This window comes from Ranitomeya imitator, chromosome 1 (assembly GCF_032444005.1).
Source record: "Ranitomeya imitator isolate aRanImi1 chromosome 1, aRanImi1.pri, whole genome shotgun sequence".
NCBI classification, from domain to species: domain Eukaryota; kingdom Metazoa; phylum Chordata; class Amphibia; order Anura; family Dendrobatidae; genus Ranitomeya; species Ranitomeya imitator.
Window position 1 is genome coordinate 762,147,520 of NC_091282.1, and position 144,179 is coordinate 762,291,698.

At 44.8% G+C, this 144,179-nt stretch overlaps 2 protein-coding genes across 3 annotated transcripts; one reads left to right on the top strand and one right to left on the bottom strand.

Moving 5' to 3' along the window:
* Positions 1-368: 368 nt before the first annotated feature.
* On the bottom strand, positions 369-21,741 carry CCNK (cyclin K). Of its 2 annotated transcripts, none has more exons than XM_069735432.1 (11): positions 21,391-21,741; positions 20,219-20,440; positions 20,015-20,096; positions 19,804-19,935; positions 18,092-18,197; positions 16,738-16,795; positions 16,489-16,658; positions 4,933-5,171; positions 1,860-1,893; positions 1,677-1,745; positions 369-1,514 (listed from the first exon to the last, which is right to left on the bottom strand). In XM_069735432.1, the coding sequence occupies exons 2-11, from the start codon at positions 20,413-20,415 to the stop codon at positions 895-897; spliced, it is 1,707 nt and encodes a 568-aa protein (XP_069591533.1). In that variant the 5' UTR covers positions 20,416-20,440; positions 21,391-21,741; the 3' UTR covers positions 369-894. The 2 variants fall into 2 exon arrangements, with proteins under 2 accessions (XP_069591533.1, XP_069591541.1); XM_069735440.1 differs by having other exon boundaries at positions 369-1,481; positions 21,391-21,511.
* On the top strand, positions 21,733-79,274 carry SETD3 (SET domain containing 3, actin N3(tau)-histidine methyltransferase). Its single transcript, XM_069735422.1, has 14 exons — positions 21,733-21,849; positions 25,363-25,404; positions 25,639-25,753; positions 30,619-30,711; positions 30,881-31,032; positions 48,304-48,376; positions 49,302-49,558; positions 60,601-60,659; positions 67,662-67,776; positions 68,919-68,993; positions 69,582-69,748; positions 72,940-73,025; positions 74,989-75,149; positions 77,466-79,274. The coding sequence occupies exons 3-14, from the start codon at positions 25,651-25,653 to the stop codon at positions 77,874-77,876; spliced, it is 1,752 nt and encodes a 583-aa protein (XP_069591523.1). The 5' UTR covers positions 21,733-21,849; positions 25,363-25,404; positions 25,639-25,650; the 3' UTR covers positions 77,877-79,274.
* The last annotated feature ends 64,905 nt before the right edge of the window (positions 79,275-144,179 follow it).

Below are 144,179 nucleotides of genomic sequence, written 5' to 3' on the forward strand. Positions count from 1 at the left end.
AACCCGACTGTGCCAAAAGTCGGCGACTTTTGAAAATGAACAATCCGTTTCGCTCAACCCTACCACCGACACTTGGAACACAGCATTCAGCTGCATAGAAATACATGCAGCCGCACACTCCGGTTTAAGTGCAGGCAGCAGTCGTGCGAGTTTCACGCAAGTGTGATCCCACCCTAAATGGTCTGTCCATGATTAGAAATCCCCCCCCCCTCCATCTTTGAGGTGCGACTCTTAGGGGTAAAAGCAATAGTCAGGCAACAAACAAATGTGCAACTTGTTTGCAACATACAGTCATGTGATTTTGTGCCTTTTTTGGGAGAAAGAAACAGCAGGCAGAAAAAGAAAAAGCCATTCTTACACAGAAGATGCAGATTTCCAGGATTTTTTTATTCACCAATATCGAGGCGACAGATGCTAAGGATTCGGCTGAGCGCTGACAATTAAACTCTTTACATTAAAAAATATTTACAAACATTTGTAAAACTTCCAAAATCTCTGCAAAACAAAACAAATTAGAATAAAAAACCCAAGACGATAAAAGTTAAAGCAAATGCGTTCGTTAATCTTTGCTTTAACTATTAGTGAAAATTGCTTTCATTTTTTTAATATGCTCTTCTTTTTTTTTTAGCTCGGCCAATATGGCCCTCGCCGGTTGGATTTCTGTAGTCGCAGAAGTGGGGCGATGCCTATCGTTTGCCAATCAGCAGCTCAGTATACGGTTATATCAGCCAGGCACATTGTAACAATACAAAGACATTCAATTCCACCTCATTTGCCCACACTTGGCAGTAACGGATAAGAGATGGTGTCACATTTTACATTTTCATGAGAGCTGCATGTTTTTGTTTTGCCGCGCATCAATCCCTTCAAGTCCTTATAGCTCGCAGTACCATGCTATCTCATCCAGGCGGCACGGCCAAGTCCTGCAACGGGTGGCATGCCCGGAGGTGGTATCGGAGGAGGGACAGGAGGCTGCCCCCCAGGTGGCACTGTCGGAGGGGGATACGAAGCTGGTGGCAAACCTATACCTGGAGGAGGGTGGTTGGGTACAGCATGGGTAGGGGGAAGTCTGGGTGGGGGATAATTGGGATTGTAAGCCGGTGGAGGAGGGGGGTAGACTGAATTAGGAGGAGGAATGTTAGGAGGGGGGAATGAAGATGGTGGCGGGGGTGGTGGCACAGATGGTGGTGGATTGGGTGGATACACGTGGGGATGATATGCTATATGTGACGGGGGGCCGTAGGCGGGCGGCATGCTCCCATAAGCTGGTACTTCGGTCTTCATCATAGATTGGAGACTTTGGTAGCCCTCCCCAGACATGTACGAGTTGGTTGTAGACATCCCGGTTATGTAACTAGAAGGAGGCGGTGGTGGCCGATGTGGTAGAGGCGGCGGCTGATGAACCGTTTGATGAGTTGGTGGAGGGATCTGGAGCTTGGTCAAGTCCGCAGCCTCAGGGACGCTGACGGGATCGGCTTCCCCTGGAGCAAGAGATGGTGGCACAGGTTTTCTCTCTATTAGCCAGAAATTAAAAGCCATGACAAAATTAAGAAATGGTAGGGGAGAGGGGTGATGGGTTAAGGGATTGCTTCCAAAATGTATTACCACAAGTGTCAACTGTAGGGAGACTAAAAAGGACCAGCGACAAGAATACAAGGCGGTTGGACAGGACTTACCTGCGGGTGTGATCATAAGAGGAAGCTGCGGATGTGAAGTCTCAATTTTAGGCAATTTATTTAATGGTTCTGTAAAAAACATGGGAGACGTGAAGACGAGGTTCCACTCATGTGATGTTAGCTGCGCGGCAGATCAGGCCACAACCATCATACAACACACTGACAGAGCGTGAAGAAACCCACCTTGTACTTTCCCCTCCTCTTTGGGCGACGTCGGCTGAAAGACATTAATAACCGATCAGAAACGTAAACAGTGCGGTATTAGGCAGCATTCTGATAGCGAACAGGTCACTACAGAAAACATTAATATACCGCTTGCATCCTGCTACACATCAAGGACCACTTGCTAGTCAGCTCCTTGTATAAAGGCTACAGACATTTTTCACAGGGATAAACAATTTTTTTCATGTTAGTATAATTTTGCTAACTAAAAAGGTAACCACTAAGATTTTTGTCAGCAATCTTCATTCATTTTCAGACTCATTTTACAGCCTGATGCAAGTTTTTGATTTTTCTCTTATGTCAGTGTCTCTCCCAGTAATATAGGCCGGACGAGAGGACCGTGCCTCTGGCAGTAATATAGGCCGGACGAGAGGACCGTGCATCTGGCAGTAATATAGGCCGGACGAGAGGACTGTGCCTCTGGCAGTAATATAGGCCGGACGAGAGGACTGTGCCTCTGGCAGTAATATAGGCCGGACGAGAGGACTGTGCCTCTGGCAGTAATATAGGCCCGGACGAGAGGACTGTGCCTCTGGCAGTAATATAGGCCCGGACGAGAGGACTGTGCCTCTGGCAGTAATATAGGCCGGACGAGAGGACTGTGCCTCTGGCAGTAATATAGGCCGGACGAGAGGACTGTGCCTCTGGCAGTAATATAGGCCGGACGAGAGGACTGTGCCTCTCCCAATAAAAAATAAATAATTCTGTGTGAAGGTCCACATAGCTTTTAAATAATGAGTATTTCCATTAGGCTAGCTCAAAGCTGGGGCTGATATCAAATAGGTCCGGCAGTGCTATTAATTCTAAGAGCACATGAATACTTGGCCATGTGTAGTGAGGGGTCGTAGGAGACAGCTGCCAAGCACATTAGATACCTTGCTATCAAAATTGTATGGATGGTTTCACAAGACAAACTCAAGGTCAGACCAGCAACAGCAGGTTTCCAGACCTAAACTCGACAGCCTCATATATATGCCTACATAGCTGTGGAGCTTGGGTCGAGAACTGTAGCTGGTCCAGTCATCATGGCCGGATGTGAGCTCTGTGTGTCTCTCCCAGTAATATAGGCTGGATGTGAGCTCTGAGTGTCCCTCAGTAATATAGGCTCAATGTGAGCTGTGTGCGTCTCTCCCAGTAATATAGGTTGGATGTGAGCTCTGTGCGTCTCTCCCAATAATATAGGTTGGATGTGAGCTCTGTGCGTCTCTCCCAGTAATATAGGTTGGATGTGAGCTCTGTGCTTCTCTTTTTTTTTTTTTTATTTAAATAGATTTTTATTAACAATAAACAGAAAAAGAGAAAACATCATTCTCTCATCCACATTTCAATATATTACATACATCTTTTCTTAATTTAAGAATCCCCAACATACCCACAACAACCCCCCCCCCCCCACAGGACAGCTCATCCCAAGTCTAAACTCCCCTGAGGCCACCAGTGCCTCAAGTAGTTCTTACCTATCTGAAGCCTATAGTACCCAACTTCTATTACTCCTCATCCCAACTCAAGCCATGGAGACCACATTTTATTAAACATCTCTATTTTCCCCCGTCTCTTGTAAACACCTTTTTCCAGCTTTAGACCATGTTGTACATATTGAAGAAATTCCCTCCTCGCAGGTGGTTCTGCCTTTATCCAGTTCCGTGCTATCACTTTCCGAGCCATATACAGTAACCTAGCGATTGCAATCTTCCAGGTGTTGTCCACTCCTATTTCATCCACGTATCCCAACAAGCATATTATCGGATCTCTCAGGACTCTACATTTATACGCTCCTTCCACCCGACTCAAAACTACAACCCAAAAAGCCGCCAATCTAGGACACGTCCACATCATATGATAAATTCCTGCATTCTCACACCCACACCTCGGAAGCTCTGTGCTTCTCTCCCAATAATATAGGTTAGATGTGAGCTCTGTGCGTCTCTCCCAATAATATAGGTTGGATGTGAACTCTGTGCGTCTCTCCCAATAATATAGGTTGGATGTGAGCTCTGTGCATCTCTCCCAATAATATAGGTCGGATGTGAGCTCTGTGCGTCTCTCCCAATAATATAGGTGGGATGTGATGTGACTCTCCCAGTAATAGAGGCTTGACGTGAGCTCTGTGTGTCTCTCCTAGTAATATAGGCCGGATGTGAGGTCTGTGTGCATCCAGAGTGCTGCTGTCTGCTTTAGGCCGGTTTCACACATACTGATATTTCCATTGCTGGAAAAAACAGTACCGAAGATATCGTCTCTGTTCCCAGGCGCTAAGTGCTAAGGACCACTCACATCATTCTCCCCAGCTTGTGCTGAGATCAGCACAAGCAGAGGAGAATGTTGACAGGTATATTAAACTAATAAAAGAGAGACTAGGCAGCGGCTGAAGGGACTACTATTCCCACTACAGCTGCTGCCGCTAATAACAGTGAGAGCAGGCGACGGCTGATGGGAGTATTTATCTGCCACCGCCTACGCAATAAATAAAAAGATACATAAATGATAAATAAATAAAGATGATCACAGCAGGAGAGAATGACTCAAGCAGTCTTCAGTATCGGGCGCATGGGGACAGCGCTAACTGTAGCGCTGCTTCCTAGGCGTCGCAACGTGTCACACTGACACGTGGATGTCATCCGTGTGCGGGATGTTTTGCGGCCTGCGCCGCTATTAAAAAACTGACATGTCAGAGTATTTTGCCAACGGACCCACGGTCCGTGGAAACACACTGACATTTGCACAGACTCATTCACTTGAATGGGTTTGTGTATAAGTGTCTCCGGTACATATGAAAACTGTCACTACACGTACCGGACACAGTGACGTGTGAAAGAGGCCTTAGCTCAAGTATCAGCACAGCTTCTATCCTGCACTTACTGCTTTCTTCTTTTCTATAGACTGTACATACTTTCCCTCTCTGCGCTGCCGATGAAAACTCAGACACAATGATAAACACATGAAACCACTATTAGTCAAAGACAAAAGGGGGAGTTCTCCAAGATCAAGAACCTCTTGTGGGGGCTATCCTGCCTCTATTCAGATGGTAACATACCAGCGGTCTCTTGGCTTGCTTCGGTGGGCTGGACTGTGGGGAAGGCTTCTTCGATTGCTGGCCTCCTGCTTGCTGTGGCTCTTTTTGCTGCACTGCCAGGGTGTCCAAGTTCAGGGATAGTGGTAGAGGCTGCACAGAAGCAATCTGTGCCTGGACTTGTGGGGATTGCTGCTGGGCCCCGTGGTGAGGCATCTGCTGCTTTCCTTGAGAATACAGGTCCAAGATCTGATGACAGATGTCTAAGAGAAAAGTTACAATTTTACAATTGGTCATCCCAAAATTAACCCGCCAATGCGTATTAACACAGCAGCCGCTAAGGATACTTATTCCATCATTGCCGTTTTAAAACAGTGATCGGGTATAAGGCTATAATGTCCCCCAGAGTCGGAAAATCTCCGGGGTTTTGGCTACCGAGGGTAGGAGAACATGATCAGGTCCAGATTTTGCGGTACCCGATCACTAATCGATGTTATTCAGTGAATAGCGGTGATCAAAAAAACAAAACAAAAACAACAGGGTTTTTTGTGTAGTCACCGTAAAATCCTTTTCTCGGAGCCAATCATTGGGGGACACAGGACCATGGGTGTATGCTGTTGCCACTAGGAGGCTGACACTAAGTAATACAAAGAAAATTAGCTCCTCCTGCAGTATACACCCTCCTGCTGGCTCCTAGAGAACCAGTTCCATGCAAAAGCAGTAGGAGATCAATAACAACATATAAAAGTACAACATGTCAAACGAACGGAAAAACACCAGCCATTAGGCTAACAGGGTGGGCGCTGTGTCCCCCAATAAGTGGCTTGGAGAAAAGGATTTTACAGTGAGTACGCAAAAATCCATGTTTCTCCTTCACCTCATTGGGGGAAACAGGACCGTGGGATGTCCCAAAGCAGTCCCTGGGTGGGAAAACAACAGAAAACATCAGGCTTCACGTAACAACTGCCTAGATGTGCGCCACTGCAGCCTGCAGAATTCTTCTGCCCAGCTCCGCATCAGCCGAAGCTTGGGTATGAACATTACAGTGCTTCGAGAAAGTATGTAGGCTGGACCAAGTCATGGCTTTACAGACCTGCTCCACCGACACCTTATGCCGAATGGCCCAGGAAGCACCCACTGACCGAGTGGAGTGCGCTCTGATCCCTGCTGGGATAGGCTCACCTCTGATGAGGTTAGGAATCCTGAATGGTGGAATGAATCCACCTAGCTATCGTGGCCTTTGAAGCGGCACGCCCTTCCTGTACCAGTCAGGAAGCACGAACAAAGAATCCGACACGGTCCTCGATACTCACAGCTCTGACTACATCCAGAGTATGGAGAGCCCTTTCCACCCTGTGGACAGGAGTCGGACAAAATGAAGGAAGAACAATGTCCTCGTTAAGGTGGAAGGATGAGACAACCTTGGTCAAAAAGGCTGGGGACAGCCTGAGGACAACCTTGTCCTAATGGAAAATAAGGAAAGGCGCCCGACAGGACAAAGGAGCCAGCTCCGAAACCGGCCTGATGTGATTGCCACGAGAAAAGCAACTTTCCAGGACAAAAAGGTTAGCGAAATGTCCTGAAGCGGTTCAAAAGGAGCTTCCTGTAAGACTCCCAAGACCAAGCTAAGGTCCCAAGGGTCTAAAGGCCTGCGATGGAGGGGAAAGCACAAATAACCCCCTGAATGAACATCTTCACCTGAGGTTTTGTCGCAATCCTACGTTGCAATAAGACCGATAAGGCAGATATCTGGCCCTTGAGCGAGCTGAGCGCTAAGCCTGAGTTCAGACCAATCTATAGGAATTCTAAAATGGTGGGAATAGAGAAGACGAGGGGGAGATGTCCACAAGCTTTGCACCAAGCAAAAAAGGTCTTCCAGGTACGGTGATAAATGCGTACCGACGCAGGCTTACGAGCACTGATCATTGTGGATGCGACCTGTTGTGAAAAACCAGCCTGGATCAGAATCCAGAATTCAACGGCCAAGCCGTTATACACAGGGCCACTGAGTTCTGGCAGTAAATTGGCCCCTGGGAGAGCAGATCTGGACGATCCAGCAGTCGCCAGGGTACATCGGCGATGAGGCGCACCAACTCTGTGAACCACGCCCGGTGTGGCCAATCCGGAGCGACCAGGATCACTGGAACACTTTCTGCCTTGATCTTGCTGATGACTTTCAGAAGAAGCAGCAGTGGGGGGAACAAGTACGGAAGATGGAACTGTCGCCACGAAAGAACCAGAGCATCCACTCCTATGGCTATTGGATCTCGCTATGAACCTGGAGACCTTGGCGTTCAGTCTGGACGCCATCAGATCCACATCCGGGGTCCCCCAATGAAGACAGATCTGTTGGAAAACATCCGGATGAAGTTCCCACTCCCCCGAAGCGAGACCCTGGTGGCTGAGGAACTCAACTGCTCAGTTTTCCATGCCTGGTATGTGTACTGCTGAGATTACAGAGTGGTTCCTCTCTGCCCATCGAAGAATGCGAGATACAGCGCACATGGCCGCCCGGCTGCGGGTACCTCCTTGATGGTTGATGTATGCCACAGCCGTGGTGCTGTCCGATTGAACTCGGATGGGGTGACCCGCTAGGAGATAATGATACTGCAGTAGCGCTAGCCATATCACTTGGATTTCCAAGATATTGATATGCAAATTGTCTCTTCAGAGAGGAAGAGGACTAGAACTCTAGTGCCACCTATTGGAGGTAGCAATCCTAGCAGTCAATGTCGACCCTTTAACGAGCCTTGTCACATGACTTAGGATAATAGCAAAACCAGAATCTCAATTTGCAGACAGTGTTTCGGGGTACTGTCCCTCGTCATTGCAAAGTGTAGATCTGGTTTGGCTGATTGAGAGGCGTCTGACCGGATCCAAGAAGTATCGTTTCTCCTTGCGGAGAGTGACATGATAAGCATGTCGAGGTGAGGAGACTTAAAGCCGCAATGCTCCTCTGGGAAATATGCAAATTGTCTCTTCAGAGAGGAAGAGGACTAGAACTCTAGTGCCACCTATTGGAAGTAGCAATCCAAAACAGTCAATGTCGACCCTTTAACGAGCCTTGTTACATGACTTAGGATAATAGCCAAACCAGAATCTCAATTTGCAGACACAAATGTGCGAAAGGAACCGTTTCCATTGCTGCCACCATTTTGCCCAGTACCCTCATCGCAAAGCGGATGGAATGAGGGGATGACTGAGAAAATGCGCGGGCTCCTTAGATCTTGTCTTGAGGGAGAATCGCCAACCCCCAAGAGGTGTCCAGGGTCATGCCTAAAAAGAATATCCGCTGAGCTGGAACGGGGGAAGACTTGGCTAAGTTTATCGACAACCCAGACGAGAAAGAGTATCGCAAGTGATAAGAACGGACTCTGCGAAGTCGTGGAAAGATGACCAGGAGGTCGTCCAGTTAGGGTAGTATACCACGCTCCAAGAGTGCAGGATGGATACGACAGTCACCATGACCTTTGTGAAGACCCTGGGAGCGGTAGCAAAGCCAAAGGGCAAGGTTGTGTACTGAAAATGCTGTTTGTGAATGGCGAAACGCAGGAACTTTTGTTGGGGGGGGAGGGGGAAATCGAGATGTGCAGTTAAGTAACTCGAATATCAATAGATGCTAGAAACTTCCCTTCTTTCATTGAGGGGATGACCGAACGCAGAGACTCCATGTGGAAATGATGGACCTTTGAAGTTTGAGGTCTAGTATGGGTCTCACTTTCCGTCCTTTTTTGGGACATCGAATAGATTGGAGTAGAATCCCTCGAACCTTTCATTTCACGGAACAGGGACAATGACGCCATCGTGGCGCAAAGAGTCCATGGCTCAGGAAAGAGCCTATGGCTCAGGAAAGAGCCTTTGCCCTTGATGTTGGAAGTTGGGAAGGAAAGAAATGAACCAGGGTAGGCGAAGAAAAATCGATTTTGTATCCGGAAGACACCAGGTCTTTGAGCCATTCGTCGTGAACGACCGAGAGACAGACCTGGTGAAACAGAAGTAGGCGACTGCCTACCCTGCTAGTGTCGACTGGATAACGCCATGAGTCATTGGGCGGAAAATCTGTGGGACCTAGATCCCTTAGATTCAGACTGTTTGGGCCGGCCTTTAAATCGCTGACTGGACCTAAAGGATTCCTGGGGTCCTCTGTTAGTGCGAGGAGCGTCCTGATCCTGAAGAGGTAGTGGTAGTGGACCAACCCGGATTGGCGCGAAAGGATCGGAAACTGATTTGTTGTTGACAACGAAAAGGACGCCTAAGCCTCTGCTAGGGGTAGAAATTTGTTCTTTCCTCCAGTAGCATCCGAGATAAGCTGATCCAGCTTCTCCCCAAACAAAACGCCCACTCTGGTAAGGAAGAGATGTCAGAGACTTTTTTGATGCAGAATCCACCTTCCATTCTCTGAGCCATAAAGATCTTCTGATCGTGATGGCATTTGCCGCCGATAGAGCCGCACAACTGGCCGCATACAAAGAAGCATGTACAAGGTAATCTCCTGACTGAGAAATTTGGCTAGCCAGCTGCGCTGCCTCCGGAGGAAGATTACTGCTCTGAATGGAATTAGCCAAGGCCTCCAACCACGAAACAATTGCTTTAGCTACCCACGCTGCAGCGAAGGAAGAACATAGAGCCGAACCTGAGGCCTAAAAGACAGATCGACCCAAATTTTCTATCTGGCGGTCTGTGGGATTTTTAATAGACGACCGTCCAGCAAGGATAGAAGGGTTTTGGATGCCAGGCGAGAGACTGGCGAGTCCTTCTACAGGACACTCAGCCCAAGCGGTTTTGCCCTGTAAAGCGCTTATTCAGTCACTCCCTGTGCCGATTAACTATATCCCGAAACTCCGGGTGAATGTTCTGTGAGGACGCTTAGCTTTTTTGAAGCACAGAGCCACAGTCTTCATCAACCTTCAGAGTTTGGTTGACGGCCTCAATCATAGAATCAAAACGTCCTCTAAAAGTCTGGTGAATCCGGATTTAAGGAGTCGTCCGATTCATACTCAGAATCGAGTTAGCTACCAACGTCTGGAGAGGGAGAGCGAGAGATGGGGCTCACGGACGCCATGGTACGCGACTGTACAGGAGACGTACTACGTATCCGTTTCCTGGATGCTTGTACGTTTCTAGATTGTGTGCGGCCCCTGCTAGCCGACTGTTCCCGTGTAGGAGAGGGTCCTTATGCGTCAGAGGTGCGAACGCCACGATCCCCAGAAGGAATACTAAAGGATTCAAGCGCTTTGGCCAGAGAACTCATATTACGACAGAGACGAGATCCACTCAGGAGGACTAAGGACACTGGGCTCAGTGTCAGTGGGGGGCTCATGAGCGCATTTGGGGTCACAGGCTTTGCAGAGCGGAGAACTCTTGAGCTTTTGGAAACGCAGACTGGCAGGAGTTACATGAAGTGAAAAAGACTAAGAGTTTTAGGGGACTTTTTAGGTGCCTGAGGCTGGGACATGATGTATTCCTATGTGCCCCCTTAATCAGGGGTCTCACAGAGGATAGGATACTGAACGGGAGAGAGAGAGCTAATGGCAGCGCTCCTTACACGGGTCCTGTGTCCCAGCCACGAGAATCACACTCCACTTCGTTATCGGAGCAAGCAGGAGGCTTCCTAAGCATCCGGAGGCCCTGTCAGCTTGTGACAGGGTGTAGGAAGATGGCCGAAGAGATTTCATTTGCAGAGTGCCAGAAAAGTGAGCGGAGCCGCCAAATCGCATCATAGCAGGGGCGGAATTTCAGCCTATACAAGGCCAAAGCCAGGAACTAAATTTTTACCCAGGCCCAAAAAACGTCCCCCCTGCGGAAAAGTCTGCTGCCTGTGCCCGGACTGCTCAGAGTCCCCCCTCTCAGCACTTACCCGGAGAGGCTGGAGATGTCCTTCGGATGATGCTGCAGGTACCTTCGCTGTCGTGCAGCTACCTCTGTTGTGCACCTGCTGTCACTGGTGACTTTTTTGGATGGTGCAGGGATAAGGATAAAAACCCTCAATCCACTCTCCCTTTCATAGGGAGATGGAGAGGAACCATCCGCCTCCTTAATTCATCCGCTGGACAGTGGTGGAGCAGTGGGGGATGCATGGATACCAAAATGGAGGGTGCCTCTGTGCATCCAAGGGGTTCAATCCTGGTGGACAGGGCTGGATGTCCGGCATTAGGCCTGGCTGCAGAAGAGGGTACATACAGGCGACACTTCATGTGCTCGTCTGTTAATGATACGGGGAGATCGGTGCCCTTTAAGGAACCCGTCGCCCCTAAAAATCAGCCCAGGCGTGGCATCTCACGTCGCAGGAGAGGATACGTGGCGGTGACACTCTCCGTGCTAGCCTGTTGATGGTTTGGGAAGATCGGGACCTTTAAAGAATCCGTAGCTCCTTTGTCCAGGTAAAAAAAAATCTTAAGAATTAAAATAAAAAAAGTTTTTGGTCTGAATAGCAGACCCCGTGTGCCTCCTACGGACACTAAGCATGAACTGGTTCTCTGGGAGAAAGCACAGGGGAGGAGCTAACTTTCTTTGTGACACTTAGTGTCACCCACGGTCCTGTGTACCCCAATGAGGCGAAGGAGAAAAAAAAAAAAAAAAATTGTGCCCGATGTTTCAATGATTCCTCTCTCTTCTGATATGATATACATGTCAGACGGGAGAGAAATGAGCCCCCCCACCCCCCACCAAGAACCTCCCGGTAGCTCTGCCATCCTCGGGCTCTCCTGATACGTCCTCCATCATCTTCCTTGAAAAAAAAAAAAAAAATGCCGGCAAAAGCGCAGTGCACCTGCCAAGATCTGCCAGACATTTTGCCTATTGAGTCCTTTTGAACACTGTGATAGGGCCTAACCAGTAATAAAAATAAAAAGCAAAATAATAAATCAACCCCCCCTTTGTCACGCCCTTAGTTACATAAAAAATCTATTTTTTTTCCATTTGCAGTTGGGGTGACTGTTGTAGTTAGGGTTGTGTTAGGGTTAGAATGGAGGTTTTTTTTTTTAAAAAGTCGATATGTTGGCTAGTGTTGAGCGCAAGTGCTCGCTATTCGCTTTTTGGATGTCCAACAGCCACAAATCATGTGGGGTGTGGGCTCAAGCATGTCACTTGAGCACCCGCGATATTCAGTGCATACCCGAGCACCCAATGCAAACTGGAGTAGCGAGCACTTGCGCTGAACACTAATGACGACATTTTCAATATCATAACCTAATGTTATCAAATTGTGTGGTACCAGTGTGTTCAAAATGCTCACTATCCTGCCCTCCCCCTTCCCGGATAAAATTCCTGAGGGGTTCGATTTCCAAAATGGTCACTTGTGGGGGGTTTCCACTGTTTAGGCACGTCAGGGGCTCTGCAAACGCGACATGGTGTCCGCTAATTATTCCAGCAAATTTTACATTCAAAAAGTCAAAATGCCGCTCCTTCCCTTCTGAGCCCTACCGTGTGCCCCAACAGTGGATTTCCCTCACATATGGGGTATTGGCATACTCAAGAGAAATTGCACAACAAATTGTATGGTCCATTTTCTCCGGTTACCCTTGTGAAAATAAAGTTTGGGTCTAAAGCAAATTTTATGTGAAAAAATTTTTAAATATTCATTCTTTGCTTCTACATGGCTGTTTTGAATTGAATTCTATTTCATAAACACAAGTCATACTGAATAAGTTTTAACACCATCATAAAGTGAAATATGTAAAAAAAAAAAAAAAATTCTCAGAATCGGTGAGATCCATTGAAGCGTTCCAGAGCTATAACCACATAAAGGGACAGTGGTCAGAATTGTAAAAGTTGGCTAAGGGGATAAAGGAAAAAAAAAAAAAGAAAAGAAAAACCCTGGTTAAACAAAAAAAAAAAAAAAAAAAACACAAGTAAATAAAAAAATAGGTTGTGTTTTTTTTGTTTTTTTTTATTTTAAGAAGTCCCGTGACTTTAGTTTTTCTGTCGGTGTGCTTGACTGTCCTGATGACTTTCAGTTGATTTTTTAGGGGGAGATGTGATGGCTAAAAATTGACAGTCATTCTATTAAAAGTTTTTACCATATGGGCTACATAATTTTATATTTTGATGGCTTTTATAAACGAAGCGAGCTCCCCGAAGACCGCGCTATCATATAGGGTTTTGGCTAAATTGGACAATGTGATTGCACCTGTACTATATGAGCAGGGGGGCTTACTTCGTGCTGGGGTCTCGGATCGGATATCCTACCAGTACGGCTTCCTGTTACCCACAAACTTTTTAACATCCCCCTCCCCCCCTCTAGAATGGTGATGCCCCCTTGTGGACATTTTCAGGTATTGCAGGAGGTGTCGGGATTGCTTTACCTGCAGAAATCTAATCATGGATGTTGTTTTATTTTAAGTTTTTTTTTTTTAACCCCTTCATGACCCAGCCTATTTTGACCTTAATGACCTGGCCGTTTTTTGAAATTCTGACCAGTGTCCCTTTATGAGGTAATAACTCAGGAACGCTTCAACGGATCCTAACTGTTCTGAGATAGTTTTTTTGTGACATATTGGGTTTCATGTTAGTGGTAAATTTAGGTCAATAACGTTTGCGTTTATTTGTGAAAAAAAATGGGAATTTGGCTAAAATTTTGAAAATTTCGCAATTTTCAAATTTTGAATTTTTATTGTTAAACCATAGAGTTATGTGATACAAAATAGTTAATAATAACAACATTTCCCACATGTCTACTTTACATCAGCACAATTTTGGAAACCAATTTTTTTTTTTTTGCTAGGAAGTTATAAGAGTTAAAATTTGACCAGCGATTTCTCATTTTTACAACGAAATTTACAAAACCAATTTTTTTTTTAGGGACCACCTCACATTTGAAGTCAGTTTGAGGGGTCTATATGGCTGAAAATACCCAAAAGTGACACCATTCTAAAAACTGCACCCCTCAAGGTACTCAAAACTACATTCAAGAAGTTTATTAACCCTTCAGGTGCTTCACAGCAGCAGAAGCAACATGGAAGGAAAAAATGAACATTTAACTTTTTAGTCACAAAAATTATGTTTTAGCAACTATTTTTTTATTTTCCCAAGGGTAAAAACAGAAACTGGACCCCAAAAGTTATTGTACAATTTGTCCTGAGTACACTGATACCTCACATGTGGGGGTAAACCACTGTTTGGGCACGCGGCAGGGCTCGGAAGGGAAGGAGCGCCATTTGACTTTTTGAATGAAAAATTAGCTCCAATCGTTAGCGAACACCATGTCGCGTTTGGAGAGCCCCTGTGTGCCTAAACATTGGAACTCCCCCACAAGTGACCCCATTTTGGAAACTAGACCTCCCATGGGACTAATCTAGATGTGCGGTGACCACTTTATACCCCCAAGTGCTTCACAGAAGTTTATATCGCAGAGCCGTGAAAATAAAAAATCATTTTTCTTTACTCAAAAATTATTTTTTAGCCTGCAAATTTTTATTTTCACAAGAGTAACAGGAGAAATTGGACCCCAAAAGTTGTTGTCCAGTTTGTCCTGAGTACGCTGATGCCCCATATGTGGGGCGGAACCACTGTTTTGGCGCATGGCAGGGCTCGGAAGGGAAGTAGTGACTTTTGAAATGCAGACTTTGATGGAATGGTCTGCGGGCGTCACGTTGCGTTTGCAGAGCCCCTGATGTGCCTAAGCAGTAGAAACCCCCCACAAGTGACCCCATTTTGGAAACTAGACCTCCCAAGGAACTTATGTAGATATGTGGTGAGCACTTTGAACCCCCCCCAAGAGCTTCACAGAAGTTTACAACGCAGAGCCGTGAAAATAAAAAAATAATTTTTCGTTCCTCAAAAATTATGTTTTAGCAAGCAATTTTTTATTTTCACAAGGGCAACAAGAGAAATTGGACCCCAATAGTTGTTGCCCAGTTTGTCCTGAGTATGCTGGTACCCCATATGTGGGGGTAAACCACTGTTTGGGCACACGTCAGGGCTCGGAAGGGAGGGAGCACCATTTGACTTTTTGAACGCAAGATTGGCTGGAATCAATGGTGGCGCCATGTTGCGTTTGGAGACCCCTGATGTGCCTAAACAGAGTAAACCCCTCAATTCTAACTCCAACACTAACCCCAAAACACCCCTAACCCTAATCTCAACTGTAGCCATAACCGTAATCACAACCCTAACCCCAACACACCCCTAACCACAACCCTAACCCCAACACACCCCTAACCACAACCCTAACCCCAACCCTAACCCTAATCCTAACCCTAAACCCAACCCTAACCATAACTTTAACCCCAACACACCCCTAACCATAACCCTAACCACAAGCCTAATCTCAACCCTAGGCCTAATTCCAACCCTAACCCTATGTGCCCACGTTGCGGATTCGTGTGAGATTTTTGTGCACCATTTTTGAAAAATCCGCAGGTAAAAGGCACTGGTCCTGTAAACCTGATGGAAAACTGCTACGAATTCGCAGCGGCCAATCCGCTGCGGATCCGCGGCCAATCCGCTGCGGATCCGCAGCCAAATCTGCACCGTGTGCACATAGCCTAATTCTAACCCTAACCCTAGAGGTAAAAAAAAAAAATATATATTTAGTATTGTCCCTACCTATGGGCGTGATAAAGGGGGGGGGGGGGGGGGGGTTCATTTACTATTTTTTTTATTTTGACCACTGTGAGGTTTTATCACAGTGATCAAAATATACCTGGAACGAATCTGCCAGCCGGCAGATTCGGCGGGCGCACTGCGTATGCGCCCGCCATTTTGGAAGATGGCGGGCCCATGAAAAAGATGGACGGACAGACACCGGGAGGCTCGGTAAGTACGAGGGGGGTAGGGTGGGGGGGGGGGAGAATCGGAGCACGGGGGGAGCGGGCAGGAGGACGGGGGAGCAGACAGGACGACGGAGGGGTGCGGAGCACAGAACGGAGGACTGGGGAGGAGATCGGTGGCGGTGGGGGGAGCAGATCAGTGTTTCCAGCCATGGCCGATGATATTGCAGCATCGGCCATGGCTGGATTGTAATATTTCACCAGTTTTCATAGGTGAAATATTACAAATCGCTCTGATTGGCAGTTTCACTTTCAACAGCCAATCAGAGCGATCGTAGCCACGGGGAAGGGGGGGGGGGGACCCGCCCATCGATTACCCCCGTCACGTGATCGCGGGTCAGATTGGTTGGCATGACAACCAGGTCTCCAGCAGACCTCTATGGTTGTCAATGCCGGATTGCTATGAGCGTCGCTTGGTGGTCGGCATAGCAGTCAGCAATTCAGCTACATACAGGCGATCTGATCATCGCCTGTATGTAGCAGGGCCGAACAGGTTATGGCACCTTTTGCCCCAATCAAAATAAAAAAAATAAATAAAAACATGCACATTTGGTATCGCCACGTTCAGAATCACCTGATCTGTCAGTATATAAAGAAAAATTTACCCAATTGCTAAACAATGTAACTAGAAAACAAATTCAAAACGCCAGAATTACAGCTTTTTGGTCGCCGCAACATTGCATTAAAATGCAATAACAGGCGAGTATTTTGTGAACCAAGTGCTGACCCTCATGCCGTTAGTTCAGAAATTGCAGTGGTTGAGCATGGAGATGAATGTGTGGCAATGACTAGATGCAGAAGTAGCACTTACCTTCCAGTACATCGACGGGCACGTCTTGCACAAACTGCTCCCACCATCGCCGGTACATGGGCTTGGACGTCCATTCCTGAATTTCAAACTTGCACAGTCGTCCGGCGAGATACATGACAGCGACTGCGATAATCTCTGGCTCCCACTGCAAGGAAAGCGTGGTGCAGAGGCTGCAGACAGAGCACATGGTGAGACGTGAGGCCCGCAGCTCAGCGCAAGGAGTCACATTAACACCTGCATTGCCATTACCTGTCATTGACAAATGTCCATGCCATCTGCACCAACTTCTGGATTTTATTCTTGTCTCCTGAATATAAAAAAAAATAAAACAAACACATAAGATAGAGAGAGCAACGCAGAGGTTATCACTCCCCATGCACGGACCCCATCCTCATCCCTGTCTCTACAAGATCTTACAATCTCATTATTTATAAAGTGAAAAAAAATGTGGAACAAGATGGCAAAGGTGTAGAACAGGGATCAACAACCTCCAGCTGTTGTGAAACTACAACTCCCAGCATTCCCTGGCAGTCATTCTAGGAGTTGCAGCTTGACAACTGCTGGTGGATGAAGCATGCCGACCCTTGGTAGAATGTGGCAGTAACAGAGGCGATCACCGACCACAGGAAAGCACAAGACAACAAAGTGAGGACATGTGCAAAAAATAAAATGTATAATATATATATATATATATATATATATATATATATATATATATATATATATATATATATATATATATATATATATATATATAAGACGACCCCCAACTTTTCCATATAAAATATGGAATTTGGGATATGCCCGCCGTATAAGACGGGGGTCATCTTATCCGCCCAGTCATCTTATACGGCGTGTGGTTCCCAGGGTCTGGAGGAGAGGAGACTCTCCTTCAGGCCCTGGGATCCATATTAATGTAAAAAATAAAGAATAAAAATCATGGATATACTCACCCTCGGACGGGCCCTGGCTCACAGCGCTGCTAGCGTCTCCCTCCGCTCCTTAGAATGCGGTGAGTGAAGGACCTTCGATGACGTCGCGGTCACATGAGCGGTCAGGTGACCGGTCACCTGACCGCTCATGTGACCGCGACGTCATTGAAGGTCCTTCACTCACCGCATTCTCAGGAACAGAGAGAGACGCTAGCAGCTCTGTGAGCCAGGGCCCGTCCGAGGGCGAGTATATCCATGTTATTTTTATTCTTTACTTTTTACATTAATATGGATCCCAGGGCCTGAAGGAGAGTCTCCTCTCCTCCAGACCCTGGGAACCACACGCCGAAATGCAGGATCGCTCCCTGCACACGCCGTACACGGCGTGTAAGACGACCCCCGACTTTTGGGACAATTTTTAGGGGTCAAAAAGTCGTCTTACACGCCGGAAAATACGGTATATAATGAGGGGTTGAATAACTTCCCATTTTCAACTTAAAAATATGTAAATAAAAAAACAACAACAATTGGTATTGACTGTTCTAAAAAAAAAATCTGACATGAAATTAGAAAATTAATTTACTCATGATAAACGCTGTAAAGAAAAAATAAAATGAAACTAGAAAATCCTCAGGTCTCCTCCATCTCTGTTACATGATGGGACTCTTTACCTTTTAACTGTTTTGCGTACTTTAGTAGAAACTGATAGGGATGCTCCACCTGTAGGTCAAATTTAATGGTTTGCAGAAGAATCCTCTCTAGGACCATAACTTCTTCCTAAACATAAAAAAGAAGAAAATCAGAATCAGGGGATGACATTTCTTTTTTTTTGCTGCGATTTCTGCTGTAATAGTCGCAGTCCCCAGAGATCATCTGTGCAAGAAAACGGGCGACATAACGACAAAGTTAGCATTTCCATTAAGTTCAATGTTTTTCTGGGGACGTTGAAGACGCTTTTAACAGCTCCAAGAAGGACTGTCTTTTTTTTGCATGTATGGTATTTTGGGCTAAAAATTAAGTTTTGCGTTTGGCTTTTACATTGCTGGCTGCAGAATGTTTTAACTGAGGATCTATCAGTGAGCTTGATCTGAGGGTAATGTGTAACATGTATGTATTTTATTGAGCTTATCTCGCTGATTTAAGACTACACCAAAGTTCAGCTCAGTGGTGTCTGATGATAAATCTGCACAAAAAAAAAAAAAAGGTCAAAAGTAGAAGGGATAAAAAACAAAAACAAAAAAAAACCAGTTACACACTCCCAAATGAACAGAAGCTCACTGATGGATTCTCAGTTTGCAATCAGCAAAAGATGAAGGAGATATCAAGTCTATTATCTGGATGTGAAATCATAAATACAAACAAACAAACCAAAACAACAACGCCTCATAATCTTCTAAAACTCCCAAACGGATGGAGACATGTGATAATGTGATTCCATATAAGCCTTACACTTTTGGTTACAAGGTCACCCTGACGCTTTAAGGATTGTTGGGGCTGAGACAGTGACCCCTCATTCAAGAAGTGATAGCAGCGACAAGCCTAGAGCTCTCCATCCGGTGCCTCTCGGGTCATGCAGAGTGTTCTAATTTCACAAGGATCAAAACCAGACTAACTATCTGCCTTACTGCAGAGGCTGGCACCCTAAAATACACAAAATAGCGCCCCGCTCAATGTAGATAGACCCTATTTTCACCCTATTGTGCAACCTAATGCTAAAGGTGCAAAATTCCACAATGTGCAAGGACATAGACGTATACAGTAATACTTGTAGATAGAAATATACAGATATTTCTGGGATAATAGTCAATAGGGGCCTAATTAAATAGTAATGAATACAACAGTATACACAATGGTAGCCCCCCTGTGGTCCAATACCAACTCACGGGGAAAACGTCCCAAAGACCTGATCACATGATCCTACACACAATAATAAACCTGCTCTGATAGAAGATGGGGACTTATCAAATCACGGTTTGGGAATCTATTGTTCCTATCTCAAATACTCCAATAACAAGTGGGGAGAAACGCATTGGAGTATTTGAGATAGATAGAGATAGGAGGTATTTTTAGGGTGATTGAGTGATTTTGGTGCTACCTACTTTTTCCTGAAATATTATATGTATGTCGCTCATCCATAAACTTTGCACTTTTGGAATGCAAAATTACATATATGTACTTTCCTTTGTTTTTAGAGTATATATTTTTTTAAGAATAGCTATTAAAATATTGTTTTTACATGGTTTTTTTCATGTTTTGGTCTTGAGTATTGAAGTTTCACAACTGCTGTAGACCCCTGTACTAAACTTACTGCATGCAACAAGGATATATGGTATCAATCAGTTGAAGAGCGGCCACTGCGAATCCTATGAGCCCTATTCCTCACCTTCGGATCGTCTCCGAACTGTCCAAACTGCACATCATTTAACAAGCTGCGAGCCGTCTTTATGATGTCTTTACACTTCTTAGGAGTTTCTTCCACCTTTCCAGCCAAAAAGAGACAGCAGGCACCCGTCACCTGAAAGAAAGAACTCCACGGTCATCTCAGGAGAACAGCGCAGAATCTGGAAGGCCGGTGACCGGAACGCTCAACTTACGTATCTGGCAAACTGCTTGAATGAATGAAACATATAGAACCTGTGGAAATAAATAATGCCAGTGGCAAGAGTGTCATAATGTCTGATGGAAGGGTTAAGGAAAATATCACAGAGATCAGTCACATTTTGCAGACGCCGCGCCCCCGTGTGCTGCAGTATTTGCACTGTTTGGAGTGCTTCTTTAGATAATGCACATAAGGATACAGCCCCAGTCTTGTGCCAACATCAAATATGAACCTGGCTCCCTCCCGTCGGTATCTGGCTTCGGTGGCGGGGTCCAGGCCTTCCTGCTGAGAGGGGGTGTGAGCCAGGTCCTTCTTGTCCCAATACCAACATGGTTTGGAGTGGTCCGGGGCACCAGGGGCCACCGAAGGGCTTGAGTTTTCCTTGTTTTCCTTCATTGATTCTAGAAAACATCCAAAGTACCTGCAAAGAACGGAAACACAAAGCTGCTGTCATAGACCAGTCAGATGATAACGAGAAGATACAAAGCCGCAGAAGCTGCTGTCATAGACCAGTCAGATGATAACGAGAAGATACAAAGCCGCAGACACCATCAGTCACCCCCAGTGCACATTTGGTTTATTAGCAAATTCTAAAATCTTTCAGCCGTTTAGAATAAACCAATGAAACAAGAACAAGGTAAATCACTGAACAAGGAATATAACAAGAAGTTTCTTCATCTTCAGCACAAAATACCAACTCCTGCAGCCACAGACTCCAACGTTCTATGCGCTATGTTTTAGTACAGCACCACTTAAGATCTTAGGCTACTCTCACACATCAGGTTTTTCCCTCTGGCCCAATCCAGCCTTTTTTTTAAAAAAAAAAAAAAACCCCGAACCAGCTAAATCAAAGGCCGGATCTGTTTTGACTTGTATTAGCGCCGGATTGCGCCGCATGGCCCACTGTTCCTTCCGTTTTTTTCCAGATCTGGCTAAAATTTCAATTCCGGCTTCTGGGAAAAACGTACACAGTAATGTTTTTTGTCTCCGGCGAATAAGCCAGAAGCTCCAAATCCGGCGCTTCCAGCTTCTTACTAGAACGGAAGCCTATGGGCACCGGATCCGGAAAATGATGGACCCTGGCATCAGATTCCGTTTTTTTTTTTTTTTAAACTGAGCATGCTCCAATTTTTTTGGCGGACGCGCGCGGTGAGGCTCCACCGCAGACGGACAGGATCTGCCATCACAGAACACTGGCAGTTGTAGTTCCACAGGGCGTGGCTTAACTCTACCCTGTGGCCAGATAGAGGTGAGATTGTGGAGAAGGGTCAGTATCAATGGAGCTGCGTACAGTCAGGAGAGGCTGGAGTTCGGCCATCATGGCTAGGTGCTAACCAGGGCACATCAGGCGTTATAAAGACTGACACTCACTCGCAGTCCGCGGCTCCTCGGACTTAGCGGCTTCCGTAAGAGAAACTACCAGCGCAGCACTCCAGCGGCAGCCATCTTGGATCCGAATGTGCGACGTGACGTCATCACAAGTGGACACGCCTCTGCTTTAATCTCTAAAAAGGACACAGACCGACACGAACCAATCAGGGTGAAAGATGTCAGAGTAAGGGGCGGGTTTAGCAATGTTGCACTAACAACCGAACGTGACTGATGTACTATGTTGAGCTTGTAGGGTGTGAGTGATAGGCGGATGATGTAACCAATCATAGGCTTCATAGGTCTCCCGCTGACCAATCGCTGCAGAGTGATGCTGGGCGCTATCGGAGTGAAGTTTGGTTGTGCTGTGTTCCTCTGTCTCCATCTCTCCGGCGCTCTGCGGCTGATTCTCCCCAGCCGGTGACGGGTGCAGGCCGCTGTGTGACCGGGGGGACGCGGGAGGTGAGTGCTGGCTGCTCTCCCGCCCGCTCCGTATACACTGCACGTCCTGCGCACTGCGGAATAGACCCAGGAGCTTGCACTCAGCCCCGCGCACATCGGCTCAGGAGCGCCCCCTGCTGTGCACACGAGTTTCCCATAGAAGCCAGTGGGCGATGTCTGTCTCCTGCCCATTCATTGCTGTGACATCCGTGTCCGGTGGGCCGGGAGGATGTATAGCGGCGTCTGGCGGCTATTTACTGGTGGACTATGGGGGCGCAGGTGGTCTCTGTGCTAATGGACCCTCATGGTGCTGTCATTGCTCCCCGATCTGGGGCTCTTCAGCAGCTGGGAAACTATAACTCCCAGCATGCCTAGAAAGGTTGTTCTCGAATATATCAAGGCATGCTGGGAGTGATAGTCTGACATCAGTTGAAGAGCCACTGGTTGGATACCACTGATTTAAAGCTGAAGACCTGCTGGGGATTGTAGTTCCCCAGCCGTTGGGGACAACTGGTCTAGAGCCGGCGGCTGTCAGTGCATGCTGGGGGTTGTAGTTCCCCAGCCGTTGGGGACAACTGGTCTAGAGCCGGCGGCTGTCAGTGCATGCTGGGGGTTGTAGTTCCCCAGCCGTTAGAGACAACTAGTCTAGAGCTGAAGGCTGTTTGCATGCTGGGGGTTGTAGTTCCCCAGCCGTTAGAGACAACTAGTCTAGAGCTGAAGGCTGTTTGCATGCTGGGGGTTGTAGTTCCCCAGCCGTTAGAGACAACTAGTCTAGAGCTGAAGGCTGTCAGTGCATACTGGGGGTTGTAGTTCCCCAGCCGTTAGAGACAACTAGTCTAGAGCTGAAGGCTGTCAGTGCATGCTGGGGGTTGTAGAGCCACAGATTGGAGACAACTAGTCTAGAGCTGAAGGCTGTCTGCATACTGGGGGTTGTAGTTCCCCAGCCGTTAGAGACAACTAGTCTAGAGCTGAAGGCTGTCTGCATACTGGGGGTTGTAGTTCCCCAGCCGTTAGAGACAACTAGTCTAGAGCTGTCAGTGCATACTGGGGGTTGTAGAGCCACAGATTGGAGACAACTAGTCTAGAGCTGAAGGCTGTCTGCATACTGGGGGTTGTAGTTCTCCAGCCGTTAGAGACAACTAGTCTAGAGCTGGCGGCTGTCAGTGCATGCTTGGGGTTGTAGAGCCACAGATTGGAGACAGCTTGTCTAGAGCCTGTGGTTCTTGGGGTATGCTGGGGTTTATAGTTGCCCACCCACAGGAAATGCTGAGGTTGTAGTCCCCCTGCACTGCACATTAGCCCATTTCTTATATGCTATGATGGCCTTGAGTCCCCTGTATAAACACATCTGTATGGGCAAATGACTGTCAGAGTTGTGATCAATGGGGACCGAGGTCGGTACCGCTGCTGTCAGTCATTGCATAATGCCGAGCTGCAGGCAGCCTGGACCTGTGTGTGAACATAGAGGACTGGTCAGATATTCCAGCACACCTGATCTCTGTGAACCAGTCCGAATCGCCTTTTTTTATGTAGGACTTTGTTAATCCTCTGTTATTCCTCCTGGAAATGTATAGTGGCAGCTGAGCGTTACCAGTTGGAGGTGCGGGCCCCTGCAGCTTTACATTGTCCAGGCAGACAAGTGAAGGGGCATCTCCCAGTGATCTGCTTCAGTTTCCATGCAGAATAACAGAGGACAGTACAATGTATGAAATAGAGGATCAAAAGACCCCTGCCAATAAGTGATATGGTCCTTATAGCAACAGTACAGTGTATGAAATAGAGGATCAAAAGACCCCTGCCAATAAGTGATATGGTCCTTATAGCAACAGTACAATGTATGAAATAGAGGATCAAAAGACCCCTGCCAATAAGTGATATGGTCCTTATAGCAACAGTACAATGTATGAAATAGAGGATCAAAAGACCCCTGCCAATAAGTGATATGGTCCTTATAGCAACAGTACAGTGTATGAAATAGAGGATCAAAAGACCCCTGCCAATAAGTGATATGGTCCTTATAGCAACAGTACAATGTATGAAATAGAGGATCAAAAGACCCCTGCCAATAAGTGATATGGTCCTTATAGCAACAGTACAATGTATGAAATAGAGGATCAAAAGACCCCTGCCAATAAGTGATATGGTCCTTATAGCAACAGTACAGTGTATGAAATAGAGGATCAAAAGACCCCTGCCAATAAGTGATATGGTCCTTATAGCAACAGTACAATGTATGAAATAGAGGATCAAAAGACCCCTGCCAATAAGTGATATGGTCCTTATAGCAACAGTACAGTGTATGAAATAGAGGATCAAAAGACCCCTGCCAATAAGTGATATGGTCCTTATAGCAACAGTACAGTGTATGAAATGGAGGATAAAAAGACCCCTGCCAATAAGTGATCTGGTCCTGATAGCGACAGTACAAGACGTTCTCTCTCTTACTAACTTCTCCACTCATTGGCTTTTACATGCTTTGTTTCCTTGCACAATGCTGGCTGCAGAAAGAGTTAACTGAGAGGCTTGTCAGGGAGCTTGCAGTTGTTTTGATTTCTATAGCTGTGTTTTTCTGAGCTCCTCTCGGGTGATTTATGACCAGGTCAATCTTCATCTCTTCTTTGATGTGGTCTCTGGTCATTAAAAAGCTGAGAGGATCTCTGCAAAAGACAGATAAGAGGGGTACCATCTCCTCATAGGAACCATCTCACTGACCGATTCTCAGTTAACTCGTGAAAACCAAATGGTGCAAAATGTGAAATGAAGCCCAGTTTCAAAAGTTTTTTTATCCTAAATTAAATGTGTTTGGAGGAATCTACCCTATACGTCAATGTCTGGCCTGATAACGAGCCTCTGCAGCACAACAAGGGATATTAGTCAAGCCAGAACCTTTCGCTAAAGGGATATTCCCAGAGTGGGAATTGCATGGGCTACAGACCACCGGGGGTCCGACTTCTGTCATCGCCATCTGTCCGGAGTAGTAGTGCGGGGCCCTGCGTCGCCCGTAGAAAGTAATGTGATGGCTGATCCCTGTTTTTGTGCTGCAATCGCTCGTGATATTTAAATAGTCCCTTTCTTCTGTTACCATGGCGCCAGTGACACAATAATTATGCTTTTCCAGGCTGAAATGATACTGGATTCTTCTGCTAGTAGTGTTTTTTTTTTTTCCCTTTTACATGACGATTTTTGCATTTCCAGAACAGACGCAGATGCTCCAGGCTCCCTCCTTTATCCAAGCTCGTTGCCCAATATTCTCCTTTTTCTCACTGCCGGTTCACATGCTTGTAGTTCAGGTTGAGGTTGTGCTAGCGGTCAGCCTCCTGCCTGGAGAGGGAGAGCTGCAGTGTAAAGCATAGGGGTGCACTGTATTACTTGTAAGGCTCAAGCTCCACATACATACACATATATATATATATATATATATATATATATATATATATATATAGAGATAGATACAAGCTGGTGCGGGCCGTTTACATCTTCATCATCATTCTCCACTTATCCTGCTAATATGCTGATATTTTATTGGTTTTCCAGGTGCACCTGAATTTCTTGTAAGAGGCTCCATAGGAAATAAAGGTAATGAGGTGAAAAGGGATTTTGTATTTTAGATGGGATAATGCTGGGAAAACGCCTTGGTTATAAGAGTACACACCCTTTAAGTAGAATATGGGGTCCCCTAGGAAAGTAACCCCTCTACATGTCAGCGCCCGCCCTCAGGGGACCTGCTCACCCGTCAGTGAGGGGCATCTTATAGAAATGGCCTCCTTCCTTAAATGGAAAACAATTTAGTTCTGTGCTAATTTCTTGCAGAGCGAACCCAAAATGGGGAAGAAAAGCCGAGTGAAAACCCAGAAGTCGGGGAGCGGAGCCGCAGCAGCTGTGTCCCCAAAAGAGATGATGAACCTGATCGGCGACTTACTGCAGAGTAAGTAAGAAACGGTCTGTCCAGAGCGGGAGGAAAATAATGCGCTGTCATAAGGGGGAAGAGGTGACTTCCGAGACCCCCATATCCTAAGAATGGAGATGTAATGTATGTAGATTTGTAAGACAACAGCCGCACTCACACTATAGATTTTCTGATGCAAAAATAAGTAAATTTATTCACCACAGTAAAGCAAAACAACAAGGGTTGCTGAGGTAACGTTTCGACCCCGTAATGGGCCTTTGTCAAACCTCACTAGAAGAAACAATAAAGACAAAATATATTAGAAAGGTATGACCTGTTATACCGAAGCTATATGTAAGCATCACAATGCTGAACAGATGTAGTGACATCCGGTATTAACACAAAAATCCACAGTGACAAATATACATAATTAATATATACAATGAATGCCCAAATAGAGGGTAAATGTGAAATACTCCATGGTTCCAACATAAGCAAGACTAGGCGTAAGCGCTGACATGCGGCTGCATGTACTCTGCGGTATGCAACAACAAATGATACTCAATTAGATTGGTACATAGGGGCGATATCAAGCAAGTAGACTGACCTTGTTATAGAATGATAAGGAGGAAGACACCGTACTCGGAGAAACCGCGGTAGGAGAAAGTTTTGTATACAGGCTACTTATCAGAGCCGCGGAGGGGAAAGAATACAAAAATGAGTGAAAAAATAATAAAGAGGAGGAGGAGAGGAAGAAAAGAATAATGGCGGACATACCCAATGGTAGTATATGAAATATTAAGCCAAGCTTGAAGGAGGGGGTGCAGTCCCAGTCTGTGCTGAAGAGATACACACAAGTGAGCAACGTGGGAAACATGGCCCAGAGACATGATGGTGTGCGTCCTAGACGGTGTATGTTACCTGCGGGTCCGGGGCATAGAGATCCCTGTGGTGATGTGCACCAGCGTAGGTGGTAAGCGGGAAGGTATAGTGTCCGGGCAGGAAATGCAGGAGAAGGACGCTTGCGCAGTAAGACATTGCGGGAATGAGGGTAGAGGCGCATGGGGATTGAGCATGTGCCATGGGTTGCTCGGGCCAGGGGATTGGAACGCAGGTATGGCGCTTGTGCGATCGCGGGGGAACGCGCATGCGCAGAGCACGCCAGGGGTGAGGACACATGAAGAGAAGCAAGCATAGACAAGGCGGGTATTATGTGCAAGGAGAAGAGAGGGAAGATAAAGATGAGAGAGTATGTAGGTGGATGAAAAATGAGAATAAAAATTAAATGAAAATAAAAATGAAAAATAATAAAGATTAAAGAATAATAATGAAATCATGAGTAAACGGAAAAAAGGAAAAATAACCAGAATGCCAAAATGATTTGTACAAGAAAATAAAATGATGTAAAAAAATTTTTGGGTCAAATAATAAGAAGAATGGGAGGCAAAGTGAAAACAATGTAAAAATGAAAATAAAGGGAAAAAAGGGAATGAAAAACATATACGGTATATGAAAAAATAGAAGACACTAAAAAATAAAATAAAAAACAATGAAAAAATAATGAAAAAATACATACAATCAATGAAAGAAAAGTGAAAAAAATTAAGGGGGAATTTGAATTAAATAGAGTAATAATGAAAGCTCAAAATAAAGCAAGGATTAAGAAAAAAATAATAAAAATAAAAAAATTAAAATAATAAAAATAACGAAAAAATGAAAAGTGAAAAATTTTTATGTAAAAAAACAGTTTCTGGGTACTTACCCCGGTATAACAGATAGCGGAGGTCAGATAGCCTGAAAGTATTGAAAAAAATGTTAGAATACTTAGAGCCAACAGGTCAGCCTGCTTGAACACCTAACCGCCCAAAAGAGTAATAGATGAAATATATGGCATAACCAGAAAAATATACATTCAGAAAAATGACTTAGACTGTATAACAAAATAAAATAAAGCAGGAAGCCAAGGGGCCACGGATCACTATCAGAAAATGAGGTCAAGTTCCCAGTTGAGGCCTTTAGGTGTGAGGGTTTGCAGAGTGTATATCCAGTGGGATTCTTGTTCACGTAATAATTTACTGTGATTCCCACCCCTGCGTGCTCTGTCCACCTGTTCAAGTACTTGGAACCGTCGTTGGGAGAAGGAATGATTGGCAGATGCGAAGAGATGTGGAAGGGGAAGCCACGTTTTTTTACACCGTATTGTGGATTTGTGGGAATCAATCCTATCGCAGATGTGTTGCGTCGTCTCACCAACGTAAAGCAGGACACAGGGGCATTTTATTGCGTACACCACATTATTAGTATCACATGTGAGAAACCCTTAATCTCATATTGTTTGCCAGAATGGGGACGGGTAATTGAACTGGATTTAATGACGTTTGAGCAGCATGCACAACCTAGGCAGGGAAAAGTGCCCCTCCTTTCCGTGCCAAGGAAGGTTGGTCTGGGTACTCTAGGTGAGCTGCCTATGTCAGCCTTAACGACTACATCCCTAATGTTGTTGGGTCTTCGTGTACACATTAACTGGTGGTATTGAGAGCCTCGATGTGGGGGTATGAACGTTTCAGCATGGGCCAGTGTTTCCGACTTACGCTATATACCTTGGGCATAACAGGGTGATGAGTATGAATAAAAGGAACCCGTTCAGGTTTGGGTTGGGTCAGATGGACTTAGGACCAGCTTTTTCTCTCTGTCCAGTAAGCTCTTGGGGTACTGCCTAGCCGTAAATTTACGGGACATCTCGTCTAGTCGTTCAGGTAATGTGTCTGGCTTCGAGACTATGCGAGCCACGCGCTTAAATTTTGAACAGGGTAGGCTGTGTTTAGTAGAGACCAGGTGACAACTTTGATAATGGAGTAGGCTATTTGAGTCAGTCGGTTTGGAAAATACATCAGTTGTAAGAGCCATCAGATTCCTTAGTGACCAATGTATCAAGAAATGAAATCTGTGTTGGATCATGGTTTAGTGTAAACTGGAGTTCTGGCCGAATGGAGTTTAGATATTCACTGAAAGTAAAGTATCCTGTGGGCTAATCCATAAGGAAAAAATATCATCTATGTAACACAGCCAACATAGACTATGGGTTTGGAAGAGATTGTTGTTGTAGACATGCGCATGTTCATAGGCATCCATATAAATATTAGCATATGCCGGAGGTACATTGGCACCCATAGCGGTGCCCTGGGTCTGTATATAATATTGATCACCGAACAGAAAAAAGTTATTACGTAAAACTAGAGATAAGAGATCAAGGCACAGATGTCGGGAGTTATTACAAACTTAATGTAATGTATGTATCAGCAGAATAGTGAGCGCAGCTCTAGGGCATAATACAGGATGTAACTCGTGATCAGTAATGTAATGTATGTACACAGTGACTGCAGCAGCAGAATAGTGAGTGCAGCTCTGGGGTATAATACAGGATGTAACTCCGGATCAGTAATGTAATGTATGTACACAGTGACTGCACCAACAGAATAGTGAGCGCAGCTCTGGAGTATATTACAGGATGTAACTCAGGATCAGTAATCTAATGTATGTACACAGTGACTGCCCCAGCAGAATAGTGAGTGCAGCTCTGGGGTATAATACAGGAGGTAACTCGGGATCAGTAATGTATGTACACAGTGACTGCCCCAGCAGAATAGTGAGTGCAGCTCTGGGGTATAATACAGGAGGTAACTCGGGATCAGTAATGTATGTACACAGTGACTGCCCCAGCAGAATAGTGAGTGCAGCTCTGGGGTATAATACAGGATGTAACTCAGGATCAGTAATGTATGTACACAGTGACTGCACCAGCAGAATAGTGAGTGCAGCTCTGGAGTATAATACAGGATGGAACTCAGGATCAGTACAGGATCAGTAATGTAATGTATGTACACAGTGACTGCCCCAGCAGAATAGTTAGTACAGCTCTGGAGTATAATACAGGATGGAACTCAGGATCAGTACAGGATCAGTAATGTAATGTATGTACACAGTGACTGCACCAGCAGAATAGTGAGCGCAGCTCTGGAGGATAATACAGGATGGAACTCAGGATCAGTAATGTAATGTATGTACACAGTGACTGCACCAGCAGAATAGTGAGTGCAGCTCTGGAGTATAATACAGGATGTAACTCAGGATCAGTAATGTATGTACACAGTGACTGCACCAGAAGAATAGTGAGTGCAGCTCTGGAGTATAATACAGGATGTAACTCAGGATCAGTAATGTATGTACACAGTGACTGCACCAGCAGAATAGTGAGTGCAGCTCTGGGGTATAATACAGGAGGTAACTCAGGATCAGTAATGTAATGTATGTACACAGTGACTGCACCAGTAGAATAGTGAGTGCAGCTCTGGAGTATAATACAGGATGTAACTCAGGATCAGTAATGTAATGTATGTACACAGTGACTGCACCAGCAGAATAGTGAGTGCAGCTCTGGAGTATAATACAGGATGTAACTCAGGATCAGTAATGTAATGTATGTACACAGTGACTTCAGCAGCAGAATAGTGAGTGCAGCTCTGGGGTATAATACAGGATGTAACTCCGGATCAGTAATGTATGTACACAGTGACTGCAGCAGAATAATAGCTGGTACTAGAGATGAGTGAATCTTTCTGCAGGACCCTGCTCCTGTGGCCAGGTCCGTATTCTGTGGCCACTGCAAACTGACACATGATGTTGCTGCAAGCCTGCTAATCTAAAGAATAGCTGCAGATGACTGCATTTGTGAGATGATTTGCAGGGTTCCCATGCAGCGACCACAGAATTCTGACCTGGCCACGGGATAGGGGGCCTGCGAATCTGTTTGCTCCTCTATAGAGTACAGCTGTGGTGTGTAATTTTGTTAAGACGCATAAAGGTTTCAGTTCTTGATGCTTATCGTGGTCATTGTGTTCTGGCAGAGTGCAGTAACCCCAGCTCCGCACCAGGGAGAGAGTGGGAAGAATATGTGCAGATCCGGGGACTGGTCGAGAGGATTCGCAAGAAGCAGAAAGGTCAGCAGATGCGCTGTACAGCCACCCTAAGTGTTCACATGTCTCATCCAGGGGGCTTTTGAGCGTCTCGCTCTGTAATATTTTCTGATGTAGCAGCATATAATGTACCTACAGCAGCATGTGATGAGATCCAGAGCTGATTCCCCCTCATGGCCTCTTCTAATCACAGCAGGTTTATCTGTCGTCTTTGATGGCAAAAGGGAAGATTATTTTCCTGAACTGATCCAATGGGCAAAAGAAAATGGCGCCTCAACCGAGGGCTTTGTACTGACCGAATTCCCCAATGAGGGTTTTGGATTGAAAGCGACACAAGACATAAAGGTAAGTGTAGCCCAGTAATTACCCCGTACAGAGATCCCCCATGTCCTGAGACATATGGCGGTAATAGAGCGGTAGGTGTCGCCGGGTCTGGACTCCAACTTTATTATGATGGCTATATGTGGTAGTGGATCCCACCTATAGTAAGCGTGATCAGCAATGTCTGACATCAGTGGAGACAAGGATTGTGCATGTTAGATCTCAATATGCCTGATCTTATCTGTGGATAAGGAGGCTGCAATCATTCTCCTCCTAGCTGGACATATTCAGAAATTACTTTCTCTTGACATCTGGCCTACTGGGAATCAAACCCATAACCTCTATCTTTGCAGGTAGTAGCTAAAGCTTTGAGCCACAGCCTACATTGACCCGGTCAGTTCAGTCTGTGGCTCATAGCTCTAGCTCGTGCCTGCCAAGATAGGGGTTGTGGGTTTGACTCCTGGAGAGACCAAATCTCAAGAAGAGAAGGTGACACATTCAGATATTACTAAAGTGACTCTTTTAAAGGGGTTGTCTGTTTCCAGCTTACAAATGACTAGATAGACTGTTGATGTCTCCACCTTGTGAAGACTTACAGAAAACGTTTGACCACTGTCATTGCCAATAAGGATATATAGCAAAATATTGAGATGAACTTTTGTTAGTGACCAAATACTTATTTTGCAAATTATGGTGGAAAATAAATCTTGCCAAATCAGACAAGGTGATTTTCTGGATTTGTTTTCTCAATTTTGACTCTCATAGTTGTGGTCTATTTATGATGTCAATTACAGGCCTCTCCTCTTTTTACGTGGGACAACTTGCAGAATTGGTGGCTGACTAAATACTTTTTTTCTCCACTGTATATAGATGTTAGTGACAAATTCAATTAGTACAGTGTGTGCAAATTACTGTACATGTATTTAATTAATAAAAGATTATTTTTCAGAAAAAAATGGCGTGAACTCCCGCGTAATTTTTGTAACCGGCAGGGGGGAAGCTGACGACTGGGGACAGATGTTTATAGCCTGGGAAGGGGGTAATACCCATGGAGCTTCCCAGGCTATTAATATCCGCTCATAACTGTATACTTATCCTTTACTGACTATTAAAATTGGGGACCCCCCAAAAAAATTACATTTGGTCCCACTATAATTAATGAGCAAAGGCTATGTAGACAGCTGCTGGCTGACATTAATAGCCTAGGAAGGGGCCATGGACACTGCCCCCCAGGCTAAAAACATCCGCTCTCAGCCACCCCAGAAAAGTCCCATCTCTAAGATGCGCCAATTCTGGCACTTAGCCTCGCTATTCCCACTTGCCCTGTAGCGGTGGCAAGTGGGGTAACAGTTGGGGGGTTAATATCACCATCAGGTGACATCAAGCCCTGAGGTTAGTAATGAAGATGCGTCAATAAGACGCCCCCCATTACTAACCCCATAGTCACATTTTAAGAAAACAGACACCCAGAAAGAAGTCCTTTTAACCCCTTTTTGCTATCCGACATACTATTCCGTCCATGTGAAATGGGACTTAATTCCCATGGACGGAATAGTACGTCATGTGCGATCAGCCGCGCTCACGGCCGGGTGTCAACTGATTCTCACAGCTGATACTCGGCACTAAGTGCCAGGAGCTGTCACAGACCGCTCCCGGCACTTTAACCCCCGGAATACTGCAATCAAACAAGATTGCAGCATTCCGGTGGCAAAGAGAAGCATCACGCAGGGAGGGGGTTACCTGCGTGCTACCCTCAGAACAAAGCGAGGTTCTGAGGTTCTCCCTGCTGAGAGCAGGACCTGAGAAGCCTCCTTCACTGCCTGTCAGATCGCTGATCTGACACAGTGCTGTGCAAAGTGTCAGATCAGCAATCTGACTTTATACAGTGATGTACCACCCTGGGACGATATAAAAAAATAAAAAAAAATATACTGTGTAAAAATATTTTTTTTAAAGTTCCTAAATAAAGAAAAAAAATATATGTATTGTTCCAATAAATACGTTTCCAGTTCACCACCTGACAGCACCATTGGAGGACGTCCTTCTTACCCTCAGTGGGACAGGAAAAACAAGTGGTTAAAAGGACCCTCCCCTTACCACCCACCAGTGTTTTTCCTGTCCCACTGTGGATAGGAACAGCAAGCCAGGTCCTCCGACCGTGCTATGCAGATGGTGGTGATCAGCGGGCCCAGCCTTTCCCTTCCCCACCGCAAGATATTTGCGGCTGATACCTGCGATGGGGGGTCCCTCCGCCTCCCCAGTGTAGTGCTGCTCCTGGGGTCGGGTCGGCTTCCACCACGTTGGGGGCTCTCGGTCCCGGCGCCAGCTGCTGAGGGTCTAACGGCCGCTTCCTGGATCATGGCGGCCGCATCTCCCAACCAGGCCGCGGCGGCCACGTCACTTCCGGTCGACGGGGCACTCAGCGTCTGCCGGCGGGCAGATTCCAGTGGCGGCGCCGGCCTCAGGGGAGGCTTTTCAGCAGCGTCGCACCGCGTGGACGCGGTGAGGAGGGCAGGATCAACCAGGTAACGAAACTAATTAAAGGGGATAATGGGACTGCATATCCCGCCGGCCATCCTGATAGGGAGCACCTGGTTAGTATACCTTCCTAATGGAGGATACAGGCAGACCTGAGGGCCCAGAGCAGACACAGGGGCATGTGAATAGCTACTCTAAGCCATACTACAATGCCACTCCTGATTCCCTATGTACTCAGAGGTAATACTGAGATCTCTGTGTGTTATAGGGAGAGCCTCCCACCCCTGCACCTGAAAAGAAAAAGCCTCGGAAAAGTAAATGTCCCATTTGTGCCGCTAGGTTACCAGAGAACTGGCGGAAGCCGCTTTGCAAGTCATGCACGTCAAAAATCGTAAGCAAGGAGCAGACTTCATTATTGACCAACATGAGAGCAATGATACGTCAGGAGGTTCAGGCTTCCATCTCCAGTCTGAATCTTCCCCAGACCAGCCAGACAGAACCGCAGACATTGTGGAAGAGACCGAGGGAGTCCAGCTCATCTTCTGATGAAGAAGATTCCGGAGAGTGAGATCAAGAAGAAAGAGAAGACTCAATAGGAAGAGGGAAGAAATATATTTTCTCTGCTACAGATACGGATGAGCTCCTGCAGGCAGTTGGTAACACCATGCAGTTACAGGACACCCCAGAGGAAACCTCTATCCAGGATGAGATGTTTGGCGGCCTACATGCCCATGTTACTAGAGTTTTTCCAGTGAATAATCACATCTGCTCCATGATATTGGAAGAGTGGCAGGAAGCGGAGAAGAGACTAGTGGTGCCTAGAGACTTTAGACTCAGTTTGCCCTTTAATCCAGAGGATATAAAAGTATGGGATGAAGTTCCCAAGATAGATGTGCCATTGGCTAAAGTGGTGAAAAAGACAGCGATTCCATTTGAGGACTCTTCTGCGTTGAAACTAAAACCAATGGATCGCAAGGCGGATGGGCTGCTTAGGAGAACTTGGGAATCCTCAGCAGCAATAATAAATATAGCAGCAACCTCTGTTGCCCAGTCCATGCATCTATAGATGGACGATTTGGAGGAACATCTTAAGGCCAAAACCTCTAGAGATGTCACCCTCAAGTCCTTGCCGTTATTAAAGCTCGCAACAGGATTCATGGCGGACGCTTAAGCGGAGTCTGTGCGATTTGCCGCCAGAAGTGAGTCATTGTCCAATGCAGCCAGTAGAGCTATCTGGCTATAAACTTGGTCAGGGGATATTCAATCAAAGAATAAACTTTGTGGGATCCCGTTCTCAGGGGGTAAAGTGTTTGGGCCAATTCTAGATGACATTTTAGAAAAAGCCTCAGACAAAAAGAACGGGTTCCCTGAGGAAAATACAAAAAAATACCAGCCCTTTCTTAGGTCCCGACCCAGTCAGAAGACAGACTACAGGGGTAAGGGGAAAACTGGGAGATGGTCCTATCCCAAAGGGGGGAAAAGGTAGAGACTCCATTTTTCCCCGGTCCGGGTTCAGGAAAGGCTAACAAATGACATCAGAGTGGGAGGTCGGTTACTAAAATTTTTAGGGGGTTGGCAGAAAATATCCCAAAATCCATGAATTCTTCAAGTAATTGGTCAGGGTTACAAGCTAGAGTTCACCAGCCTTCCTCCAGAAAGGTTCACAGTAACCAGATCCTATCCCCTCTTAAACTCACCTATGTGGCCAGACATCCAGGAGTTATTAAAAGTAGAGGCAATTGTCCCAGTACCCATCCCGGAGAGAGGCAAGGGTCATTATTCAAACCCCTTCTCAATAAAAAAAAAAACCATTGGGAGACTCCCGGACGATTATAAATCTCAAACCCCTGAACAGGTGGATAAGATGCAGAAAATTCCAGATGGAGTCAATAAAATCCACAATACCTCTGATAGACAGGGACATGGTGATGTGGACCTTAGATCTAAAGAGTGTATACTACCATGTCCCAATCCATGCTTCCAACCAAAAATTCCTGAGATTCACTCTGATGAACAAGGGAGTAATTTATCATTTTCAGATGTCTTCCCTTTGGCCCAGCCCCTGCCCCCAGGATATTTACCAAGCTGATGTCAGAAGTAGTGACCTACTTAAAGGGAGGGTGCCGTGATTTTAGTTTTTGTATTAATAATTATTGATTATATAATCAATTATTTTTAATACAAAAGTAAATGTACTACTTTCATACTTTTTTATTTATTCATTTTTACTTTTACCACTGGAGGCCGCCATTTTCATTAGTGGGGGGGTGTGTGTCTGGGAACGACACTTGCACACCTCACTTACGGCAGCCATGGGCATAGGAGCCAACGGTCGGACCCGACCGCATCTCTTTCATTGAGGCTGCTTCTCCTGCATCTCAGCTGTGACTTGGGCATGCCCACTGGGCTGCTACTTCACAGCTGTGAGAGGAGATCGCGGCCATTTTGTTTTTTATTTTCCTCTGTCATCGCACACACAGCTCAGTGTGTGCGTTGACAGGAGCTGCCAGGGAGAAGCTGCTGCTGGGAAGCGAGGGTCGGGGTGAGTATCTGCAGCCAGGAGCTGTGATTGCAGCCTGTACTTAGTATTACAGTACAGGCTGCAATCACTGCTCACTGCCGACCTGTTCACAGCAGGGAGATCGTCACACTGCTCTGCCCTGAACATGATTCAGCACTTCCTGGGAGAGGACTGAAGGTAAGTACAGAGTTTTTATTTTCTTATGCATCTACCACTGCTACCAGACCCTATAGACCACTGCTACCAGCCCCTATAGACCACTGCTACCAGCCCCTATATACCACTGCTACCAGCCCCTATATACCACTGCTACCAGCCCCTATATACCACTGCTACCTGCCCCTATATACCACTGCTACCTGCCCCTATATACCACTGCTACCTGCCCCTATATACCACTGCTACCTGCCCCTATATACCACTGCTACCTGCCCCTATATACCACTGCTACCAGCCCCTATATACCACTGCTACCTGCCCCTATATACCACTGCTCCCTGCCCCTATATACCACTGCTCCCTGCCCCTATATACCGCTGCTCCCTGCCCCTATATACCGCTGCTACCTGCCCCTATATACCGCTGCTACCTGCCCCTATATACCGCTGCTACCTGCCCCTATATACCGCTGCTACCTGCCCCTATATACCGCTGCTACCTGCCCCTATATACCATCTACCACTGCTGCCTGCCTCTATATATCATCTACCACTGCTGCCTGCCTCTATATACCATCTACCACTGCTGCCTGCCTCTATATACCATCTACCAGTGCTACCTCTGTCCTGTGTAGCTAATCTAGTCCTGTGTAGCTAATCCTGTCCTGTGTACAGTATCACACAAGATAGGATTAGATACACGGCGCAGCACAGTATCACACAGGACAGGATTAGATACACAGCTCAGCAGTCAGTATCTAATCCTCTCCTATGCACTCCTCTCCCCCTTGCGTGTCTTTCCCCATTGTGGTGTATTATTTTTGTTGTGTGAGATGAGGGAGTCGAGGATTATGCGTTTGGTATGGTTTAAAAAAAGATTAATAAAGGACTTTATTCTGGCCGAGTATTTACAATACATGTGAGATCTATGTGGCGGTATTATGTGAGAAGCATATGGTAGTATGTGAGAACACTGGCGGTATTATGTGTGATCTATATGGTGGTATTATGTGAGAACACTATGGCAGTCTTATCTTCAGAAAGCGGACCCATTCTATGGTGGTTCTGGCTGAGCACCTGTACGCGGGTCTGGGGTAATAGAGGGGATAGCATGACCTCCAGTTAGGTGTAGTCAGGGGAAGGCTGGTGAGGTAGCTGAAGAGAGGGGTCTCATTTTTATTGTTACTATATGGCTACATTTCCTTCCTAGCGTCACCCCAGACTGCGCCTGTCGCCTCGCCTTCACACATTGCCAGGACAGGATGGGGAAGACAGGATCTGAGGAAGGGAATGGGGTCTTTGCATGCAAAGTCTGGATCAGACCAGGCCATCAATCCGCAGAAATGTTTCCTGGATTTCTGTGAAGCAGACGGTCCATCCATGTGTATAAAAGACAGCGCTCTATGTACAATCCCTGGCTGCTCCGCACACCGAACAGGGGGCTCCCATAGACCAGCACACTGCTCTCCTGAAATACTCTGCTGCTGTCACCCTGCTCCCTCCACCACATATCTCCCAGAATCCTTGCTGCCTGCCATCCTCGGTGACTGTCTACTTGTCAGTATAAGGCTGCCTTCACACTATCAGTATTTGGTCAGTATTTTACCTCAGTATTTGTAAGCCAAAACCAGGAGTGAGTGATATATACAGAAATGGTGCATATGTTTCTATTGTACTTTTCCTCTAATTGTTCCACTCCTGGTTTTGGCTTACAAATACTGATGTAAAATACTGACCTTACTCTGCAGTCACCAACAAAATGGCTGCTCTCTGGGTTCCTGAATATCCTCCTCTCTAATCCCTTAGCAAACACCCAGAAGGGGAGGAGAGGAGACATCACACACGTCAGCAGACTCCGCCCATAATTACTGCAGTGCAGTAATGTGAGCTATTTGTACACTAGGTTTTTCTGAAATATCAGCAGCTGCTCCCCCTAGTGTTTAAAAGTGGAAATTCCAAAACTTTTCAAATTATTTTTCATATTTTACTAAATTATAAACAAATGATAATATTTTTTAAGAAAATGTAATCATTAATTCTTTACATTTTTACAATTTCTGAAAAAAAAAATTTTTTTGATGGCACCTTCCCTTTAACCCCTATCTGACCTCGGACGGGATAGTACGTCCGAGGTCAGATCCCCTGCTTTGATGCAGGGCTCCGCGGTGAGCCCGCATCAAAGCCGGGACATGTCAGCTGTTTTGAACAGGAAGTTTCAACCAGGAAGTAATACTTCCCTCGTTCTGCCAACATCATAGAAACTCAAAAGAGGGCGTCTATCATAATCTGAGAGACGGTTTTAAAATATCTAAGGGCGACTGAAGGTTGGAGACGAGACACGAACCTGTTCGTACAGTACGGGGGACCAAATAGAGGTCAGCAAAGTCTACCATTGCTAGGTGGATTAAGGGTCTGTGCACACGTAGAACCTCCTCTGCAGATTTTTCCGCAGCGGATTTGATAAATCCGCAGTGCAAAACCGCTGCGGTTTTTCCTGCGGATTTATCGCGGTTTCTACTGCAGATTCCGCTGCGGCTTTACACCTGCAGTTTTCTATTGGAGCAGGTGTAAAACCGCAGCGGAATCCGCACAAAGAATTGACATGCTGTGGAAAATAAAACACTGCGTTTCCGTGCGTTTTTTCCGCAGCATGTGCACTGCGGATTTAGTTTCCCATAGGTTTACATTGTACTGTAAACTCATGGGAAACGCTGCGGATCCGCAGCAAAATCCACAGCGTGTGCACATACCCTAAAACTACTGTAGACCTTGCATATAGAACCCAAGGGAAAGATTCCCCAGACATCTTTAGAGCTTATTCAACCCGAGCTATAGCTATGTCATGGGCAGAAATGGGGAGAGCTTCAGCAGAGCAGATCTGTAGGGCAGCAACTTGGACCAGTCTTTCTACCTTTGCTAGACACTATAAGCTAGATGTCTCATCAAAGCAGTTAGCCTTTGGTAGAAAGGTATTGTATGCAGTAGTCCCACCCTATGTAGTCCCAGTCCCATTCTCCAATGGTGCTGTCAGGTGGTGAACTGGAAAACAGTAATTAGACCTACCGGTAATTGTATTTCCAGGAATCCATCCTGCTAGTTCCCTCCCACTGCAAAATTGTATTATATACTAATGTGATGTAACATTGGTGTAGAATTTGTTAATAAACTTTTTTTTTTTTTTTGCATCCATCCAGATGTGGTATGTGGTACTCTGGAAAATCACTGGTGGGTGGTAAGGGCTTTTTAACCGCTTGTTGTTCCTGTCCCACTGAGGGTAAGAAAGACGTCCTCCAATGGTGCTGTCAGGATGGATTCCTGGAAATACAATTACCGGTGGGTCTAATTACCGTTTTCTTTATGTAAATAAAAAAAACAATAAAATTACACATATTTAGTATCACCGCGTCTGTAATGACTCGACCTATAAAACTGTCCCACTAGTTAACCCCTTCAGTGAGCACCGTAAAAAAAATGCAAAAAAACAATGCTTTATCATCATACCGCCGAACAAAACGTGGAATAACATGCAATCAAAAAGATGGACATAAATAAACATGTTACCGCTGAAAACGACAACTTGCTAAGCAAAAAAGGAGCCGCCATGCAGCGTCATCAGCAAAAAATAAAAAAAGGGATGCAAAAACAATAATTTTTTTATATAAAATAGTTTTTATTGTATAAAAGCGCCAAAACATAAAAAAACGATATAAATGAGGTATCGCTGTAATCGTACTGATCCGAAAAACAAAACTGCCTTATCAAGTTTTCCAAACGCGGAACGGTATAAATGCCCCACCCAAAAGAAATTCATGAATTGCTATTTTTTGTTCATTCTGCCTCCCAAAAATCGTAATAAAAAGCGATCAAAAAATGTCACATGCCCGAAAATGTAACCAATAAAAACGTCAACTCATCCCGCAAAAAACAAGACCTCACATGACTCTGTGGACCAAAATATTGAAAAATTATAGCTCTCAAAATGTGATGATGCAAAACTATTTTTTGCAATAAGAAGCGTCTTTTAGCATGTGACAACTGCCAAACATAAAAATCCGCTATAAACAGTAAATCAAACCCCCTTTTATCACCCCCTTAGTTAGGGAAAAATAATAAAATAAAAAAAAAATGTATTTATTTCCATTTTCTTGTTAGGATTTGGACTAGGGTTAGGGTTGGGGCTAAAGTTAGGATTGGAATTCCTTTTACAGTTGGGGTTGGGGTTAAGGTTGGAGTTAGAATTGGGGGGTTTCCACTATTAAGGCACATTAGTGGCTCTGCAAACACGACATGGCGTCCGATCTCAATTCCAGCCAATTTTGCATTGAAAAGTCAAACGGTGCTCCTTCTCTTCCGAGCTCTGCCGTGCATACAAACAGTGGTTTACCCCCACATATGGGGTATCCGCGTACTCGGGACAAATTGGACTACAACTTTTGTGGTCCAATTTCTCTGGTTACCCTTGTGAAACTAAAAATTTGGGGGCTAAAAAATCATTTCTGTGGGAAAAATGTTTTATTTTTTTATTTTCACGGCTCTGCATTCTAAACTTTAGTAAAACACTTGGGGGTTCAAAGTTCTCACAACACATCTAGATAAGTTCCTTGGGGGGGTCTAGTTTCCAAAATGATGTCACTTGTTAGGGGTTTCTACTGTTTAGGCACCTCAGGGGCTCTGCAAACGCAACATGACGCCCGCAGCCCACTCCATCAAAGTCTGTAATCAAAAATGTCACTACTTCCCTTCCGAGCTCTGCCATGCGCCCAAACCGTAGTTTTCTCCCACATATGGGGTACCAGCATACTCAGGACAAATTGGACAACAACTTCTGGGGTCCAATTTCTCCTGTTACCCTTGTGAAAATAAAAAATTGGGGCTAAAATTCATTTTTGTGTGGGGGGGGAAAAAGATTTTTTTTATTTTCACGGCTCTGCGTTCTAAACTTAAGTGAAACACTTGGGGGTTCAGAGTCCTCACCATACATCTAAATAAGTTCCTTAGGGGGTCTACTTTCCAAAATGGGGTCACATGTGGGGGGTGTCCACTGTTTAGGCACATCAGTGGCTCTGCAAACGCGACATGGCATCTGATCTCCATTCCGACCAATTTTGCATTGAAAAGTCCCCCACATATGGGGATATGGGGTATCGGCGTACTCGGGACAAATTGCACAACAACTTTTGGGTCCAATATATATGTATGTGTGTATATCACACAGTACAGCCCAGAAGTTTGGACACACCTTCTCATTTAAAGATTTTTCTGTATTTTCATGACTATGAAAATTGTACATTCACACTGAAGGCATCAAAACTATGAATTAACACATGTGGAATTATATACTTAACAAAAAAGTGTGAAACAACTGAAATTATGTCTTATATTCTAGGTTCTTCAAAGTAGCCACCTTTTGCTTTGACTGCTTTGCACTCTTGGCATTCTCTTTTGATGAGCTTCAAGAGGTAGTCACCGGGAATGGTTTTCAGTTCACTGGTGTGCCCTGTCAGGTTTAATAAGTGGGATTTCTTGCCTTATAAATGGTGTTGGGACCATCAGTTGTGTTGTGCAGAAGTCTGGTGGATACACAGCTGATAGTCCTACTGAATAGACTGTTAGCTGCTTATTTTTCTTGCCATAATACAAATTCTAAGTAAAGAAAAACGAGTGGCCATCATTACTTTAAGAATGAAGGTCAGTCAGTCTGAAAAATTGGGAAAACTTTGAAAGTGTCCTCAAGTGCAGTGGCAAAAACCATCAAGCGCTACAAAGAAACTGGCTCACATGAGGACCGCCCCAGGAAAGGAAGACCAAGAGTCACCTCTGCTTCTGAGGATAAGTTTATCCGAGTCACCAGCCTCAGAAATCGCAGGTTACCAGCAGCTCAGATTAGAGACCAGGTCAATGCCACACAGAGTTCTAGCAGCAGACACATCTCTACAACAACTGTTAAGAGGAGACTTTGTGCACCAGGCCTTAATGGTAAAATAGCTGCTAGGAAACCACTGTAAGGACAGGCAACAAGCAGAAGAGACTTGTTTGGGCTAAAGAACAGAAGGAATGGACATTAGACCAGTGGAAATCTGTGCTTTGGTCTGATGAGTCCAAATTTGAGATCTTTGGTTCCAACCACCGTTTCTTTGTGCGACACAGAACAGGTGAACGGATGGACTCTACATGCCTGGTTCCCACCGTGAAGCATGGATGAGGTGTGATGGTGTGGGGGTGCTTTGCTGGTGACACTGTTGGGGATTTATTCAATATTGAAGCAGCATGGCTACCACAGCATCGTGCAGTGGCATGCTATTCCATCCGGTTTGCGTTTAGTTGGACCATCATTTATTTTTCAACAGGACAGTGACCCCAAACACACCTCCAGGCTGTGTAAGGGCTATTTGACCAAGAAGGAGAGTGATGGGGTGCTACGCCAGATGACCTGGCCTCCACAGTCACCAGACCTGGACCCAATTGAGATGGTTTGTGGTGAGCTGGACCGCAGAGTGAAGGCAAAAGGGCCAACAAGTGCTAAGCATCTCTGGGAACTAATTCAAGATTGTTGGGAGTCCATTCCCGGTGACTACCTCTTGCAGCTCATCAAGAGAATGCAAAGAGTGTGCAAAGCAGTCATCAAAGCAAAAGGTGGCTACTTTGAAGAACCTGGAATATAAGACATAATTTCAGTTGTTTCACACTTTTTTGTTAAGTATATAATTCACACTAAAGGCATCAAAACTATGAATTAACATATGTGGAATGTACAATTTTCATAGTCATGAAAATACAGAAAAATCTTTAAATGAGAAGGTGTCCAAACTTTTGGTCTGTACTGTGTGTGTATGTATAATAAATATATATATATATATATATATAATAATAATAATAATAATAATAATAATAATAATAATTTTATTTATATAGCGCCAACATATTCCGCAGCGCTTTACAAATTATAGAGGGGACTTGTACAGACAATAGACATTACAGCATAACAGATATTTCTACTCTATAATTGTCTAAGGGTCACTTCCGTCTTTGTCTGACCTTTTGTCTGTCACGGATATTCTTTGGTCACGGCCTCTGTCTGTCATGGAATCCAAGTCGCTGCCTGTCATGGCTGCCGCGACCAGTCAGCAACAGCCACAGTCCGATTAGTCCCTCCCTACTCCCCTGCAGTCAGTGCCCGGCTCCCGCTCCATACTCCCCTCCGGTCACCGCTCACTCTGGGTTAATGCCAGCGGTAACGGACCGCGTTATGCCGCGGGTAACTCACTGCGTTACCACTGCTATTAACCCTATGTGACTAAGTTTTTACGATTGATGCTGCCGATACAATAGTAAAAGGATCTAATGTTAAAAAATGTTAATATAAAAAATTTAAAAAAATCATCATATACTCACATTCCGGCACCTTTCCCGCTCCTTGCGACGCTCCGGTAACCGCTCCTTGCAAGCGGCAGGTTCCGGTGGCAAGGATGGTATGCGACAAGGACCTGCCATGACGTCCCGGTCATGTGACCGCGACATCACAGGTCCTGCGCGCCTGCAGGAGAAGGACCTGCCATGACATCACGGTCATGTGACCGTGACGTCATCACGGGTCCTGCGCTACCAACCCTGGGACCGGAAGCAGCCGAGTGCACCGCACACAGGCGACATGACTACAAGGGCTCCCTCGGAAGGTGAGTATATGTTTATTTTTTAATCTGTAACATACGTGGCTGGGCAATATACTTAGTGGCTCTGTGCTGTATACTACATCGCTGTGCAATATACTACGTGGCTCTATGCTGTATACTACGTGACTGGGCAATATACTACGTGGCTGGGCAATATACTTCGTGGCTCTGTGCTGTATGCTACATCGCTGTGCAATATACTACGTGGCTCTGTGCTGTATACTACGTGACTGGGCAATATACTACGTGGCTCGGCAATCTACTACGTGACTGGGAAATATACTACGTGACTGGCCAATATACTACGTGGCTGGGCAATATACTACGTGGCTCTGCCGTATACTGCGTGGCTGGGCAATTTGCTACGTGGCTGGGCAATGTACTACGTGGCTGCGCAATATACTACGTGGGCTGTGCAATATACTACGTGGACATGCATATTCTAGAATACCCGATGCGTTAGAATCGGGCCACCATCTAGATGGATATCTATCTACCTAGATCAGGGGTCCCCAACTCCAGGCCTCGAGGGCCGTCAACAGTGCAGGTTTTCAGGATTTCTTTAGTATTGCATCGGTGGTAATGTGATCATCTGCACAGGTGATGATTCCAACCCCTGTGCAATAATAAGGAAATCCTGAAAACCTGCACTGTTGGCGGCCCTCGATGCCTGGAGTTGGGGACCACTGACCTAGATGGTGGCCCGATTCGAACGCGTCGGGTATTCTAGAATATGTATTTAGTTTATTTATGAAGATGTAAGAATAATGCAATGAATACACAGGATTCGGCCGGGCACGACCAATCAGCGAATCTGGTTTCAAATCCCGTGCCAATTCGCGGCCGGACTGCGCCTGTCAGTGAAGCCAGGGCCAGCTCCAGGTTTTTGAGGACCCCGGGCGAAAGAGTCTCAGTGGGCCCCCCCTTTAACACATACCACGATTCATGATGCACAGATACAGCAGAGAAATATAGCACAGCCACATAGCATATAACACAGCCCACGCAGCATATAATACAGCCACGTAGTATATTGCACAGCCCACGTAGCATATAGCACAGCCACGTAGCATATAGCACAGCCACGTAGCATATAGCACAGCCACGTAGCATATAGCACAGCCACGTAGCATATAGCACAGCCACGTAGCATATAGCACAGCCACGTAGCATATAGCACAGCCACGTAGCATATAGCACAGCCACGTAGCATATAGCACAGCCACGTAGCATATAGCACAGCCACGTAGCATATAGCACAGCCACGTAGCATATAGCACAGCCACGTAGCATATAGCACAGCCACGTAGCATATAGCACAGCCACGTAGCATATAGCACAGCCACGTAGCATATAGCACAGCCACGTAGCATATAAAACATCCACGTAGTATATTGCACATCCCACGTAGTATATAACAACCCACGTAGTATATAACACAACCCACCTAGTATATAGCAATGTGGGCGCCATATCCCTGTTAAAAAATAATTAAAATTAGTTATATGCTTTGTACAAAAAGAAAAAAAAAAAGGGCATGAACCGCACATCCCAAAATCATACGTTGATCTAAAGCCGCTAGGCAAAAATTTATATACTGAACATGGTTTTCAGTTTAACATTCTGATCAGACTGTATGAAGCCCACTGCCACTTCACGGCAACCTAACGGAGTGGAGCCGTGCGGCGACCACCGCCACAGCGGCTATGCACCAGCAGGGCGGACGGCCTGTTGCTCCACAGCACCCATGCTGCGAGACTGAGCCCCCATGACTCCAGACCGCGCCGCCCCACCAGCACAAAGCCACAGCAGCAATGGCCGCCACACAGCACCAGCACCAAAATGAAAGGAGCATTGAAATTCACCTTCCTCCAGCTCTTCAGTGAGAGCCAAAATGGGCTAGACCCCTTACTTTGCAGTCTCCTGCTAATTAAAATCACCTGTGCCATTGTGCTGGTGGGGCGGCGCGGTCTGTGGGCACCATATCCCTGTTAAAGAAAAGAGTTAAAATAAAAAATAGTTATATACTCACCTTCCGGCGGCCCCCGGATCCAGGCCAGGCCTTTAGCGATGCTCGGTGCGACGCTCCATTCCCAGTAATGCCTTGCGGCAATAACCCGTGATGTAGCGGTCTCGCGAGACCGCTACGTCATTACGGCTCGTTGCCGCAATGCATTCTTGGGACCAGAGCGTCGCGAGGAGCGGGAAAGGTTGGCACAGATGACGGAAGGTGAGAATATAATGATTTTTTTATTATTTTTAACTTGTTTTTACTATTGATGCTGCCTGTGCGTTGATCACACTTACAGGGTTAATGCCACCGTTAACGGACTGCGTTACACCGCGTTATGCCGTGGTGTAACGCAGTCCGTTTAACGGACTTCTGAAACGCTATGTGGGCGCTGACTGGAATGGAGTATGGAGGGGGCACTGACTGGAGGGGAGTAGGGAGGGGCCAATTTGCGGCCGGACTGTACCTGTCGCTGATTGGTCGCGCCCAGCCGGCGTCGACAAATCAGCAACGTGGGATTTCCGTTGTGGAAAACAGACAAACAGACGGAAGTGGACCTTAGACCTTTATTATTATATTATATTTAACTTTTTTTTTCACAAATATATCTACATATATCTATATGTGTCACTGACATTCATATACCTATGTATTCTGTGTATATATCTATTTTATTATTCTATTCAAACTTGTCAGTGTACTGTATGCAGCACATGAATTGCCGGCTTTTCCATTGTGTGAGTGCTGTGGGTTTTTTTTGTTTTTGTTTTTGTTTTTTCTCGCACCCATTGACTTACATTGGTGAGTCTCCTCTGAGATACGCTGCAGATTGCAGCATACTGCGATTATTATTATTTATTTTTTTTCTCTGTCTGATTTCAGCTGAGAAAAACAATTGCAGAGGAGATGTCACCCATTGAATAACATTGGTCAGAGTGCAATCCGATTTTTATTCTTTGATTGCACTCGTTCGTTTTTCTCTCAAATGAGTATGAGCCCCTATGCTCCTGCAGGGACCTGATGTGATAGTTTGTTATTGTGTAGCGGCCCCTGCCGGGTGCTGCAGATCAGCTGCTATTTTCTACGCTGACTGTAGCGGCGGTTTGCAGCTTCTTTCAGATTGACCTTATAACATTGATCTGTGGGGATGTTGTCTATAAGACCCCATTGATGTGATATTGATGTACCGTACTTTGGATAGGTCATTAATATATCGTGACCAGACAACCCTACTAATATAAGTGTACACCATATAATAGGTTCACTTGATTATTGGTGCCTATGACCTCCAGGGGTTTTTAACAACGGGATCCTTCCATAATAACCTTATTGCTGCAGGACTTGGCATCATTCCGTCTAGTAGCATGACCGCATATTGCTGAGCGGTGCCGCTGATAATGGTAGGTGGGTCAGGACGTCTGTGATGAGGCTGGAGCCGATGCAGAGCTGGAATATGGCTGCGTCCGTTACTAGTTTTGCACTGCATGTCGGCCTTTCCGGGCCCCTGCTGTTTGCTGATGCCGGCACAGCTCACAGTGCTGCGTCTCTTACCTTCGCAGAGTAGGTGGGGGTCTCTGGACCCTTCTAGTGATTGTCCAGGAGGTGGGGGGTCTGCACTGATACTGCTTTGATCTGTTGGGGAGGCGCCTTCCCGATTTCCTCTGGCCGGTTCGGCTCTCAGTAATCTGTGATTTAGGTTGGACTATCCCTTTAATTAGTCCTGAATGTTGGCCCTAAGTGTAATACACCAGCCTATCATCAGCGGCCACGTCTTGATTCTTTGCCTTTTGTCTCTCTGTCCGTTCACATACAATTATTTCATTTTAATACTTTTCTCTTTGTCACTTTACACAGAATCCGCCACTACCCCTCGTTTTTGGTTTGTAGTAGTTGCCTCTGCGGCGGTTTTGTGGCTTGTTGGGACGTGTTATGTCGTTTGCATGTTCTCGGCGTTCCCGCTGTGCCCACAGATAACTCACATGATTTGTAGGCAGCGTTTATATAAAAAAGCCTCCAGATTGTATTGTGTCCCCAGTAAATGGAGTCAGCAGGTATCTGGTGTATATTAATGGCCGGCCGGATAATAGCGCGCCGCTCCTCCGCTGCACGTGGGTTGTTATCTCCAAACTCAATCACAGAATACATTTATCCGTCTGTTATAAGAAAAATAACATTAATCTCTGATTGCTCAGTCCCCGGTAAACTCTGCTGTCCATAATCGCTTCTTTCCCGCGAATGATAACAGTAGAGATAAGTCAGATGGTTTTCCAAATTATTATTCAGAGTTTTTTACTGGTGCGGGATAATTATTGTCATTTTTACCATTTCTTTGCTTACTTTAAGTATGAAAATTCGAGTTTGGCAGCAGCCGTGCAGCAATCTGAATGAGCAATGCTGCGGTGTAAAGCATGGAGAGATCTGGGCCACTCGGACTAAAGGCTTGTTTCTCTCCCACAGGCTGAAGAGTTATTCCTTTGGGTGCCAAGGAGGTTACTGATGACCGTGGAGTCTGCCAAGCACTCGGTCCTGGGTAAGAACATTGTCTGTACCGGTCGGAGAGTGAGCGCCTAGTTCCTGGGCGGGCTTTAGGCGTGGTCTGGGATCACGTGCTCAGTAGATGCAGCAGAGCTGAGGCTGTTACTTGCCACGTCTGTGATCGTCCCGGTCCATTTATCTGTGGTCTCCATAGGGCTGTAGCGTTATCGGCTCTGCTACATCCCACATTTAATGCCAGTGCTATACACAGTATACTTTTAATGCAATAGATAAGTATGCATTTCAATGTAATTTAAAGGGATGGTGACCATTTAATAAGGAACCTTTAAGTTTGCCATATGTGAGATCACGGTCTGATGCCTATCAGCAGAGTAGATGTGTCTCCGACCTCAGGGGTCCCCGAAACAGGGGTCCCCGCATCATCCTTAACTAGGTAGAGATGTCATAACTGTCCAACGTGGAAAGAGTACTGTGACTTGGAGATGAGGGACTGCTATAAAACGTTGGCGCCTCTTATCTTCACTTATCACTTTATAGAGGGGTTGGTCCAGGAATCAAACGTTATCAGCTATCCATAGGATGTTAAGCGCTGGGAGCCTGACCATTCCTCAGATGGAGGCCTGAAGTCCTGAGAATGGGGCTCCGCAGCCTTGTCCTGGGCGGAGATGTGCGCGCTTGGCTACACACATCGTCTATAGGACGGCTGGAAATAGCGGAGCGCTGTGCTCTGCCATCCCATAAAGCATGAATGGATCAGAGGCAGAGCGCCCCCTCCTCCACTCTGTTCAAGACAAGGCTGCAGTCCCGATTCTCTGGAACGGTGGGCATCCCAGCCATCAGAAAGGTATGCCCCATCGTGTAGACCGGGGATAGCTTGTTTTGGGTTAACCCTTTAAGTATTGCTCCAGTTTTTCATTGCTGTCTCTACATTGGCAATAATCCCTCCTCTGTATGTTTAGGGTCTCTGTACTCTCAGGACCGCATTCTGCAAGCGATGGGGAACATCACCCTGGCGTTCCACCTGTTGTGCGAGCGAGCGAATCCCAATTCTTTCTGGCTCCCTTACATCAAGACGCTGCCCAGTGAGTACGACACCCCCCTGTACTTCCAGGAGGAGGAGGTGCAGCAGCTCCTGTCTACACAGGCCATCCATGATGTCTTCAGCCAGTACAAGAACACGGCCCGGCAATATGCCTATTTCTACAAAGTCATCCAGGTATGGACGCTGATCTGTGAGTGAATCCACGTCAGCACGTGTAATAATCTTCAGCAATGTGTAATAAATGAAGCAACTTTGCAAAAAGTCTTAAAGTGGTTGTCCCAGATTACCATGGATAAGTCATGGTTTTTCTATTGTGTTGTGTATACAGCAACTATTCAGACTTAAGTGTCTCCATGGTTACAGACTACAAACATTCTCGGTGTAGTCTGATCTCAGCAGTCATGAGTTACTACCTTGTCTTCCTTTTCAAAGGAGTGATGCATGATTTTTAGAATCCGAATTCACTCCGGAATTGTATTTTATTTTTTTGGTCTTCTGTAACCATGGAGGAGACATAAGACTTCAAAAAACGGAAACAATTCATGCTGGGATCAGACTTCACAGGGTTTGTTTGTAGTCTGTAACCCTTGAGACACATCGATCTGCACAGGATCTGTAAACAAAGCGACTCATCAGAGCAGTGAAAATGATTGTTGAAGTGCAGGTGCGCTTAAAGGGGTTGTTTGTTATTATTTGTTTTCTTCAGGAGCACACCGCTCCCCAGCCTTCCAGCTCACTGCTTGCCAGAGGCAGCACGCTCCTGCATACTGACAGCATGGTCGTGCTGCTGGTCTGAACTCTGTGCTCTCCCATACTGAAAGAGGTGGCCGGCAATCTAGTTATTGAGCCATAAACTATCAAATTAAAAATCTCTCTGCTCTGTCTTGAGGAATTTTTAATTACGGTATAATAAACTGGAAAGTTGCTTGTTTTTATATGCACTTTGCAATCTTACCTGTTTTTAATTAGTTTGGACAACCCCTATAAAGCGGGGGGGAATGTCTAGGGGTGACTTGACTTGTAATTCTATGTGAGGCAGCAAAGTGAGGCTTTCACCAGTTCTGCGGAAACCATTGCATGTTCATTTATTACATTTACAGCTGCAACATGTGAACATGGTTCTATTGTGATTTTTTTTTTTCTTATGTCCTTTTAAATAAATGCATCCATAGTTAAAGGCATCCTCTATAGCAGTATCTATTGTAATTACAAAATCCAAGGAAATTTTTTTTTCTTGTTTATTAATACTGCCCAATATCATATGGCCTTTAAAAGAGACCCTGAAATACAATGACCCCAAAGCTGGCCCCTGTCTTCAGTGTTTCTCTAGAGATCTTTCCTCCTGTAAATCCCTTTCCCCCCCCCCCTCATTGACCCTCTTTGAGGAGGCAAGCGGGGAGGTTTTGCAGCTGTTATTGTACGGGCCTCCAAGGTGAAGTTGACATTGGGTCACACAGGGAGGAGCAGGCAGATGGAGGATTCCTCCACATCTCCACACCGGATAACCTGGCACTAAAGGGTTAATGAATCCCCTCGACGAGACCCGTGGACGGCAGGGTTAGGCCGCTCTGCTTTCCATAAACATTTCAGCTGGCCTCTGCTTTCACTCACCGGCTTGCCCATAAATGGCTGGATTCTGTGCAGGGAGAGCGAATAACCCTGAGCTTGGCCGGCAGACTCCACGGACGGGAAGAAAACACACATTTTATGTTTTGCAGCTGCTGTTCCAAACCGGCCTGTGGCCCGAAGTGATGAGAAGAAGCAGGTGTGAAACGCGTCAGACAGGAATAAAATCTGACTCCACCAGCGCATCTCCGAGGAGCACATTCACTTCACATCTTTCTAGAAAGCTGGGTGACCAACTAACAATGCAGACCTTTGGCATTCTAGCAGTTAATTTGCTGAGGTAATCTGGAGAAATTTCACCCCATGCTTCCAGAAGCCCCTCCCACAATTTGGTTTGGCTTGAGGGGCACTTTTTGTGCACCATACGGTCAAGCTGCTCCCACAACAGCTCAATGGGGTTGAGATCTGGTGACTGCGCTGGCCACTCCATTATAGATAGAATACCAGCTGTCTGCTTCTTCCCAAATAGTTCTTGCATAATTTGGAGGTGGCTTTGGGTCATTGCCCTGTTGTAGGATGAAATTGGCTCCAATCAAGCGCTGTCCACAGGGTATGGCATGGCGTTGCAAAATAGAGTGATAGCCTTCCTTATTCAATATTCCTTTTACCTTGTACAAATCTCACACTTTACCAGCACTAAAGCAACTCCAGACCATCACATTACCCCACCATGCTTGACAGATGGCGTCAGGCACTCTTCCAGCATCTTTTCAGTTCTGCGTCTCACAGAGGTTCTTCTGTGTGATCCAAACACCTCAAACTTGGATTCGTCTGTCCATAACACTTATTTCCAATATTCCTCTGTCCAATGTCTGTGTTCTTTTGCCCATATTAATCTTTTCCTTATATTAGCCAGTCTCAGATATGGCTTTTTCTTTGTCACTCTGCCCTGAAGGCCAGCATCCCGGAGTCACCTCTTCACTGTAGACGTTGACACTGGCGTTTTGCATGTACTATTTAATGAAGCTGCCAGTTGAGGACCTGTGAGGCGTCGATTTATCATACTACAGACTCTAATGTACTTGTCTTGTTGCTCAGTTGTGCAGCGGGGCCTCCCACTTCTCTTTCTACTCTAGAGCCTGTTTGTGCTCTCCTCTGAAGGGAGTAGTACACACCGTTGTAGGAAATCTTCAGTTTCTTGGCAGTTTCTCGCATGGAATAGCCTTCATTTCTAAGAACAAGAATAGACTGTCGAGTTTCACATGAAAGTTCTTTTTTCTGGCCATTTTGAGAGTGTAATGGAACAAACATATGTAATGCTCCAGATTCTCAACTAGCTCAAAGGAAGGTCAGGTTTATAGGTTCTCTAATCAGCCAAACTGTTTTCAGCTGTGCTAACATACTTGCACAAGGGTTTTTAAGGATATTCTAATCATCCATTTGCCTTCTTACATAGTTAGCAAACACAAAGTACCATAAGAACACTGGAGTGATGGTTGTTGGAAATGGGCCTCTATACACCTATGAAGATATTGCGTTACAAACCAGACGTTTGCAGCTACAGTAGAATAGTCATTTTCCACATTAACAATGTATAGTGTATTTCTAAATTATTTAATGTTAGCGTCATTGGAAAAAACTGTGCTTTTCTTTAAAAAAATAAGGAAATTTCTAAGTGACCCTAAACTTTGGAACGGTAGTGTACCTATCCCATTCATTAGAATAGTGCACGCACAATACTTGCTGCATCCTGGCACATGTCTGCCAATGTGACGTCATTGCCACCTCTCGCCTCCTGGCTGCCCCGTTATTACATTTATGTTTACCGAAGACCCATTTTTTAGTAATGTCTTGTATTCATCACAAAAGCACAATTGTGCATAATTGTTTCCTTACAACATTGTGCTGTTCCTCTGTTATGTCTCCTGGAAATATGAGTAAATTGACAAATGGGTGTTAACTTTCCCTTTACCCAATAAGCTGTGTCCCTACATTGTCTGCATTTATATATTTCCAGGAGGAATAACAGAGGAACTGCTCAAATTCTTCTCCAGAATTGCTACTTTAGGAGGAATGCAAGTATTGATTATAAAAGACTATATTGGGAGAAACGACAAATCCTCCTAGAGTCCCGTACTACAGCCAGAGCTATGGGAATGAGACCTTTCAGTTTCTCTGGTGGGCGCATATGGGCCGTATAAGGCCACAGTGGCCATTACTGGTGGGAGCAATGCAGAGAATGTAATGTCGGTAACTTATAGCGTAGAGGGTAACTCTCTGACCTCTAAACATGCGCACCGCTGCCCTGATCAATCTGTGGGCCTGCCTCAGACAAAATCTGGAGCATTTTTTTTTTTTTGTCCAAGATCTTTGCCTTTGTCAGCGACCCAGTTGGGCGGCCAGAGATTGCTATGTGCTGCTGCTATATGACTGTGTAATGCAGGTGAATTGGCCAGCGCGGTGACCCGCCGGTACTGTGCTCGCGGCAAGCAGGATGATAACAGTCCAGCCGGTCCCGACTTTTGGTGACTCAGTTGTTGCAGGACCTTGTGATCCTGTTCACTTGCAGTATGCTGCGGCGCTGCAAGCTTTGGGATTACATGGCAACTTTGGTCAGTTTTATGCTTGGATTTCCAAGAAGAATAACAGAGGAACGGTTATCAGAAAAGATGCCGCCGAAATATATATATATTTTTTTTTTTATAGATAGAAAAATTGACTAAAATGGGTTAGTAAAGGGGTCTTCTGGCACTTCTCGCGTAGAGAATGAATAGCATGGCGGTGCATGTGCTCGGCAGAATGAGGGGTCTCGGAGGTTGGACCCCTGCAATTCCCCTTTAAAGGTCGTTGGCTTTTTTTTTTTTTTTTTGTTTTTCTTTTTTGCTATAAACTTTCTGGCTTCATCCTGTCCTCGCTGAAACTTCTTACATGGCTCCCATGACGGGGAACAAGATTTTGCATGATGATGAGAATCTACAGCGGCAGTGCGATGTGTTCCTGCGCCCCGGTGCTCCATCATCCCATCGCCCCTTACACCTCCCAAATATTAGTCATGTCTCCGAACATCAGCCGCATCCATGTGTGCGCGACCAGGGAATCACATAATCGCCGTTCCCGGGCCTCCTCCATTCATCATCCCTGATCCTCCGGCGGCGCCTCCCGATAAGCAGCCTTGTCCCTTTCATCTTATCCAGGTGTAATACGGGCGGACACGTCACGTCCTCGGGAAGACGCTTGATATTCTTGCTGCGTTTCTTGCCTCCCCCAGCCTTGTGTTCTGCCGCTTGTAAGGGGAGATTGCGGCTGCGCCACTTACATGTGTAAAAGTTTCAAAGACTCGATGAAAGACATGGGGATTAATGCCTCCTGTCAGGAACCGCGTGTCGTATGGAAGCGAGGGCCGGAGGCTTAAAGGGGAAAACTATGGTGGAGACCCCCAGCCACGGCTGTGTCTGGTATTGCAGCAATAATTTGATTCGGGCTGTGCTGCAATACCTGACTAAGCCATTGGACTGGGGTGGCGTGGTGTCTGAAGATTTAACTTTTTTTTTTTTTACATATTTTAAAGAATTGTGTTACAATCGATTTCCTAAAATATTTGGACTTGAGATAGCCAGTCCTGGTGATCACAGGTGGGCTGGGAGCAGAACCCCTCGTGGCTCGTGTTCACAGACCAAACTATCCTATTAATTTCTTTAATGTGGCATCTGATAATTCAGGAAATCTGATCATCCGGTAGAAGACTGAGCTGAAGTAGCCTAGTAAAATGTATTGTCCGTTTTCTCATGTCCAAATTTCGCTGCCTGGGTATGGACCGCCATGTCCTGACAGGCTGCTGGTCTCGTGGTCTGGACGTGGCGTTCCATTCTGAGCCTTGAAGATCGAACATGTGGTACCCCTTTCACACATCAGTTTTCTGCTATCAGTCGTAATCCGTCTAATTTTGAAATAAACTGATCCGGCGACTGATGCTGCCGGATCCTCTTTTCTCATAGATTTGTATTAGTGACAGATGTCCTCACATTTCATCCGTCGTTCGCCAGATCCGTCGAAAATTGTTTGTCCAGCGGCCGGAGACAACGGACAAAGTAACATTTTGTGTACGTCGAAAAATCTGACAGCGGATCCGTCGCAATCTGTAGTTTGCTAGAATGTAAGCCTATGGGCACCAAATCTGTAAAATGACGGAATTCGGCTATGGATTCCGTTTTTTTTTAGCTGAGCATGCTCTGATTCAATTAGCCAGATTTGCTAGTCAGATCCATCCAAAAACGGATCCGTCGCATCAGTTTTTCACAATCTGCCACGGATCTGTCGATCCAACGGATTGTGACTGATGGCAAAAGACTGATGTGTGAAAGGGGCCTTAGGTTGTGGTCTCTGGCGACCACAGTCTCCCGCTTTCTCATACACACGCGTTTTGACGAGATTGCCCGCACCCCACTGATCAGCTGACAACGAATCACATTGTTGTCGCAAGGCACAGCTCCGTACATGTAGAAGTGGCAGTGCCAGGTATTGCAGCTCAGTCCCATCCAGACTGCTAAAGTGCTGGGAGTAGTAGTTTGGCAGCAGCTGAAGGATCCCACAGGTAATGTATAAACGCCTTCATTTATCCTTGTGATTACGAAGCGGTGGGGGGAGCCGGGCCCCACATGTGGCCGACTATCGCTGTTTACTAGATGATTTTCCGGTGTCATGCAGGGGGCTCTCATTTAATAAAAAATGGATTTATCATTTCGTAAACCTTTCCTGCAGTTCCCAAACCCTCCCCCCACTCCTAAGATGTTACTGAAACGGGGCTGGGGACAGCGAAAATGAGTCGAAGTCCTCTTAACCTTAAAGATGCATGAAGGCAGCAACTATAGAGTTAAAGACAGCGTGTGCCAGCTGTATGGAAGAGGGTGCAGACCCCAGATTTGGAGTATCGCTGGCAACATCCTATAGGCTGCCTGTGAACACTGCATCCTGCCACCAGGTGGCAGTAGAATGACACCGTTGTCACAGTAAATCCCCCATTTAATCCTCCATCTTTTTTTCTTCTCCACAATAGTTTCCATGTATAAATAACGTTCCTCTTGTATTTTTCACTTGTACGCAATATAGTAAAATGTCGGCTATTTACTGTGCTGTGGATTAATATTTAGCATTGATACACGGAGGTGAGTAATTGCCCCCCCAAACCAAAGACACTCTCTTTCTAGAAAAACTCGGGCTACGACCAAATTCTTGCTCCCCATACTATACGATCTGAGGTTTGGCCGCAGTAATTCGCAGACCAGCACAGCACCAGACGAGTGAATTCTGCTGGACAGAGGGGACCCAAGCTTTTCAAGCAAAAGTTCACACTTTGCATATTTGCTGCAGCTTACAGTGAGCTCTGAAACAAACCCGTGCTGCAGGGTGCCCCCCTTGTGTTCAGTGCCACAGGGCGCCCCTTGTGTCCAGCACTGCAAAGTGCTGCCCCTTCTTGTGTCCAGCACTGCAGTGCGGCTCATCGGTCCGTTCCTCCATTACCTCCATTATTTTTTTTTTTTTTTCCCGCCTTAGTCTCCTAAAGGAGATCTTGGCCACTGAGCACTCGATCACTTGTGCCATGTACTGTAATGCGGTGTATATGTAGTGAGATTAAGGTTCTGCGAAGCCCGGCGATGTGCTCAGCTTCACTGGAGTACTAAGATGGCAGTGACCGCTACAACAACCCATCAACCTGCTGAGGGGGATGGAAGCTGGTGCCAGCAATGTCCCAGTACCAGCATGATCCCAGTGATCCCATCTTTTCAGATCACAATGTATCAGAGGAGCAAAATGACAAATTCAGCTGTCCTACAGGAGGGTCTGATGTGCATACAGACATTTGGTGACTTGTCTCCACCAGCCCCATCCCCCTTCACACACATATGGCCGGCGTATGACCGGATAGATCTGTGCTGTGTGAATTATTTACAAGACCAGGAGCCAAGGCTTCCCCTACACGCCCTGGTAATGGCGGGCGCCGGGCATGTGAATGCTGTATAAATGTGATCTGAGACCGCTTCTATGCACAGTCTTGTCTGGTATTGCCTGGTTTAGTGCCAGTAGGGCACTGGTAAAGCCATTATATTGTATAGGATTTCCAATACCTCCATGCACTGTCTTGTCTGGTATTGCCTGGTTTAGTGCCAGTAGGGCACTGGTAAAGCCGTTGTATTGTATAGGATTTCCAATACCTCCATGCACGGTCTTGTCTGGTATTGCCTGGTTTAGTGCCAGTAGGGCACTGGTAAAGCCGTTGTATTGTATAGGATTTCCAATACCTCTATGCACGGTCTTGTCTGGTATTGCCTGGTTTAGTGCCAGTAGGGCACTGGTAAAGCCATTATATTGTATAGGATTTCTAATATCTTTTTATCAATGTGACTCGCATTCTGGTGCAGAGCTAACCAGTCTGTATTGTGGTAGGAGTTTCCCCCTGTGCTGGTCCATATGAGGAGTGAGGGAAGGGTACTGACAACTGCTCTGGTTTATCATAACGGCTGCCCCTTTTTGTAATTTTCCTGGCAAATAAAGTGGACTGTCATATAATCTCATATTTTGGGTTTGTCATATGTGGCCTTAGATGGGCTTCCAGCACAGAAATATGGCACTGACGGGGTCTTTATTGTATGGCTTCCCCCCCCACATAGAGGGCTGCACCGCAGCTCGATTTTTCTCTAATGTGGTCATCATTCGGTTGTTACACCGATATCTTCCATATATTGTTACTCGTCTGGTTTGTTTGTTTTTTTTGCTGCCACCTGATTTGATGATTCTCACCATAACATAAATGCACGAGCTTACGGCAGCCGCCTGACATTAGATGGGTTGTTGTATTCTATGACTTTCACCTGCTAGAGACCTCCAGGCACATTTGACAAGTCTTCCGAACCCTCTTGTATAGGCAGGATTGGCTGACAGTCTAATGTTTATGGGGGCCTCCCAACTATCCCCCACCAGTGATATCTGAGAATAAAAAGATCCATTTGCTGGACTATCAAGTCGCTTGTTTTTGTTATGCGGGAGCTGCCAGAGAAGTCTGGTAGAGAGTACAAGGACCCTTGGCTTTGTGTATGGGCTCTTCAGGAGAGATGGTGGTCAGCAGAATGAGGGTCTTTTAGAGGCCTGCACCTTCTCTGATCTGATCCTACTGAAATTGTCATTTATTTCTGTCTTTCATGTACTGTTGCCACGTTTGTCCTTTCTTGCTGCTGGTTCTCACCATAACATAAATGTCCAGGCTTATCGCAGCCGCCTGACCTTAGATGTGCTGCCTGGTTGTATGACTCGCACCGCACTTCCAGTTTTTCTAATCTGTCCATATGATACCAAGTAGGTATGACCTTCAACCAGGTGGGTCGCTGGCTACTTTATGGCCTGATGGGAGTTGTAGTTTCACCAGGACTTGATGTGACACTAACGAGTTAAATCTTGGAGGAGATGAGAATGAAAGGGGTTTTATAGGAGCATGGCAAGGAGGGGGTGGGAGAAGACTCCACGGAGATCTCCCACCCAATTGGCAGTCTTGCAGTGTCTAATTTTCCTCAAATTGCTCAGTGAGCTCCGGCTTTTGTTTTCTAATTGATTTATAGTTTGAGCCACTTTTGCCTCATCCCCTACTGTCCTGCACACGGTGCCAGCGAGCACATTACAGTGAGGGATGATGAATTGCCGCGCACTCCAGATGCTAATACATCAGGAGGAAAACCGGGGACGACACGGGGGCTTCATTAACAGTGGTAGGAGGCCTCTCCGCCAGGCAGAAGTGTTTGATTACATTCTGCAGCATAACAAGAACGCCGCGGCCGCCATCAAGGGCTGGAGCGCAGAATGGTCTGATCATAGAATGCACCTCTGGAGGGCAACCCTTCTCGGGTTGGTAATAATATCATGGGATTCCCTCATCAGATTCTTAAAGGGGGTCATCAGTCATTTTGGGGATTTAACCCATAAGTGCCCGCCTATAGTCTGCATCCGATCCGTCCGAGTAATTGTGTAAGTTAAGACGAGGCTGAAGTCGTCCTCTATCCGCAGCGTGGCTCCATGTGGGCACCAGGGGCAGTAAAGCCCACAATATAGCATTTTAGACTTGCCTTTAATTCTTCTGCTGACAGCATTATATCTTATATAGTTTTTTATCTTTACCATTTTGGGAGCCATATGACTTTTTGATTTTTTTTTTAATTTTTTTTTACATTTTTTTTTTCTATCCCATTTGCCGTAAAATAGCATAACATTGATACGGTTAAGTTTGTTCAGTTTTCTATTTTGCTTCCCAGGAGAGGGAGATGATATGAACGTTAGTATTTTTATTGTATCAATAATGATATTAAAAATATTAGCATTTTATATAATAGTACTATTATTTTGTATCACTTAATTTATATGTTCTAATTTAATGTAATTGATATTTATATATTGTTGATGATGATAAATATTATTTCATTTTATAGATTTAATTATCATATATCATTTTAATTTATAAATTTTGTAGTATTCAAAAATATTTTATTTTTTTTCCCTCCATTATTGGTCACTTGTGAAATACACGGCAATGCTGTAATTATTGCTGTGTATTGTAAAATAACCAATTTGATGTGAATACCAAACAAAGGTCCATCTACAAGGCAGACATGGGGGCCATCAATAGGTCCCCTAGCAGCCATTACAATGCTTTTAACTCCCTGCAGTCATGTCGTGGGGAACCAATGGGGCGGTCAGAAAAAGATGGTTTCCTGTTTCTATCCTAAATGCTGCTGTTACTGTTGCCTTGGGTGCCATCTGTATCACACAGCCGTCTCCTGCGCTGCATGAAGCTAAGCCTGACATAGATGTGCAATGTACAGATCTGCCTGCACGTGTGGTAGATGTCATAGATTTGAATCCTGGGCATAGTGGGCTCCTAAGACGCTGCTGACCCTGGTGCTTGACGCCGACTGTATTCAGTGATCACAGAACTAATCAAATGATTTCCAGAATTTCAAGCAAAAAAGGGTATTGGAGGTGTACGATGGAAAGATTTTCTACTGATGCTGTCATGTGTACATTGTGTCTGGTCAACCGATCGGGCAACAGCTTATCTCTGCTAAAGGGTCTCTGATGAATGAATCTGGCTCCCCATCAGTTTGTAAGGACAACCATTCTGCCTGGCTTTGTCTTTAGAACAAATTTCTTTTTTTCTTCTTTGGTGTATGCTATGGTGTGAAATAAAATTAAAAAAAATTATATATATATAGTCGCCTTTTTTTGTTTTGTTTTTTTTACGAAGAAATAAAAAATTGTCTGAAACATTTGTTTAGGGAGCGTAAGCTGAAATGCCTAATTAATTCTTGCTTCCTCGCTGACATGTATAAATGATGGCCGCTTCCCTGTCCATAGCGTCCACCTTATATTGTTAAATTTGCGTTGCCTGCGAGTTCTGTCTCAGAATCCGGAGACGCAGATTAATGGGAGCTGCTGGGCACAACAAATTAAGTTGACATTGATATATGAGAACATAATAGCACGATGATCCCTGCGTAACATTTCTGGGCACCTCCTGTTTCATTTGGCTCTCGTTAGGAAGCTAAATTATGAAATTTTGCTTAGCAATTTCTGACGTTTTTCACTTTTTTTTTTTTCATTTGGAACCTCAGACTCATCCCAATGCCAGCAAGCTGCCCCTAAAGGATGCCTTCACGTTCGACGACTACAGGTTGGTTATTTATCATTTTTATTATATTTTTCCCTGTCATTTTTAATTGTGTATTTCCTATATTTACAGCAAGACTCGAGGTATTTACATACCCTTTCACATGTTTAGATTTATATAGAGGGGAGACCGCTACCTAATGGAGAAGTCAAAAAGGAGATAAGTCTTTCAGTTAGGGGTTCATTCTTAGTGCTTGGGAGAAATGTGTCATGTAGACAAAAAAAGGTTAATTGGGTATATAAAAATTGAACACTAATACAGGTGTGGATCATGTGCGCCCAAGGGCTGACGGTGAGATCCGATTTGGGATAAAATTTTAATGTAGTGATCGCATTTGTAAAGTGCGAGTGCTTATGAATAAAAAAATATATATATAATTTTTTTTTCAGTTATTTTCTTACTATTGTGCTGCACTTGCTCTTTGTTGCTTTTTTTCTATCCATCATTTGAGATGTGAATTTAACATCAATATCATTTTTTAATTTTGCATGTTCTCCGGGAAACTGTATATGTATGTATGTGTGTGTGTGTATATAATACATATGTGTGTGTATATGTATGTGTATGTATGTATATATGTGTTTGTGTGTATATGTGTGTGTGTGTGTATATATGTGTGTGTGTATATATATATATATATATATATATATATATATATATATATATATATATATATATATATATATATAGATAGATCCATCCATCCCGATTCTAACGTATCGGGTATTCTAGAATATGTAGGTAGCATATAGCACAGGCTACGTACTATATTGCACAATGACGTAGTATATAACACAACCGACTTAGTATGTAACACAGCGTACATAGTATATAGCAGAGCTACGTAGTATATAACATAGCCACGTAGTGTATTGCACAGCTATGTAGTATATTGGTCAGCCACATAGTATATTGCACAGATACTTAGTATATAGCACAGAGCACGTAGTATATTGGACAGTCACGTTGTATATTGCACAGTCACGTTGTATATTGCCCAGCTACATCGTATATAGCACAGAGATGTAGTATGTAACACAGCCCACGTAGTATATAGCAATGTGGGCACTATATGCGTGGTTAAAAAAGACTAAAAATAAACATATACTCACGTTCCGAGAGCCCATTGTATTCCTGGCGCTTGTGTGCGGTGCACACGGCAGCTTCCGGTCCCTGGGTTGGTATGAGCGCAGGACCTGTGATGACGTCGCGGTCACATGACCGCGGCGTCATGGCAGGTCCTTCTCGTATAGCATCCTTAGCACCGGAACCTGCCGCTTGCACTGCCGAGGACAGCAGGCGATGTCGGAGGGTGAGAATAACCTTTTTTTTTTTTTTTTATTATTTGTAACATTAGATCGTTTTACTATTGATACTGCATACGCAGCATCAATAGTAAAAAGTTGGTCACACAGGGTTAATAGCTGCGTTAACGGAGCGCATTACACTGCGGTCCGTTAACTCTGGCATTAACCCTGTGTGAGCACTCAGCGCTGACTGCAGGGCAGTAAAGCAGCGGCCATTTCGCTGCCAGACTATGGCCGTCGCTCATTGGTCGTGGCAATGGTCGTTGGTCGTGGCAAAACGCCCATCAGCGACTTGGATTTCCATGACAGACAGAGGCCACGACCAATGAGTATCCGTGACAGACAGACAGAAGTGATTATATATATAGATTCAAGATTCAAAGAAGCTTTATTGGCAGGACCAAATACACATCAGTTTTGCCAAAGCAAGTGTATAGAGGCAATAGGGATAGGGACTGAGGGGATGTTGGGTAGGAGCTGTGGGGGGAGGTGGATGGGGCAGATCCAGGTTGGGGGCTATAGTCCATGGCATAGGGGAGGTGGATGGGGCAGATCCAGGTTGGAGGCTATAGTCCATGGCATAGGGGAGGTGGATGGGGCAGGTTCAGGTTGGGGGCTATAGTCCATGGCATAGGGGAGGTGGATGGGGCAGGTCCATTGTGGGGGCTATAGTCCATGGCATAGGGGAGGTGGATGGGGCAGATCCAGGTTGGGGGCTATAGTCCATGGCATCATAGTTCTCTTTCTCGCAGTCTATGGCATTCGCTCACATACCGCGCTGCTATCTCCACCGCTCTCTCTTCTTCTCCCAGCAAGATATATGTTTTCTCTTCCTCCTTCATGGTGATGAAGTCTGGGAAGAGATGTGAGAGTCTCCTGAAGTGAGTGTCCCTCACTGCTGAGTATTTGGAGCAGTGTAGCAGGAAGTGGGTTTCGTCCTCTATGGCCTCCTGGTCACAGTGTTGGCACAGTCTTTCCTCCCTGGGCTTGTAGCTCTGCCTGTGTCGGCCACATTCGATGGCCAGACTGTGGGCGCTGAGTCTATATCGGCTCAGGATCTGGCGGTCTCTGGGGTCCGGGAGTTTCTCCAGATATGGGGCCAGTCTGTAGTCTCTCTGTAGGCTCCGGTACATGGTCAGTTTCTGTGAGCTGATGATATCATTCTTCCAGTCACTGACATACCTCTCCTGGCCTTCATCTGCCATCTTCCTAATTCCGGCTTTTGTCAGGTTGTTGTGATTGGTGTTCTGCTCCGGTTGGGTTTGGCTGGGCTGTTCCGGGGGTTCTGGTTTTTCTGTTTCACCTTCATGTATCAGGGCTTTATGGTGATGGGAGCTTGGATTGCTCCTATGCAGGTGAGCCCGGAATGACAGCGCCCTCTTTAGAACTGTCAGGTGTAGAGGGAATCTGCCCAGCTCGGCCCGACAAGCACTGTTGGAGGTGCTCCGATGGACCTGGAGAAGGTGCTTGCAGAATTCCAGGTGGAATATTTCTGTTGGACTGGAGTCCCACTTTGACCAGTCTGGGTAGGTGTGAGGACCCCAGACTTCGCTGCCATACAGGAGGATTGGGGCGATGATGGAGTCGAAGATTTTTAGCCAGACCCTCACTGGTGGCTTCAGATGGTAGAGTGTCCTTCGGATGGCATAGAAGGTTTTGCAGGCCTTGTCTTTCAGGGTCTCTATGGCTTGTTTGAAGTTCCCTGACCGGTGAATCTCTAGGCCCAGGTAGGTATATTTGTCCGTTCCTGTGAGGTCGCAGTTGTTGAGGATAAATGATGGGTGTTGGTCTGATCTTCTCTTTCTCCTCTGGAACACCATGGTGTTGGTTTTCTTTAGGTTGACCGGTAGGGCCCAGGTGGAGCTGAATTTCTCTAGGATTTTCAGGTTGTCCTGGAGGCCTTTCTCGGTTGGTGACAGCAGCAGCAGGTCATCTGCATACAGCAGGAATTTCACCTGAGCGTCGTGGAGGGTGAGTCCTGGTGCTGAGGAGGATTCCAGGGCGGTAGCCAGCTCGTTGATGTAGATGTTGAAGAGCGTTGGGCTTAGGCTGCAGCCTTGTCTTACTCCGCGGCTCTGCTGGAAAAAAGCCGTTCTTTTGCCGCTCACACTCACGCTGCAGCTGCTCTCGGTGTAGGAGCTTTTGATGACATCGTAGGTCTTTCCTCCTATTCCACTCTCCAGCAGTTTCAGGAATAAGCCCGGGTGCCACACTGAATCAAAGGCCTTTTTAAAGTCCACAAAGCAGGCGTATATCTTCCCATTCTTTGTATTGTAGATGTGTCTCTGAATGAGGCTGTGCAGAGTATAGATGTGGTCAGTGGTGCGGTGGTTCGGCATGAACCCTGCTTGGCTCTTGTTGAGGACGTTGTGCTCGGTGAGGAAGGTGAGGATCCTCTTGTTCAGGATACTGTTGAACAGTTTTCCCAGGTTGCTGCTGACGCATATGCCTCTGTAGTTGGCTGGGTCATACCTGTCCCCACTCTTGTGGATGGGTGTGATGAGGCCTTGGTTCCAGGTACGAGGGAAGTAGCCGGCACTCAGTACAATATTGAAGAGTTTAACCATTGCAGCCTGTATTTCTGGTGGGCTGTACTTCAGCATTTCTGGTAGGATTCCATCTAGGCCACCGGCTTTTCTACTTCTTATGGAGGAGAGTCTCTCGGTTACTTCCTGTAGTGTTATAGGTGTATCCACCGGGTTTTGGAAGTTTTTGATTTTTTCCTCCATTGCTTTTAGTTTCGCCATTATGTTTTCCTGTTCTTGGCTTAGTCCTTCCTTTGGAATGTCTTTATAGAGGTCTCTGAAGTATTGGAGCCAGAGGTTGCCATTTTGGATATGGTTGTTGTTTTTCTTGTCTTTGGTGTCCATGTGGTTCCATAGTTCCCAGAAGGAGTGGTCTTGGAGGGCGTCTTGGAGTTGATTGAGCTTCGTAGAGATGTAACTCTGCTTCTTCCTCCTGAGGATGGATTTGTACTGCTTTAGTATGGAGTCATAGGCTTCCCTCAGACCCAGGTGGTTGGGGTCTCTGTGTTTCTTGTTGGAGGCTGTTCTCAGGGTCTTCCGTACAGCTTTACATTCTCTGTCAAACCAGCCATTGACCTGTGTTTCTTTTGGTCTCTTGTAGTCGACTTTTTTAAGGTCGGACAGTCTGGCCATTGCGTAGAATATATTGTTGAGGTCCTTTGCTGCTTGGTTCACTCCCTCTGGGTTTGGCATGTACTCAAGGTTGTAGAAGTGGTGGAGCATCCGCTGTATTTCAGGTCTTCTGGAAGCTTCTTTATATCTTAGTGCCGATATTTTGGACCATTTATAGGATGGAGGCCGGGTGAAGAGGCCGCTCTGCTGTGGCTTCTGAGTGGATGGTTTCTCTGTAGATTTTATGTACAGAAGAAGTTGGCTGTGGTCTGACAGGTGCGTTTGTGGGGTGACTATGAAGGCGCTGACATCTGCCAGGTTCAGGTCTGTAATGGCGTAATCAACTACACTCCTCCCTACATGGGAGTTTAGTGTATACCTTCCTAAGGAGTCACCCTTGCATCGTCCATTAAGGATATGAAGTCCTAAACTTTTACATACGTTCAGGAGCTTTCTGCCACTTTTGTTGACTGTACTGTCATAGCTGTTTCTCTCAGTGTGTACAGGGTCTTGGCCGTCATTCTCTGCTCCAAGTATGTAGATGTTTCCATCCGTGGTCAGGAAGTCTCTCTCTCTCCCTGTTCTTGCATTGAGGTCTCCAAAGATGAGAACTTTGCCCAGGGCCTGATAATGGGCGGCTTCTCTTTGTAAGATTTCGAAGCAGTCTGGATTGAAGTAGGGGGACTCTGGCGGTGGTATATAGGTGGCACAGAGGTGGACATCAGACAGGTGAGGATGGAGCTGCTGATTCTGATCCATATGTGGCTGCCTCCTTTCTTCACCGGTTTGATGTACTGGTGGAGCTCCTCTTTATACCAGATCGCTACTCCTCCTGAGCCCCGGCCCTGTTTGATGTTTTTATTTTTCTGGGCATGGACCAAGAATTCCTTGTATCCAATAGGCACCAGGGATTCGTTTTCGCCTCTGGTCCATGTTTCCAGGAGGATCTGAATGTCTATATTTTTCATACTTTGTATAAAATCAGGGTCCTTTGTTTTAGATCCAAAGGTTGAGGCGTTGAGACCCTGGATATTCCAGCTGCTGATTGTAAGTGAAGACATTCTTCTGTGTGGTTTGTGTGTATATACCTTGTAATGAGTATGGCTGTGTGGGACAAACTGGATTTCTGACAGTTTTATAGTGGTGCTTGGTTCCATATATATATATATATATATATATATATATATATATATATATATATATATATATATATATATATATATATATATATATATATATATATATATATATATATATATATATAAATTAGTTTGTATAGTTCGGTAAGCTGGCTGCATTATTAGAGGTTGTGGCGCTCTGTCATTTCAGGTGACTTCAGCATAAGCTGCATGCGTGGCACAACACCATATGGGCCATTATTTGACTTTGATACTGCAGTTATCCCCTCTAGAGGCTCTGTCATTTTTAGTTGTCTCAGAGCTAGCGGATAGAGTAGCTGCTCTGATGTCTTATATACAGACATAAGTGATTCCTGCTTTCCTATCTCTTTGTAGCACGTGTTCAGGAGAGGAGCAGTGTAGCTATTAATCCAGCTTTGAGGGGTAATTCAACATATACTAGAAAGTGGCAGCATGGAACACATTATATTACAGTATTGAGCAGTATTGCTGTGTATCCAGCACTGTCAAGAGATCAAATCCTTAGTAAAATCAGCAGCATGTAGGATAATATACTGCATTACTGAGTAGTGCAGCTGTGAATTCAGCCTATAAAGGGATAAAGCCCTTACTAGAAAGCAACAGCATTTATGAGACTACATGATATTACTGAGCACTGTAGCTGTTACTTCAGCACGTCGGTGAAATGAAATCATGGTGCAAAGTAGCAGCATTTTGGGAAATACACCGCATTACTGAGCAGTGTAACTGTGAGTTCAGCACTAGGAGATAAAACCCTTACTAGAATGTAGCCGCATTTAGAACCACATACATCAATACTGAGCAGTGTAGTTGCGAATCCTGCACTGGGGTGAAATAAAAACCTTATTATAAAGCAGCAGCATGTAGGATAATGCAGAAGTGGCTCATGACATATTTGCTAGTATTATTGATTCAATATAAAGTTTAATGAAATGACAGCAACCATTTAAGGAACCTCTGCAGCAAGGGAGGTTATATTTCCCCTTTACTTACATCACACCTCCTTTTAAAAATAATAAAAGTATCCTAAAAAATTTAAAAATGAAAAAATTAATTACCAGACACACTAATATGATTAGAAGCCAATTATTTGTGAGGTAAGCGACAGAACAGATGACCGTGCAGTATTTCTCATGTCGTATGTTTTATTGAAACGCTCTATTAAAATCAATGATCCGCTGGCCCCCGGACGCCGCTCCCATCAATCACTGATGTATTTTATTTATGGACTGTACTCGCAGGGATAACTACAAAGTAGCACATCGCCCCCGGTGTCTTATCAGCTGCCTATAGAGATTTGTAAATTCTGCATTTCATTGCAGAACCCTCTGCCGTCCCTCCCCATCATAAAATACTTATGATTTCATATACTCTCCTGTGGGGTCCTTTTCTTGGCTGCAGGTGGGCTGTATCATCCGTCATGACGCGACAGAATCAGATTCCCACCGAGGATGGATCTCGGGTAACCCTGGCGCTGATTCCGTTATGGGACATGTGTAATCACACCAACGGCCTGGTAAGTAAGTGGACACCAGTGTATTGAGTACTGGGCCGTCCGTAGTGTCAGTTTAGTTCAGTCATAACCCAGCTTTCCCAAGTTCCTGCATAATTAGACTGGGTAGCAGGATGTCAACCAACAAGGCCCCATTACAGCTCCTATACATGTTCCTGTGGGAGTTGTAATTTGGGGGCTTTGTTGGTTGCCGCTCAGATTATTCAAGAAAAAAAGGGTTTCCCGTCTTAAAACGTGATGGCATATTGCTAGGATGGAAATTTATAATCCAGCTGTGGGACCCCAAACAATCCTGAGGAGTTGCCCCCATTCAATTTTTTTTTTTCTTTAACCAGCAGGTTCTTAGTCCCTAATGAAGTGAATGGGACCGACCTGCAGATATTTTTTGTGGCTGGGGCATCCACTATACAAATCCATACTGTGGCCCCCTCTATCCTTAGGATTCGTGGGTGTCCCATGGGTATGACCTTAACCAAATTAAACTTCCATGCCATTCTTGTGGGCAAAACCACTTTTGATGCGCTGCTAAGAAAGAGGCTAAATATTAATGGGTCTAAATATTGAATAAAAATAGTAAATAAAACAATAGGTAACCTTTAATTGTGGGGGATTCTTTTCTGGAACTGTATTTCTTGTTCCAGTCTTGAATTACCAAGGCACCCTATCAATCTGAATGGACAGTGTGTAATGCTTCATTTCACCTGTCGGAGGCACTGCAGGGAAACTGAATACTTACTGTCAGGTTTGGCCAGTGGTGACAGCTGATCATGAGGCCCTCTATCAACTCCTCAAAACCCAGTCTCCTTTATGCCCCCTTTATTTGTTAAATGTGGCCATATCTTCCATCCCGGGCTCCTTGTCGGAAGCAGTAAATGTGACTTCAGCAGCACTTGGGGACCGGTCTCCATAAGGCAGGTGTCGAGTGAGAATCCAGTTTTGCTTTTCTAAATCCGCCACCACGTTTGTGATCCCCAGTAGGTTTCATAAAATATTCATCTCCAAACCTGTCACGTCAGGTGGAACAGAGTCGCACGTTGAATGATTTTCATTAATGTTTTATGCCGTCTAAAGAGACAATCTTGCTTCAGGTAAAATGGTATCTAATGAGACCACATCTTTATTCATTACTTCTCCTCTTGCTTTAGATAACTACCGGTTATAATTTGGAGGATGACCGATGTGAGTGCGTGGCGTTGCAGGAATTTAAGGAGGGCGAGCAGGTAAGGGCTGACTCTCCACAGCATTCGCGCATAAGGAGCCGCACGGCAGCTTTGTGCCTGAAGGGCAGTTCGCGACGTCCACTGAGAGCGTCTTGGCATTAGAGCGGCCTCCGTTACTTATAGAAATGATAATTTGCGTAGGGTAACCCCCTCTATTATATCCTCCAAGCTTGGGAATAGGCCATTACTTTGCTATTGATGACCTATCAATAAAAGATCAATGGGTCCCCATTGGTAAACTATGATAACGGGCAGAACTAAAAAGTGTACAGAGCGGAACAGCACACCTTTAGGTGGCTTTCCCCTTTAAGTCTTTATTTTCGAGGCTGCCGTGGGCGTGCGGACAGATAGCTGGGCAGTGCGGGCTCCGCTGTCTGTGTGTCTGGGCCGGCTGACACCAGACGCCATCTATGGAGCGAGCGGTCACAGTAACTTTTATGGGGTGGGAGGCAGATGATTTCTTATTTTGCTATCGCAGTCGGATAAGCAGAGCAGCGAGGGCCCTCCATTAAACCCAAAGAGGTCTCTGCGTACCCTTTTTTGTACCGTCTGTCTGACTTTTAATCCTGACTCGTCTCTCATCCCCAGATTTACATTTTTTACGGCACTCGGTCCAACGCCGAGTTTGTCATCCACAACGGATTCTTCTTTGAGAATAACGCTCACGACCGGGTGAAGATAAAACTTGGCGTCAGCAAGAGTGACCGGCTGTATGCCATGAAGGCCGAAGTCCTGGCACGAGCCGGCATACCTACGTAAGTACATCGGGTTTTGCCGCTGGGGCAGAGGTGGGTTTGTCATCTGCTACATCACATCCGACCTACAGGATGCGCTGTATCCGCTGCAACTTGAACCACAGTTTACAGATATAGCAGACTTTGTCACTTGGCACAGTTTTTGTTGCTGATTTGCGTGGTACTGGGCTGCCTGATCTGTGTTAATACTGGTGGTCCTCTGACATTCTGTATTGTAGGACCACCCACAATCGATCACACACAGAAATATCCAGTTTGGTTCTGCCACTTCAGTTGCTGTGGAAACTTATTTTTAACCTATATTGTGCTGGAGAAGACTATGTAAACTGCTTGCGGTGACACTAGGTTGAGATTTTATCCCCATATATAGTCGGGGAAATAAGTATTTGATCCCTTGCTGATTTTGCATGTTTCCCCACTGACAAAGACATGAACAGTCTATAATTTTAAGGATAAGTTAATCTTAACATTGAGAGATAAAATATTGAAAATAAAATCCAGAAAATCACATTGTATAAATTGTTTATTTAAATTTGTTTGCATTTTGCAGTGAGAAATAAGTATTTGATCTCTACCAACCATTAAGAGTTCTGGCTCCTACAGACCAGTTATACACTCCTAATCAACTCCTTACCTGCAATAAAAACAGCTGTCTTACCTAGTCACATTTATAAAAGACTCCTGTCCACAGACTCAATTAATCAGTCGGACTCCAACCTCTACAACATGGGCAAGACCAAAGAGCTTTCTAAGGATGTCAGGGACAAGATCATAGACCTGCGCAAAGCTGGAATGGGCTACAAAACCATAAGTAAGACGCTGGGTGAGAAGGAGACAACCGTTGATGCAATAGTAAGAAAATGGAAGAAATACAAAATGACTGTCAATCGACATCGATCTGGGGCATCATGCAAAATCTCATCTCGTGGGGTATACTTGATCATGAGGAAGGGGTGAGATTAGCTTAAAACTACACGGGGGAACTTGATAATGATCTCAAGGCAGCTGGGACCACAGTCACCAAGAAAACCATTGGTAACACATTACACCGTAAAGGTTTAAAATCCTGCAGTGCCCGCAAGGTCGTCCTGCTCAAGAAGGCACATGTGTAGAGCTATCTAAAGTTTGCCAATGACCACCTGGATGATTCTGTGAGTGATTGGGAGAAGGTTCTGTGGTCAGATGAGACAAAAATTGAGCTCTTTGGCATTAACTCAACTCGCCGTGTTTTGAGGAAGGGTAATGCTACCTATGACCCAAAGAACAACGTCCCCACTGTCAAGCATGGAGGTGGAAACATTGGACTACTTCACCGCATCAATGGGAGAATGGATGAAGCCATGTACTGTAAAATCCTGAGTGACAACCTCCTTTCCTCCGCCAGGACATTAAAAATGGGTCGTGACTGGGTCTTCCAGCAAGACAATGACCCAAAACATACAGCCAAGCAACAAAGGAGTGGTTCAAAAAGAAGCACATTAAAGTCATGGAGTGGCCTAGCCAGTCTCCAGATTTTAATCCCATAGAAAATTTATGGAGGGAGTTGAAGCTCCGGGTTGCCAAGCAACAGCCTCAAAATCTTAATGATTTAGAGATGATCTGCAAATAGGAGGGGTCCAAAATTCCTCCTGACTTAGGCACAAACATCATCATCAAATACAAAAAACGTCTGGCTGCTGTGCTTGCCAACAAGGGTTTTGCCACCAAGTATTAAGTCTTGTTTGCCAGAGGGATCAAATACTTATTTCTCACTGCAAAAGGCAAATACATTTATAGAATTTATACAATTTGATTTTCTGGATTTTATTTTTGATATTATATCTTTCAATGTTAAAATTAAGCCAGCCTTAAAATTATAGACTGTTCATGTCTTTGTCAGTGGGCAAGCTTACAAAATCAGCAAGTGATCAAATACTTATTTCCCCTATTGTAAGTCGGTCGTGACACTTTATTAAATGACTTTAAGGTTTTTCTGGAAAACTTAATAACTCAGCAAGTAGGGCTGTAATCCAGAGGTGAAGGGTGATGTGAATGAGGTCAGAGTCTCAGTAGTGCACCATCAGGCTCAGGGGGCCTTCAGCTTGTATTGTTCATAAAAGTAAGATATTAGAAAATGGATTTCACATTTTTATGGATTCCTGTGAGTGTGAGGAGGTCATCCAAAATCTTTGTAAGGCGCAATTAAAGTAAACTTGTCAGAAGTGTTTTACTAGTGATACCAGTCATATGGCTGGCTCCTAGTGCGGCAAGACAAATGATCAGTGTTGGGGGGAAAAAAGACTCACAGGACCCTTGTCCATAGTCCATGACCTCCGGACCAGAGTCCTGTGCTCCATCCTCCTCCTACCTTGAAACATCCCTCATGCCTCTTCTGATTAGTTTGTCCAGCATGTCACACACACCTTGATGTTGTGCTGGATGCCAGGTAGGAGGATCGCATTTGCAAATCGTTAAGTTAAACTCTACCCTACATACCTCTTTTTTGCCAGCACTGAGAATCCAGTTTTGGAGCTCTATGCAAATTGGCTTGGAAGTGCAATGGGGCGTGTCGGTGCATGTTTGTCAGTGCACTTTCAGGCTATTTTGCATGGGGCTTAGATTCTTGATTTCGCAGTGCTTTCACATCATTACTGTAAGCTGGCTATTATTTATTTTATTCATTTATATAGTGTCATTAATTCCACAGTGCTTTACAAACATTATTGGTACTGCCCCCATTGGGTTTCACAATCTATAATCCCTATCAGTATGTCTTTGGAATGTGGGAGGAAACCGGAGAACCCGGAGGAAACCCACCCAAACACGGGGAGGACATACAAACTCCTTGCAGATGTTGTCCTGGGTGGGATTAGAACCCAGGACCCCAGCGCTGTAAGGCTGCAGTGCTATCCACTAAGCCACACAACAGTGCTAACCACTGAGCCACCAGCTATTAAGACCTATACGGCTCTTTTACATACTGCCATACTGTGCCCCACTACTCTCTTCATCCGAGCTAATGATCCAGAAGGTGGTTGTTTCCATCGACTTTATATGGAGACTGGGTCCTGCTTGGAGAATTCCTGATCCTCAGGATTAGAGAATACGACCTTTGGGAGATGTATGGAGAGCAGGCTGCGTCAGTACTGGACCGGTTCCTGCAGTTATTAGCCCAGAGCGGTCCTGGTGTTAATACTATTGTCTGTGCACAGGTCCAGTGTGTTTGCGCTGCACATCACCGAGCCTCCAATATCTGCTCAGCTTCTGGCTTTCTTGCGAGTCTTCTGCATGAGTGAAGGTAAGATATATGTATGCACAGACTTGCATTACAAATGCTTGTGGGGGTCTTAATGCAACTCTAGCCGTAAGGCTTCATCAGAGGATGGAGATGGGGGGAGTGGGGGGTCCGCCACTGGGGACACTAATAGACAGCGAACACAGCTAGTCTGTGTTAAAAAAAAAAAAAAAAAAAAAGCGACTCCTTTGAGGATGCAGCAGGTCTTAATAAACATGCAGTGGAAATAATAAGTATTTGATAAACTGCAGATTTGGCAAGTTTTCCCACCTACAAAGAATGGAGAGGTCTGTAATTTTTATTGCAGGTACACTTCACCTGTGAGAGACAGAATCTAAAAATAAAATCCAGAAAATTACATTGTATGATTGTTACATAAGTAATTTGCATTTTATTGCTTGAAATAAGTATTTGATACAATAGAAAATCAGAACTTGATATTTGGTCCAGAAACCTTTGTTTGCAATTACAGAGGTCAGACATTTCCTGTAGTTCTTAACCAAGTTTGCACACATTGCAGCAGGGATTTTGGCGCACTCCTCCATACAGGTCTTCTCCAGATCTTTCAGGTTTTGGGGCTGTCGCTGGATAACATTGAGTTTCAGCTCCTTCCAAATATTTTCTATTGGGTTCAGATCTGGATACTGGCTAGGTCACTCTAGGACCCTGAAATGCACCTTAGTTGCCCTGGCTGTGTGTTTTGGGTCATTGTCATGCTGGAAGACGCAGTCACAACCCATCATCCAAGCTCTTACTGAGGGAAGGAGGTTGTTGGCCAAAATGTCGCAATACATGACCCCATCCATCCTCCCTTCAGTACAGTGCAGTCGTTAGTAACTGTAATGTTTGAGACTGTGGTCCCAGCCCTCTTCAGGTCCTCCCCTGTAGTTCTTGGCTGATTCCTGACCTTTCTCAGAATCATCACGAGGCAAGATCTTTCATAGGGCCCCAGACCGAGGAAGATTGACAGTCCTATTGCGTTTCTTCCATTTTCTAATAATTGTGCCAACAGTTGTTGCCTTCTCGCCAAGCTGCTTGCCTGTTGTCCTGTAGCCCATCCCAGCCTTGTGCAGGTCTACAATTTCATCCCTCTTGGCCATGATGGAGAGGTTGGAGTGTTATTGTGTGTGTGGACAGGTGTCTCTTATACAAGTAACAAGTTCTAATTGATCCAGGTAATGACTGCAGAGTAGGACGCTTCTTACAGAAAGACTAAGGCTATGTGCACACGTTGCGGATTTGCCTGTGGAATTTTCTGTGCGGATTCTGCATCTCTTGGCAGAAAAGGCAGGTCAAAATCTGCATGTTTTTTAATGCGGATTTTGTGCGTTTTTGTTGCGGATTTCCTGCAGATTTTGTGCGAATTTCATGCGTTTTTACCCCTGCGGATTTCTATTATGGATTGGATGCAGAAACGCTGTAGATCTGCACAAAGAATTGACATGCTCCTTTTTTTAATCCGCTTCTTTTTCCATGCAGATTTTTCCGCACCATTAGCATTTTTTTTTCCATTGATTTACATTGTACTGTACATTACTTGCGGATCTGCAGCGTTTGTGCGGAAAAATCTGCAACATGTGCACATAGTCTTACAGGCCTGTTAGAGCCAGAATTCTTGCTGGTTAGTCAATGATCAAATACGTATTTCATGGAATAAAATGCAATTTAAATGTAACAATCTTACAATGTGGTTTTCTGGATTTTATTTTTAGATTCTGTCTCTCGCACATGAAGTGTACCGAAGATAAAAGTTACAGACCTCTCCATTCTTTGTAGGTGGGAAAACTTGCAAATTAGGGGGTGTATCAAATACTTAATTTTCCCCACTGCATATGTTTGCAATTCTATAAAAGTCAAAGGGCATGCTGGGATTAATAGTACGAAAGCCACATAAAAGCGTTACGCACGTGACCCCTCATGCACCGTGCATGAGATCTCACTGACCTTTCATTTTTCGTCTTTACAGAGGAGTTAAAAGAACATTTAATCGGCGACCACGCGATCGATAAGATCTTCACCTTGGGGAATAACGAGTTTCCAGTCAGCTGGGACAATGAGATTAAGCTGTGGACCTTCCTGGAGACGAGGGCTTCACTCCTGCTCAAAACCTACAGATCTACAGTGGAGGTAGGGTCTGCACACATGGTGTCATGTCTGCCCCTTCCACGGAGGCAGAAGTGTGATCAAGATGCTGACTAGATAGAAGTGGCATCCAGCTGTCAGTCTGCAAAACTTTTCATTACTTCCTCTGCTTGGCTGTGAGATTTCTTCATATATTGCTGCAACCTTTCAGATAAAAACATAGCTTAAAAGTCACCGTCACTTCTGGGAGCGGGCGGAGAGAAGAGACCGGGGACCCGCCTGTCTGACTAGTCTCCTGTGCATCTCCTGTCCCTCTCTGCATGCAGGTATAGGGATAGACCTGTCACTACAGGGAGCGGGCGGAGGGAAGAGATCGGGGACCCGCCTGTCTGACTAGCCTCCTGTGCATCTCCTGTCCCTCTCTGAATGCAGGAATAGGGATAGACTTGTCACTACAGGGAGCGGGCGGAGGGAAGAGACCGGGGACCCGCCTGTCTGACTAGTCTCCTGTGCATCTCCTGTCCCTCTGTGCATGCAGGTATAGGGATAGACCTGTCACTACAGGGAGCGGGTGGAGAGAAGAGATCGGGGACCCGCTTGTCCCTCTCTGAATGCAGGTATAGGGATGGATTTGTCACTACAGGGAGCGGGCGGAGGGAAGAGACCGGGGACCCGCCTGTCTGACTAGTCTCCCGTGCATCTCCTGTCCCTCTCTGAATGCAGGTATAGGGATGGATTTGTCACTACAGGGAGCGGGCGGAGGGAAGAGACCGGGGACCCGCCTGTCTGACTAGTCTCCCGTGCATCTCCTGTCCCTCTCTGCATGCAGGTATAGGGATGGATTTGTCACTACAGGGAGCGGGCGGAGGGAAGAGACCAGGGACCCGCCTGTCTGACTAGTCTCCTGTGCATCTCCTGTCCCTCTCTGCATGCAGGTATAGGGATAGACCTGTCACTTCTGGGAGCGGGCGGAGGGAAGAGACCAGGGACCCGCCTGTCTGACTAGTCTCCCGTGCATCTCCTGTCCCTCTCTGAATGCAGGTATAGGGATAGACTTGTCACTACAGGGAGCGGGCGGAGGGAAGAGATCGGGGACCCGCCTGTCTGACTAGTCTCCTGAGCATCTCCTGTCCCTCTCTGAATGCAGGTATAGGGATGGATTTGTCACTACAGGGAGCGGGCGGAGGGAAGAGACCGGGGACCCGCCTGTCTGACTAGTCTCCCGTGCATCTCCTGTCCCTCTCTGAATGCAGGTATAGGGATAGACTTGTCACTACAGGGAACGGGCGGAGGGAAGAGACCGGGGACCCGCCTGTCTGACTAGTCTCCTGAGCATCTCCTGTCCCTCTCTGAATGCAGGTATAGGGATAGACTTGTCACTACAGGGAGCGGGCGGAGGGAAGAGATCGGGGACCCGCCTGTCTGACTAGTCTCCTGAGCATCTCCTGTCCCTCTCTGAATGCAGGTATAGGGATAGACTTGTCACTACAGGGAGCGGGCGGAGGGAAGAGATCGGGGACCCGCCTGTCTGACTAGTCTCCTGAGCATCTCCTGTCCCTCTCTGAATGCAGGTATAGGGATGGATTTGTCACTACAGGGAGAGGGCGGAGGGAAGAGATCGGGGACCCGACTGTCTGACTAGTCTCCCGTGCATCTCCTGTCCCTCTCTGCATGCAGGTATAGGGATAGACCTGTCACTACAGGGAGCGGGCGGAGGGAAGAGACCGGGGACCCGCCTGTCTGACTAGTCTCCCGTGCATCTCCTGTCCCTCTCTGCATGCAGGTATAGGGATAGATGAATGCAGCAGATGACGAGCATGTGCGCTTCCGCTCTGTTGGAGACCTAGTTTTTCTGAGTCACACTCTCTGGATCGCTGGAGGTACCTACAGTCAGTAAGTTGGGACAGGAGATGATTTGTGATCCTTTCTAACATAGAGGTTGGACTCCATTATTTTGATATTTCTGGTGTAATATTGGCCACATGCCAAGCTGCTTTGACTTGGCAATGTCTTGGGGATGCAACACCACCCCATTCATATTAAATAGGGCTTTGACGCAATGTCTGTGCCTAATTGGCAATGGCATTATGCCAGAAAAAGCTAAAGGGGCCTCAGTGGGTGATTAAAGCCCACCAATCAGGTCTTCTTGGCACATGACACCAAGATGCAATCAATGGGAAAACTCTTAAAGGGTAAGTCTGGAGCCAGCCAGTCATTATTGCAGTGGTGACCATCCTACTTGTGTGCAGGGCATGTCCATACACTTTGATACTGTCTGATCAATGCCTACAGGTCCTTTTTTCCAATCCCGCATGCACCATTCTAAGATGTTTCACCGCTGATGTCTGTATTTCTTTCCAGGACGATAAGCAGATTCTGGACAACGGCAGCCTCTCGATACATGCCGCCATGGCCGTCAAGCTTCGTCTCGTTGAGAAAGAAATCTTGGAGAAAGCTGTAAAAAGCGCTTCCGATTACTGCAAGCTGTACACCAAGCGTCTGGAGGACGGAGAGCCACTGCCCAAATATGAGGAAAGCAACATAGCCTTCTTGGAGAACTCCGCCACCAACACCAAATTTCCCCTGGTCCTGAGAAACTTCAATGATGAAAAGGCAGAAGGCAGTGAGCTGAAACGACCAGAGACCCTAACCATCACAGAGATCACTGAAAATGACTACCTGGACACACAGGACTCTCTGTACAATGGCACCAAATCTGAGAGCAACAGTGCCCCGGCAGAGGACGACACCGCCACCAGTGATGCCAAATAACAGTCCGGCACATGACAGCCAGGAGGCAAAAGTGCAATTGTGAACTGGTTTGGGACTTTTAAGGATGAAGAGCAGAGGTTTCGGAGACTGCTCCCCATTTCGGCAAGAGGAGATGTTGCTGCTTAACCTTTTTTTTTTTTTTCACTTAACGTTGACTTTAATGCATAGAGCGAGAATAGGCGACGTTTACCATGGTGGTGGCCACGCAGTAGGATGGCTGCAGATGTGACTACTGGTGCCGAGAGCAGGTTGTGGCCTAATACCAGCTCGTAGAATCATAGCACTATAAATAATTTATAGTTAGATTATTTTTTTTTTCTTTTTTGAAATTCCTAAATTTGACAGTATTGCTACTCATCGCCCCTTAAGAAATGTACCCTTTAAAAGCCCACCCCCCAATAAATGTAGGTTCTTACTTCGCCTTTTTCAGGTTGTTGTATCTGAGTGGCAGCCAATATAGCTGCCAGTATGGCTTCTGTGGGGTCCTTGCGGCATTCCCGAGCCTCAAAGCCTGGTCATCATACGGACATATAATTAGTCGGATTTGCTGTTTTAAAGGAGTTGTCCAGTAGCAAGAGACTGATGACTTATGTCCTTATGATGGTCAACGGTATCAGGTCGGGGGGATCCGAAACCTCGCACCGCCGCCGATCAGCTGTTACCAGGTCTGATGGGTGCCGGAAATAGTGTAGAGCTGGAATGGTACAGCGCCATACCCTGTGTGTTGGCCGTTCATGAGTATTCGGCTCGCTCCTATTGGAAGTGAACGGGAGCAGAGCTGACGTACACCTAAATGGCCACTACAGCTCCCAGAGCTGCTACCAGTTGACCAGTGCTGGTGCTGGGTGACAACCCCATGCCTTCCTAATTCCTGGGTCCATCTGGTAAAGTATCTCAGACCTATTCCCTTACATAGGGCCATAGTACCGTAAGCGGCTTATGGATAAGAGGGGGGTGCTGTTCTAGAATAAAGCAGCCATGTTTTTACTAATCTCCTCCAACCATTTTAAGCAAAGCCCGTAACTCGCCCCCAGACTTTAGTCTGTACGGTTTTATACTCCCGCTTTGATAACCCAGGTTTACTTCCTCAGTTTGAGACAAAATAGAGGCGTTCGTTAATATATACGTGTAAATAGAAATCTATATTTTAAAGCCGTCAATCACATGACTAGCACGGCACACTCAGTCGCTGCTAGTTCGGAGGTTTACGGGTCCACACAAAAGCTTTAATCAGTGCAGTGTTGGAGGGGCTGATAGTAAACCGAAACTCCCGGCAGTAAGCTGCTTCTACGTGTTGGCTTTTTGGTTCCTCTGGCTTTCACCATAGCTAGGACTTTTTTGACAACTGTATTTTTTTTTTTTTCTCTGAAATTATCAATAAAACCAACGTGAATGATTTCTGCTATTGTGGATTATATATATATGTCACCATTAAAGGGACTGTCATGTCATTTTACTGTGTGCTTTATGGCAAATGTTGTGAATAGGAGTCACTGGTCAGAAAGTGTCCTTGCCGCCTTCCGAAATGGTGCACAGTCCCCTCCCCCAGAGATCAGGGAGTGGATTAAATTCCCTGCTTTCTATTGGTCAGATGACTGCTGGTCCTGCCTCCTGATGAGGTGACTCTGCTGACCCTGCATCCTATTGGTGAGATATCTCTGCTGACCCTGCATCTTATTGGTGAGATGCCTCTGCTGACCCTGCATCCTATTGGTGAGATGCCTCTGCTGACCCTGCATCCTATTGGTGAGATGCCTCTGCTGACCCTGCATCCTATTGGTGAGATGCCTCTGCTGACCCTGCTTTCTATTGGTCAGATGACTGCTGGTCCTGCCTCCTGATGAGGTGACTCTGCTGACCCTGCATCCTATTGGTGAGATATCTCTGCTGACCCTGCATCTTATTGGTGAGATGCCTCTGCTGACCCTGCATCCTATTGGTGAGATGCCTCTGCTGACCTTGCATCCTATTGGTGAGATGCCTCTGCTGACCCTGCTTTCTATTGGTCAGATGACTGCTGGTCCTGCCTCCTGATGAGGTGACTCTGCTGACCCTGCATCCTATTGGTGAGATATCTCTGCTGACCCTGCATCTTATTGGTGAGATGCCTCTGCTGACCCTGCATCCTATTGGTGAGATGCCTCTGCTGACCCTGCATCCTATTGGTGAGATGCCTCTGCTGACCCTGCATCCTATTGGTGAGATGCCTCTGCTGACCCTGCATCCTATTGGTGAGATGCCTCTGCTGACCATGCATTCTATTGGTGAGATAACTCTGCTGACCCAAGCCGCTGATCTAATGACAGCTTACACTGGCCTATAATAATAACTCTGGTGCCTCCAGCTCAGCAATGATGAAACAACTCTTCTGACACTAATCTAATAGGAAGATGACTCTGCTGACACTGTAGTCCAGGGTTGTCAAACTGCATTCCTCGAGGGCCGCAAACAGGTCATGTTTTCAGGATTTCCTTGTATTGCACAGGTGATAATTTAATCACCTGCACAGAATTATTCCAGCACCTTGTGTAATGCAAAGGAAATCTTGAAAACACGCATGGTCTGAGGCCCTCGAGGAATGCAGTTTGACACCCCTGCTGTGGTCTAATGGGAAGATGACTCTGCTGACACCAGTCTAATGGGCAGATGGCTCTACTGACACTGTAGTCTAATAGGAAGATGGCTCTGCTGACGCTGTAGTCTAATGGGAAGATGGCTCTGCTGACTCTGTAGTCTAATGGGAAGATGGCTCTGCTGACGCTGTAGTCTAATGGGAAGATGGCTCTGCTGACGCTGTAGTCTAATGGGAAGATGGCTCTGCTGACGCTGTAGTCTAGTGGGGAGATGGCTCTGCTGACACTAATCTAATGGGAAGATGACTGGTGACACCAGTCTAATGGGCAGATAGCTCTGCTGACACTGTAGTCTAATGGGAAGATGACTATGCTGACACTGTAGTCTAGTGGGGAGATGACTGGTGACACTGTAGTCTAATGGTGAGATGGCTCTGTTGACACTATAGTCTAGTGGGGAGATGGCTCTGTTGACACTATAGTCTAGTGGGGAGATGGCTCTGGTGACACTAGCCTAATGGGAAGAGGACTCTGCTGACACTGTAGCCTAATGGGAAGATGACTCTGCTGACACTGTAGTCTAATGGGGAGATGACTCTGCTGACTGTGCCCTCTAATGGGAAGACGACTCTGCTGACTGTGCCTTCTAATGGGCAAATGACTACTGACCGGGCCTTCTAATGGGCACATGACTCTGCTGACCGGGCCTTCTAATGGGCACATGACTCTGCTGACCGGGCCTCCTAATGGGTACATGACTACTGACCGGGCCTTCTAATGGGCACATGACTCTGCTGACCGGGCCTTCTAATGGGCACATGGGCTCTGCTGACCGGGCCTTCTAATGGCCACATGACTCTGCTGACCGGGCCTTCTAAAGGGCACATGACTCTGCTGACCGGGCCCTCTGAAATATAAAATGAGATTGTTATTATAATTATAATATTATGACTGTGGCCTTGGGCATCTAACAATGAGATGACTTTTTTGTTGCTGGAGCCTCTTATAATGACTCCGGGTTCTCCTGTCTTGCAATAATTAACTCTATCCCAGGATTCTATTGATGAGATGACACTGCTCTCAAATACTAGAATGACTCTTCTGTCCCTGTTTGTAATGAGATGACTCTGCCTCTAATAATAAGATATGACTCTTCTGCCCCTGTCCTCTCGGATAGCTCTAGCCCCTAATGGTTGGATGATTCTGCTGCCTCAATGCACTAATTACATGACTCTGCCTCTAATAATGAGGACTCTCTTGAGACTGCCCCCTAATAGTTAGATGACTGCCTTTAATAATGAAATGACTATTATTCTAATGAGATGACTTTTCTGTCCCTGTCCGGAGACCTGAAATTACACTAACCTCTAATGGTTGGATAACTCTGCTGCACCTGTCCTCTGTTTAGAAGACTCTGCCTCATAATGAGGTGACTCTACTAACCATGCCCCCAATGATTAGATACCCCTTTTACCTGCCAATGACGTCATGACTTTGACCTCTAACAAATATGAAATGAGACATCTAACCCTACTGTACTTATGAGATGACTCTGCTGAATCTGCCTCGGTCTATGCAGCCTAATATTTGTGCTTCAATCACTTGTACTGGAGTTTTTTGTTTTTTTTTGGGGGGGGGAGGGGGGTTGTGGATAGTTGCATAAGGTTATGTTTGATCTAAAACTAAAGCATCACTTTGCACCCCCTGTGTTTGCAGTATTATCACCCACTTTAACCTAAAGCCGGCACCTTGGTATCTAGGACTATAAACTCTGCATGATTTCTAGTAATGTGCTCCTTTTAATCTCAGCTGCTGAATTATAAGGCAGACCCTTTCCTCTCTTTCCTGGCACAGAATGAAGTACTCTACACTGCCGTCATACGTCTAGAGGTGTACTTACTTCGTCATTAGTTTTATACCTGCGGTGGTGATGACAGTTCAGTTGGTTAATAAAGGTCATATTGTCCCCATTCCATCCTTTGCACAGAGAATAATGTGGCACAAGGCTCAGCTGCTGCGTGACTTCTCAGTTCTGACAATGAAGCTGGGCAGGAGTCCACAATGTTCTAATGGCAAAATCACATCGCTCAAACAAATTTATGATGTAGGCCCAGGTAGTGCTGTGTTCCTGTCTCTGCTTTAAATAATAGTGACTCCCATCTGACGGAAACCATCAGCTGCTATTGCTCCTCTGTCATCCCCTGTAGTAAGGCCGGCGTCACACTCGGCGTAAGACCATACGGTCCGTATTTTACGGCCGTAATACGCTGAAAAGTCCCCAAAATAGTGGTCCGTATCTCCTCCGTAGGCAGGGTGTGTCAGCGTACTTTGCGCATGGCATCCTACGTATGTAATCCGTATGGCATCTGTACTGCGAGATTTTCTCGCAGGCTTGCAAAACCGACATACATGTGCTCAAAAAATAATAAAAACATGCTTTTGCTATCTCCTTCAAAAACCCGACATGATTTGAGACATGGTTTACATACAGTAGTACTATATATGTACTAATGTTAGTAGTGTGTATGTGCAAAATTTGGCCGTTCTAGCTATTAAATTAAAGGGTTAAATGGCGGAAAAAATTGGCGTGGGCTCCCGCACAATTTTCTCCGCCAGAGTAGTAAAGCCAGTGACCGAGGGCAGATATTAATAGCCTGGAGAGGGTCCATGGTTATTGGCCCCCCCTGGCTAAAAACATCTGCCCCCAGCCACCCCAGAAAAGGCACATCTGGAAGATGCGCCTATTCTGGCACTTGGCCACTCTCTTCCCATTCCCGTGTAGCGGTGGGATATGGGGTAATGAAGGGTTAATGTCACCTTGCTATTGTAAGGTGACATTAAGCCAGATTAATAATGGAGAAGCGTCAATTATGACACCTATCCATTATTAATCCAATTGTATGAAAGAGTTAAAAAAAAAAACACACATTATTAAAAAGTATTTTAATGAAATAAACACACCGTTTGTTGTAATATTTTATTGTACGCTCAATCCACTGGCTGAAGACCCTCGCTCTGTGACAAAGAAAAAATAATAAACCAACAATATACATACCTTCCGTAGATCTGTAACGTCCCACGTTGTAAATCCATCTGAAGGGGTTAATTTTTTTTACAGCCAGGAGCTCTGCTATAATGCAGCTATGCTCGTGGCTGTAAAACCCCAGCAAATGAATGGAAACTAGGTCAATGACCTGTAGTTACCTTCATTCGCGGTGAGGCGCCCTCTGCTGGATGTCCTTCGAGCGTGAGAAAAATTCAGAAAAGTTCCCAGGCTCGAGTTCATATGAGGTCTTCAGCCAGTGGATTTGAGCGTACAATAAAATATTACAACAAACGGTGTGTTTATTTCATTAAAATACTTTTTAATAATGTGTGTTTTTTTAACTCTTTCATACAATTGGATTAATAATGGATAGGTGTCATAATTGACGCCTCTCCATTATTAATCTGGCTTAATGTCACCTTACAATAGCAAGGTGACATTAACCCTTCATTACCCCATATCCCACCGCTACACGGGAATGGGAAGAGAGTGGCCAAGTGCCAGAATAGGCGCATCTTCCAGATGTGCCTTTTCTGGGGTGGCTGGGGGCAAATGTTTTTAGCCAGGGAGGGGCCAATAACCATGGACCCTCTCCAGGCTATTAATATCTGCCCTCAGTCACTGGCTTTACTACTCTGGCGGAAAAAATTGCGCGGGAGCCCACACCAATTTTTTCCGCCATTTAACCCTTTAATAGCTAGAACGGCCAAATTTTGCACATACACACTACTAACATTGGTAGTGTGGAATATGCAAAAAAAAAAGGGATGTAACATGGTTTACTGTATGTAAACCATGTCTCAAATCATGTCGGGTTTTTGAAGGAGATGGCAAAAGCCGGCAATTGAATTACCGGCTTTTAAGCTATCTCGCGCTGGATGAAATATTAATATATATACATATGTGTCTCAATGACATAGAATAGGTGTGTATATATATATATATATATATATATATATACATATATATATATATGTACACATTTATTCCACCTATTCTATTGTAAGCTGTCAGTGTGATTTTACTGTACACCGCACTGAATTGCCGGCTTTTCTCGCTAACACCGCTGCGTATTTCCCGCAAGTCACACTGCTGGTCCGTGTGTAATCCGTATTTTTTTGCGCAATACGGTGACAAACGCAGCATGCTGCGATTTTTCTACGGCCGTAGAAAGCCGTATAATACGGATCAGTAAAATACGGCAGATAGGAGCTGGGGCATAGAGAATAATTGGGCCGTGTGTAATGCGTGTTTTACGGACGTATTTAATGCGCTCATACGTCCGTAAAACCCGCTAGTGTGACGCCGGCCTAATACGGGCACTAAGCATGATGCCTCTCAGTCGTCTCCTGTAAATCATGAATTCACTAATAGTATTAGATTCCTGTGTCTCCCTGTAAATGATCTAGACACAGATAGTACTGCCTTCCTCTATTATCACAGTAAGTACAAAAAAGTTTGTCAGATTCTAGAAAATGAACTACACAGATGGTACTGCCCACTGGTGTAGGCACAGATAGTGCTATTTCCCCTTAAAGGGAACCTATCAGCAGGATTGTACTTGGTAAACTACAGACTGTGTCAGGTTGGCGTGGTTATACTGATTAAAATGATATCTTGGTTGATGAAATCCGTCTTGTGGTTGTTGTGAAATCTTTATTTTCAGTTAATGAGATTCTCGTGGGCGGGGCTTTATGTGGTGCTCTGCTTAGATATTCATCCTTATGGGCTTATGAAAGGTCACTGATCCTATATTGACCTGCCCCCTATTTTACATACTGCATATAATAGTGTTGATATTACTATTTGATGATAATCTTGATATGTAATATTGTTGGTAATACCTATAATATTGTTGGCTATTGTGAGACTAAGAAAAAATAAATTACATCCAGGAAAATGGCACCGGCGCACTAGCATCTATTTCTTACTGATAGATGCTACTGCACAAGCGCCATTTTGTTGAAGGGGGAAAAAAAAAATTGGCTGCAGCAAAATGGCAGCGACATCTGCGCAGTAGCATTTTTCGACAAGCAATAGATGCTACTGCGCATGCGCCATTTTCCTGCAGCTATTTTTTTTCCTCCAGCAAAATGGTGGTACATGTTCAGTAACATATACAGTGGGGCAAAAAAGTATTTAGTCAGTCAGCAATAGTGCAAGTTCCACCACTTAAAAAGATGAGAGGCGTCTGTAATTTACATCATAGGTAGACCTCAACTATGGGAGACAAACTGAGAAAAAAAAATCCAGAAAATCACATTGTCTGTTTTTTTAACATTATATTTGCATATTATGGTGGAAAATAAGTATTTGGTCAGAAACAAACAATCAAGATTTCTGGCTCTCACAGACCTGTAACTTCTTCTTTAAGAGTCTCCTCTTTCCTCCACTCATTACCTGTAGTAATGGCACCTGTTTAAACTTGTTATCAGTATAAAAAGACACCTGTGCACACCCTCAAACAGTCTGACTCCAAACTCCACTATGGTGAAAACCAAAGAGCTGTCAAAGGACACCAGAAACAAAATTGTAGCCCTGCACCAGGCTGGGAAGACTGAATCTGCAATAGCCAACCAGCTTGGAGTGAAGAAATCAACAGCGGGAGCAATAATTAGAAAATGGAAGACATACAAGACCACTGATAATCTCCCTCGATCTGGGGCTCCACGCAAAATCCCACCCCGTGGGGTCAGAATGATCACAAGAACGGTGAGCAAAAATCCCAGAACCACGCGGGGGGACCTAGTGAATGAACTGCAGAGAGCTGGGACCAATGTAACAAGGCCTACCATAAGTAACACACTATGCCACCATGGACTCAGATCCTGCAGTGCCAGACGTGTCCCACTGCTTAAGCCAGTACATGTCCGGGCCCGTCTGAAGTTTGCTAGAGAGCATTTGGATGATCCAGAGGAGTTTTGGGAGAATGTCCTATGGTCTGATGAAACCAAACTGGAACTGTTTGGTAGAAACACAACTTGTCGTGTTTGGAGGAAAAAGAATACTGAGTTGCATCCATCAAACACCATACCTACTGTAAAGCATGGTGGTGGAAACATCATGCTTTGGGGCTGTTTCTCTGCAAAGGGGCCAGGACGACTGATCCGGGTACATGAAAGAATGAATGGGGCCATGTATCGTGAGATTTTGAGTGCAAACCTCCTTCCATCAGCAAGGGCATTGAAGATGAAACGTGGCTGGGTCTTTCAACATGACAATGATCCAAAGCACACCGCCAGGGCAACGAAGGAGTGGCTTCGTAAGAAGCATTTCAAGGTCCTGGAGTGGCCTAGCCAGTCTCCAGATCTCAACCCTATAGAAAACCTTTGGAGGGAGCTGAAAGTCCATGTTGCCAAGCGAAAAGCCAAAAACATCACTGCTCTAGAGGAGATCTGCATGGAGGAATGGGCCAACATACCAACAACAGTGTGTGGCAACCTTGTGAAGACTTACAGAAAACGTTTGACCTCTGTCATTGCCAACAAAGGATATATTACAAAGTATTGAGATGAAATTTTGTTTCTGACCAAATACTTATTTTCCACCATAATATGCAAATAAAATGTTAAAAAACAGACAATGTGATTTTCTGGATTTTTTTTTCTCAGTTTGTCTCCCATAGTTGAGGTCTACCTATGATGTAAATTATAGACGCCTCTCATCTTTTTAAGTGGTGGAACTTGCACTATTGCTGACTGACTAAATACTTTTTTGCCCCACTGTATCTTTATTTTTTTCTAAGCCTCACAATAGCCACAATATTATAGGTATTACCAACAATATTACATATCAAGTACATTATCAACTAGTAATATCAACACTGTTATATGCACAACTAATACTATAGGCTCTGCGTCCCCAGTAAATCATATCAGTACTATTTTGCTGTCTTGCCCTATCTATGCTTACATCATTTAGAATCTGTCTCTCTGAAAATGATGCAGGCACAGATAGTAATGCATCCTAGTCTTTCACTCAGAAGGATGTACAGGTCCTTCTCAAAAAATTAGCATATAGTGTTAAATTTCATTATTTACCATAATGTAATGATTACAATTAAACTTTCATATATTATAGATTCATTATCCACCAACTGAAATTTGTCAGGTCTTTTATTGTTTTAATACTGATGATTTTGGCATACAACTCCTGATAACCCAAAAAACCTGTCTCAATAAATTAGCATATTTCACCCATCCAATCAAATAAAAGTGTTTTTTAATAACAAACAAAAAAACCATCAAATAATAATGTTCAGTTATGCACTCAATACTTGGTCGGGAATCCTTTGGCAGAAATGACTGCTTCAATGCGGCGTGGCATGGAGGCAATCAGCCTGTGACACTGATGAGATGTTATGGAGGCCCAGGATGCTTCAATAGCGGCCTTAAGCTCATCCAGAGTGTTGGGTCTTGCGTCTCTCAACTTTCTCTTCACAATATCCCACAGATTCTCTATGGGGTTCAGGTCAGGAGAGTTGGCAGGCCAATTGAGCACAGTAATACCATGGTCAGTAAACCATTTACCAGTGGTTTTGGCACTGTGAGCAGGTGCCAGGTCGTGCTGAAAAATGAAATCTTCATCTCCATAAAGCATTTCAGCCGATGGAAGCATGAAGTGCTCCAAAATCTCCTGATAGCTAGCTGCATTGACCCTGCCCTTGATGAAACACAGTGGACCAACACCAGCAGCTGACATGGCACCCCACACCATCACTGACTGTGGGTACTTGACACTGGACTTCAGGCATTTTGGCATTTCCTTCTCCCCAGTCTTCCTCCAGACTCTGGCACCTTGATTTCCGAATGACATGCAAAATTTGCTTTCATCAGAAAAAAGTACTTGGGACCACTTAGCAACAGTCCAGTGCTGCTTCTCTGTAGCTCAAAAGTGGCTTTACCTGGGGAATGCGGCACCTGTAGCCCATTTCCTGCACACGCCTGTGCACGGTGGCTCTGGATGTTTCCACACCAGACTCAGTCCACTGCTTCCTCAGGTTCCCCAAGGTCTGGAATCGGTCCTTCTCCACAATCTTCCTCAGGGTCCGGTCTCCTCTTCTCGTTGTACAGCGTTTTCTGCCACATTGTTTCCTTCCAACAGACTTACCATTGAGGTGCCTTGATACAGCACTCTGGGAACAGCCTATTTGTTGAGAAATTTCTTTCTGGGTCTTACCCTCTTGCTTGAGGGTGTCAATGATGGCCTTCTTGACATCTGTCAGGTCGCTAGTCTTACCCATGATGGGGGTTTTGAGTAATGAACCAGGCAGGGAGTTTATAAAAGCCTCAGGTATCTTTTGCATGTGTTTAGAGTTAATTAGTTGATTCAGAAGATTAGGGTAATAGGTCGTTTAGAGAACCTTTTCTTGATATGCTAATTTATTGAGACAGGTTTTTTGGGTTATCAGGAGTTGTATGCCAAAATCATCAGTATTAAAACAATAAAAGACCTGACAAATTTCAGTTGGTGGATAATGAATCTATAATATATGAAAGTTTAATTGTAATCATTACATTATGGTAAATAATGAAATTTAACACTATATGCTAATTTTTTGAGAAGGACCTGTATGTACAAATATATCTGCAAAAATAGTATTATTGCTTCTCAGACCTCAGGAAATGATATAAGGAAGATAATACTGCCTCCCTGTTTCTCCTTGTAGATTGTGTAGGCACATATAACACTGCTTCCTTGTTTCTCACTGAAAATAATACAGGTACAACTAGTACTATTGGCTCTGAGTTGCAAGTAAATCATAAAAGTATTATTTTGCTGTCTCACTCTCTAAATTATGTAAACAGATAGTTCTGCCTCTCTGTAAATTATGCAGGCACAGATAGCATTACCTCCTTGTCTCTCTCTAGAAACACTACAACTAGTATTATTGCCTCTCAGACCCCAGTAAATGATATAGGCAACATAGTACTTTGCCCCTGTTTTTTCTTGTAAATTTTGTAGGCACGGATAACACTACCTCTTTGTACCTGTATTATTTTCAGTGCAAAACATCTAGTACTATTGCCTCTGAGTCCCGAGTAAGTTGTCAGTACTATTTTGCTGTATCGCCCTGTAAATTATGTAAACAAATAGTTCTTCCTCTCTGTAAATGATGCCGGCACAGATAGTACTGCAGCCTAGTCTTCCACTGAGAAGGATGTAGGTACAAATGTACAGGGTGGGATACACCTATATGGATACACCTAAATGAAATGGGAATGGTTGGTGACCCAGATCGGCGTGCTGAATTTGCAGAATGGGCAAAACAAAAATTGGAATAGGACCCTCAGTTTACACAGAACATTATGTTCAGTGATGAGGCAAACTTTTTTGGGTGGGCCATTTATATGGATACACCTAAATAACCATGGGAATGGTGACTGTTTTCTTGCATAGGGTGTCTTGCATTGAAATCTGCTGCAATGACCCGGGTACTTCGTTCACCAGACATCAACACAATTTCTATCCGCTCCTCACGTGTTAACCTCTGTGACATGTCAATGCCTGTAAACAAAGAGAAACTTGTAAATAACTCATGAAAGAATAAAGTTACGTTAAAACCAAGCACACCATTGTTTTTCTTTTGAAATTCTCAATAAGTTTGATGTCACAGGATCCTCTTCCCACTGAAAAAAAAATAAATTGGATCCAAAATGGCTGACTTCAAAATGGCCGCCATGGTCACCACCCATCTTGAAAAGTTTCCCCCTCCCATATACTAATGTGCCACAAACAGGAAGTTGATATCACCAAGCATTCCCATTTTATTCAGGTGTATCCATATAAATTGCCCATCCTTTATATGCAAAAATAGTATTATTGCTTTTCAGACCACAGTACGTGAAATATAGAAAATATTACTGTCTTCATGTTTCTCCCTACAAATGCTGTAGGCACAGATAACATTGCCTCCTTGTTTCTCACTGAAAATACAGGGACAACTAGTACTGTTGGTTCTGCATTCCAAGTAAATCATATCAGCAAAAATAGTCCTATTTTGCAGTCTCACCCTATAAATGATGTAAGCACAGATAGTCCTGCCTCTCTGTAAAGGCACAGACAGTATTGCGTCCTTGTTTTTCATTAGAAATACTACAAATAGTATTTCCTCTAAAACCCTAGTAAATGATAGGCAAAATAGTACAGACTCCCTGTTTGTTAATGATGTAGGCACCGATAACACTGCGTCCTTGTTTCTCACTGAAAATAAAGGTACAACTAGTTCTATTTGCTCTGAGTCCCAAGTAAATCATGTCAGTACTATTTTTCTGTCTCGCTCTATAAATGTAAATGATGCAGGCTCAGATATTACTGCATCTTCCACAGGTACAAATATTTGAGCAAAAACAGTACTGTCTTGCTGTATCACACACATTGGCACAGCCAGTACTACTTTATACAGTGGGGCAAAAAAGTATTTAGTCAGTCAGCAATAGTGCAAGTTCCACCACTTAAAAAGATGAGAGGCGTCTGTAATTTACATCATAGGTAGACCTCAACTATGGGAGACAAACTGATAAAAAAAAATCCAGAAAATCACATTGTCTGTTTTTTTAACATTTTATTTGCATATTATGGTGGAAAATAAGTATTTGGTCAGAAACAAACAATCAAGATTTCTGGCTCTCACAGACCTGTAACTTCTTCTTTAAGAGTCTTCTCTTTCCTCCACTCATTACCTGTAGTAATGGCACCTGTTTAAACTTGTTATCAGTATAAAAAGACACCTGTGCACACCCTCAAACAGTCTGACTCCAAACTCCACTATGGTGAAGACCAAAGAGCTGTCAAAGGACACCAGAAACAAAATTGTAGCCCTGCACCAGGCTGGGAAGACTGAATCTGCAATAGCCAACCAGCTTGGAGTGAAGAAATCAACAGTGGGAGCAATAATTAGAAAATGGAAGACATACAAGACCACTGATAATCTCCCTCGATCTGGGGCTCCACGCAAAATCCCACCCCGTGGGGTCAGAATGATCACAAGAACGGTGAGCAAAAATCCCAGAACCACGCGGGGGGACCTAGTGAATGAACTGCAGAGAGCTGGGACCAATGTAACAAGGCCTACCATAAGTAACACACTACGCCACCATGGACTCAGATCCTGCAGTGCCAGACGTGTCCCACTGCTTAAGCCAGTACATGTCCGGGCCCGTCTGAAGTTTGCTAGAGAGCATTTGGATGATCCAGAGGAGTTTTGGGAGAATGTAATATGGTCTGATGAAACCAAACTGGAACTGTTTGGTAGAAACACAACTTGTCGTGTTTGGAGGAAAAAGAATACTGAGTTGCATCCATCAAACACCATACCTACTGTAAAGCATGGTGGTGGAAACATCATGCTTTGGGGCTGTTCCTCTGCAAAGGGGCCAGGACAACTGATCCGGGTACATGAAAGAATGAATGGGGCCATGTATCGTGAGATTTTGAGTGCAAACCTCATTCCATCAGCAAGGGCATTGAAGATGAAACATGGCTGGGTCTTTCAACATGACAATGATCCAAAGTACACCGCCAGGGCAACGAAGGAGTGGCTTCGTAAGAAGCATTTCAAGGTCCTGGAGTGGCATAGCCAGTCTCCAGATCTCAACCCTATAGAAAACCTTTGGAGGCAGTTGAAAGTCCGTGTTGCCAAGCGAAAAGCCAAAAACATCACTGCTCTAGAGGAGATCTGCATGGAGGAATGGGCCAACATACCAACAACAGTGTGTGGCAACCTTGTGAAGACTTACAGAAAACGTTTGACCTCTGTCATTGCCAACAAAGGATATATTACAAAGTATTGAGATGAAATTTTGTTTCTGACCAAATACTTATTTTCCACCATAATATGCAAAAAAAATGTTAAAAAAACAGACAATGTGATTTTCTGGATTTTTTTTTCTCAGTTTGTCTCCCATAGTTGAGGTCTACCTATGATGTAAATTACAGACGCCTCTTATCTTTTTAAGTGGTGGAACTTGCACTATTGCTGACTGACTAAATACTTTTTTGCCCCACTGTATCTGTCTTTAAAACTTATGTTCAAACAGTTACTGCATGCTATTTCTTTAAGTAGCATAGGCACAGATAGTACTATCTCCTTGTCTCTACATATCGTTCTTCGTTTGGATTATGAATATGGCAGGCTAGAAATAATAAAACTGGTTTATTAGAATCTATCCCCTATAAATAATTCACCTCTAACCCATCTCCATAATAGTCACATTGTGCCCTTGCTTTGTCCGGGTTAACACCAGCCCTAGATGCCAGATCCTCTGATTAACAACCCACCTCGTGGCCCTTTTTTTTTTTTTTTTTTTTTTTTTTTAAAGCCTCGCCCGAAATATTTCAATATTAAGATGATCTTTGTCTACATGGGCGATTACAATGAAAGGGATGGAAATATCAAACACTGGTATAGAGCTGTATGAAGGCTGCCCGCTTTTTCTTGCTACCTTTGTTTTTAATCTGGCTCTTTGAATTCTGTGCTCCCGGCTGTGATAAAGTAAGGGCTTTGATAATAGTAGATTGTTCATTACAAAACATATCTCTCTGTCTAAAGTCACAAATTGACTCCGGCGTTGAAGCTTTATTGAAAATTCGCAGTAATTTCAAGTAATGACCAGTTCTTACAGAAGAACAAACACTCTAGAAAAGGTCATTTTTATAAGCAGCAAAATCGTTCTTCCATTTTTTTTTTTATGTCGCTGTCATCCTTCACTTTAATTAATATCAAAAGTATAGCCGGCTGGCGGTGCCTTCAATTGCCGCCGCGCCTGGAGACTGGACTTCCTGTGACATTTGTAATGAAAAAATGCAAATCGTATTTTGGTAATAGTATAATGTAGGTGTTCATTAACTAATGCTAAATTGTAAAGTACACACCTTGGTGAGACGATCTGCCATCCCGGTGAATGTCAAATGAATAGGCGGTAATGAGTACTTAGGCAGTAAATACCTCCGATCTCGCCGCTAGGTGTTGTTATGAAATTAACTTTGTCAAACTCTGTTTAATGCGCCTGTAAATTCCAATACATTGCAGCAAAATTCCTTTAGTCTGGATTGTCTTGGATTAGTCTGGGTTATCATACGGGTTTAAACGAAAACCCTCCTAAAGTACTCCATTGGAGGAGTTTGGTGGAAGGACATGACCGGCTGCATCGAGCCCCGACTTCAGCCCCTTCCAACTCCTTTGAGATGAACTAGAACAGACATTGTGAGCCCGGCCTCTCCTCGGCATCAGTGTCTGACCCCACAAATGCTGTTCTTGATGGAGCTAAAAAAAATTCCCACTGATGCTGCTAAAATCTTATAGAAATCTTTCCAGAAGAACGGGAGCCATTACATCTGCAAAGGAGCCGATTCCATATTGATGTAGAATGGAAGGCCAGAAAAGCTGGAGGTGTACCGTATCTCTATGCCAATACTCTTGGGCACTGATGCAAAATCTGTAATCTTGAGTGTCAAGTTCCAAATGTGCCCAGACTGCCCTGATCTTTTTTTTTTTTTGGATGCAATCCTTACAAATTAGGGGCTGTCTCAGGTTGTTATGGTGTAGATTCACTTCATAAAAGTAGGTAGTCTTATTTGGTTTCCCTGATTGAGCTGGGGTTGTTCTTTGATGAGACCTAAACAATCCTTTTCTACTAACCTGAAGATTTGATACTATCGAGACAACAGCGGAGAAGACCCTGGTGGACCCATCTAGACTTGCACAAGATCAAGCTTCCTACAGATCGTTCATCCATCAAGTTACCATAGCTCGAGATAGAACCCAAGGCCGTAAAAAAAAAAAAAGTACACCTTGGAAATCAATGTAACAATGAAGCAACTTTATCAGTGTCTTCCTGCCAGTCGTTGTTATAGGCCACAATAAAGTCCAAATCTATTCACTGTCTTGTTCACCGGAAGTGTCGTCATCGGGACTATTGACATTGACAGTCATGTCGCCCCAAAAACATCTAGTATATATTCCAATCCAGCCGCAGCCTTAGTTATGGGGAGCTCCATAAGCATCCGGCACGTCATATTGCTTTCTGCGTATACCCTTGAGATGGGGGAGGGGATGGGATCATGTTGTCCTGCATGTAAACTTCAATTAGCCGGGAGATTAATTTAGTTTCCACATGACTGGATTATCCACATCAGTGACAGCCATTCACCTATGGATTTCATCTGGTGTTTGTGTCAGGAAGACGCGGGAACGTCTGCGCACATTAGTATCCTAATTGTCTTACATTAGATTGAGGATTTTAGTTTTGGATGATTTGCATTAAAGAGAAAGTCTACTTTAATTACTAATACCGTGGTCCCTTCTTTTACGATTGATCTTAGTTATGAAAGATGCCAAACCATATCTGTAGGTGCACCTCTGATCTAAGGGCCATTTTATTATTTACCATGGCCAAAACCTTCCTGTCAATCAAATGCGTTAAGAGGTCTCATGGAGGAAACTTCTACCTCTTAGGTTTATGGACTCTTCTCTTTGGGGGGTTTGGCCCAATTTTTCAAAGAGAGCGGAATAAAGAATTCTGGATAAATTGAGGTTTTTATTCCACCAACTCATTTTGGCGCTGGACTGGTGCCTTTTTCAAGGTAAAAAACAAACAAATGTGTGTGGAATAGTAAATGTAGTAGTAATAGCCCACACCTGTCCACAGCTCATGTATTACATCTCAGCCCCAATTACATATATAGAGCTGAGCTGCAATACCAGACGCAACCACTGGACATGTGTGGCACAATTACTTAAAGGGACTCTGTCACCTGAATTTGAAGGGAACAATCTTCAGCCATAGGGGCGGCGTTTTCAGGTGTTTGATTCACCCTTTCCTTACCCGCTTTCTGCAATATTGGATTGAAGTTCATTCTCTGTCCTTCATAGTACACGCCTGCGCAAGGCAAGATTGGACAAAGAATGAACTTCAATCCAATATTGTAGCCAGCATGCAGCCAGCGGGTAAGGAAAGGGTGAGTCAAATACCCGAAAACCCCGCCCCTATGGCTGAAGATTGTTCCCTCCACATTCAGGTGACAGAGTCCCTTTAAGGAAAGCAGCTAGGTCTTTCTATATTTGGATGCCCTGTTATTTGTAACCTGCCATCCTGGCCTAGTAAGCACTATGGGGAGGTACAAGGGTGGATTAACATAGGACGATATTAGTTATTATATGCTTTGAGAAATCTGCTACACTTGAGGACTTTGGCGCAGATTTGCTACAGAGATGAGTCTGAACTTTTGCAGATTTCACCTTCAGTATGTGTCATTTTTTGGCGAATCCACATTTAAATCTGCACATTAGGCAGGGCCCACCTCAGGTAGGTAGATCCCACATTCTAGACTCCGTCAATGTCTTACAACTAAAGCCCTAAAAAACACAGAATTTAGACCGAATTCCCCCCAACAGAGCTACTCGCTATAATGAGGCAGACAGTCTCCATTCTGGTATCGTCTGGACACAAAGGCACGGTTACCACACTTTTTCGTCTGCCTGAAGATAGATATTGCTGACGTCGTCTTGAACCTAGAGTGAAATGTGAACATAAGACACCTAAGACCTGGATTTTGGAATGGAGTTGTTCGGGGCGTGAAATCATGACTTGTGCAAGCCCGACCTCAAGGTACCTCAGTATTGCTGGACCATCTTCATAATATCATAGACCAAAGGGTGGGTGCAAAAAAGAAGGGATATGTATTGTATTGGTCAGGGCATTCAAGGATCAATTCTCCGTTTGAATTTTCAGGAGGTACCAAGGTGTCAATCCCGCCAGGGCTGTAGTGTCTGAAGAGACTAGGAACATCTGAAACAGGGTCGTAACTATTGTGAGTGTAGGACTCTGGAGACTAAAAGTCCCTTTGACCCATATGAGAAGACCAGTACTATTAAGACCTTTTTTCCAGTTGTGTGCCCTGTTGGAGATTGTGCATTGGTGCCCACGAGTTTCACGTTACGACACTGGCCTTTTTATGTGGTACAGAATTGGATTGGGGCCTAGGAGCTCTATGTCAGGAAACTGCAGGGTCGCAGCTCAGTCTAAATATCTGTGATGGCGCTATGCCAGTATGGGATGTGAGACAAGTCCAGGGCTGGAAGGTGCGTACTCCAGCTTCATTTGTAGTGCATTAGTGTGTGTCTTTAAGGGGCTTGTCAGGGTATCTACCTCCAGTCTGAATACCATCTCAATTATTTATTACGCCCTGGGGTGATGTATAAAGTATGCTGCTCGCTAGGAAGACGTTATTTACCCGGATTTGTGAATAAATGTTCAGTGGATGATAATGAGCAGCTCACTGAAATGTTAGAACTCTCCATTATTGGATGCTAACATTACTATTTTATCTCTTCCTTTTTTATCTTTCACCAAAGCATTTGAGCTTGTCTGTGCATTATAAAGACAGCCCATTGATCGCAGTGTAATACTTCATTTCTCCTGCGATGGTGCTGCAGGAAAATTAGAAAACAGACTTCCTATCAGTTCACAGCAGATAGCTAAGGGTCTCCGAAATACCCTTTAATGTCTGACTGATGGGAATGTGACTTTTGGGACCCCTAAACAAGTTACTGAAGCCACTTTGGCTTTCATTACCCCTGGTCAGGTGTGTTGAGACTGTGTTACCTAATGTGCAAGTCCCTCCATTCTAAGAATAGACACATGCATGCCTAAAGGAGGTGGAATCTTGGTCCTAATATCTAAAAGGGCCCCAAGTCTCTTGCCACAAGGAAGGCACCAGTATTATATGGCACATGATAGTTAGGGGTGCACCATTACAGTTTTTGTATTGGGGCCCAGGACCTTGAGATCAGTAGTGGTCCCAGCAATCAGACGTTTACTCATCTTCCACTTCTGCCTCCTGGGCACTACTTTCTACCATGATATACTGCCCTCTTTAGATATCAGTTGAATTGACTGGGACCGTACAAAGTAGATGTCCTCTATCCCTTCATAATGCAGCAAATTTCATAATTTACAACCACTCACTTTTGTCCCCATTTCTTTCTGGTCACACTCAAGTATATTAACCAGATGCTTAGGTGACAAGTCCCCAATATACACACACTCAACAGTGAAATTACAACACCAAGAAAGAAAAGTTGTGGAATTATGGAAATGACAGGATGGATTAACTGATCTTCACATGGTGAAAAAGGGAGAGAAAATCCTGAAAAATCCCCCAGATTTGTTCAGTCTGGAGTATGAACCTCATATAGAAATCCCCGCTCTTCTAGCCTTGGATTCTATCACTGGGGTTATTACTGTTCATCTGAGGAAGGTTCTGCTGGTGAATGCACTTGGGCAAATCATCAAGAACCACTGATGGCAGCTCTTGTACACCGTAAATTCCAACCAATGAGGTCCCCGATATGCTCGATGGGAGACGCTGCAGCCTTGGGGGCATGTTTCGGCCACGCAACAACATGCAGCCTGGCGTCATGCTGAAAAACAGTTCCTGGGACATTTTTCAGAAATGGCCACACCAATGGCTCCATGAACTACAGGTATCTGGCTACCGTACATTATGACACCCCACACCATAATCCCAGAAGTAGGACCGGTGTGATGTTCCCTTGTGAAGGCCTTTTCATACTGTTGTGGTCTCCAGAACAATGACAAGGACTGACCTCCATTGCAGCTTTTCTATCTGTTTTGCTCTGCTCCGTGATAGTGAAGAGGCCTTCACAAGGGAATGTCACACTGGTACCACTCCCAGGATTATGGTGTGGGGTGGCATAACATATGGTAGCCAGACCCCTCTAGTCATCTAGGTGCACTAACAACTCCATGTTAGATTTATTTGTTTAGTGGACCCGGTGGTATGGCCATTTCTCCAAAATGTCCCAGGAGACATAGTAACATAGTTAGTAAGGCCGAAAAAAGACATTTGTCCATCCAGTTCAGCCTATATTCCATCATAATAAATCCCCAGATCTACGTCCTTCTACAGAACCTAATAATTGTATGATACAATATTGTTCTGCTCCAGGAAGACATCCAGGCCTCTCTTGAACCCCTCGACTGAGTTCGCCATCACCACCTCCTCAGGCAAGCAATTCCAGATTCTCACTGCCCTAACAGTAAAGAATCCTCTTCTATGTTGGTGGAAAAACCTTCTCTCCTCCAGACGCAAAGAATGCCCCCTTGTGCCCGTCACCTTCCTTGGTATAAACAGATCCTCAGCGAGATATTTGTATTGTCCCCTTATATACTTATACATGGTTATTAGATCGCCCCTCAGTCGTCTTTTTTCTAGACTAAATAATCCTAATTTCGCTAATCTATCTGGGTATTGTAGTTCTCCCATCCCCTTTATTAATTTTGTTGCCCTCCTTTGTACTCTCTCTAGTTCCATTATATCCTTCCTGAGCACCGGTGCCCAAAACTGGACACAGTACTCCATGTGCGGTCTAACTAGGGATTTGTACAGAGGCAGTATAATGCTCTCATCATGTGTATCCAGACCTATTTTAATGCACCCCATGATCCTGTTTGCCTTGGCAGCTGCTGCCTGGCACTGGCTGCTCCAGGTAAGTTTATCATTAACTAGGATCCCCAAGTCCTTCTCCCTGTCAGATTTACCCAGTGGTTTCCCATTCAGTGTGTAATGGTGATATTGATTCCTTCTTCCCATGTGTATAACCTTACATTTATCATTGTTAAACCTCATCTGCCACCTTTCAGCCCAAGTTTCCAACTTATCCAGATCCATCTGTAGCAGAATACTATCTTCTCTTGTATTAACTGCTTTACATAGTTTTGTATCATCTGCAAATATCGATATTTTACTGTGTAAACCTTCTACCAGATCATTAATGAATATGTTGAAGAGAACAGGTCCCAATACTGACCCCTGCGGTACCCCACTGGTCACAGCGACCCAGTTAGAGACTATACCATTTATAACCACCCTCTGCTTTCTATCACTAAGCCAGTTACTAACCCATTTACACACATTTTCCCCCAGACCAAGCATTCTCATTTTGTGTACCAACCTCTTGTGCGGCACGGTATCAAACGCTTTGGAAAAATCGAGATATACCACGTCCAATGACTCACCGTGGTCCAGCCTATAGCTTACCTCTTCATAAAAACTGATTAGATTGGTTTGACAGGAGCGATTTCTCATAAACCCATGCTGATATGGAGTTAAACAGTTATTCTCATTGAGATAATCCAGAATAACATCCCTCAGAAACCCTTCAAATATTTTACCAACAATAGAGGTTAGACTTACTGGCCTATAATTTCCAGGTTCACTTTTAGAGCCCTTTTTGAATATTGGCACCACATTTGCTATGCGCCAGTCCTGCGGAACAGACCCTGTCGCTATAGAGTCCCTAAAAATAAGAAATAATGGTTTATCTATTACATTACTTAGTTCTCTTAGTACTCGTGGGTGTATGCCATCCGGACCCGGAGATTTATCTATTTTGATCTTATTTAGCCGGTTTCGCACCTCTTCTTGGGTTAGATCGGTGACCCTTAATATAGGGTTTTCATTGTTTCTTGGGATTTCACCTAGCATTTCATTTTCCACCGTGAATAACGTGGAGAAGAAGGTGTTTAATATATTAGCTTTTTCCTCGTCATCTACAACCATTCTTTCCTCACTATTTTTTAAGGGGCCTACATTTTCAGTTTTTATTCTTTTACTATTGATATAGTTGAAGAACAGTTTGGGATTAGTTTTACTCTCCTTAGCAATGTGCTTCTCTGTTTCCTTTTTGGCAGCTTTAATTAGTTTTTTAGATAAAGTATTTTTCTCCCTATAGTTTTTTAGAGCTTCAATGGTGCCATCCTGCTTTAGTAGTGCAAATGCTTTCTTTTTACTGTTAATTGCCTGTCTTACTTCTTTGTTTAGCCACATTGGGTTTTTCCTATTTCTAGTCCTTTTATTCCCACAAGGTATAAACCGCTTACAGTGCCTATTTAGGATGTTCTTAAACATTTTCCATTTATTATCTGTATTCTTATTTCTGAGGATATTGTCCCAGTCTACCAGATTAAGGGCATCTCTAAGCTGGTCAAACTTTGCCTTCCTAAAGTTCAGTGTTTTTGTGACTCCCTGACAAGTCCCCCTAGTGAAAGACAGGTGAAACTGCACAATATTGTGGTCACTATTTCCTAGATGCCCGACCACCTGCAGATTTGTTATTCTGTCAGGTCTATTAGATAGTATTAGGTCTAAAAGTGCTGCTCCTCTGGTTGGATTCTGCACCAATTGTGAAAGATAACCAAGAAAAATTATTAGCAGAAACCTGTTGCCTTTATGGCTTTCACAGGTTTCTGTTTCCCAGTTAATATCCGGGTAGTAAAAGTCCCCCATAACCAGGACCTCATTATGGGTTGCAGCTTCATCTATCTGCTTTAGAAGTAGACTTTCCATGATTTCTGTTATATTTGGGGGTTTGTAACAGACCCCAATGAGAATTTTGTTACCATTTTTCCCTCCATGAATTTCGACCCATATGGACTCGACATCCTCATTTCCTTCGCTAATATCCTCCCTTAAAGTGGACTTTAGACAAGACTTTACATAGAGACAAACCCCTCCTCCTCTCCGATTTTTACGATCCTTTCTAAACAGACTGTAACCCTGTAAGTTAACTGCCCAGTCATAGCTTTCATCTAACCATGTCTCGGTTATTCCCACTATGTCAAAGTTACCTGTAGATATTTCTGCTTCTAGTTCTTCCATCTTGTTTGTCAGGCTTCTGGCGTTTGCGAGCATGCAGTTTAGAGGATTTTGTTTTGTTCCAATCTCCTTGCTGTGGATTTTTTTAGAAATGTTCTTACCTCCCTTCTGAGTATGTTTTCCTGGGTCTTCTTTGGTCGAGTCTAATGTTTTTCTTCCCGTCCCCTCTTCTTCTAGTTTAACGCCCTCCTGATGAGTGTAGCGAGTCTTCTGGCGAATGTGTTTCCCAGGTTTGTTGAGGTGTAGTCCGTCTCTGGCGAGGAGTCCATCGTACCAGTAATTCACACCGTGGTCCAGGAATCCGAATCCTTGTTGTCTGCACCATCGTCTTAGCCAGTTGTTTGCATCAAGAATCCTGTTCCATCTCCTGGTGCCATGCCCGTCTACTGGAAGGATAGAAGAAAAAACTACCTGTGCATCCAGTTCCTTTACTTTCTTCCCCAACTCTTCAAAGTCTTTGCAGATTGTCGGTAGGTCCTTCCTTGCCGTGTCATTGGTGCCAACATGTATCAGAAGAAATGGGTGGACGTCCTTGGAGCTGAAGAGCTTTGGTATCCTATCGGTCACATCCTTGATCATCGCACCTGGAAGGCAGCATACTTCTCTTGCAGTTATGTCCGGTCTGCAGATGGCTGCTTCTGTGCCTCTCAGTAGTGAGTCTCCCACCACCACCACTCTTCGTTGCTTATTGGCTGTACTTTTTGCTGTCACTTGTTGCTGTGTGCCCTTTTCTTTTTTGCTTGCTGGTATTGCTTCATCCTTAGGTGTGCCATCTTCATCCTCTACAAAGATTTGATATCGGTTCTTCAGTTGTGTGGTTGGTGATTTCTCCATGGTCTTCTTGCTTCTTTTGGTCACATGCTTCCACTCATCTGCTTTTGGAGGTTCTCTGACACTTTTTTCACCTTCTGTGACCAGTAGAGATGCTTCTGTTCTGTCTAGAAAGTCTTCATTCTCTTTGATGAGTTTAAAAGTTGCTATTCTTTCTTCCAGACCCCGCACCTTTTCTTCTAAAAGGGCCACTAGTCTACACTTCTGACAGGTGAAATTGGATTCTTCTTCTGGTCGATCTGCGAACATGTAGCACATGCTGCAGCTCACCATGTAGGTTGTCACATCTGCCATGTTGCTCCTAGATCCTGCTGACTTGCTGTGTGTTTTCCTTCTTGTGTAATCTACTCAGCGAAGCTCTCATGCAATAATGTCCTACAGGCAAAAATTTGCGCGCCGTAAGGCGCGCGGTTTGGTGATGCTTTCCAAGCAGCTGGTCCCGGCTGTACCCAACGATCTTCTAGCTTAGGGAGACTACGCTTTTCCTAGAAGGCACCTGGAATATGCAAATTAGCCTCCTCAAGCTTGAATCCCTGGTTTGGTGATGCTTTCCAAGCAGCTGGTCCCGGCTGTACCCAACGATCTTCTAGCTTAGGGAGACTTCGCTTTTCCCAGAAGGCACCTGGAATATGCAAATTAGCCTCCTCAAGCTTGAATCCCTGGTTTGGTGATGCTTTCCAAGCAGCTGGTCCCGGCTGTACCCAACGATCTTCTAGCTTAGGGAGACTTCGCTTTTCAAAGAAGGCACCTGGAATATGCAAATTAGCCTCCTCCTCCTCATGTTGACGATTTTCAACATGACGTCAAGCCGCATGTTGCCACTGTGAGCAGCCTGTGTAGCCTAAATGTGCTCCCTTGGCTGCAGCGTCTCCAGACTTGCAAAACTAGGAAGTCATTGATCAGTGATTACACAGGAGCTGCCAGCAGAGGATCTTGATTATTATCCCAAGTACATTCAGTGGAACAACCTTCATCAGATGACCAATAATAACATAACCACATTTATAGCAATTGAGGCTGCAAGTGCCAGAAACTCTGCACTTGGTGCTCATATTCCAGACTGAATAAATCCTGTTATTTTGAAAATTTTGTCTCCATTTTGTCATCATTTTCAGATTAGTAATATCTATCCATCCCGTGATTTTCATAATTTCACTAGTTTTTCTTCTTGGTGTTGCAATGTTGAGGAGTCTAGTTATCATGGGTAGCATAACTGACTATGTCACTTATAGTACCCCCTCGCCCATTTTTCTTATGTGGGGGAAGGAAATAGACAACCCTTTTGGCCACATAAATCGGATAGTTTGGCAATCATCATCTAATGCTGTTGCAGATTTCAGCTTTCAGCAGAATCATCATCACTCAGACATTGTGGGTGAATGAAGAGTTTCACTCAGGACGTACCGCAACCATTATCTTCACCATCCACAACTTTGTGGATTACAAGAGAGACACAAAGAAACAAGAGAGGTCACAAATTATAGAATTACCAAGCACTAACAATTTAAAACATGTTTAAGGGAGCTTAGTCTCCAGAAACGCGTTGAGATTCACATCCATATCGTTTGTGCTGAAGTTTGTATCCTCTATGCTACAAGTTTGTGAATAAGGAAATTTTATCTTCACGGATTCGGTGGAGCTGGACATTCCTTTTTTTTTTTTTGAACTTTACACGTTTGGACACAGCGGGTCCGTGCTCCCGAAGATCAACTAATGCATCACAGGTGAGCTGGTTTATTTTTCTTTTCTTCAAATTTTAAACAGTGCCTTCTGCTGGGTGCTCAACACAGCCTGTCCTTAGCATAAGCCTGCAGCTGTTGTATACTCCGACAAACTCATGGTTCCTAAACACATCTGATTTCCTGGAACACCAAAGAGGCATAATTAGAGTTTGTACAGGGCTACAAAAACAGCACCACACCAGTCCGCAGGTCATATGTGGTAATGCAGCTCTTCCAAACTCACCTCAATGGCGCTGAGCTGCAGTACCAGGCACAATCATTGACACAATGGGCACTGTTTTTGGAAGAAAGGCATGTTAATGCTTAGATATCCCAAATGATAATAGCCACAGACAATAAAGAGTCCAGTATTGAAAATCCAGTTCTGCTATCCATGATATATAATATTCACCCCAAAAGGTAAATACAATATTGGTTCCCAAAGGCTATGTGCACACGTTGCGGATTCTCTGCGGATCCGCAGCGTTTTTTGCAGTGCAGAAACGCTGCAGATCCGCAATTGATTTACAGTACAATGTAAATCAATGAGAATAAAAAAATGCTGTGCACACTTTGCAGAAAATCCGCTGCGGAAACGATGCGGTTTAAAAGAAGTAGCATGTCACTTCTTTTTTGTGAATCTGCAGTGTTTTTGTACCCATTCCATTATAGAAAACCGCAGGGGTAAAAAACGCAGCAAATCCGCAAGAAAACAGCAGTAAATAAGCACAAAAAACGCGACAAATCCGCAGGTGCGTTTTCGGCCAGGAGAGGCAGAATCCGCACCAGAAATTCCTAAGCCTAATCCGCAACATGTGCACATAGCCTAACTCTTCCAATCTTGATTATTTCTAAAACTAATGTAGCCGCACTCTATTTACTTGTAGGAAAGATGCCGGCGGCCATTCTATATTGGGAATAATGCCTTATAAATGATGCATCTGGCAGAATGATCATAGGGAGCCCTTTGCCCCTATTCAGGTCATTGCCAACATTCGGCCGTGTCCTGTCCTTTGAACATTAGGTAGATATGGGCAAGACAAGGTTCTCTGCATGACTGCTTCCCCCTCCAAACACATGCACACGGAGACCCTATAATGGACGCCTGCATGTATTATTAACAAGCTGAAAGCACTTGTACAAAGCTTGAGGTATACGGTGCATGACTTATTTACTCTGACCTAAAATAGCTGCGCTTTAACTCATATAACCACAGATGACGTTCAAGTGCTCCAGTGGGGCCTGTGACTACTGGATAACCTCTGGACTGAGCACCGTGCATTTCTGGCCCATGCTTGTCCTCTTCTACAAAATGGGAAAAATCCTTCTTTACTAAAACTTCTGTCTTCCTTTAATTCTCTTCCTGTGTATGAAAGAAGGAGTTAAGTCAGGAATCAGTGCTGGTAGGGGTCCAGGGATATAAATTCGGGTCAGAACAACCATGATGGTCAATGACTGCAGGATGCTAAAATGTGTCAGTATTGTTAAAGGGAATCCGTCACCTCATTTTACGCATATAAGCTGCGGCCACCACCATCAGGGGCTTATCTACAGCATTCTATAATGCTGTAGATAAGCCCCCTCCCCCCCGATGTAACCTGAAAGATAAGAAAAACAAGTCAGATTATACTCACCTGGGGGGGCGGTCCGGTCCGATGGGAGTCGCAGGTCCGGGTCCGGTGCCTCCCATCTTCATACGATGTCGTCATCCTCCTTGCTTCTGTTATGGCTCCTGCACAGGTGTACTGATTTGCCCTGTTGCAGTGCGCAGGCGCCGGGCCTCTCTGACATTTCCCAGCGCCTGCGCACTGCAGTACTTCGATCTGCCCTCAACAGGGCAAAGAATTACACCGCAACAGAAGCAAGGAGGAGGACAACATCGTATGAAGATGGGAGGCACCAGACCTGCGACACCCATCGGACCGGACCGCAGCGGGAACGCCCCTGGGTGAGTATAGTATAACCTGTTTTTCTTATCTTTCAGGTTACATCGGGGGCTTATCTACAGCTTACAGAATGCTGTAGATAAGCCCCTGATGGCAGTGGATGCAGTTTATATGCGAAAAATGAGGTGACAGATTCCCTTTAAGATTGTAAAACTTTCAGCTGCCTTTTGTCATTACTACAGGGCCAAACTATATGCAATTGTATATGGCTTCTATCAGTAGCGTAGCTACCAGGGGGGGGGGGGGGACAGAGGGGGCGGTGGCTCCAGGCCCGGTGCTCTGAGGGGGCCCACCCGGAGCTACGCCATTGTAACTGTATCGGCGCGCGCAGCACACCGATACAGTTACATTCTGCAGCAGAGCAGGGAGAATCAATCTCCCTGCTCTTCCGCTATGGGGCCCCTAAGCAGGCGGGGGGGGCCTGGTGTCAGCAGTGGGCCCTTGCCATCATCAGAAGATCAGCTGTACCGGCATTGAACCGATACAGCTGACAGCAATGATGGGAGAAGGAGCACTGTGCTCCTTCTCCCATCATCCCCAGGGGACATCCCCCTGTCCCCCTGACACTGACAGCAGGCGCGATGACGTCACTGCCCGGCGCCCGCTGTCAGGAGATCAGCGGGAGCAGCGCCGGAACCAGGATGAAGAGAGGTGAGTTTTTTTTATGGGTGCTGCTGCCTTATTACAGGGTCTGACTATGGGGGGGGCTGCCTTATTACAGGGTCTGACTGTGGTGGCTGCCTTATTACAGGGTCTGACTATGGGGGCTGCCTTATTACAGGGTCTGACTATGGGGGCTGCCTTATTACAGAGTCTGACTATGGGGGTGCTGCCTTATTACAGGGTCTGCCGCCTTATTACAGGGTCTGCCTATGGGGGTAATGCCTTATGCTACAGAGTCTGCCTATGGGGGTACTGCCTAATTACAGCGTCTGACTATGGGGGTGCTGCCTTATTACAGTGTCTGCCTATGGGGGCTGCCATATGCTATAGAGTCTGCCTATGGGGAGTGCATTATACTATTTGGTACATTATGCTACTGTATATGGAGGCTATCTAGGGGGCCATCATACAGTATGGAGATTACAGTGTGGGGGCCATTATACATTGTTGTAGCCATCAAACAGTTTGGGGGCTACTAAGGAGTCAGTATACTGTGTGGGTGCATTATACTGTGTATAAGAGAGCAGCATACTGTGTATACAGGAGCTGTACAGGGGGGAGACTCGGGACTTTATTAAATGTAAAGAGGGCACTTATTGTTATAGGGGAAATCAGGTTACTGTGGCTATCAAAGGGGCACACAGGGCAATATTACTTTCTAGGGGCAAAATATAGGTACTGTTTTCTAGGGCACTTGCACCCGGCATTACTATATTATAGAAGGGTGCTTTAGAATTTAGAGGGCACAGAGAACCACACAGCAGGGGCAGTAATAGGGACACATACGGCAGCAGCGGCTCAGTATTGGGGTATCAGGAGCAGTAATAGGGTCACATACGGCAGCAGCAGCTCAGTATTGGGGTATCAGGTGCAGTAATAGGGACACATACGGCAGCAGCGGCTCAGTATTCGGGTATCAGGTGCAGTAATATGGACACATACGGCAGCAGCGGCTCAGTATTGGGGTATCAGGTGCAGTAATAGGGACACATACAGCAGCAGAGGCTCAGTATTGGGGTATCAGGTGCAGTAATAGGGACACATACAGCAGCAGAGGCTCAGTATTGGGGTATCAGGTGCAGTAATAGGGACACATACGTCAGCAGCGGCTGAGTATTGGGGTATCAGGTGCAGTAATAGGAACATATATGGCAGCAGCGGCTCAGTGTTGGGGTATCAGGTGCAGTAATAGGAACACATAAGGCAGCAGCGGCTCAGTACTGGGGTATCAGGTGGAGTAATAGGGACACGCACGGCAGCAGCGGCTCAGTATTGGGGTATCAGGGGCAGTAATAGGAACACATATGGCTGCAGCGGCTCAGTCCTGGGGTATCAGGTGGAGTAATAGGGACACGCACGGCAGCAGCGGCTCAGTATTGGAGTATCAGGTGCAGTAATAGGAACATATATGGCAGCAGCGGCTCAGTACTGGGGTATCAGGTGGAGTAATAGGGACACGCACGGCAGCAGCGGCTCAGTATTGGGGTATCAGGTGCAGTAATAGGAACATATATGGCAGCAGAGGCTCAGTGTTGGGGTATCAGGTGCAGTTATAGGAACACATAAAGCAGCAGCGGCTCAGTACTGGGGTATCAGGTGAAGTAATAGGGACACGCACGGCAGCTGCGGCTCAGTATTGGGGTATCAGGGGCAGTAATAGGGACACATACGGCAGCAGTGGCTCAGTATTGGGGTATCAGAGGCAGTAATAGGGACACATGCGGCAGCAGCGGCTCAGTATTGGGGTATCAGGTGCAGTAATAGGGACACATACGGCAGCAGCGGCTCAGTATTGGGGTATCAGGAGCAGTAATAGGGACACATACGGCAGCAGCGGCTCAGTATTGGGGTATCAGGGGCAGTAATAGGGTCACATACGGCAGCAGCGGCTCAGTATTGGGGTATCAGGTGCAGTAACAGGAACATATATGGCAGCAGCGGCTCAGTATTGGGGTATCAGGGGCAGTAATAGGGTCACATACGGCAGCAGCGGCTCAGTATTGGGGTATCAGGTGCAGTAATAGGAACATATATGGCAGCAGAGACTCAGTGTTGGGGTATCAGGTGCAGTAATAGGGACACGTATGGCAGCAGCAGCTCAGTATTGGGTGTTATGAAAGGCAATTCAGAATCACAATGGACATGGAGGTCAGAGCACATACAGTGATCTGACAATAACCCAAAATAATAGAACGAGCTCTGAGACGTGGGAACTCTGCAGACCGCAATCCCTAAACCTATCAAACCACACTAAAGGTAGCCGTGGAGCGCTCCTGACCAGAACCTAGGCGCCTCGTCACAGCCTGAGAAACTAGCTAGTCCTGAAGATAGAAAAATAAGCCTACCTTGCCTCAGAGAAATTCCCCAAAGGAAAAGGCAGCCCCCCACATATAATGACTGTGAGTAAGATGAAAACACAAACATAGAGATGAAACAGATTTAGCAAAGTGAGGCCCGACTAGCTGAACAGAACGAGGATAGGGAAGATAACTTTGCGGTCAGCACAAAAACCTATAAATAACCACGCAGAGGGGACAAAAAGACCCTCCGCACCGACTAACGGTACGGAGGTGGTCCCTCTGCGTCTCAGAGCTTCCAGCAGGCGAGAAAAACCAATAAAGCAAGCTGGACTGAAAAATAGCAACAAAATAAAATAAGCAAAACTTAGCTTTGCAGAGCAGCAGGCCACAGGAATGATCCAGGGAAAAAACAAGTCCTACACTGGAACATTGACAGGAAGCATGGATCAAAGCATCAGGTGGAGTTAAGTAGAGAAGAAGCTAACGAGCTCACCAGATCACCTGAGGGAGGAAACTCAGAAGCTGCAGTACCACTTTCCTCCACAAACGGAAGATCCCAGAGAGAATCAGCCGAAGTACCACTTGTGACCACAGGAGTGAACTCTGCCACAGAATTCACAACAATTGGGGTATCAGGAGCAGTAATAGGGACACATACGGCAGCAGCGGCTCAGTATTGGGGTATCAGGTGCAGTAATAGGAACATATATGGCAGCAGCGGCTCAGTGTTGGGGTATCAGGTGCAGTAATAGGGACACGTATGGCAGCAGCGGCTCAGTATTGGGGTATCAGGGGCAGTAATAGGGTCACATACGGCAGCAGCGACTCAGTATTGGGGTATCAGGTGCAGTAATAGGAACATATATGGCAGCAGCGGCTCAGTGTTGGGGTATCAGGTGCAGTAATAGGGACACGTATGGCAGCAGCGGCTCAGTATTGGGGTATCAGGTGCAGTAATAGGGACACGTATGGCAGCAGCGGCTCAGTATTGGGGTATCAGGTGGAGTAATAGGGTCACATACGGCAGCAGCGGCTCAGTATTGGTGTATCAGGTGCAGTAATAGGGACACATACGGCTGCAGCAGCTCAGTATTGGGATATCAGGTGCAGTAATAGGGACACATACGGCAGCAGCGGCTCAGTAATGGGGTATCAGGTGCAGTAATAGGGACACATACGGCAGCTGCGGCTCAGTATTGGGATATCAGGTGCAGTAATAGGGACACATACGGCAGCAGCGGCTCAGTATTGGGGTATCAGGTGCAGTAATAGGAACCTATATGGCAGCAGCGGCTCAGTGATGGGGTATCAGGTGCAGTAATAGGGACATGTACGGCAGCAGCGGCTCAGTATTGGGGTATCAGGTGCAGTAATAGGGACACGTACGGCAGCAGCGGCTCAGTATTGGGGTATCAGGAGCAGTAATAGGGACACATACGGCAGCAGCAGCTCAGTATTGGGGTATCAGGGGCAGTAATAGGGTCACATACGGCAGCAGCGGCTCAGTATTGGGGTATCAGCAGGATGAGGAGTTTGTGCAGGTTGGGAATAGATGGTGATTGGGCTGGAATATGAGAGGTGAAACGTGTCTTTGTTGTATTCTCTGCAGACGAGTCCTGGCTGGAAGAAGTTGTCATGTCGGTCTGGCCCAGACAGGAAAAATGAACGATTCCATCAGAAAGAACGTCAGCGGTAAGACATATCTGTAACTGTGCTGTGATCTATGTTCTGTAGGGCTGGTATCTACCACTGACCATATGGCGGTAATATCCATATTGGTCTTTATATAGAGATTATCTTCAGTAACAGCGGGGTCATCTGCTGAGGTTCTCCTCCACTATTAGGGCGCGTCACCCAGCTGTAATCAAGGTTACCTGGTTAGGGGCCCACTCAGAAGCTTCGCGTTCCCCCCCCTGGACCAAAACCCTAGCTACGCCTCTGGCTCCAGTACAATATGAGAACTATATAGATTGGTCCCTTGGTGGCTACTGGAACTGGACTTTGCTGGTTGGCATTGTGGAGGCATTGTTTCCATGCATCTTTTTGGCATGCAGCCATGCTTATTTTCCAAGTTAGGAGTTCTCTCTTTATACTAGGAACCTCCTAGATGCTCAATGAGAATTGGAAGTGATTAGTGATGAGTGAATATACTCGTTACTCGAGATTTCCCGAGCACGCTCGGGTGTTCTCCGATTATTTTTTAGTGCTCGGAGATTTAGTTTTCTGTGCCGCAGCTCAATGATTTACATCTGTTAGCTAGCTGAAGTACATGTGGGGGTTGCCTGGTTCCTTTGGAAAATAAAGGTCAATATACGGTGACACCATAAGCCATATATCGCCATTCACACCTCCAGTAGCTGGTGTTCTATGCTGCACATTGCATCATTCTATGAGCAGGTGCAATACAATGCAAGCATCTAGTCTTACCTCAGCCAGCACCGTATGCTATGTGAAATGAAGGCACTCTATGATGCCAATTAAACTGAATTTTCAGTAATTACTTGGTGATGTTATTTTAAGTGAATCGACTGAGCACGGAGTCTTAAATAGACATCCCGAGCTTATTGCATGAAGCTCTGAACTGATCTAGATCCACCTTATTTCAGCCTGCATTGGACATTTTTATTTATAGCCACAGCAGCTGGTGCCCTAGTGCCCCCTGGCTCTCATGTGCCCCTAGGGATGGCATTGTCCGAGGGACATTTAGTGGGGAGTGTAAGGCTGTCTGCTGAGATTAAAGTGATCGGAGAAGCAGCACAGGATCTCTGTATGGGCAGAAGGATGGGCTGATTTTGGTGATATGATGAAGGCTGGAAATACTGGACTCAGATGCGGATGGTCAGATAATGTATAAGGTGCAGAGCAATGTACCAGCATAGCCACAACTCATGGATGTGAATGATAAATACTGTGAGATCTTTCAGTTTCTCTTATGGTTGTACAATATTCACCCTTCAACTCTATTGTAACTGCTAAGTTCACGACACATAATGTCCCAAAAGTGCAAATTTTGGCACATGTCATTCCATCTAGCAGATTCTAGAGGAACCCCAACCTTCACCCTTTAAACCAGGGGTGTCAAACTGCATTCCTCGAGGGCAGCAAACAGGTCATGTTTTCAGGATTTCCTTGTACTGCACAGGTGATAATTTAATCACCTACACAAATAATGAGTTGGTGATTAAATTATCACCTGCGCAGTACAAGGAAATCCTGAAAACATGACCTGTTTGCAGCCCTCGAGGAATGCAGTTTGACACCCCTGCTTTAGGCCGGCTTCACACTTGCGAGTTTTACGGACGTAAGAGCGCAGAAACTACGTCCGTAAAACTCGCAAAACATACGGCACAATTATTCTCTATGCCCCTGCTCCTATCTGCCGTATTTTACTGATCCGTACTATACGGCTTTCTACGGCCGTAGAAAATCGCAGCATGCTGCATTTGTCACCGTATTGCGCAAATAAAACGTCAATGAAAGTCTATGGAAGCCCCAAAAATACGGATCACACACGGACCAGCAGTGTGACTTGCAAGAAATACGCAGCGCTGTTAGAGAGAAAAGCCGGCAATTCAGTGCGGTGTACAGTAAAATCACACTGACAGCTTACAGTAGAATAGGTAGAATAAATGTGTACACATAGAATAGGTATATATATATATATATATATATATATATATATGTCAGTGAGACACATATATATATATATATATTAATATTTCTTCCAGCGCTAGACAGCTTTAAAGCCGGTAATTGAATTACCGGCTTTCTGCTATATCGCGCTGGATGAAATATTAATATATATACATATATGTGTATACTGACATATATATATATATATATATATATATATATATATATATATATATATATATAGACAGTATATATGTTTTTTTTTTTAACACATGGATCCCTTGTATAGCCGGTTGTAGTATGTCAGTTTTGCAAGCCTGCGATAAAAACACGCAGTACGGATGACATACGGATTACATACGGAGGATGCCATGCGCAAAAAACACTTTAACACCCTGCCTACGGAGGAGCTACGGAACACTATTTTCGGGACTTTTCAGCGTATTACGGCCGTAATATACGGACTGTATTTTCATACGCTGAGTGTGAAGCCGGCCTTAAACCGTGTACAGGGATGTGGTCTTACAATGGGGTCCTGAGGATTGCTTCCATTGAAAGGCTGGCCTCCAGTGGAGCAAACCAGAGGGAGGAAGTCTGGCCAAGCAGGGTCAAAGCCAAGGGGTCACATCAGGATTAGAGTCATAAAACAAGATGATAGTCAAAATTCAAACCAATGTCAGAAAACAGGAGAAATCAGGAAAACACAACAAGCAATGACTAGCACAAGCCAGGTAGCAAAACTAATTGTCTGGCAGTGGAAGTCAGAGACCCAGGGGGTTAAATAGCAGACAGCCCGCCCAGGGCTCTCAGAAAGGGGCAATCAAAACCAAACAATTAACCCCTTAGTTCCCTGGTCTAGTGGCACCAAAAGTCCTAGGTATAAAAGGGAGCTACTGCTGTCAAGCATCACCCGCAACAATAGCGCAACGCCACCTAGCGGCCGAAGCAGAAACTGGCACAGGTGTTACCATTATGGCTCCATTCATTGAAGTCTATGGGGCCCTTTGTACAGTAATTGATCTCCTTAAAGGGACACTGTCACCTGAATTTGGAGGGAACAATCTTCAGCCATGGAGGCGGGGTTTTGGGGTGTTTGATTCACCCTTTCCTTACCCGCTGGCTGCATGCTGGCTGCAATATTGGATTGAAGTTCATGCTCTGTCCTACATAGTACACGCCTGCGCAAGGCAAGATTGTGCAGGCGTGTACTATGGAGGACAGAGAATGAACTTCAATCCAATATTGCAGCCAGCATGCAGCCAGCGGGTAAGGAAAGGATGAATCAAAAACCCCAAAACCCCGCCTCCATGGCTGAAGATTGTTCCCTCCAAATTCAGGTGACAGTGTCCCTTTAACAACCTGAGACAGCCCCAAATTTGTAAGGATTGCATCCAAAAAAAAAAAGGTCCTGGTCGCATAGCAAACCTGAGACCGGACGGCCGCGTGCAGCGCTGAGACTTCAGAGGTGAGTATAACATGATTTTTTATTTTAATTCTTTTTTTTTAATACAAATATGGTTCCCAGGGCCTGGAGGAGAGCCTACTCTCCTCCACCCCGGGTACCACCCGCACATTATCCGCTTACTTCCCGCATGGTGGGCACAGCCCCATGCGGGAAGTAAGCGGATCAATGCATTTCTATGGGTGCAGAATCGCTGCGATTCTGCACAAAGAAGTGACATGGTCCTTCTTTTTTTCCGCAGCAATTCAGCGCGTTTTTTTTCGGGTTTTTCCGCATCATGTGCACTGCGGTTTCTGTTTTCCATAGGGTAACATTGTACTGTACCCTGCATGGAAAACAGCTGCGGACCCGCAGCGGCAAAATCGCTGCGGTTCCGCAGTAAAAACCGCATAGTGTGAACATGGCCTAACTATTATTTTCAGGTCTCGTTTGCAAGATGTCCAAGATGTCAATAACGACCCCTTTTAATGTAAATTTGCTACAGATGAGCAAATCGATTTGCAGGATTCTGGTCCTTTTCAGTCCAGTTTTTAGGCATACTCACAGGACTGTTGACAGGTACGTACATAGAGAACCCTGGCTAGATTATCCATTACTCTGTCCTCCACCACCCACCCCGTGGTCATTCATTCAAGCGGGTTGATGAGTTCATCTACTCCAAACCCCCCATTATCTTTAGTGCAATGGGACACGCATGTTACCATAGGACTAAAGGATGGGGCACGTATACACATCACACAGACTGCAGTTCACTTTTATCTAATGTGTATAGCTGCCAAGAGACCAAAACATGGGATAAGGCCCCCAAGAAATGTTGTATTCAGGGGCCTCCGACAATATCTTAGAAGATCAATTAGAGGGGTCATTGCAATTATAGATGTATATTTGGCAGTTGCTGTGGATATAGCCTACCAATAAATACATTTGGCTCAGCAAAGGTCAAACCTAAGCTGTAAACATTGGGTAAGTGAAAACAGATAGTTACATTGTTAACCATATATCATAAATGTCCAAGCAGGACTATGTCAGTGAGCACGTCCTGCAGAGTACTCTCAATATTTAGGTCTTATCAAGCATGTTTGTATAAATCAGCGGTAAACCCCAGACCCTTCCTCGGACTCTGTTCATTTTCACAGAATGAATACAGAAGAACCTGCATGTGTTTAGCTACTGGGTAGTATTTACGGCTTGTTTAGTTTACACTCCTGAGCTCCCAGCTGCCAGATAATGTATTCGTTTTCATAGAGAAACTAAGGATACCAGAGAGATATTCAGCTAAATTAAAGGGTTAAAAGATTGTGATTAGTGATGAGTGAGTATACTCGTTACTCGAGATTTCCTGAGCATGCCTGGGTGGTCTCCGAGTATTTCGGCGTGCTCGGAGATTTAGTTTATGTCGATGCAGCTGCATGATTTGGGGCTGCTAGACAGCTTGAATACATGTGGGGATTCCCTAACAAACAGGCAACCCCCACATGTACTCAAGCTGTATAGCAGTCGCAAAACATGCGGCTGTTTCGACATAAACTAAACCTCCGAGCACGCTGAAATGCTGGAAGACCACCTGAGCATGCTCGGAGAAACTCGAGTAACGGGTATACTCGCTCATCGCAAATTGTGATCACTAATACACATAGAGAAGTATTCTACCTTTCAAGGTTCGGTTGGGCTGTTTCCTTAACTGCCCGATGTTCGCCGAACACCATTCAATTCAATGGCAGATGAAACCAAATGCATAGAAAACACCTTCAGGGGGGGCACAAAAGCTGTAAAAGCTGTCAAAACAGCTCAAATTAGGGGCAGACTCCAGGAAAAGTGGCATCAATTGACCCATCAATTGAACTATAAATAGATAATTTTAAAAGAAATTGGCTGGGCTTCCCCTGTATTTTTGATAACCAGCCAGGCAAAACTGACAGCTGTGGGCTGCACCCTCAGCTGTCAGCATCAGCAAAGCTGGTTGTTAAGAATAGAGGGGGTCCTACACTGTTTTTTTAAATTATGTAAATACATAATTTTAAAAAAATTGCGTGGGGTCCCCTTCATTTTTTACTACCAACCACGCTAAAGCTGACAGCTCGGTGTTGTTATTCTCAGGCTGGTAAGGGATATCATCCATGTGTCATCAGGGTGCACGTGTGCAGGACGTATTGCAGCTCGTGCTGCTACTGGAAACACTGATGTCTGAAAGAGCCCTTAGTGAACTCAATAATATATCGCACTTTGGCCATTTTTTGCCGATTTTTAGGGGAAAAGCTTGGGAATCTGAACACAAATCTAAATATGCAACGTTTGTGCTAAATTTGAGATTGACGAATGTTTTCCGAACAAGTTCTCGATTAGATACCTACTGTATCATACTACAGAGCTGCACTCACTATTCTGCTGGTGCAGTCACTGTGTACATACATTACATTACTGATCCTGAGTTACATCCTGTATTATACTCCAGAGCTGCACTCACTATTCTGCTGGTGCAGTCACTGTGTACATACATTACATTACTGATCCTGAGTTACATCCCGTATTATACTCCAGAGCTACACTCACTGTTCTGCTGGTGCAGTCACTGTGTACATACATTACATTACTGATCCCGAGTTACATCCTATATTATACTCCAGAGCTGCACTCACTATTCTACTGGTGCAGTCACTGTGTACATACATTACATTACTGATCCCGAGTTACATCCTATATTATATTCCAGAGCTGCACTCACTATTCTGCTGGTGCAGTCACTGTGTACATACATTACATTACTGATCCTGAGTTACATCCTGTATTATACTCCAGAGCTGTACTCACTATTCTGCTGGTGCAGTCACTGTGTACATACATTACATTACTGATCCTGTATGCACTACCTAGGTTAATACGATTAATCCCCAATCCCCACAGTTTTAAGCGTGCCCTAAAAACTCATTTGTTCAGACTGGCCTACCGCCTCAATGCATTAACCTAACGATCCCTGTGTGGCCTATTTAAAAAAAAAAAAAAAAAAATCAGGTTCCTCGCATTATGTTCTCATTCACTTTATGCAGTTAATAGCCCTCTGTGTCTGTACTGCTACATACTTAGGCAGTTAACTGGTTCATGCAGCTTTACATGAACACCCGAGCCTTACACTATGGCCGGTCCGAATAACTAAAGCAATTGTTACCATCCACCTCTCGTGTCTCCCCTTTTCCTCATAGTTTGTAAGCTTGCGAGCAGGGCCCTCATTCCTCCTGGTATCTGTTTTGAACTGTGATTTCTGTTATGCTGTAATGTCTATTGTCTGTACAAGTCCCCTCTATAATTTGTAAAGCGCTGCGGAATATGTTGGCGCTATATAAATAAAAATTATTATTATTATTATATCCTGTACTGATCCTGAGTTACATCCGATTCCTGTATTATACTCCAGATCTGCACTCACTATTCTGCTGCAGTCACTGTGTACATACATTACATTACTGATCCTGAGTTACATCCTGTATTATACTCCAGAGCTGCACTCACTATTCTGCTGGTGCAGTCACTGTGTACATACATTACATTACTGATCCTGAGTTACATCCTGTATTATACTCGAGAGCCGCACTCACTATTCTGCTGGTGCAGTCACTGTGTACATACATTACATTACTGATCCTGAGTTACATCCTGTATTATACTCCAGAGCTGCACTCACTATTCTGCTGGTGCAATCACTGTGTACACACATTACTGATCCTGAGTTACATCCTGTATTGTACTCCAGAGCTGCACTCACTATTCTGCTGGTGTAGTCACTGTGTACATACATTACATTACTGATCCTGAGTTACATCCTGTATTATACTCCAGAGCTGTACTCACTATTCTGCTGGTGCAGTCACTGTGTACATACATTACATTACTGATCCTGAGTTACATCCTGTATTATACTCCAGAGCTGTACTCACTATTCTGCTGGTGCAGTCACTGTGTACATACATTACATTACTGATCCTAAGTTACATCCTGTATTATACCCCATAGCTGTACTCACTATTCTGCTGGTGCAGCCACTGTGTACATACATTACATTACTGATCCTGAGTTACATCCTGTATTATACTCCACAGCTGCACTCACTATTCTGCTGGTGCAATCACTGTGTACATACATTACATTACTGATCCTGAGTTACATCCTGTATTATACTCCAGAGCTGCACTCACTATTCTGCTGGTGCAGTCACTGTGTACATACATTACATTACTGATCCTGAGTTACATCCTGTATTGTACTCCAGAGCTGCACTCACTATTCTGCTGGTGCAGTCACTGTGTACATACATTACATTACTGATCCCGAGTTACATCCTATATTATACTCCAGAACTGCACTCACTATTCTACTGGTGCAGTCACTGTGTACATACATTACATTACTGATCCTGAGTTACATCCTGTATTATACTCCAGAGCTGCACTCACTATTCTGCTGGTGCAATCACTGTGTACATACATTACATTACTGATCCTGAGTTACATCCTGTATTGTATTATACTCCAGAGCTGCACTCACTATTCTGCTGGTTCAGTCACTGTGTACATACATTACATTACTGATCCTGAGTTACATCCTGTATTATACTCCAGAGCTGCACTCACTATTCAGCTGGTGCAGTCACTGTGTACATACAGTACATTACTGATCCTGAGTTACATCCTGTATTATACTCCAGAGCTGCACTCACTATTCTGCTGGTGCAGTCACTGTGTGCATACATTACATTACTGATCCTGAGTTACATCCTGTATTGTACTCCAGAGCTGCACTCACTATTCTGCTGGTGCAGTCACTGTGTACATACATTACATTACTGATCCCGAGTTACATCCTATATTATACTCCAGAGCTGCACTCACTATTCTACTGGTGCAGTCACTGTGTACATACATTACATTACTGATCCTGAGTTACATCCTGTATTATACTCCAGAGCTGCACTCACTATTCTGCTGGTGCAATCACTGTGTACATACATTACATTACTGATCCTGAGTTACATCCTGTATTGTATTATACTCCAGAGCTGCACTCACTATTCTGCTGGTTCAGTCACTGTGTACATACATTACATTACTGATCCTGAGTTACATCCTGTATTATACTCCAGAGCTGCACTCACTATTCTGCTGGTGCAGTCACTGTGTACATACATTACATTACTGATCCTGAGTTACATCCTGTATTATACTCCAGAGCTGCACTCACTATTCTGCTGGTGCAGTCACTGTGTACATACATTACATTACTGATCCTGAGTTACATCCTGTATTGTACTCCAGAGCTGCACTCACTATTCTGCTGGTGCAGTCACTGTGTACATACATTACATTACTGATCCCGAGTTACATCCTATATTATACTCCAGAGCTGCACTCACTATTCTACTGGTGCAGTCACTGTGTACATACATTACATTACTGATCCTGAGTTACATCCTGTATTATACTCCAGAGCTGCACTCACTATTCTGCTGGTGCAATCACTGTGTACATACATTACATTACTGATCCTGAGTTACATCCTGTATTGTATTATACTCCAGAGCTGCACTCACTATTCTGCTGGTTCAGTCACTGTGTACATACATTACATTACTGATCCTGAGTTACATCCTGTATTATACTCCAGAGCTGTACTCACTATTCTGCTGGTGCAGTCACTGTGTACATACATTACATTACTGATCCTGAGTTACATCCTGTATTATACTCCAGAGCTGCACTCACTATTCTGCTGGTGCAGTCACTGTGCACATACATTACATTACTGATCCCGAGTTACATCCTGTGTTATACCCCAGAGCTGCACTCACTATTCTGCTGATGCAGTCACTGTGTACATACATTACATTACTGATTCTGAGTTACATCCTGTATTATACTCCAGAGCTGCACTCACTAATCTGCTGGTACAGTCACTGTGTACATACATTACATTACTGATCCTGAGTTACATCCTGTATTATACTCCAGAGCTGCACTCACTAATCTGCTGGTGCAGTCACTGTGTACATACATTACTGATCCTGAGTTACATCCTGTATTATACTCCAGAGCTGCACTCACTAATCTGCTGGTGCAGTCACTGTGTACATACATTACATTACTGATCCTGAGTTACATCCTGTATTATACTCCAGAGCTGCACTCACTATTCTGCTGGTGCAGTCACTGTGTACATACATTACATTACTGATCCTGAGTTACATCCTGTATTGTACTCCAGAGCTGCACTCACTATTCTGCTGGTGCAGTCACTGTGTACATACATTACATTACTGATCCCGAGTTACATCCTATATTATACTCCAGAGCTGCACTCACTATTCTACTGGTGCAGTCACTGTGTACATACATTACATTACTGATCCTGAGTTACATCCTGTATTATACTCCAGAGCTGCACTCACTATTCTGCTGGTGCAATCACTGTGTACATACATTACATTACTGATCCTGAGTTACATCCTGTATTGTATTATACTCCAGAGCTGCACTCACTATTCTGCTGGTGCAGTCACTGTGTACATACATTACATTACTGATCCTGAGTTACATCCTGTATTATACTCCAGAGCTGCACTCACTATTCTGCTGGTGCAGTCACTGTGCACATACATTACATTACTGATCCCGAGTTACATCCTGTGTTATACCCCAGAGCTGCACTCACTATTCTGCTGATGCAGTCACTGTGTACATACATTACATTACTGATTCTGAGTTACATCCTGTATTATACTCCAGAGCTGCACTCACTAATCTGCTGGTACAGTCACTGTGTACATACATTACATTACTGATCCTGAGTTACATCCTGTATTATACTCCAGAGCTGCACTCACTAATCTGCTGGTGCAGTCACTGTGTACATACATTACTGATCCTGAGTTACATCCTGTATTATACTCCAGAGCTGCACTCACTAATCTGCTGGTACAGTCACTGTGTACATACATTACATTACTGATCCTGAGTTACATCCTGTATTATACCCCAGAGCTGCACTCACTAATCTGCTGGTACAGTCACTGTGTACATACATTACATTACTGATCCTGAGTTACATCATGTATTATACTCCAGAGCTGCACTCACTATTCTGCTGGTGCAATCACTGTGTACATACATTACATTACTGATCCTGAGTTACATCCTGTATTGTATTATACTCCAGAGCTGCACTCACTATTCTGCTGGTGCAGTCACTGTGTACATACATTACATTACTGATCCTGAGTTACATCCTGTATTATACTCCAGAGCTGCACTCACTATTCTGCTGGTACAGTCACTGTGTACATACATTACATTACTGATCCTGAGTTACATCCTGTATTATACTCCAGAGCTGCACTCACTATTCTGCTGGTGCAATCACTGTGTACATACATTACATTACTGATCCTGAGTTACATCCTGTATTGTATTATACTCCAGAGCTGCACTCACTATTCTGCTGGTGCAGTCACTGTGTACATACATTACATCACTGATCCTGAGTTACATCCTGTATTATACTCCAGAGCTGCACTCACTATTCTGCTGGTGCAGTCACTGTGCACATACATTACATTACTGATCCCGAGTTACATCCTGTGTTATACCCCAGAGCTGCACTCACTATTCTGCTGATGCAGTCACTGTGTACATACATTACATTACTGATTCTGAGTTACATCCTGTATTATACTCCAGAGCTGCACTCACTAATCTGCTGGTACAGTCACTGTGTACATACATTACATTACTGATCCTGAGTTACATCCTGTATTATACTCCAGAGCTGCACTCACTAATCTGCTGGTGCAGTCACTGTGTACATACATTACTGATCTTGAGTTACATCCTGTATTATACTCCAGAGCTGCACTCACTAATCTGCTGGTACAGTCACTGTGTACATACATTACATTACTGATCCTGAGTTACATCCTGTATTATACCCCAGAGCTGCACTCACTAATCTGCTGGTACAGTCACTGTGTACATACATTACATTACTGATCCTGAGTTACATCATGTATTATACTCCAGAGCTGCACTCACTATTCTGCTGGTACAGTCACTGTGTACATACATTACATTACTGATCCTGAGTTACATCCTGTATTATACCCCAGAGCTGCACTCACTATTCTGCTGGTACAGTCACTGTGTACATACATTACATTACTGATCCTGAGTTACATCCTGTATTATACCCCAGAGCTGCACTCACTAATCTGCTGGTACAGTCACTGTGTACATACATTACATTACTGATCCTGAGTTACATCCTGTATTATACCCCAGAGCTGCACTCACTATTCTGCTGGTGCAGTCACTGTGTACATACATTACATTACTGATCCTAAGTTACATCCTGTATTATACCCCATAGCTGTACTCACTATTCTGCTGGTGCAGCCACTGTGTACATACATTACATTACTGATCCTGAGTTACATCCTGTATTATACTCCACAGCTGCACTCACTATTCTGCTGGTGCAATCACTGTGTACATACATTACATTACTGATCCTGAGTTACATCCTGTATTATACTCCAGAGCTGCACTCACTATTCTGCTGGTGCAGTCACTGTGTACATACATTACATTACTGATCCTGAGTTACATCCTGTATTGTACTCCAGAGCTGCACTCACTATTCTGCTGGTGCAGTCACTGTGTACATACATTACATTACTGATCCCGAGTTACATCCTATATTATACTCCAGAACTGCACTCACTATTCTACTGGTGCAGTCACTGTGTACATACATTACATTACTGATCCTGAGTTACATCCTGTATTATACTCCAGAGCTGCACTCACTATTCTGCTGGTGCAATCACTGTGTACATACATTACATTACTGATCCTGAGTTACATCCTGTATTGTATTATACTCCAGAGCTGCACTCACTATTCTGCTGGTTCAGTCACTGTGTACATACATTACATTACTGATCCTGAGTTACATCCTGTATTATACTCCAGAGCTGCACTCACTATTCAGCTGGTGCAGTCACTGTGTACATACATTACATTACTGATCCTGAGTTACATCCTGTATTATACTCCAGAGCTGCACTCACTATTCTGCTGGTGCAGTCACTGTGTGCATACATTACATTACTGATCCTGAGTTACATCCTGTATTGTACTCCAGAGCTGCACTCACTATTCTGCTGGTGCAGTCACTGTGTACATACATTACATTACTGATCCCGAGTTACATCCTATATTATACTCCAGAGCTGCACTCACTATTCTACTGGTGCAGTCACTGTGTACATACATTACATTACTGATCCTGAGTTACATCCTGTATTATACTCCAGAGCTGCACTCACTATTCTGCTGGTGCAATCACTGTGTACATACATTACATTACTGATCCTGAGTTACATCCTGTATTGTATTATACTCCAGAGCTGCACTCACTATTCTGCTGGTTCAGTCACTGTGTACATACATTACATTACTGATCCTGAGTTACATCCTGTATTATACTCCAGAGCTGCACTCACTATTCTGCTGGTGCAGTCACTGTGTACATACATTACATTACTGATCCTGAGTTACATCCTGTATTATACTCCAGAGCTGCACTCACTATTCTGCTGGTGCAGTCACTGTGTACATACATTACATTACTGATCCTGAGTTACATCCTGTATTGTACTCCAGAGCTGCACTCACTATTCTGCTGGTGCAGTCACTGTGTACATACATTACATTACTGATCCCGAGTTACATCCTATATTATACTCCAGAGCTGCACTCACTATTCTACTGGTGCAGTCACTGTGTACATACATTACATTACTGATCCTGAGTTACATCCTGTATTATACTCCAGAGCTGCACTCACTATTCTGCTGGTGCAATCACTGTGTACATACATTACATTACTGATCCTGAGTTACATCCTGTATTGTATTATACTCCAGAGCTGCACTCACTATTCTGCTGGTTCAGTCACTGTGTACATACATTACATTACTGATCCTGAGTTACATCCTGTATTATACTCCAGAGCTGTACTCACTATTCTGCTGGTGCAGTCACTGTGTACATACATTACATTACTGATCCTGAGTTACATCCTGTATTATACTCCAGAGCTGCACTCACTATTCTGCTGGTGCAGTCACTGTGCACATACATTACATTACTGATCCCGAGTTACATCCTGTGTTATACCCCAGAGCTGCACTCACTATTCTGCTGATGCAGTCACTGTGTACATACATTACATTACTGATTCTGAGTTACATCCTGTATTATACTCCAGAGCTGCACTCACTAATCTGCTGGTACAGTCACTGTGTACATACATTACATTACTGATCCTGAGTTACATCCTGTATTATACTCCAGAGCTGCACTCACTAATCTGCTGGTGCAGTCACTGTGTACATACATTACTGATCCTGAGTTACATCCTGTATTATACTCCAGAGCTGCACTCACTAATCTGCTGGTGCAGTCACTGTGTACATACATTACATTACTGATCCTGAGTTACATCCTGTATTATACTCCAGAGCTGCACTCACTATTCTGCTGGTGCAGTCACTGTGTACATACATTACATTACTGATCCTGAGTTACATCCTGTATTGTACTCCAGAGCTGCACTCACTATTCTGCTGGTGCAGTCACTGTGTACATACATTACATTACTGATCCCGAGTTACATCCTATATTATACTCCAGAGCTGCACTCACTATTCTACTGGTGCAGTCACTGTGTACATACATTACATTACTGATCCTGAGTTACATCCTGTATTATACTCCAGAGCTGCACTCACTATTCTGCTGGTGCAATCACTGTGTACATACATTACATTACTGATCCTGAGTTACATCCTGTATTGTATTATACTCCAGAGCTGCACTCACTATTCTGCTGGTGCAGTCACTGTGTACATACATTACATTACTGATCCTGAGTTACATCCTGTATTATACTCCAGAGCTGCACTCACTATTCTGCTGGTGCAGTCACTGTGCACATACATTACATTACTGATCCCGAGTTACATCCTGTGTTATACCCCAGAGCTGCACTCACTATTCTGCTGATGCAGTCACTGTGTACATACATTACATTACTGATTCTGAGTTACATCCTGTATTATACTCCAGAGCTGCACTCACTAATCTGCTGGTACAGTCACTGTGTACATACATTACATTACTGATCCTGAGTTACATCCTGTATTATACTCCAGAGCTGCACTCACTAATCTGCTGGTGCAGTCACTGTGTACATACATTACTGATCCTGAGTTACATCCTGTATTATACTCCAGAGCTGCACTCACTAATCTGCTGGTACAGTCACTGTGTACATACATTACATTACTGATCCTGAGTTACATCCTGTATTATACCCCAGAGCTGCACTCACTAATCTGCTGGTACAGTCACTGTGTACATACATTACATTACTGATCCTGAGTTACATCATGTATTATACTCCAGAGCTGCACTCACTATTCTGCTGGTGCAATCACTGTGTACATACATTACATTACTGATCCTGAGTTACATCCTGTATTGTATTATACTCCAGAGCTGCACTCACTATTCTGCTGGTGCAGTCACTGTGTACATACATTACATTACTGATCCTGAGTTACATCCTGTATTATACTCCAGAGCTGCACTCACTATTCTGCTGGTACAGTCACTGTGTACATACATTACATTACTGATCCTGAGTTACATCCTGTATTATACTCCAGAGCTGCACTCACTATTCTGCTGGTGCAATCACTGTGTACATACATTACATTACTGATCCTGAGTTACATCCTGTATTGTATTATACTCCAGAGCTGCACTCACTATTCTGCTGGTGCAGTCACTGTGTACATACATTACATCACTGATCCTGAGTTACATCCTGTATTATACTCCAGAGCTGCACTCACTATTCTGCTGGTGCAGTCACTGTGCACATACATTACATTACTGATCCCGAGTTACATCCTGTGTTATACCCCAGAGCTGCACTCACTATTCTGCTGATGCAGTCACTGTGTACATACATTACATTACTGATTCTGAGTTACATCCTGTATTATACTCCAGAGCTGCACTCACTAATCTGCTGGTACAGTCACTGTGTACATACATTACATTACTGATCCTGAGTTACATCCTGTATTATACTCCAGAGCTGCACTCACTAATCTGCTGGTGCAGTCACTGTGTACATACATTACTGATCTTGAGTTACATCCTGTATTATACTCCAGAGCTGCACTCACTAATCTGCTGGTACAGTCACTGTGTACATACATTACATTACTGATCCTGAGTTACATCCTGTATTATACCCCAGAGCTGCACTCACTAATCTGCTGGTACAGTCACTGTGTACATACATTACATTACTGATCCTGAGTTACATCATGTATTATACTCCAGAGCTGCACTCACTATTCTGCTGGTACAGTCACTGTGTACATACATTACATTACTGATCCTGAGTTACATCCTGTATTATACCCCAGAGCTGCACTCACTATTCTGCTGGTACAGTCACTGTGTACATACATTACATTACTGATCCTGAGTTACATCCTGTATTATACCCCAGAGCTGCACTCACTAATCTGCTGGTACAGTCACTGTGTACATACATTACATTACTGATCCTGAGTTACATCCTGTATTATACCCCAGAGCTGCACTCACTATTCTGCTGGTACAGTCACTGTGCACATACATTACATTACTGATCCTGAGTTACATCCTGTATTATACCCCAGAGCTGCACTCACTAATCTGCTGGTACAGTCACTGTGTACATACATTACATTACTGATCCTGAGTTACATCCTGTATTATACCCCAGAGCTGCACTCACTATTCTGCTGGTACAGTCACTGTGCACATACATTACATTACTGATCCTGAGTTACATCATGTATTATACCCCAGAGCTGGTCTGTACTTCACAGATTTCTGAGTGATGGGGTCTTGCCAGGTATTAGTATGGGGGCCGGGTCTGGCATCTGTATTTATTTTTGGCACCTAGTCAGTCTGTATTTAGAAAGTCTTGGGTCTATATTTGTTTAAGGGGTCTGATCCTGGGTCTGTAGTCATTTTGGCGTGTGATGAAGTGGGGCATTTGCATTACTTGCAATTGTTGCAGATTGATCAGACATGTGCCTTGTATTCACGCTGCAGAGGACGTTTTTTTCCCCGGATTTGAGGTCGGCTGGTTGTACAGGTGACCATCAGACCAGTGCGACTGTCAAAGCGAAAAGAGGAAGTATTCTGATATGTCACATTGAACCGATTTTATTTATACCCCAGCAGCCGCCTGTTCAGAGAACAGCCACAAGGTAGCCATCTGTGCATGGATTTAATTTGTGGGACCAGGTGACCAACATAAAGGAGAAGCAGCTTCACAATGATGTCAGTGCAGTCACTTAGGAAGCCCATGAACATCCATTGTGGAACTAAAACTCACAGCATCCCAACTGTCTTTGAGAGGGATCGACAAACAGGCATTAGTGAGGAGCGACAGTGCTTGGATAAGGTGATATCTGAGCATGCTTGGGTGCTCAGTGTCTTCATTGTGCTCGAATAATATGTTCGAGTCCCCCCGGCTGTATGTCTCGCAGCTCCTTCACAGCCTCAACACATGCAGGGATTGCCTCTTTGTTAGTTAATCCTTTCGTGTGCTGCGGCTGTCGAACAGATGCGAGACATACAGCTGGGGGGACTCGAACATATTATTCGAGCACGCCGAAGACACTCCGTTAGCACCCGAGCATGCTCGCTCGTCATCACTAAAAGGCACAACTAGAAGCTCCTGAGCCCCATTGCAAAATACGTAACAGGACCCCAGCGATTGTGTGCCAATTACAGTCTGGTGTCTTTACACAAGGCCTTGGGTCCGCATTTACCGTATGTAGATTTAAAGTAAATTAGTCACTCGCCACAAATGTTTTTTTTTCTTAACCTGGGGTAAATCTAGTCTTGTTGGCCAATTGGGCGAGATCATCAGCTCTTGTCTGTGGGCGTCTTCATGACTGCCATGCCCATTTGGCGACAGAGAAGAGGGGGCCATATCTCAGGAACGGAGAGGAATAAAAGAAAAACAGTCCTCAATACGTCAGGGATAGTGATGAGCGAGTATACTCGTTGCCCGTTTTCCCGAGCATGCTCGGGGGCTCTCTGAGTATTTGTAAGTGCTCGGAGATTTAGTTATTGTTGACGCAGCTCCATGATTTACATCTGTTAGCCAGCATAAGTACATGTGGGGGTTGTCTGGTTGCTAGGGAATCCGCACATGTAATCAAGCTGGCTAATAGCTGTAAATCATTCAGCTGCGGCGATGAAAATTAAATCTCCGAGCACTAACAAATACTCGGAGACCACCCGAGCGTGCTCAAGAAATCTCGAGTAACGAGTATATTTGCTCATCACTAGTCAGGGAACAAACTCCCAGAATCCGGGCCCTGAGCAGGAGAGACCGTGACCCCACGCGTATCGCCCTAACAGGGCTTCGTCAGGGGAAGTCGAAAGCCCTATCTGTTAGGGCGAAACGCGTGGGACCACGGTCTCTCCCGCTCAGGGCCCGGATTCTGGGAGTTTGTTCCCTGACGCATTGAGGACTTGGTAATCAAACCTTATATCTCTTTTTTCAGCTGCATGGGGCTTCCACGGCATTGGACCCTTCTAAGCTACCAGCTATTGGGCTGGTGGGTTGCAGGTCTCTTAATTCACTAGAGTCCTGATTTAGGGTAACTATAATTGCCTCATGAGCCATTAGGTTCGGTTTGGGAATGTCTTCTTGCAAATTTGGTGTTATCAGGCATTGCATTATTTACTCTGAGCGGTTATGATGTCCTTGTTTTGGTTTTAATTGTGTTTTTATTATTATTGTGTGTGCCAATAAAACTTGTATTATCAATTTTGTATCAGTTGTATTGTTGTGGTGTGCATTTTTTGCAGTAGTGCTTTTCCTCCCAGGTTTCAGAGCCATGATTCATGTCCGTCCACTTGGTGCAACAGCTCTCCAAGGTGTGATCACACCTTTTTAGATGCAGACAAAAGGTACCGTCACACTTAGCGACGCTGCAGCGATACCGACAACGATCCGGATCGCTGCAGCGTCGCTGTTTGGTCGCTGGAGAGCTGTCACACAGACCGCTCTCCAGCGACCAACGATGCCGGTAACCAGGGTAAACATCGGGTAACTAAGCGCAGGGCCGCGCTTAGTAACCCGATGTTTACCCTGGTTACCATCCTAAAAGTAAAAAAAACAAACACTACATACTTACCTACAGCCGTCTGTCCTCCAGCGCTGTGCTCTGCTCTCCTCCTGTACTGTCTGTGTGAGCACAGCGGCCGGAAAGCAGAGCGGTGACGTCACCGCTCTGCTTTCCGGCTGAGCGACGCTCACAGCCAGTACAGGAGGAGTGCAGAGCACAGCGCTGGAGGACAGACGGCTGTAGGTAAGTATGTAGTGTTTGTTTTTTTTACTTTTAGGATGGTAACCAGGGTAAACATCGGTCGTGCCTCTGGATAATGTCCGGTTTCATGGAGGAGGAGTGGAGGGAGCAGAGGTTTGAGATATGAATATAAATGTGCTCGGTGTTTGATCCTGGGGTCCAGCAGAGGTCCACACAGGCCATAAATAGCCCATTATAAGGCCATATAGCAGAGGATACCTGTTTTGATCTTCCATCCCTTCCTCTGGCTGGAGAGTAAATCTTGAGATTTTTCACATTCCACAGATTGTAACATCTGGGCCTTGTTGTTCTATTAGATTTGATAAATGAGCGTCACCCTCACCTTCCCCGCCTCGCCGCCTTTTTCTAGAAGGTTTATTTTCATGTGCAATTTTCTGTTTTCTTTCTTTCCACCTTAAACAACTCTGTTTGAGATTTTTTAGAAAAATGCAAATTTCCAAATTAAGGAAGGGGCCGCTGTGTGTGACAGGTTTCCTGTGTGCGACTGCCTGAGTTTAGAATGTCACCCTTAATTATCAGGGCCAAGTTGTTTCACTAAAAATACATATGTTCATAGTCAGGACCTGGCGTTAACTCTCCTGCTACCGAGAGGAACCTAAGGTCTGGGGACTTCGCACTCGCAGGCAGGGGATGAGGCTGATTTGGACATTTTGTCACTGCCACTGGCAATCTAAGCTATGCATGTTATATATCTGTGGCCCATGACACCTAACACACGGGGGTCTGGGGTGCAGTCTGCCCCTGGGTTCAGGGCTCGGGATGGATAAGATTAAAATTATCCAGAGTAGAATTTCTTTTTTTTTGACATTTATTGTAATCTTTTCCTGCCAAAATAAAAAATAAAATAACTTTGTAAATATTTTGCTTTGCTTATCAATATTTGTCAACTGTCCCCAATTTTCAGATACAGTTCCAGAAAATTTGGGTGTGGTAGGCTTCATGGGGCGGTCCCAAAAAGAACTTAAAGGGAACCTGTCACCCCCCCTCAGGCGTTTGTAACTAAAAGAGCCACCTTGTGCAGCACTAATGCTGCATTCTAACATGGTGGCTCTAGTAGTTTATTTCAGCGTGTGCAGGGAGCATAACTAAAAGAGCCACCTTGTCAGAATGCAGCATCAGTGCTGCAGAAGGTGGCCCTTTTAGTTACAAACGCCTGAGGGGGTGACAGGTTCCCTTTAATGGGAATCTGTCACCAGGTTTTTGCTACCCCAGCATGACGTAGGGGCAGAGACCCTCATTCCAGTGATGTCTCACTTACTGAGCTGCCTGCTGCCGTTTTCACTGTTGCAGATCTTCTATTTCTCTGAATGCTGAGCTCTGTATAACTCCGCCCCCACCACTGATTGGCTGCTTTCTGTGTACACTTAGCAGAGACAGAAAGCTGCCAATCAGAGTTGGGGGTGTGGCTGGACTACATGGCAGATGGTTTACTAGTCCTCCACTGATAATCTCCTGCTGATAAAACAGCAATTTACAAAAAAAAAACTACAGAAAGCAGCCCAGTAAGTGACACATTGCTGGAAACAGGGCCTCTGCCCCTACATGATGCCGCTCTCAGATTAAGTGGCAAAAAAATGATGACAGATTCCTTTAAATGTCCTTTTGTTCCCCAACACTTATGCTGGTAAGTATATTTATCTTGTACTAAATTTGGGATCCATGACAAGTCACATCCAAAGCTCCATTAAAAAATTTGCTTAAAACATACAACTACTATCTACTCTCAACAAATTTATTTAAGGCCGGTCACACGTCAGTGGCTGCGGTACGTGAGGTGACAGTTTCCTCACGTACCGGAGACACTGACACACGTAGACACATTGAAATCAATGTGTCTCTGCACATGTCAGCTTGTTTTCACGGACCGTGTGTCCGTGTGCAAAACACGGAGACATGTCAGTGTTCGTGGGAGCGCACGGATTACAGAGACCCATTAAAGTCAATGGGTCCGTGTAAAACACGTACCGCACACGGACGTTGTCCGTGTGCACTCCGTGTGCCGTGCAGGAGACCTCCCATAGGGGTGGAGCCGCATATTCATGACTGTAATGGGCGGCCCCACGTGACCGCTCATACAGGAGAAGGTGCGGCGAGGACAGGACACTGCGAGGGAGCCGGGTGAGTATTTTAATAACAGCGGGTGGGCAGACAGGGCGTGGGAGGGGATTGGGGACAGGGATCTTTATTTTACACACGAGAAACAAAAAAAAAAGGATTATTCATATCTTCTCTACAGCAAACGCTGCTGGAGAGAAGATATGAATCGCGGCTTCAGCACCAGATGCAGGGGACAGCACTTATCTCTAGCGCTGTCTCCTGCATGCTCCGTGTGGTACCCAGTCGGTACACGGGCGGCGCACGTGTGCCACACTGATGTGCCACATAAACGCACGGGCACACGGACACGGTAATTCCGGTACCGATTTTCCCGGTACCGGAATTATCTGGACGTGTGAGACTGGCCTAAAAGGGTTACCTGAGATTAAATACACATGGCAGTCTTTTTTTCTGAAGTAGCGCCACTCTTGACTATGGGCCATGTCTGAAACGGCAAGCTCCGTCTCATTTTAGTAACACTGTTTCTGCAAAGAATCAGCCATGTTTCATGAATATCATAATTCCTCTAGCTATGTTTAGCCATTTCAGTGCTAACCCATTTGATACTAGATACTGGAACATAACAGAATTTTGAGTGCAGATTTGGGTGTGATTGGAGTAGAAAATATAATGTAAAATCAGAATGAGCTGAATAAAGTTGCTTTGTATATTTTGAATATTTTGGGCACACAGGTGGGGTCCCAGTGCCAGAGTATTGTTACACAAATATTACAGATGAAAAAATACAATATATATTGGGGACCAAACCATTTTTCTTATATTAGAGCTTAAATGTTTAAATGAAACCTGAAAATGCCATAAATACATATTTTTTTTTTATCCTATGTGAATGCCGCTGTTCTCCTGAATCCGAATATGTTTTCCTTTGGTTCCTGCTCCTCTCTGTTCCTGACATATGGCCCTCTCTAGTTATTTTAGACAAGTGGGTGTGGTTATCAAATCTTTATGGGGATATTTTGATGATCACACCCACTTGCCTTTCAAGATTAGATTTAGACACAGTGAAGAGGGGGCCATATTCCAGGAACGGAGAGGTGCAGGAGCAGAAGAAAAACATCACTGTATTCAGAAGCACAGCAGCATTTGCACCAGATAAAAAAAATAAAAAAATAAAAAAATATATATATATATATATATATATATACAGTTAGGTCCATATATATTTGGACAGAGACAACATTTTTCTAATTTTGGTTATAGACATTACCACAATGCATTTTAAACAAAACAATTCAGATGCAGTTGAAGTTCAGACTTTCAGCTTTCATTTGAGGGTATCCACATTAAAATTGGATGAAGGGTTTAGGAGTTTCAGCTCCTTAACATGTGCCACCCTGTTTTTAAAGGGACCAAAAGTAATTGGACAGAGTCAATAATTTTAAATTAAATGTTCATTTTTAGTACTTGGGTTGAAAACCCTTTGTTGGCAATGACTGCCTGAAGTGTTGAACTCATGGACATCACCAGATGCTGTGTTTCATTCTTTTTGAAGCTCTGCCAGGCCTTCACTGTGGTGGTTTTCAGTTGCTGTTTGTTCGTGGGCCTTTCTGTCTGAAGTTTAGTCTTTAACAAGTGAAATGCATGCTCAATTGGGTTGAGATCAGGTGACTGACTTGGCCATTCAAGAATATTCCACTTCTTTGCTTTAATAAACTCCTGGGTTGCTTTGGCTTTATGTTTTGGGTCATTGCCAATCTGTAGTATGAAACGACGACCAATCAGTTTGGCTGCATTTGGCTGGATCTGAGCACACAGTATGTCTCTGAATACCTCAGAATTCATTCGGCTACTTCTGTCCTGTGTCACATCATCAATAAACACAAGTGACCCAGTGCCACTGGCAGCCATGCATGCCCAAGCCATCACACTGCCTCCGCCGTGTTTTACAGATGGTGGTATGCTTTGGATCATGAGCTGTACCACGCCTTCACCATACTTTTCTCTTTCCATCATTCTGGTAGAGGTTGATGTTGGTTTCATCTGTCCAAAGAATGTTCTTCCAGAACTGTGCTGGCTTTTTTAGATGTTTTTTAGCAAAGTCCAGTCTAGCCTTTTTATTCTTGAATCTTGTGAGTGGCTTGCACCATGCAGTGAACCCTCTGTATTTACTTTCATGCAGTCCTCTCTTTATGGTAGATTTGGATATTGATACGCCTACCTCCTGGAGAGTGTTGTTCACTTGGTTGGCTGTTGTGAAGGGGTTTCTCTTCACCATGGAGATTATTCTGCGATCATCCACCACTGTTGTCTTCTGTGGGCACCCAGGTCTTTTTGCATTGATGAGTTCACCAGAGCTTTCTTTCTTTCTCAGGATGTACCAAACTGTAGATTTTGACACTCCTAATATTGTAGCAATTTCTCGGATGGTTTTTTTTCTGTTTTCGCAGCTTAAGGATGGCTTGTTTCACCTGCATGGAGAGCTCCTTTGACCACATGTTTACTTCCCAGCAAAACCTTCCAAATGCGTGCACCACACCTCAAATCAACTCCAGGCCTTTTATCTGCTTAATTGAGAATTACATAACGAAGGGATTGCCCACACCTGTCCATGAAATAGCCTTGGAGTCAATTGTCCAATTACTTTTGGTCCCTTTAAAAACAGGGTGGCACATGTTACGGAGCTGAAACTCCTAAACCCTTCATCCAATTTTAATGTGGATACCCTCAAATGAAAGCTGAAAGTCTGAACTTCAACTGCACCGGAATTATTTTGTTTAAAATTAATTGTGGTAATGTCTATAACGAAAATTAGAAAAATGTTGTCTCTGTCCAAATATATATGGACCTAACTGTATATATATATTTATAGCAAGTAACATGTCCTCTGTAAAGGGATTTTTCCATATTAAAGGGCTTTATTAAATTCGTTAAAAATGATTACGTCTGGAATGTAAAGAGTTATTCCCAACATTAAAATCTAGCACCTATCCACAAGGTAGGCAGTAACTATCTGATCGGCGCAGGTCCAACTGATGGGGTTCCGACCATTCATACTCTATGGGGCTGCCAGGGGTTGTCCACTATTCAAGCAACCCCTTCTCAACCCCTATGTTTCCCCAGTAACATAATAACGCTTATAATCACCTCTGATGGCGCTGCTGTTCCAGCAGTGATGGCACTGGCTCTCTCAGGGCTCAATTGACATTATTATGTCACACAATCCCTGCTTCCAGTCAGAGCTGGCTTCATCGGTCAAAGGTGCTGCAGCTCTCATTTCCTCTGGATTCATGTTTACATCCGAAGACAGGGAGAGTGAAGTGACCGTCCACAAGGATCACATGACATACCAATGTCACACGAGCCTTGGAAGAGGCAGTGCCAACACCAGTACACCGACTCCATCACCGGAGGTGAGTATAAGTGTTATTACTTTGAGTGAACCATAGGGATTCAGAAGGGGTTATCTGAGTAGTGGACAACCCCTTTAAGTACAGTTTTCACTAGCAGTCCCTTAGAAAATTAATGTAGGAGTGGAGTACATATATGCAAATGCTCAAATTCGACGGGCATTTAAGAGCTCCATTCTTGGGATCAGTGAGGGAACCAGCACTAAAACCACCACCACATGCAAAAATATCATCTATATCACAGACAGACGATAACTTTTAATGTTGGGAATAACCCTTTTAATCCCACCGAATTAATTTAAACAAGCAATCCGATCAAAATGTTTATCCTCTTAATATAATGCAGCCACCATATTATACAGCACTCTGCACTTACAATTGCTCTTTTTGCCTTTCTACCCAGTTAATGGAAAAGAGAAGAATTAGGTCTATGACATCACGTGATTAAAAACTGATGTGCTGAATCCTTCTAAGCTCTAAGTAGAAACAGGAAGTCAATTTTCCCTGTACGAGTCGTAAGTCACTGCAAAAGTTCCTGACAAGGGGGAGGAGGGAGAAGCTGGGTCAGGAGTTGAAGAGGGGAATGATAAATGCAGGGAAAAGAGACTTCCTGTTTCTACACAAAGCAGAGAAAAGATAACTGGGTAGAACGACAAAATGAGTAATTGTAAGTGCACTGTGCGGTATTAAATGATGACTGCAATCAGAGCCGGTTTTAGACAAAGTGGGGCCCTATGCAAAAGTGGGGTCCCAAATGCTAATATATTGCACCATCACACAGAAATGTTTTGGTTGTATTTACATGCTCTGAGTTCAGGCCGATAAACCAGTGAGATCGACAATATAAAAGTTGTTAGACACTCGTTCCCGAGATTCTTCACACCGGCTGAGGAAGAATGATGAGGCCAGATAGTCCTCGATACAGTGTAAGTCTAAGTTCACATTAGCGTTGCGCCGCTGTTGCGTCGGCGACGCAGCGGCGACGCAGCGGCGACGCGCCCCTATGTTTAACATAGGGGACGCGTGCGTCTTTTTGGTTGCGTTTTTCGCCACGTGCGTCGTTTCCGACGCTGGCGTCGGACGCACGAAAACGCTACAAGTTGCATTTTCTGTGCGTCCGATTTTGGTCAAAAACGACGCACGCGTCGCAAAACGCGCGCGTTTTTGCGCGCGTTTGCGCGCGTTTTTCGATGCGTCGCGCGTTGCGTCGCCGACGCAGGGCGGCGCAACGCTAGTGTGAACGTACCCTAATGCAGGTCCCAAATAGTATAATGCACTCCCCGTGGTCCGTGAGAGAGTATATTGAAGCCCCCCCACACACAGTATAATACTGGTCCCCTCAGAGTATAATGCAGGTCCCCTCAGAGTATAATACAGCCAAACACAAAGTATAATTGCAGCCCCATCAGAGTATAATGCAGCCACACACACACAGTATAGTGCAGCCCTCCACACAAAGTATAATGCAGCCTCCCCACACACAGTGTAATGCAGCCCCCCACTCACAGTATAATGCAGCACACACATACAGTATAATGCAGCCCCCCCACACACAGTATAATGCAGCACACACACAGTATAATGCAGCACACACATACAGTATAATGCAGCCCCCCACACAGTATAATGCAGCCCCCACACACAGTATAATGCAGGATCCCCACTCACAGTATAATGCAGCCCACACACACAGTATAATGTAGTCCCACACACACTATAATGCAGCCACCACCCCCACACACAGTATAACACATGCACACACATACATACATACATACGTTACTTAGGCTACGTTCACACTAGCGTTGTGTGCGCCGCTGCGTCGGTGACGCGACGCACAACGCACCGAAAAACGCGTGCAAACGCATGCAAAAACGCTGCGTTTTTCGACGCGTGCGTCGTTTTTTGACGAAAATCGGACGCAAGAAAAATGCAACTTGTTGCGTTTTCTTGGTCCGACGCTAGCGTAAAAAAAGACGCACGTGTCGGAAAACGCAACAAGCAAAAACGCATGCGTCCCCCATGTTATACATAGGGGCGCATGACGCGTGCGTCGCCGCTGCGTCGCCCGACGCTAGCGCGACGCACACTAGCCGAACGCTAGTGTGAACGTAGCCTTACCTCTTGCCATTCCACTGCTGCTCTAGTGTTCTCACTCTGCTCATGCTCTACTCTGACATTCTCTTGCCGTTCCCTCAACTGCTGGTACAGCGTGGCGCACGATGAAGTAACATCATCATGCGCCCACTGTGTCAGAGGCCGAGGGGAATGATGGGTGAGGCAGCGTCATCTAATGCTCTCTCCACCATCACTGCTTTCAACTGAATGCAGTTGAATGCGTGATGCCTGGGGTGGTGCCGGGCCCCTCTTATGGGCTCCATAGCTGCCGCGTGGTGTGCTGCTACGCCACTGGCTGGGGGCCCCTGGAGGATCAGGGGCCCTAGGCAACTGCCTGGTCTGCCTGCCCCTAATGATGGCCCTGACTGCAATATATTAACCCCTTCACCCCGAAGCCTGTTTTCACTTTCCTGACCAGGACAATTTTTACAATTCTGACCACTGTCACTTTATGAGGTCATAACTCTGGAATGCTTCAATGGATCCCACTGAATCTGAGTTTATTTTTTCGTGACATATTGTACTTTATGATAGTGGTAAAATTTCTTTGATATATCTTGCGTTTATATGTGAAAAAAACATAGTTTGAGAAAAAGTTTGCAATTTTCAAACTTAATTTTTATGCCTTTAAATCAGAGAGAGTCATATCACACAAAATAGTCCATAAATAATATTTCCCACATGTCTACGTTACATTAGCACAATTTTTGAATTTTTTTTATTTTAGTTAGGAAGTTATAAGAGTTAAAAGCTAGCCAGCGATTTTTCATTTTTACAACAACATTTGCAAAACCTTTTCTCAGGGACCACCTCACATTTGAAGTGACTTTGAGGGGCCTATATGACAGAAAATACCCAAAAGTGACACAATTCTAAAAAGATGCACCCCTCAAGGTGCTCCAAACCACATTCAAGAAGTTTATTAACCCTTCAGATGCTTCATAGGAATTTTTGGAATGTTGAAGGAAAAAATAAACATTTACTTTTCTTTTACAAAAATTTTCCTTAAGACCTAATTTCTTTTACTTTCACAAGTGTAACAAGAGAAAATGGACCATAGAATTTGTGCAATTTATTCTGAGCATGGCGATACCCCATATGTGGGGGAAATCTACTGTTTGGGCGCACGGCAGAGCTTGGAAGGGAAGGTACATTATTTCACTTTTTGAATGTAAAATTTGCTGGCATAAGTAGTGGACACCATGTCGCGTTTGGAGAGTCCATGATGTGCCTAAGCAGTGGAAACCCCCAACAAGTGACACCATTTTTGAAACTAGACCCCTTTGGGAATTTATCTAGATGTGTATTGAACACCTTGAACCCACAGGTGCTTCACAGACATTTATAGCGTTAAGCTGTGAAAATAGAAAAATCACATATTTCCCGTAAAAAACCTTTTTTATCTCCAAATTTTGTATTTTCACAGAGGTAACAAGAGAAAATGGATCCCAAAAACTGTTTTGCAATTTCTCCTGAGTTCACCGATACTCCATATGTGGTCGAAAACCACTTTTGAGGCACAGTGAAAGATCAGAGAAGTGCCATATTACAGTGCAGATTTTGCTGCACTTGTTTGAGGCTGCCATGATACATTAGCAGAGCCCCTCAGGTCCCAGACCAGCAGAACCCCCCCCATAAGTGGCCCCATTTTAAAAACTAAACCTCAAGATGAATTCAATAACGGGTGCAGTGATTATATTGACACCACAGGTGTGCCACAGAATTTTATACAATTGAGCAGTAAAGAAAAAACAATTTACATATTCAGAAAAGTTCCCACGCTCGAGGTCTTATGAGGACATCCAGCAGAGGGCACATCACCGTGAATGAAGGTAACTACAGGTCATTGACCTACATTCCATTCATTCCCCGGGGTTTTACAGGCATGAGCACAGCTGCATTAGCAGAGCTCCTGCTTGTAAAATAATTTAACCCCTTCAGATGGATTTACATCGTGGGACATATCGACGGAAGGTATGAGACATTGTTGGTTTATTATTTTTAATTTGTTACAGGTCGAGGGTCTTCAGGTGGATTGAGAGTGGAATAAAATATTACAACAACCTGTGTATTTATTTCATTAAAATACTTTTTAATAATGTGTGTGTTTTATTAACCATATCGTACTATTGGTTTAATAATGGATAGGTGTCATAATTGACGCCTCTCCATTATTAATCTGGCTTAATGTCACCTTACAATAGCAAGGTGACATTAACTGTTGTGAATTCCGCTCTTGGGCTCCCTCCGGTGGTTGTAAGTGGCACTTTTGTGAGTTCTGTTCTTGGGCTCCCTCTTGTGGTTTCTAGTGGTATGGCTGCTCCTTGGACTTAGCTGTCTTCAGCTGCTTCCACTGATCGTCTTTTCTGCTCGGCTGTTTATGCCTGCCTCTGTCCTTCAGCCAGTGCCACTTGTTGGATTCACATCTCTTTGGAGTTCCCTGTTATCCTGACCAGTTCAGCAAAGCTAAGTTTTTGCTTGCTCTTTTCTGTTCACAAATTGTGGACTTATCCGTTCTGTGCTTCTATGTTTGTCCAGCATTATCAGTATGAATTAATTCTGTCTTGCTGGAAGCTCTGGGAAGCAGATTTACCCTCCACACCTTTAGTCAGGTGTGGAGATTTTTAGTAAACTCTGCGTGGATTTTTGTAGTGTTTTATACTGACCGCACAGTATTCCATCCTTTCCTATCTATCAAGTTAGACTGGCCTCCTGTGCTCATCCTGGTTTCATTCTGTGTATGTCTTTTTCCTCTCCACTCACAGTCATTATTTGTGGGGGCTAATCTATCCTTTGGGGATTTTCTCTGAGGCAAGATAGCTTTCCTGCTTCTTTCTTTAGGGGTAGTTAGCTCTTAGGCTGTGACGAGATGCCTAGGGAGAGTTAGGAGCATTCCACGGCTACTTCTAGTGTTGTGTTGAGCTTAGGGACTGCGGTCAGTACAGTTACCACTTCCTTCAGAGCTCGTTCCATGTTGCTCCTAAACCACCGCATCATAACAGTACAAGTGGCCCAAAAATTAATTAAATGCATCTCAAAAGAAGGAAAAGAAAGTTCTGAACCATTTTTTTCTGTGCTCTGGTTTGTCTTTTTTTTCCTCTTGATATCTGGGTGGTTCAGGATATATGCTCTGGCATGGATATTCAGGGTTTGTTTTCTCGTGTGGATCAACTTGCTGCAAGAGTACAGAGTATCCAGGACTATGTTGTCCAGACTCCGGCTTTAGAGCCTAGAATTCCTACTCCTGATTTGTTTTCTGGGGACAGATCCAAGTTTTTGAACTTTAAAAATAATTGCAAATTGTTTTTTGCTTTGAAACCCCGTTCTTCAGGTGATCCCATTCAGCAAGTAAAGATCATCATATCCTTGCTGCGTGGTGACCCTCAAGACTGGGCCTTTTCTCTTGAAACAGGGATCTGTCATTATTGAATGTTGACGCATTCTTTCAAGCGCTCGGATTATTGTATGACAAACCTAATTCTGTGGATCATGCAGAAAAGACCCTGTTGGCCTTGTGTCAAGGTCAGGAAGCGGCAGAATTATACTGCCAGAAATTTAGAAAATGGTCTGTGCTCACTAAATGGAATGAGGAGGCTCTGGCTGCTAGTTTCAGAAAAGGTCTTTCTGAAGCCCTTAAAGATGTTATGGTGGGCTTTCCTACGCCTGCCGGTTTGAGCGAATCTATGTCTCTAGCAATTCAGATTGATCGGCGTCTGCGCGAGCGCAAAGCTGTGCACCATATGGCAGTGTCCTCGGAGCAAAGTCCTGAACCTATGCAATGTGATAGGATTTTGACTAGAACAGAACGGCAGGAATTCAGACGTCAGAATAGGCTGTGTTTTTACTGTGGTGATTCTACTCATGTTATCTCTGATTGCCCTAAGCGTACTAAGAGAGTCGCTAGGTCTGTTACCATTAGTACTATACAGCCTAAATTTCTCTTATCTGTGACCCTGATTTGCTCATTGTCGTCCTTTTCTGTCATGGCATTTGTGGATTTAGGCGCTGCCCTGCACCTAATGGACTTAGAATTCACCAGGCGCTGTGGTTTTTCCTTGCAGCCTTTGCAGAGCCCTATTCCTTTGAGGGGTATTGATGCTACACCCTTGGCCAAGGATAGACCTCAGTACTGGACACAGATGACTATGTACATGGCTCCAGCACATCAGGAAGATTGCCGTTTTCTGGTGTTGCATAACCTGCATGATGTTGTTGTACTGGGTTTTCCATGGTTACAGGAACATAATCCGGTGCTGGATTGGAAAACTATGACTGTGACTAGTTGGGGTTGTCAAGGGGTACATAGTGACGTTCCTTTGATGTCAATTTCCTCTTCCCCCTCTTCTGAGGTCCCTGAGTTTTTGTTGGATTTCCAGGATGTATTTGATGAGCCCAAGTCCAGTTCCCTTCCTCCACATAGGGACTGTGATTGTGCTATTAACTTGATTCCTGGTTGTAAGTTCCCTAAGGGCCGGCTTTTCAATCTGTCTGTGCCAGAGCATGCCGCCATGCGGAGCTATGTTAAGGAGTCTTTGGAGAAGGGGCATATTCGGCCCTCTTCGTCACCATTGGGAGCGGGTTTCTTTTTTGTTGCTAAGAAGGATGGCTCCTTGAGACCCTGTATTGATTATCGTCTTCTTAATAAGATCACGGTTAAATTCCAATACCCCTTGCCTCTGCTTACTGATTTGTTTGCTCAGATTAAGGGGGCTAGTTGGTTTACTAAGATTGACCTCTGAGGGGCATATAATCTTGTTCGTATTAAACAGGGTGACGAATGGAAAACTGCATTTAATACGCCCGAAGGCCATTTTGAATACCTTGTGATGCCATTTGGGCTCTCTAATGCTCCATCGGTGTTCCAGTCTTTCATGCATGATATTTTCCGCAATTATCTTGATAAATTCATGGTCGTATATTTGGATGATATTTTCATTTTTTCCGATGATTGGGAGTCTCATGTGAAGCAGGTCAGGATGGTGTTCCAGATCCTTCGTGATAATGCTTTGTTTGTGAAGGGGTCTAAGTGCTGTAGCATGGCTAACGGGTGTGTGGTCGACGGGAGGTATGTGTCACATAGGTACCTTGTCGCTGTAATGTAGCCCGGAATATTTCTTTGTTTTACATAACCATATATTTGTGTTTCAGGACCTGTGGTAATGTCAGACCACATGGCTAATCATGTGATAGATTACTGGGTGTGGTTAGTCCTATATAAGACAGGCTAATGCTTAACACAGTAGATATGTGTGGAGGTGAAACCCTCCTGAGTGTGTCAAGGCTTCAGGACTGACCCGGATGAACTGGACACTTGTTTTTCTTTGCCTGAACCAAAGGCTATTTGTTTTCTGTTGTTTTGCCATATGGTTTATGAAGCAATAAACCCAGTGAACTTTAAAGGAACACGCCTCCTGAGTGTCAGCCATCGCACCTGAGTCAGTGGAATCCCTACAGTGCCTATTCGGAGTTCAGAAGGTCTCTTTTTTGGGTTTTATTTTTTCTCCCTCGTCTATAGAAATGGATCGTGTTAAGGTCCAAGCTATTCATGACTGGATTTAACCCACATCTGTGAAGGGCCTTCAAAAATTTTTGGGCTTTGCTAATTTCTATCGCCGTTTCATTGCCAACTTTTCCAGTGTGGTTAAGCCCCTTACTGATTTGACGAAGAAAGGCGCTGATGTGACGAATTGGTCCTCTGCAGCTGTTGAGGCCTTTCAGGAGCTTAAACGCCGATTTACTTCTGCCCCTGTGTTACGTCAGCCTTTCAGGAGCTTAAACGCCGATTTACTTCTGCCCCTGTGTTACGTCAGCCGGATGTTTCTCTTCCTTTTCAGGTTGAGGTCGATGCTTCTGAGATTGGGGCAGGGGCCGTTTTGTCTCAGAGGGAGTCTGATGGTTCTTTGATGAAACCGTGTGCCTTTTTTTCCAGAAAGTTTTCGCCTGCGGAACGCAATTATGATGTCGGCAATTGGGAGTTGTTGGCTATGAAGTGGGCGTTTGAGGAGTGGCGACATTGGCTTGAGGGAGCTAAGCACCGCGTTGTGGTCTTGACTGATCATAAGAATCTGGTTTACCTCGAGTCGGCCAAGCGGCTGAATCCTAGACAGGCTCGATGGTCTCTGTTTTTCTCCCGTTTTGATTTTGTGGTCTCGTATCTTCCGGGATCTAAGAATGTTAAGGCTGATGCCCTCTCTAGGAGTTTTTCGTCTTATTCTCCTGGAGTCCTTGAGCCGGTTGGCATTCTTAAGGAAGGGGTGATTCTTTCTGCCATCTCCCCTGATTTGCGGCGGGTGCTTCAGGAATTTCAGGCTGATAGGCCTGACCGCTGTCCTGTGGGGAAGCTGTTTGTTCCTGATAGATGGACGAGTAAGGTGATTTCTGAGGTTCATTGTTCAGTGTTGGCTGGTCATCCTGGGATTTTTGGTACCAGAGATTTGGTTGCTAGGTCCTTTTGGTGGCCTTCCTTGTCACGCGATGTCTGTTCTTTTGTGCAGTCCTGTGGGACTTGCGCCCGAGCCAAGCCTTGCTGTTCCCGCGCTAGTGGGTTGCTTTTGCCTTTGCCGGTCCCTGAGAGGCCCTGGACGCATATTTCCATGGATTTTATTTCGGATCTTCCTGTTTCCCAGAATATGTCTGTTATCTGGGTTGTTTGTGACCGGTTCTCTAAAATGGTCCATCTGGTACCTTTGCCTAAGTTGCCTTCCTCCTCAGATCTGGTTCCATTGTTTTTTCAGCATGTGGTTCGTTTGCATGGCATTCCGGAGAATATTGTGTCTGACAGAGGTTCTCAGTTTGTCTCTAGATTTTGGCGGGCCTTTTGTGCTAGGATGGGCATTGATTTGTCTTTTTCTTCGGCGTTTCATCATCAGACTAATGGCCAAACTGAGCGAACTAATCAGACCTTGGAGACCTATTTGAGATGCTTTGCGTCTGCTGATCAGGATGATTGGGTGTCTTTCTTGCCGTTGGTTGAGTTTGCCCTTAATAAACGGGCTAGTTCGGCTACTTTAGTTTCACCTTTCTTTTGTAATTTTGGTTTTCATCCTCGCTTTTCTTCTGGGCAGGTTGAGCCTTCTGATTGTCCTGGTGTTGATTCTGTGGTGGACAGGCTACAGCAGATTTGGACTCATGTGGTGGACAATTTGACGTTGTCTCAGGAAAGGGCTCAATGTTTTGCTAACCGCCGTCGGTGTGTTGGTCCCCGGCTTCGTGTGGGGGATTTGGTTTGGTTGTCCTCTCGTCATGTTCCTATGAAGGTTTCGTCCCCTAAGTTTAAGCCTCGGTTTATTGGTCCTTATAAAATTTCTGAAATTATTAATCCGGTGTCTTTTCGTTTGGCTCTT

Excerpts from the sequence above, each read along its gene's own strand:
- CCNK (XM_069735432.1), bottom strand. The coding sequence starts at position 20,415 with ATGAAGGAAAACAAGGAAAACTCAAGCCCTTCGGTGGCCCCTGGTGCC. Across the intron at positions 18,198-19,803 it reads AGTTCGGAGACGATCCGAAG|GAAGAAGTTATGGTCCTAGA; the intron begins GTGAGGAATAGG and ends TTTTATGTTTAG. Across the intron at positions 16,796-18,091 it reads GTACGCAAAACAGTTAAAAG|GAGACAAGAATAAAATCCAG; the intron begins GTAAAGAGTCCC and ends TTTTATATTCAG.
- SETD3 (XM_069735422.1), top strand. The coding sequence starts at position 25,651 with ATGGGGAAGAAAAGCCGAGTGAAAACCCAGAAGTCGGGGAGCGGAGCC. Across the intron at positions 25,754-30,618 it reads GATCGGCGACTTACTGCAGA|AGTGCAGTAACCCCAGCTCC; the intron begins GTAAGTAAGAAA and ends GTGTTCTGGCAG. Across the intron at positions 31,033-48,303 it reads AAGCGACACAAGACATAAAG|GCTGAAGAGTTATTCCTTTG; the intron begins GTAAGTGTAGCC and ends TCTCTCCCACAG.